The 143,585-nt window shown below is 43.6% G+C and overlaps 5 protein-coding genes across 13 annotated transcripts; 2 read left to right on the top strand and 3 right to left on the bottom strand.

Moving 5' to 3' along the window:
- Positions 1-38,207: 38,207 nt before the first annotated feature.
- Positions 38,208-86,575, bottom strand: BCAT1 (branched chain amino acid transaminase 1). Of its 2 annotated transcripts, none has more exons than XM_009095178.4 (11): positions 86,364-86,575; positions 72,535-72,585; positions 58,947-59,147; positions 55,558-55,668; positions 54,156-54,275; positions 52,058-52,221; positions 50,487-50,629; positions 45,597-45,682; positions 43,742-43,882; positions 42,514-42,588; positions 38,208-38,630 (listed from the first exon to the last, which is right to left on the bottom strand). In XM_009095178.4, the coding sequence occupies exons 1-11, from the start codon at positions 86,370-86,372 to the stop codon at positions 38,589-38,591; spliced, it is 1,143 nt and encodes a 380-aa protein (XP_009093426.3). In that variant the 5' UTR covers positions 86,373-86,575; the 3' UTR covers positions 38,208-38,588. The 2 variants fall into 2 exon arrangements, with proteins under 2 accessions (XP_009093426.3, XP_050825661.1); XM_050969704.1 differs by lacking the exon at positions 86,364-86,575 and adding an exon at positions 73,299-73,364.
- LOC127059119 (basic proline-rich protein-like) lies at positions 86,390-87,022 on the top strand. Its single transcript, XM_050969932.1, has one exon. It carries the CDS (start codon positions 86,390-86,392, stop codon positions 87,020-87,022), a length of 633 nt encoding a protein of 210 aa, XP_050825889.1.
- A 9,927-nt stretch (positions 87,023-96,949) lies between these two features.
- Positions 96,950-111,189, bottom strand: GOLT1B (golgi transport 1B). Its single transcript, XM_030237703.2, has 5 exons — positions 111,069-111,189; positions 105,638-105,729; positions 103,747-103,925; positions 100,888-100,969; positions 96,950-99,560 (listed from the first exon to the last, which is right to left on the bottom strand). The coding sequence occupies exons 1-5, from the start codon at positions 111,091-111,093 to the stop codon at positions 99,522-99,524; spliced, it is 417 nt and encodes a 138-aa protein (XP_030093563.1). The 5' UTR covers positions 111,094-111,189; the 3' UTR covers positions 96,950-99,521.
- A 150-nt stretch (positions 111,190-111,339) lies between these two features.
- Positions 111,340-124,771, top strand: RECQL (RecQ like helicase). Of its 8 annotated transcripts, none has more exons than XM_030237704.2 (16): positions 111,340-111,376; positions 112,011-112,070; positions 112,758-112,830; positions 113,868-114,065; positions 115,439-115,618; positions 116,160-116,266; positions 117,204-117,402; positions 118,820-118,986; positions 119,354-119,435; positions 120,488-120,636; positions 120,724-120,841; positions 121,503-121,641; positions 122,345-122,436; positions 122,744-122,963; positions 124,017-124,146; positions 124,360-124,771. In XM_030237704.2, exons 3-16 carry the CDS (start codon positions 112,815-112,817, stop codon positions 124,546-124,548), a joined length of 1,986 nt encoding a protein of 661 aa, XP_030093564.2. In that variant the 5' UTR covers positions 111,340-111,376; positions 112,011-112,070; positions 112,758-112,814; the 3' UTR covers positions 124,549-124,771. The 8 variants fall into 8 exon arrangements, with proteins under 8 accessions (XP_030093564.2, XP_030093565.2, XP_018775407.2 ...); XM_030237705.2 differs by lacking the exon at positions 111,340-111,376 and adding an exon at positions 111,378-111,396; XM_018919862.3 differs by lacking the exon at positions 111,340-111,376 and adding an exon at positions 111,436-111,788.
- Positions 124,638-136,585, bottom strand: PYROXD1 (pyridine nucleotide-disulphide oxidoreductase domain 1). The gene is made up of 12 exons (XM_009095175.4): positions 136,505-136,585; positions 135,085-135,165; positions 133,637-133,756; positions 132,402-132,530; positions 131,550-131,623; positions 130,794-130,954; positions 130,082-130,182; positions 129,462-129,591; positions 128,519-128,631; positions 127,312-127,434; positions 126,949-127,086; positions 124,638-126,606 (listed from the first exon to the last, which is right to left on the bottom strand). Exons 1-12 carry the CDS (start codon positions 136,583-136,585, stop codon positions 126,358-126,360), a joined length of 1,500 nt encoding a protein of 499 aa, XP_009093423.1. The 3' UTR covers positions 124,638-126,357.
- Between the last annotated feature and the right edge of the window lie 7,000 nt (positions 136,586-143,585).

Below are 143,585 nucleotides of genomic sequence, written 5' to 3'. Positions count from 1 at the left end.
CAGAAGCAGGCAGGAGAATTCTGTTTTCTGCAACTGAAACAATCCAGGTTAAACTTTTAAAGAAGCCCAGTCACAGACTCACAGACACTCTGTGACTCACAGACACTCTGAAACCTTCAGACATATTATTTAGAGTGCCTTGTACAAAACTTTTACCTGTAGATCTCCTCCCCCTTGATTAACTTCTTTTTTCTGGGAGAGGGAATGCTGTTACACAGGTGAACAGAGGAGAGGCAGAGCCTGAACTCTGTGCTCTGGGCACCAGAATCTGATGCAGCTCACTTTCATCTCAGGGTGGCTTATCTGGTAGGCAGAGCCAGTGGAGGCATGAGTTCCTGAGGATAAGTTATATTTTACAGCATCTGACTGGCTTCAGCCAACTCACCAGTGATGAATCTGCCTTCTCTTCCAGAGTTTCACTTGCCTTTAAACAGAAACCTCTGCAAAGGGAATGAGTCTGTGTCAGGGTAATCTTGACCACAGTTAGACGTGATGTAAATAAAAGGATATAAAATATGCAAGTTGCAGACCCACAGCCCAGCCTGATGGGACTGAGCTGGTGCTTTCAGACACAAACATTAAACACACACAGCCTGAGGGAGCTCATCCTTAATGACAAAGATTGGGGCTCCAGAAGAATTCAGCTCCCAGCCTTGCCCCTGAATTCTTCCATGTCTTGGAGGTGTGGTTGATGTAGCATCTCAGTCTCCATGCATTTATGGCCACAGAAGAGCCCTTTGGGGGCAAAGGCTGTTTTGCACTGCAGGATTGTCTGCTGCCTGATGAAACAGCCTCTGACATGAGTTAGGATTTAGTCATGTCACAAGTAAGTTATTGATAGCTCTTTTTTTTTTTTAATGCCAAAAATGGATCACAATGAGGGCAGTGTTGAGCAAATTCTACAATTAAGGAACAACATGTTTCCAGTTTCATTTTCTCCTGTTGTAACAAATACTGCAAACACTTGTCTCACAGCACCAGCTCCGAGCATTCCAGGTTCAGTGAGCTGCTTGTCTGTTTGGGGGATATCAGCACAATCCATGCTGCTATTTTATAAGGGTTTTCTTCAGACACGCAGAAATTTGAGACAGAATTCATCAACACCTTTTCCCTGACTGCCAACGCAGTGGCTGGGAGATGTGAAATGTTCTGAGAGAGTGAGGGAACAGAGGACCTGAGTGGGGAAGGCAGTGGGAGCTGCTCGGGCTCCACAGCCAGGGCAGGGCCAGGCTGGAGCCAGGGGGTGACAGAGCCCAGGACATCCCTCAGGCTGCCCTGGGTGAGCTGGGACCCTGGCAGGGGGATCAGGGACCTTGGCACAGAGTCAAAAACACCTGTGCCTTGGATTTTAGCCCATGGAAACAATTCAACTTTGTGTGAGGAGTTACAAGCCACAGGGTTTGAGTAGAATGACAGTGAATTTGTCACAGGGTGAAAAAGTAGAATTTTGGGGTTTTAGAATGGGGGTTCAAGATGGAGGAAACTGGGTGTGTCCTCTCCTCCTCCTTCTTTTTTCTTCTTCTTTTTTCTTCTATTTTTTTTTTTCTTCTTTTTCTTCTTCTCTTCTTCTCTTCTTCTTCTTCTTCTTCTTCTTCCTTCTCTTCTTCTTCTTCTCTTCTTCTTCTTCTTCTTCTGCTGTGATGGTGGCACTTCTGGATTGGTTTAGAATACAGACAGACTGTCTAACACAGGTGACAGGTATTGGGAAATTATTGTGAATAAAGCACAGGTAGTTCTTAGTATGAAAAGCCAATCCCACCCCAAGGGCAGGGACTGTGCCACAGCCCAACCTGCTGGACAGACTCAGCAGGGCAGAGAGAGAATGTATTGGATAAGGGAAAATAACCTTAAAAACCAGAGCTGAGGAATCCTGACTTCTTCTTCAAGCACAGGGCTGGGAAAAAAGACCTTCAGTTCCTTGGGAGCCATTTCAGCAACACAAGACCCAAGAAGGTGGTGTCACTTGAATCATCCTGCTGGAAAGGCAGCAGCTCCACTGCCTGTGACACTGGGCATTATCCACCATCACCCTCCTCATCCTCCTCCAGGGTACAGCCACAGCCTCAGCCCACAGAGAGCTGCAGAGCCAAGCACCTTTGTCACCCACTGACTGCTGAGGAGGACCCAGCTCTGCCTTCCCCTGCTTGTTTACCTCACAGACCTCTGCTCTTAAATATGTGGTTTAATTTCCTATAATGCCAGGTCCTACCATGATTGTGTGGAATTCCATTTATTCTATTTGTTCTATTTTAAAAGGGATGAAGTCATCTGTGCTGGAAACTATGACCTGATTGAAAGAACTGAAACGCTGCAATGTCTCAGACACAGCTCTGGCACATGAAGAAGTATAAATTAAACTCTTCTGCAGACATTTGATCTCTTGCTATGAAAAGGGATATTGTGCTTCCTCTGTTTAACAGTATTCTCTGCCCACTGTGAAAAGAACTCTGTTTGCACTTTTTTTTTTTTCTTTTCTTTTTTTTAAGTGTGGCATTTTTTTCCACTCTAAATAAGATTGCAAATTAAGCTTCAGCATGTATACACACAGAGTCTGCATATTCCTGTCTGCTGTGAGCCCAGGGATGCCAGTGCCAGATCTGCCAGCCTCATGAACTAAATCAAATTATTTCACTGGTCCACTGGCTACCAGTGAAACCAAGGCACCAGTGAATGGCTACCAGAGAACCCACAGCCCCCAAGCTCCAGGGCTGAGCACAGTGCAGGCACTCCACAGCTGCAAACCATTTTTGGTCATGAGTAACAGATCAGAGGAATACAAGGCAGGATGTTGATCCAGTCCTTGCCTAAAGTTGCCTACAAAAATTCCAGTAGCCATGCAAAGTCTGCTCCTGTTAGCATAAGGTCACCAGTTACAGATATCATTTCTCTCCTCAGGGTAATTCTCTTTGCAAACTCTAATTTAGCTCTGCACCAAGGGCTGGGGTTTTTTACTCTAAAATTTTTAAGGAAAAAAATGTATAAATCTGGTCTCATGCCACATGAGCTATAATTCAGCATGCTGTGGTGTAAAATAATTCAGTAAAATTAACCATCTCTTGCTATAGATTTGCTACAGAATTAGCTCCATTTGCCTACCCACTTCTACAGCTAGGGAGGCTGAAGTGAGAAAAGCCAAGCTGAAAAATAGTGCTTGAGTTGCTGCAGGGTTAGCAACAGCTGAGCTGTGTGAACCACAGCAAATTCCCCCTCCTTTCCTCAACGAGGCAGACAACTGATGCTAACAGTGAAGGAGCTTTTTGTGTCAGCAGGATTGATATTGGGGCAGTGCACTTGTTCCACTTCAGTGGAAACAGACCTCAGTGATTTCTGTATCAAGTGCTTTCAGCTTACAACAATACTGGACAAGAGCTCAAAATGCTCAGTCCTGACCTGCCTTTGATCCCATGAAAACTGAAGGAGGAAAAGAAAAAAAGTCACTTCAGGCAGTGGAAGCAGACTGAAAACAATGGAAATATTTATTTTAATAAAAAATTCTCAAAAATAGATTTTTTAAAAAAAATCTAAGCACAGGCAGAAGCAGCCAGTAGAGTGGTGGCTGAGTTATTTCAGACAGCATTCCAGGGTGGGATGGACCCACAGCTGGGCAGGGCAGGGCTGTGGGAGCTGCAGAGCAGACCTGCTGTGGCACCATGGCACAGGGGAAGGACTCTGGGCAGGGAGCCTCAAGGCCCTGCCACCAGCACCAATTGCCTTGGGATCTCCTGCAAGGGGCACAAAATCCAGCTGTAGGATCTTCCCTTGCAGCTGGCAGAGCAACTCACAGCCCCAGAGAAAGGTGTCATCCCTTCCATTCCAGTGCTAGGAGCAGCTCAGTCCCCTGCTCTGCCCCGTGTGCAACTGAACTCCTTTAGCTGGCCAAAAACCTTTGTGACTTCTGTCTCAGAAGACTGATTTTTTGCTAGCCAATGTTTTTATTATTATTTATTTCCTTATTTTATTATTATTTATTTCCTTATTTATTAATATTTCTTCCCTTTTTTATCATTTCATTCCTTTAAAAGAATCTGAACTGAGTTAAAACAAAAAAGGCTTTGAGTTTTTTGGCCACAGATATTTTCAGGTTACCTGTACTAGACAAACTCCACTTTTGCCTATGTTTTCTGCTACTAATGGAGACTTGCAGGGAAAAAAAAAGGCAAAAAAAACCTTCACTGTTACTTCTGTGTTAGAAGACTGACTTTTTTTGCTAGCCAACATTTTCATTATTGTTTTTCCTTATTTATCCCTTTTGTTATTATTTTATTCCTTAAAAAGAATCTGAACTTTGTTAAAACAAAAAAGCTTCGAGTATTTTAGCCACAATTATTTTGAGGTTACCTATACCAGACAGACTCCACTTTTGCCTGTTTTCTACTGCTAATGGAGCTGTGCAGGGAAAAAAAAGGAAAAAAACTTCACTGCACATTCCCTACTTCTTTCATTTCACCATAATATGATGCTCAGTCATTGCTCTTTGATGTTCCCTCGTGCTGGGATGTTCAAAGGAAATTAGCTTCCAAAATGTGATGGCACTCAGCAGAAGCTGAGCCCTGAACTCCAGCGGGACTCACTGAGCACAGGCTCCAGCTCTGACACTGAAGATGTTTCACCTGTGACCTGGAGGCTGACACACCTTTGGTGGCACTTGGTCCTGTCAGAGATCCCTGACAGAGAGAAAGAAATGGACTGAAAGCCTGCAGTACATGCCAGGAGTCTTTAGGGGTTTAAATCCTTGTGCCAGCTTTGGATGCTTTGAGAGATGAGGTGGGCTGACCCTGGCTGGATCCAGTGCCCACCAAAGCCACTGCTCAGCAGGGCAGGGCAGAAAAAATCCAACAAAAGGTTCATGGCTGGAGATAAACACAGGGCAAGATCACTCACCCATGACTGTCACTGAAAAACAGACTTGACTTTAGGAAATCAGCTTAACCTATTGCCAGTCACACCAGAGGAGGGTAAAGGGAAATAAAACCAAATTTTATAGACACTTTCTGCCCCCCTCCCCCTTTCTCTAGGGCTTCACTCCACTGCCCATTCCTCTGGCTCCTGACAGTGGTGCAGGATTCTGGGAATGAGCAGCAGGAGTTCATTGCACATCCTCTCTGCAGCTCCTTCTTCCTCAGGGGGGATTCCTCACCCCTTCCCTGCTCCAGCATGGGGTCCCTCAAACAGCAGACTGTCCTCCTTGAACATCTCCAATCCCAGCTGCAGCTCTCCAGGACCTTTCCATGGAGAGGGAGTTCCTTCAGGAATGGGCTGCTCCAGCAGGGACCCCAGGGTCACAAATCCACCAGCAAATCTGCCCCACCATGGGGGGCTCCTCTCCCCACAGGTCCTGCCAGGAGCTGCTCCAGGGCACCCATCCCACAGGGTCACAGACTTGGGGGCATCCCCAGCTCCAGTGGGGACATCCCTGGGCTCCAGGGGGATCTCTGAATCAGTGTTGGGACATCCCTGGGCTGCAGGGGGATCTCTGCTCCTCCAGGATCATCCCTGGGCTGCAGGGGGATCTCTGCTCCTCCAGGGGACATCCCTGGGCTGCAGGGGGATCTCTGAATCAGTGGGGACATCCCTGGGCTGCAGGGGGATCTCTGCTCCAGTGGGGACATCCCTGGGCTGCAGGGGCACAGCAGTCTCACCAGTGGCTTCAGGGCAATCCCATTCCAGTGCCTGGAGCATCTCCTGCTGTCCCCTCCCAGCCCCCAGGGATGCAGAGCTGCTCTCTCTCTCACTCTGTCCCTGCTCTGAGTGCTGCCATGCAGTTTTCCCCCTTTCTCAAAGAGGTTATCCCAGAGGTGCTGCCACCATTCCTGAGGACCTTGGCCTCCCCAGCTGGCATTGCCTGCACCAGACAAGGGTGAAGCTTCAGCAATTCCCACAGAAGGCACCTGTGGAGCCCCCTGCCCCCTGAGCCCTGCCAGGCAAACCCAAGGAGTGGAATGCCAGAGCTGTCTCCTCACCCAGAACACTCTGGGGTCAGTGCTGCTAAAGGCTTTACAGCTTCCTGAGCTGGAAAAGCATAAAAACCCCTCTGGATCTCACCTGAACTCAGCCATGTGATGTTTGAGTCCCTCAGACCAGTGATTGTGAAGGCAGATATTTTCTGGCCTCTCTGAACCCCGTGTTGCTCATGTTGCACTGCTCTGGCCCCATTTGTCTAGAAAGGAAAACCCCAAAGAAATGTGAGCAAAACCCCTGCAGTGGGTCAGCTCTCTGGGGCCCTACCCTGTCTCAAACAAAAGGAATAAAAGAAATTGCATCAAGAGAAGGTGAAGGATGTCGTGATTTCCCTCCCTGCTCAGGAATGATGTGGCAATCAGGTTGGCTTTGCCCAGAAATACCAAGAAGTTATTAATAATATTTATTATTCCTCAGTGTTTTTCCACTGGTAGCCAGCTGCTCTTGAAAGGTGCATACAGCACTTATCATCAAACTAGGAGAAAAATGCTTACTGTCTAATCTGGACATGGAAAGACACTATGCAATTTTAATCAAAATCTACTGCAAACACTTCATTTGTTTTGATGTTTGAACTGTGATGATCAAAGTTCAAGCCGTGCTTTTTGTGCACTTGTTGAATGTAAGAAGAGAAGGGACACACGTGACATTATTGCTGTCCCTGATTGTCTCTGATGAACGAGTCTCTGGTGCAGAAGTCCCAAAGAAGAAGAAATTAAAATTCACTTTGGTTAAAAATTGGAATGTCCAAGCTCAGAATCCTTTTCCTATGGATACTTATTAAAATTCAGCTCCATGGATGTTCATGAAAAGCCTCCAGAGTGGACAAACTCTGGCAGTGGGGATTACAGCTTCAAATGAATATCAGCCATCCTTTCAGAAGCATTCATTAAACCCAATTTTACAGTATTAATCATAGAGGACCCTGAGAGATGCCTTTAAGCTCATTAATGAAATTAATCCATTAATGGATGATGGAATATATTTACTTCCAGAGAAAACCACAATATTCCAACTGTTATTATTATTATTATTGTAATGGCCATTCTTATTTTCTTTTTAAAATCTGTTGCACCTTTCAGAGGCACTTGAGTGACCATGTTGTTCCAGGATACAAAGGGCTACAGAGCATGGCCCACTCTGAAGAGCCCTCTGAATGGGGCCTTTGTTTTGTGGGCTGTTTTGGTAGGAAATGGTTGCTATTTAGGTCTCCAAGAGGGAATATAAAACTATGCTCACCTAATCAAACAGAGCAGTAAATACAGCAGTTAATCTGACAACTTCAAATTCCTGAGCTGCGTTTGGAGAAACAATTTAACACAAACAATCATTTAAAGCCTGCATTAATCATCCACCTTGGGTTACTAAGATGCATAATTTGTTTTCATTATTGCAAGCTCGTGGTTCTAAGTGACATTTCTAGCAGTTGGATGTTTTATTAAAGCCAAAAGAGGAAAAAAGTGCTGTTAATCTTTTCCATCAACAGAGCTGTAAAATAAAAGCAGGGTTATCATAAGTATCAGAAGATAGACCTGTCAGAGCTCCGTGTCTGAAAAATGTGACTGTCTGAAGTATTTTACATAAGAAAACCACAATTGCTGGTGAACTAAACCAGCCATTGTTCTCCACGGTGGCAGAATGTTCCTTTCTGAGCAAGCCTGCCTGCTGAATGTGAATCAGGAAGTGGGGCTTGTTTGGATTGAATTATTAACATACCCACAATAGCCTCAGAGCTACCTTGAACAGGTTCAGTGGGCCCTTAGAGACAAAGGCAGAGAGGAAAAACATGTGCCACAAAAAATTCCACCTGGCACTTCAGTGCCCCACAGAATGGCTCTGTGGATCAGGAAAAGGCTTCTCCACGTGGGTATGGCCAAGTGCAGAGCTATAAATGCTGAGGTTATGCTCCTGCCTCCCAGAACAATGGCAACCTTTGGCAGCCTGTGCTTGTCTGTCCTTGCAGTGTTGCAAGGTAGCTTGGCCAAAGCTGGCTGTGTTTGTGACACGTGACACAAACTCTTTCTGTCCTCTTGCAAAAAAGAAAAAAAAAAGGGAAAAGGAAAAAGGAAAAAAGAACCTGGCTTTTAAAAGAGCCATTGTCACTCCTGGCTGAATGTTTATTTTACTGTCTCCTGCACAGCAGAGGACATTCCACCTATAAAGAGCAATTATATAGCTCTGGGACAATTTGAATACCCTAATCAATGCTAGTAAAAGTGCAGATAAATAAATTTTTATAGTGCCAGGGCTCCTACCCTCCACGGAAATTATTGTTAATTTATTGAATCAATAATCTTGGAACAATAAATTATAATGCCTTTTGTTTTACTAAGCTCATCTCTCAGCATGTTTAAAAAGCACAGCTTTATAAATATTGCAACAGGCTAGGGGGAGATTTCCAACCAAGGCTTTGTGTTTGTCCCATTATGGAGAAGATTAAATTGTAAAAGCAAAAAAAAAAAAAAATCCTTCAAAATAAACAACAAAAACTTGAAGGCGCAGAGACACTGAAAAAATAAATCCTTAAATACAGAAACTGCCTGGGTTGCAGCTCAGCCCTTTTGGGACTGTACTTTTAATTCCTTCATTACTAGCCATGCTTTTATCAATTTCTTTTCATGAAGTGAGACCCCTGGGTTTACAAGCACACAGGTGGTTTAAAACCCCAGAGCAGAGCCTGCTCTCCAGGGCAGCATCACTTTGCAGTAGCTGTTGACTTCAGCAATAGTTATTGGGTCTACACCAACCTACCAGCCAACAGACTCACCCAACAACTAAAGGTATCTATAGCTATCATTTTAGAAGCAATATCACCCCCAAATATACCAGTGGAATCATTCTAATCCTTAGAAATCACCACTCAGGCCAGCAGGTACCCTGCAGACAGCACTGACCTCTTCAGCAGCTCTCTTACTCTGTATTTTGGAGTATATATTACATTTTCCTTCCATAGGGAAACACATCCTTGGCTGCAAGGTGCCAGTGAAACCCAGTTAATGCCATGATGGTCTGTGGAAATGTTCCATGTGTGTAGCTCAGGGATGGCAGTCTGTATCAGTTCAGCAAGGAGCTCAGACCTCCTCTTGTCAGGAGCTGGTGGTTTTTTATTCTATTTACCTTTTCCAGATAAAATGAGCTGGAGCAGGAACTGCTGGCCCTTCTGGTGGGAACAGTTTCAGGACAGGAGCAGAGATACACAGCAGGGTCTGTCTTTTGCTTTGAATAGCTGGTTGTTCTGGGCTAAGGTGAGGGTTTATCTGGTGGTAATGAGAAAATTGCCCGCGAATTTAAGGTGTCAGAATTCCACCCCTGTTCTTTTTGACTCGTTACTGTCGAGGTCTCAACACTGGGACACTTATTGATGAGAACCAGGCCTTGAGCAAGGTGTAAATTAGCTTGGTGGAGCAGGAATTAATGATTCTGCCCAGCTTGGAAAGAGCTGAGCATTGAGTCCAAGGATGGTTGATTCTGTATCGGCGCTGAAGGAAAAAGTGACACGAGTTGTTTTTCTGCTTCCAAACTCCTATTTTTGATCAAGGTTTATGGAGCTGGAGCCACAGTCCCCAGCTTATGTAAGTTTCACTTATTACACAATGAGCTAAACATAAGTAAAAGTAGGCTGAATCATATGGGGATGCAAACCTGGCCAAAACCCCCAGAAATCTCCGAGGTGGGTGTGAGGAAAATCAGCTGCTGTAATTATGGTGGTGCTTGTGGGGGATAAGGGAGCAGCCAGATTTGGCTGAGCTCGGAGCAGTACTTTTTGATTTACAGACAGGGAGTGTATTTTGACTTGTCCTCAGCTTGTTAATTTTTAACTCTTGCTGTTTGCACCAGTGCCAGCACGCAGACGGGGAGCATCCCTTCAGATGCTGCCCACAACTCCAGGCAGCATCCACCCAGGGATAATTTTAAAAACTCTCTAAGTCATTGGCAGGCTGTAGCCATTTTGTCTTGTGTGTCTAACCCAGCTCACCACTGCTCTTTTCCTGCAGTCTGCCACCAGCCTCTGGCACGCCGGGGCTGGCAGCTCCACGGAATCCTGTCCTTTAGTCCCTGTGCCACGTGCTCCTTCTGCCTGGGTCCTGACATCCCACCAGCACAAAGGGCATCAGCACCCATCCCACCCACTAAAATCTGCTGGGGGAGGTTTTTACTGACACACCCACACGTCTTTTTTTTTGGACAAAGTTGTATGTTTGGTCCTAAAAATCCCTCATTGTGCAAACCCAGGGCACACAGGGAATATTTCTGTGTCTGCTCTGGGGTGCCCTGACCCCCAGGGCAGCTCTGACTCTGACCCTCACTCATGGAGAAAGTTTCCCAGACTTCAAGACAGACTGGAACCCACAAAAGTGTGCAATAGATTATAGAGAGCAGTGTGGGTGTGTCACTGGGTGAGAAATTGAGGGTTTGGGGTTTTAAGTTGTGGATGGCAGCAGGATGGAGGGCACAGGGTGTCATCCTGGGCTTCTTCTTCATGCTGCTTCTTCCTCCTTCTTCTTGGGTTTGGGTGGCATTTTGTAATTGGGCAGGAAAGTCCCCATTGCAGCTCTGTGGGATCATTATTGGGTTAAAGGGGAAAATAACCCAGGTGTCAGCTCTTAATTGGATAGTTTAGCTTTAAAAGCCCTTGGAACAAGAGATTGTTGGGCATTTTGTGCCCTCTAATGAAAGCTGCAGAACTCCCAGCAGTGAGACTGTTTCACTGATAAGAGATAATGAACACCTGAGTGTGAACATGAACTGCTGTCTCAGTGCCTTCAATCCAGCCCCAGAGAAACCAAAACCTCGTGGTGCTGAACTTGGCTCACGTAGTCTGGGGTGCTTCAGGAGTCTTTGGATGGCAGGAATTCCATAATGAAAGCCATTTTCAGCAAGAGCAGGGTCCATTATTTGGGTCTGGAGTCCAAGCCACTAAAATCTAGGGGAGTTCTGTCATTGAGTTAAGCAAGAAGAGGAAGCCCAGAGTAGAAAAGCTACATCCAAAATATAAATATCTGTCATTATTTTAATAGAATATGTAGGATAATGCACACTTGCAGTAATTTCTGTGGATGGGAACTCACGAGATCAATGGAAGTCCAAAGCTACTGCTCTAAACTTTGCCCATATTTCTGATTAAACTCCTCTACTGCACAGAATTCTCCTCTCTCCAACAGCATCCCCCAAGCAGATGCAATTAGGGCTCTTTGGAGCCAACATATGCATATCTTAATTACAGAACCAATATGGGATACTGTTTGTTCCAACATTAACCATTAAAAATGTCATGGACATCTAGCTGAACAGATAGTTATTGTCATGCTAGCTTTGATTAAAATGCACTCAGCTGAGCTGGTCACTCTCAATATGACCCTGAATTATGGCCAGGGCAGGGAGCCCCATCCAGCACCTATCCTAGCTCAGAGAAGACAAGAAATCAGATTTTTCATCACACTGCACACCAAACAATCCCTTAGAACAAAGCAAGCATCTAAATATTACAGGATCAGAGCTGCTCACATACTCACAGCATCTGCAAAATTAAAAATTTACATTATCAGTGGGAAAGAAAAGGTTATAGGGTGAGAAAAAGTGTTCTGAAGGGTTTGTTGTAATTCCTACCACTTTTTTTCCTTTTAGTTACTGTTAATAAAATTTCCTTTATACCCTTTTAAGGTTTTAAACCTACCTTACCTTTCTCCTAATCCTATCTCAGAACAAGAAGTAAACACACTTGTGATTAACCAGCACCAAACCCACCACATTCTTTAACACATTAACCAAGAGATCTCAAAATTAGTAAAATCTCTAATTAGCAAACCAAAACCACTACAGCTGCTGAGATGCAAGGGAGGGAAGAAGAAGACCCTTGGCTGCATAATACAATTAACTGACTTCTTGAGCTGCAAAACAGTTTTCAGCAATTTAGTAAGCCTTGAAATACTACCTGAGAGGGGGAAAAAAACCCCAAAAAACAAAAACACAAGGAGAAAGAGTTCTTGGGTTGCCAAGTACCTGGGCTGTCAAGATCCCCCACTCTTCTGGTGAATTAAGAAACCAAAAATAGTTACCACGTGTATTGAAAATTCCATGAATTTATGAGATTGGATGGATATAAAAGAGCAGATTAAAATAGGGCAGATACTGGATGTGTAATTCCTTATGCCTACAGCACCTGCAGGTCTTCTCTTTGAGCTGCCCTCAGTGACTTCTCTGGGAGCCTCTTTGCATCCTGTATTTCCTGGGGAGGGAGGGAGGGACATCTCCATTCCATGGGCCAAAGGCTGCAGGCAGAGGCACAGGAAAAGCAGAAATGCTGAGTTGTCACAATCCAGGCTGGGGCCAATCTCCTCATTCTCCATTTCTCCCCGTGAAATCAGGAAATGTTTGCACTTCCTTTCCTCAACAGGTGGTGTTTGTAAGCATCACAATTCCACAGTGATCACATGCTTCACAAATGCTTTGTACATTAAACAAACCCTTTTTACAAATCCAGCAGGCTTCTGCACCAGAGTTATTTTTGTTAGGAGGGAGTGAACAATTATAAAAGCCCCAGTTATTTATCTCTCAGAATAAATTAAGATTTTACAACTGATACTCCCAACCTCCTTTGCTGTTTTTTGGTTCAAGCTCTTTATCCTGTGCATCCACATTTCCCACTTTCCTTAATCTAGATATTTTTATAAAATTTTCCTTTTTTTCAGACTTTTTAATGCTACTTGCCACAGAGAACCCATGGGAGGACCTTAGGGACATGGAATAACCTAGGTTTATCTTCAGTGGTAAAGAGATTGATCTTTTTGAATATTTAAGTGGGAAGACTAGAGAGTTGCACCAGGTGACATGACACAGGTATTGGTGCATTTTTCTTATTTTAAAATAATTTCGGATTATTTCTATTGAGTTTATTTGTTTGTGGGTTTTTTTCCTGGCTGGATTAAGCAAAGTTTTGTTTTATGGAAATGGCATGAAGTCATTTGTATTACTGCTCTCCACATCCTACCAGGGCACTGACAGGGTGAAGGATCCAGGTTTGGGACATTTTAGCTCAAGATCAGTGGCTGGGCAAAACAAATGCCTGTGACAGCTATAAAACATAACAAACCTAGTGGATGGGACAAGGGGAGTAAGTTCCAGGGTGTCTATCTATTACTGATGGCATTACAGAACAAAACTAGAATGTGCAGCAGTTTTTAAAACCTGTGAAGTTCTAGATAAAGACCAATATTATTCTCCCCATCTACCTCCTGCCACCCATACCAGTCAGCATATGCTCAGCATTTTGCATCTCCAGAAAAATCAAATTTTGCACCCCCGTACAAACCAAAAACCAGTGTCAGTTTCCCTGACAGATCTCTGCCTTTTCCAAAGGGAACAAAAATCTTGCAGTCACTTGTTCAGGGTTGCAAAGCAGTTTTGGCCAGAGGGGAAATCTCAGGTGTCACAAAGGGACCACAACAAAGCCCAGCTGTCTGCTCAAGGTCACCCTGATGTGACAGCCTCTGCTGGCTGCAGGTGCCTCTCACTCACACCTTTGGCTTTGGCAAAATCCCACCTGGAGGGTTTCTGGAGCATTTCTGGAATTCTTGAATGCCAATTGCATTTGAGCAGTTGGTGCAGAAGCCTCAGGAACACCTGAGGCACAGAGCAAGGCACCAGCAGCTCCAGACACCTGGCAAGCACAGCCCTGGCACAGCCCTGGCACAGCCCTGGCACAGCCCTGGCACAGCCCTGGCACAGCATTGCATCTCTGGCTGGAGAGACAATCACACAGGGCTGGGGACAAAAGGGTTCCTACATGCTGGGTTAGTGCACACCTTTTTACACACAGAGCTCTGCATCACGGGGAGAGAAGATCGCCTCTAGTGGATCTGTGGTAGAGATCCTTTGTTTTTCAGGGAAGGATCACAAATAATTTATGCACGAGACCTTTGGATGTTGGTGTGGCCACAGGAAACGGAGAATTTAAATGGAGAACAGGAAAAGCAAAATGTGACATGTTGTGTTGCTTATTCAAAGCCAGTGAAGAAGGGCCCCAACAGCTCCATACAAAGAACAGTTTATATCAACCCAGACCTGGTTTTAAATTTCCTCTCTCAGTCCTTTTTGGGCACCTTTTTGTCCCGTGTCTTTGCCGCTCTCCGCCGAGCTGAGAAGCACGCTCCTGTTAAAAACTCTTTTTTCTTTGTAAGGAAACCCAGTGACTCCAGATCTCTGTGCAGCTGAAAGGTCCTGCCAAGGCTTCCACGAGTCATCTGGGGCTGTGAAAAACAAGGACTTGCTAGCTCTGAGGAACAACTGAGCTGCAACCCTTGCCCCGACCTAGAGGTGCTGCTTTGGGAATGTTTCACAGCTTGACACGGAGCTGCTGAGCATCCAGAGACACCACCCTGGCTCTCACAGCCACAGAACCAGCTCTGCTCCTCCACCAGCCAGGCTCTCACTGCATCACTCTCTGCACCCACCTACTCTTGGCTTCTCCCTGGGTGCTGAGAGCAAACAAAGCAGCGCTCAGTCATCCTCGGGGATGCCTGGAGTAACTTCTGACAGACCAGCAGCTCCCAGAGCCCAGGAAAACCAATCTCTCCCCTTCAGCCACAGAGAGCAGCTCTACACCAAGGTGCTGCACTCAGCCCCAAAACCCCCACAGAGAAATCACATGCTTAGGCTAATAGCTTTAAACAAAAAATAATAATAATTTTTAAAATCAGGTTTCTTGCAGCACAATACAATAAAAATGCATGTTTTTCTTCTTAAACACATTTTAGCCTTGGTGAGCTTGTGTGAAAAGACCCCATTATTAAGCCTGAGTTATTTAAGCAATATTGGAAGTGCCCCTGCCCTTTTGTTAATTTGCTTGGCTTGGTGCACACATGGCATTTGTTTTATATCATGTGTGGAACTTGCTTCTTTAAAAAGTCTGCAGGTTTCAAATTCCTCTGCTTTTGATAGATGTACTGTATGTACTGTTAGGTTTAAAAAAAGTTACAGGTGGCTGCTATTTTTCCCAATCCAGTCCACAAAAGCCCCTTTATTAAAAGAAGTCCTTAATGAAAAAGAAAAGTAGAGCTACTGTATGTGAGGTTGCAAAGAACTCTGGTGGAAATATTTGGTGTTTACATTTTGCTGAACTATTTATACTGTGGACACACACTACACTAAAGGCTCTCTTTTCCCTGCATAATAGGAATCCTTGTGACTGAATTCTATATACTCAGTATGGTTTACATTTTTGATCCAGCCTCACCACATTTTATTCCACGGTGCTGTCTGCGGGGCTCTGTGGGTCTGCAGCAGAGCTGGAGAACAGCAACACCTTCTGGAAGAAGGGAGGCACTGGAGAATCCTTGCAGCTTGTTGCTCTCACCAGCCAGGGTACATTACTAATAAGGCAGAAGCTCAGAATAATAATTAAAATACTTCTCTGGCTGTATGTGCATTTATTGCTTCGTTTAGCAGTAATTGAAAACTCTGTGTTGGTTTTGTTTTTTAAATATCTCTTTTAGAGTGCTTTTAACAATTAATATTCAGAGTTTTAATTGCACCAGATTTATGGGGCTGGGTCTCTGCTCTGTCCACCTTGATTCTGGTGATGTGAAAAAGCAGGAAAAGCAACAGCCACCTCCTCTGCCCTCGGAGCAGCACCAGGAGCATCCCCAAACCTGCAGCAGAGCTCCCGAAACCACAGCCCTGAAAATGATGTGCAGTGGCCTACATTTAACACCTCACAACCTTAGTTAAGCACCACAGCCTTCCTGGGGTCTCCATGAACAAATCTCTGCCCCTGCAGAGCCTTTAGCTGCCTTTGGGGCTCTTCAGTTCTTGCCAAAAGCCAGGCAGCCTTTTCAGAGTGCTGCTGGAGGACAGCTTTGCCAGCACAAGTAGGAAACAGAGGGTGGCTGGCAGGAGGACTCCTTTAACTGCCTTCAGCTCCAATCTAGGGCAATATTTTCTTTTGCAAAGTACTGCAGAGAGATACCATTAGAGCAGCAGCAGCAGCAGTAACAGCAGTAATAATAATAACCATAGCAGCTCTAATTAGATCTTTGGACAGAGGAGCAATCATTTTCACAGCACTGCTGAAAAGATGAGTTCTGCTCCAGAAACAGGGAGGGAGAACTGGGTTCCTTGAAAGGCACTACCAAAGGGCAAGAGCTAAGGAGAGGGACAAAAGAGCTCCCACATTTAAACTCTGACAACATTTCAAGCACAAAATTTGCTTTAGCCAAACTAGTGAGTGGTCTGATTCCAGGACACTGGGCTTTATTCAGAAGAAGGATTATCAGCTGCTGCAATATTCAGGTGGCTTGGAGGGGGCAGGGTCATCTGACAGTCCAGATGAGCCTCCTAAACCTGGAAGCCTTTCCTCAGACAAGGCAAGGCACAGTCTGGTTCCTCCTGCTGAGCAACCCAGGGTCAGATCTGACAGGTTTTGCTGATTTTGCAAAGTTAATACAAGATTTCTGTGTCGCTTTTAATTGTCAAATGGTGAGTGTCTGAGCAAAATGTGCTGTGTTCCTTGCTTTGACACTGAATTTCTGTATCTCCCAGGCCTCATTCACACCCTTGGTCAGGATTTTCTTTTTGGGCTATTCCTTTTCTTGCCCTGTGCTGGCTCCTGCAGTGCCAGCTCCTGCCCACCTAATAAAGAAGCCAGTGTACTGCAAAGCATGCACGGTGCAGCCATCATCCACAAACCACTCTGACTTAGCTCACTCCATTATGCAAAACAGCTCTGAGGAGAAACCTTCTGGGAAATGCAGAAACAGATTTTTCCATGCTGGAAAAAAAAAAAAAAAAAAAAAAAGAAGAGAGCCCTGCAAGGTATGTTTAGGTGTGTCAGGGGAGGGAAACTGTTCAAGAAAACCAGTTTGTCAAAGGTTTTCATGAGAAATCTGATTTTTGCAGAGCATTTGAGGGCTAGGGGTAGCCAGGGCATGGGGTACAGCCCCAGCTCATCGTGGCAAACACACTGCACACCTTGCCAAGCAGCTGCATGCCTGCACTAAGGGGCAGGGCTGTGGGGCTGCTCCTGCATGAGGGCAGCATGCAGAGCAGCAAGGGAGCCGTGAGGGGGCTGCAGGCAGCTGCTCAGAGTGGCCAGGTGAGAATTGCTATCAGAGCAGCAGAGGGGAGGCCATATGGCACCAGCTGTGCTCTGCCTCCCAGCAGGACAGCCTCTCCTCTCATGAATATCATTTCCACAGCCTGCACAAGAGTGATCTGCTATGGCAATAAGCTGCTCCTCTCCTTCTCCTCACCTGTGCCATCACCCTGGGGCTGCTGAGCTGTGGCATAAAAGACAGCCCAAGGAAAACTGCAGGCTCTGAGCCCTACTCTGTGATGGTGCCCCAAAATGAGCCAGCAAAAAGGAGCACAAAATTCTCCAGGGAAGCCTCCTCCCTGCCCCTCCTGCTTGCCACACCTGTAAATGCCCAGAGCCAGGGGTGATGGCCAGCAGGACTGTCACAAAGCTGCTCTTAGTGACAAAACCCTCTTGTCACAAGCCCTTCTCCCTGGTTCTGCCAGCCCAGCCTCGCCCAGCTGACACAGCCCCAGCATGTCCCCTGAACTGGGCAATGGGTTCATGCCAGGGGTGCCTGAAACTGCTGGGACAGAGGCTGGACAGAGTTAAGGGGAATAAAAAAGGATATTTACTGAAGAGCCTTCACAGGCCACACCCTGGCAGTACCTGAGCCACAGCTGGCTCCAAGATGGAAGCAAAGAGGGCTTGGTCACAAGATCTCACATTTTTATAAGTTCTGCTCCATTCCCACCTTGCAGTTCATTGTCCCAGCCCAGCTTTAGCCCAGGCATTCCCATCCTTGTTTTTCTTGTTTTTCTCTCTCCAGCCCACGGGGTTTGTGCTCCTGGGCTGGGATTGGGATCATTTGTCCTTGGTGCCCAGCTGGAGCAGGAATTGTTTTGTCTCCCTGCTCTGTGCACAGAGCTCACCATCCCATAATATAAAACCCAGACCCACACACCGAAGCAGCACAGAATCAGAAAAAAGAAAAAAAAAAAATACAATAAAAGCTAAAACCCGAGGTATCACCAGGACAAGAGGAGCTTGTGACAAACCAAGAGCCAGCCTGAGAGTCCCGAGTGGAATTTTAACGTGTCTGGCCTGGGATCCTCAATCGCTGATAATGACAGGCATTACCTGACCCAGCCAGCTCGGGGATCGCAGAGCTGTTCTCAAGAATTTGCAAATCCTTCTCCAGTTCCTGGCTCCTTCTCTCTGACTATCTTGGCAGCCTGTTCTGGCAGCCAGACTATCTCACCTAAGACTTCTCCAGCTGGTGAAGCATCTTGGCGCTCCTGCCTCTCCATGCCCACACACTTTCATCAACTTCAGCAGTAACCCTTTTAAGTGTTATCTCTTAGCAGCCCTAATTACTTCAAATCCATGTTCTGCCTGCCGTTGTGGCACAGGTGGAAACTGAGCGCCATCTATTGCTGGCTGCGGAGGGAGAGGCGGCTCTGCTGGGCATCTCTGCTCTGCTGAGCATCCTCCGAAGGGAGCCTCGGCCCCGGAGCCCTGCCATCGGCAGCAGCATCCAGAAACAATTCCACTCCCAACTGATGCTTAAAGCCTTGCTGTTTTCCGGAAAATACACCCCTACCTTCAGGAGGTGTCCCTGAACGTATGGAGGGGTCCCCAGCTATTTTTTTCAAGCTGGAAATATTGTGAGAAGCAGCTTTCCTGTAATATTGGATCATTTGTCCTTGGTGCCCAGCTGGAGCAGGAATTGTTTTGTCTCCCGGCTCTGTGTAGAGCTCACCATCCCCTCATATGAAACCCAGACCCACACACTGAAGCAGCACAGAATCAGAAAAAAGAAAAAAAAAATAAAATGAAAGCTAAAACCCGAGGTATCACCAGGACAAGAGGAGTTTGAGACAAACCAACAAGGAGCAGCAGCATCCAGAAACAATTCCACTTCCAAGTGATGCTTAAAGCCTTGCAGTTATCCAGAAAACACATCCATACATTTGGGAGGTGTCCCTAGCTAATTTTTTCAACCTGGAAATATTGTGAGAAGCAGCTTTCCTGTAATATTTGTGCAATCCTGTGATTAATTTTGCCCTGAGCTATTATGGCATGGATCTCTCTCTGGTGTCTATATCTGCCACAGTTTGCAGTGCCAACTCTGGCTGTGCCCCCTTTGCAACTGGGAGCAGCTGATGGGGAAGAAGGGAGCACTCCCCAAGGCAAGCACTTCCCCCAGGGAAACTCCTTCCATTTCCCTGGGCTCCTTGCAGCCCAGGAGCACTCCAGAGAGCTGAGGGGCAGAGCAGGGGCAGTGCTGCCACTGCTGGGAGGAGGATTTGGTTGGTAGCAAAGCATCAATGTGAAACAGAAGGTCTTTTCCTTGCCAAAGGTCTTGGAACCTCCCTGCACGATATAAAATCATTTACAGACCATCCCCAACAGGACAAAAACTCTGGGAATACTATCAGGAGCTCAGGGTGGGTAGATTTCCACCACAGAAGCAAAAGGTGTCTCTTTTCTGAGTCCCAGACACACCTTGGGAATGTCTCTGAAGGGATGCTCATGGCCAGCACTGATGATGATGCTGTTCATTTCTGCTTCTCCCTTTAAGCAGCTTTTGCAATCTCTTGCACAAAAATGCAGAGGTTTGTGGGGAGGACAAAGTTAGGAGAAGAGATGGGTGGAGATCTGAAAACACTAAAGCAAAGTGCTGCTGTACACCAGCTGCAGAGACCAGGAGCATGGTGTCTAACTCTGTCATGTTTCCAATAGAGCTGGCTGCAAAAATTCCTGAGAAAAGGAGAGGGTAAAGATGGCAAAAAAGATGAGCAACATCACTTCAAAGTGTCTGCAGCCATAAAGTCTGGACATCTTCAAACTCTTAGGAAAAAAATATCCCTGATGCAGTGCAAAGAGCTGGGTTTGCTGCAAGCTCCATAATACCTGCTACATTTTTTTCTAAAGTTCTACATGCCTTAGAAAGGAATAAATGACTTTTAAACATTATTTTTTAGCACATGTGATGGAGATGAAAGGCAAAATATTTGTATCAGGCAGCCTAAAAACAGAAAATCCAAGGAAGAGAGATATTTGGTTTATTTTGCAAAATATCCTTAGGATTTTCAAGGTTGTAATGGAGGATTCTAAGACCTGGCTTATGATTTTGGGCTAGGCTTTATTAGTGACTCAAAAGTCAACTTAAACTGTATAATCCAACCAGCAAAGAATTTAAATTTATTTTGTTACGGCTCTGAATGCTGCTGGTAATAATCTGGGGAGTAGTGATGAAAAAAACAGAGAACGTGGTGTAAGAAAATAAATTTACAAGGCAGCACTCTGGGGATTAAGATGATGGTGGTTGTGCTCCACTCTTAGGTAGACTGTCCCAAATGCTCCCCTTTGTACATTATTTCAGTATAAGAGGAATTTTATATCAGTTTTTGTTTGGTTTGGAAGGAACATAGTACTAAAGCTTTTAAATAAGTACAACATTAATTAATACTGTTGTGTTTCTTGGCAGGACTAATACAGAAGGTTTCATGTTGGAATACACAACCTCTGTTCTCTGTATTTGGTTTTGCCTTTTTTTTTTCTTTTTTTTAAGAGGACAGGGTGCTGGATGGCAAGGGAAGGAGAATTTTTTTTTGTTTGGAGGGTTGACCTATTTTTTTTCCCCACATCACATTTAAAGCCTGGAACGTAACCAGAACAAGATCCAATTTCCCAACCTATTGCAAGCTTTTGTTATCAGATAAACAAGTGGTTATGGGTTAAAGGAAAAATGGTTAAAAATTACCTTCTGGAGAGGTACTGCAGCCTGCTCCAAAGAGGGATGTGGTAGGAGCAGGGAGGGATGAAGGGAGGATATTTTGGTTTGAAACACATCTCAGTGCATCAGAAAAGCTCTGCAAAGCCTGCTCCAGCTCTCCCAGGGCTGTCAGCAAAGCACCAAAGGCCTGAGTCGCCTGGGATCACTGAGTTTAAAGGCAATCTGTTCTTCCTGAGCTGGGAGAGCCCTGAGAGACTGGGACTCTGTTCCAAACTTCTGCTAACAGCCATGCCAGCTAGGAGCATGGTGAATTGTGATTTCCCCAGCAGAGCTGTGCCAGCCAAAGCCCCAAATGACTCCGTTGTTCTTGCAAAGGAAAAAAAAAAAAAAAGAAAAGAAAAATAACCCCCCAAAAAAGTGCATTTCCTTGTACAACTTTTGCTGCCTGGGGCTGTGGCCAGGTATGGCTTTTCTGTACAAACACCAAGAGCAGCTCCCCTGGCAGATCCACAGCCCTCTGTGTGCCCTGATGGAATGGCCCTAAGCACTGGCAAAATGTCCCTCTTGGGCTGCTCAGGCTGACTGTGCCCACCAGGTCTCAAACCCTCACAGAGGCTTTGCTGTCCTCTTTGTGGCTGTTGTGTTGAGAACTTAAAATATCCGAGGTTATTCTGGTTTTCCTTTGTGCACGGAAAACATCTCCTTTCACTCTTCCTTCCACAATTTCTGGGGGGAGGGAGAAGTGCACACAGCCCTCCTTGGATGTCCTCCTTCAGGTGGAAGAGCCAAGCAGGCATCTCAAGTTAGAGGAATAATTTGCTTAGAGAGTTAGAATTGTGATAAAGAACCTAGAGTCATCCTGCCCGTGGAAATCAGAGGGGTCACAGCATGATTGCTGGAGACAAGGCAGGTTTTAGGTGCAAGCTGAAGGAAGCAAAGTTGGGAGTTCAGTGTTTTATCAGGGAACAAATTCCCCTGCAGTTCAGGCGTTGGGAAATCGCATTAACCTGGAAAAGCAAAAGCAGGAGCAAGATCCAGACATGGATGTAACAGACACTGACTGCAGTGCCCCAGGGCAGATGCCAGCTCTTACCTCTGCAGTGGAGGTCACACAAGAACCTTTCTGATCCTTTTTTCCCCTTGTTCTTTCAAACCAGCTTTACATTGTGTGTTTAAGCAACAAAAACAGCTCCTGGTGAGCAGGGAGGAAGAGGCCAAGCACGGCTCTCACTCTGTGTCACTGCCACATTTTCTGGAAAATCCCTTCACCAGGATTTCTTCTCCTGGGAAGCTGAGAAGCCTCAGAGAGAAATGAAAGCAATATTATCTCATTTGCTTCCCCTGTGTTTTCTGCCTTGGAATGTGGTCTGGACATTGCTCACCAACTGGTCATTGTTGGATTGGTTTCATGTGAATTGTGTTTATTTAATGACCAATCACAGCCAGCTGTGTGGCAGCAGTCACAAGTTTTTAATTAGGATCTTGTTAAGCCTTCTGTAAGGATCCTTTCTCTATTCCTTAGTATAGCATTCTTTAATGTAAGTACATAAAATAATAAATCAGCCTTCTAAGAACATGGAATCAGATTCTCAATTCCTCTTTCATCCTGGGGACCCCAAAAATACCACAACTCTGTGTGCCTCAGCCACTTCCCCACACCTTGAACACCCAGAGATTAATTATCTGGTCAGCTGGACACGGGTGGGGGCACAAAGGAGCAAGAAGGCAGCTGTGGAACACCCTCCTGGAGCAGAGCCAGCCAAGAGCCTCAGTGCCCAATCCTTCACCCCCACACTCAGGCTCCTGGGGGAGTTTTGGGGTCCCCAGCACAAGGGAGGAATTGATGGGTCTGACTCCATGTTCTTAGAAGGCTGATTTATTATTTTTTTACATTATATTATATGAAAGAATGCTGTGCTAAAACCACACTAAGGAATAGAGAAAGGATCCTTGCAGAAGGCTTAACAAGAATGATAGTGAGAAACTCCTGACTGACTCCTCAGAGCCTGACACAGCTGGCTGGGATTGGTCATCAAGTAAAAACAATTCACATGAAACCAATCAAATAATGACCAGAGGAGAGGAAATCCTGGTGAAGGGATTTTCCAGAAAATGTGGCAGTGACAGAGTGAGAGCCGTGCTTGGCCTCTTCCTCCCTGCTCACCAGTGAACAGGCTTTGTTGCTCAAACACACAATGTAAAGCTGGTTTGAAAGAAAAAGGGGGGAAAAGGATCAAAAAGGTTCTTCTGTAACCTCCAACAACCTCCAACCACATTCCAAAGCAGCAAACACAGGAGAAGCAATCAGATAATTGTTGTTTGCATTCTTTTCTGAGGCTTCTCAGCTTCCCAGGAGAGAAACCCTGGGGAAGAGGATTTTTCAGAAAAGGTGGCAGTGGCAGGCACCACAGGGCCCCTGCAGTCACAGCCAGGCAGTTCTGGAGCTGGAAGGCTTTGGGTGAGTCCCTGAGCTGCAGCTCAGCCCTTCCTTTCTCCCTGAAGCAAGAACCAAAGTGCTTTTTCCACAGAGGGCTGCAGGGCTTCCCCGCTGGGTGGGCTTGGGCCAAGATCACAAAGCTGAGCACAGTAAATGCTTCAAGCCTCACCTCTGTGGATTCTTTTATGCTGGTGAGAGACATAAAAGAACTTTGTATTTGCAAAACAGCTGGTCCTCAAATAGGAAAAGTGCACATGAAAAAAATCACAGCCAGTAGATGTGCACAGAAACCTGAATTTCTGGAACGGACTCCAAAGCCCTCCTTGCACCTTGCCTTCCTCCCCTGAGGTTCAAGCTGTGTTTGGCCCCCATGCACAAAGGGGATGGGATTAAAATGGACATTCTTCTGCAAAAAACCCACAGCTCTGTGCCCAGATGCCTGCTGCTGGTGTCATTATTGGCTTCTGAGCACTCAGAATCCCAGAAGGTGTCACCTGGAGCTCAGGGCAGAAGATTTGGGCAATGCAAACTCTCCTAAGGTTGGGTGAAAATGAGCTGGGTGTTTATTTGTTTAAACCAGAATCCATACTGACAAGGCCTGGAATTCTAGAAGCCTTGGCCATGCAGAAACTTGATTTTTCTCGCATTTAAATGTCACTGTCAGCTGTAGGCAGTGCTCCAGCTTGTGAAGTTTTACTGAAACTGGAGGCAACACTGAACTTGGCAGAGATGTGATCACAGGGTTTAATTGAAAGAATAAGCCTGCTATTACAAATTAATGTGGAGAAGGCAGCCACGGTGGAATCTGAATTCAGGTCCATCTGGTCCTCCCCTGCTCGTGGATCACCCAGCCTGCCATGCATCCTCCTCTGTCTCCAGGGAGCTGCCACCCCCTTCTACAGCTGGAAACAGCAGCTAGGAGGGTCCCTGTGCCAACCCAGGGCACACAGGGAATATTTCTGTGTCTGCTCTGGGGTGCCCTGACCCCCAGGGCAGCTCTGACTCTGACCCTCACTCATGGAGAAAGTTTCCCAGACTCCAGGACAGACTGGAACCCACAAAAGTGTGCAATAGATTATAGAGAGCAGTGTGGGTGTGTCACTGGGTGAGAAATCCAGGGTTTGGGGTTTTAAGTTGTGGATGGCAGCAGGATGGAGGGCACAGGGTGTCATCCTGGGCTTCTTCTTCATGCTGCTTCTTCTTCTTCTCCATGGGTTTGGGTGGCATTTTGTAATTGGGCAGAAGAGTCCCCATTGCAGCTCTGTGGGATCATTATTGGGTTAAAATGGAAAATAACCCAGGTGTCAGCTCTGAATTGGAGAGCTTAGCTTTAAAAGCCCTTGGAACAAGAGACTGTTGGGCATTTTGTGCCCTCTAATGAAAGCTGCAGAACTCCCAGCAGTGAGACTGTTTCACTGATAAGAATAATAAACACCTGAGTGTGAACATGAACTGCTGTCTCAGTGCCTTCAGTGCAGCCCCAGAGGAACCCCAGCTGGGACCCCCACAGGGTTGGGGTCACCTCTCCTGCTCCAAGGCACAGAAGGAGCTGAGCAGGGATAAGTGCTGATCTCCCCTTCCTTTCCAGACTGCTTGTCACTTTTCCCTAAAGAAAATCACTTCTCTGATCAACTTATATTATGGGCTGCAGGGAAGTGTGCATTGTGCACACCAAGAGAAGCAGTGTCTTTTAAAAATAAATCATTACAAGCCATCCTGGGTTTTGCAATTTACTGTAATTGCAGTTTGATTTTCAGTTTTTCCATGAAAGATCTCAAACTTCTCATCTGATGACTGAATGAAGTAGTAACTGTTACAATATTCTTGGTTGATTACTGATTATCTGGGGGGCATGATGTTTTTTTTTTTTCCCTGAAAAAAATTACTTTTATTTTTTAAAATGAAAACCATAACACTTCCTGGCTAGCAGCTCTACACAAACACAAAATTATTTTTCCTGATGATATCTATTTTCTCAGAGAAAAAACCAAGTTAAACAGCTCCACAGCAGATTAATTTTGCCCTGAACTTCAAATCTAATTTGATGAGAGTTTCATTGAGTCAAACATTGGCTCTCCTTCATGCTGCTTAAATTGCAGTAACAGATAATAAAGCCTTGTTCATGCTACTTTCTCTTTCCAGGAAAAAGTTGCCATAAAGAGGCTGTGAGGCTTGGCAGGGACATGCCAAAAAAATCAGAAAAGAAGTTAGGAGTTTTAATATGACCTTATCCTGTAAAACTGGGGGAACTTTCCCTTTTTTCAGGCTGAAATTTTCCCTCATTGACATCTCTTAACTGCTGGGTTGTGTTATCTTAGTACTAAAAGACTTGTCAATATTACAGGTATGCAAAACTGGGTAAATAACACAGATGTTGATCTCTTGCTGCTGTTGAAATGTGAGGGAGATGTGGAATAAAGAGTTTTCCTTTGTGCCACTCCCATATACCAGCAGAAGGGAATGTCCCAAGGGACCCTGAGAGCCACAGAGGAACCATCAAGCTCCAAGATTCACCCCAGGAGTTGTAAGACATTGCAAGGTAGGAACTCAGCAGCATTTCCCTCTCCAAACCATCTGAGCCAAAGCTGTGCTGACTGGGGATGCCCACATGCACAGTACCAGTCTCAGTCACAAGGCTTTCATGCACATATTGCTCTGGAAGCCTCTGCCCAGGCTGGCAGATTGCAGTCTGGATTCCCTGAAGTCACAAAATAAATCTATAAATTGTGCTTTGCCTCTTTAGGAACTCAGGCTGCACAGGGGGAAAAATGCAGCACTTGGGGTCTCGCTGGATTCCTCCCATGACATCACAAACACAGCCAGGCTGGGTAAGCTGTATCTTCACCTTGCTTTTTAAAAAGAAGCCTTATTTCAGCAATGTGATGGGACCAAAAGGTTCCTCAGGCAGAATTCTTCCAGAGAGCAATGCAAGCAAAGCCCACATCTCCAAAACTGAGTTTCTTTGGTCCTGAGGAAAACCCAGACAACACCAGCTCTCTTGGCTTCCCACCTCTGCACACACAGAGCCTCAAACCCACAGCCTGAGAGGTCCTTAGAAACCTGGAGGGATTTGGGCTGGAGACTCAAATTTGGGCTGGAGACTCAGATTTGGATTGGACACTCAGATTTGGGCTGGACACTCAGATTTGGATTGGAGACTCAGATTTGGGCTGGAGACTCAGATTTGGATTGGACACTCAGATTTGGATTGGACACTCAGATTTGGGCTGGAGACTCAGATCTGGGCTGGAGACTCAGATTTGGATTGGACACTCAGATTTGGGCTGGAGACTCAGATTTGGATTGGAGACTCAGATTTGGGCTGGAGACTCAGATTTGGATTGGAGACTCAGATTTGGGCTGGAGACTCAGATTTGGGCTGGAGACTCAGATTTGGATTGGACACTCAGATTTGGGCTGGAGACTCAGATTTGGGCTGGAGACTCAGATTTGGGCTGGAGACTCAGATTTGGATTGGACACTCAGATTTGGGCTGGAGACTCAGATTTGGATTGGACACTCAGATTTGGATTGGAGACTCAGATTTGGGCTGGAGACTCAGATCTGGGCTGGAGACTCAGATTTGGATTGGAGACTCAGATTTGGGCTGGAGACTCACCTGAGAGCAGCCAGCAGCCCCTCCCAGCCAGGACAGAGACAGCACTGGATGATGGGGACACCGAGGAGAGCCCAGGGAAATGCCATTTCTCTCAGCAGGGCAGGGTGTCCCTGCAAGCACCTCTGCCACACAATGACTTTGCAAGGGGACCTCTGTGGTGATTGCTGCCACCTGGCAGCAAAGTAAACAAAGTGAAATTCTGATTACAGCAAACTGAGCACAGGTGGGATCTGCCCCCACTGCTGAGGGACTGACCCACTCCTTCCCCCCATGGAAATGGGATTGGAGAGGATTTCTGACATTAAAACCTTTCTAACCTCAGCCATAAAAATATCCTACCTGCAGAAGGAGGGAGCAGCAAGGGTACCTGTGCTGGGTTATGCTTACAGGCTGGTGTTTGTGGGAGTGCACTTCTAAAACAGGAATAGGAACACCTGACAAACTTCCCAGGTTTTCTGTTCCTGCTGTGACACAAGGATAGATTCTGCAGTGGAGGGTGGGGGTGGGAGGAGGTTTTTAAGCATTTAAAAGCAATTTGATTCTTAGGAGGATCCAGAAAAATGGGATGGTCAGAACTCCATCCCTAGAGGTAACAAATCCCAGGACAGCAGGCTGATCTGTGACATTTTCCTGCAAATTTTAAAGCTCCAAGGTTTCCTAAATAGATGGGCATGTTTTTCACTGTCTGCTCTAGTCGGTTTTCAGACATGCCCTCATGAGACAAAATCTTCAAAAGGTCCTTTCTTATCCAACCTGGGACTTCACAGTAAAGCAAATATTACAGACTTCACTCACCAGGTTTGAATGAGCTAAAGGAAGGTTAAAAAAAAAAATAATTAACCCAGAATTCAGCAATGACTTAAGCAAGGTCTGGTGCATTAAAGTTTAAGAGCCATCATAAAAGTGTCTGGCACCTGGGATATAAATCCTGATGTGTCAGAGGGGCTGGTTTCAGATCCTTCAGACAAATGCTGCTGTGGGGAGGAGAGCAGCCCTGCTCCTCCTGTGTTTGGCACCTGGGCATGGGATTTTTCCTGATTTTTCCTGGCTGTGGCCAAGCAGGGATGTGGGCACCCTGCAGCTGGTACAGAGCCAGCAGTGCCACAGGGGACAGCAGGGAAGGAGTGGAGCTGTTCCTTCATCACCCTCAGAGCACAGAAATCTCCTCAGCTCAGCTTCTGGGCCAGCACCAGTTCAGTCTCTGCTGGAACTGGTGAGGAGCTGGGTGGGTGTCACTGAAGGGCAGCTAAGCCCCAGCCTGTTTTAGGATTGTGTGCAAGCCCAGGGCACTGGGAACATTCCTGTGTCTGCTCTGGGGTGCCCTGACCCCCAGGGCAGCTCTGACTCTGACCCTCACTCATGGAGAAAGTTTCCCAGACTCCAAGACAGACTGGAACCCACAAAAGTGTGAAATACATTATAGAGATCAGTGTGGGTGTGTCACTGGGTGAGAAATTGAGGGTTTGGGGTTTTTAGGATGTTGTGGATGGCAGCAGGATGGAGGGCACAGGGTGTCATCCTGGGCTTCTTCTTCATGCTGCTTCTTCTTCTTCTTGGGTTTGGGTGGCATTTTGTAATTGGGTGGAAAAATCCACACTGGGGACTCTTTGGGATCATTATTGGGTTAAAAGGGAAAATAATCCAGGTGTCAGCTCTGAATTGGAGAGTTTAGTCTGAAAAGCCCTTGTACCAAGAGATTGTTGGGCATTTTGTGCCCTCTAATGAAAGCTGCAGAACTCCCAGCAGTGAGACTGTTTCACTGATAAGAAATAATAAACACTTGAGTGTGAACATGAACTGCTGTCTCAGTCCAGCCCCAGAGGAACCACAGCTGGGACCCCCCCAAGACTGGTGTGGCACAGTAGATGAATTGCAGCCCTGTCCCAGTGAGTGTCAGAGCTGTTTCCCAGGGGATGCTGTTCCTGGCAGGGGCAGCCTCCCAGCAGGTGTTTAATTTGCACATCTCTAAAGGGCAGATATAAAACCAACTCCCTCACACATAGCAGCCCTGCAGAGCACAACCCCAGAGCTGCCCCAGCTCCAGCTGCACAGCCAGCTCAGGGCTTTGCCTACATCTGCCTGTGGGCAGAGCCTGCAGCTCCCTGAATGGACACTCGCTGTGTTCTGATGGCTGGTCTGGTCTGGGCACCCTCCCAGTGCCACTTCAGTGATCCCACACAGCAAATCAGCATTTCATCTGCCTTGGCTTTGAAGGGCTGTGAATATCCAAATGTGTCTCACTGACACATGTCAGTTAACTCAGACAACTTAAAGTATTACATTACTTAGGTAGGATTGAAATTTAAAAGTGTGAGTGTGTCACTGACATGTTTTGTGAAAAATCCTTTCTTTAGGAGTTTTCCCTCCTGAGAAGCTGAGAGGCCTCAGGAACAAACTGTGAACAATTCTTATCTGCTGCTGTGGGATGCAACAGGGGGAATCTGGGATTGGCCTCATCAGGCTGTTTCCAATTAAGGGCCAATCACAGATCACCTGTGCAGACTGTCTCAGTCAGAGACAAGCCTTTGTTATTCATTCCTTTTCTATTCTTAGCTTAGCCTTCTAGTGACATCCTTTCTTCTATCCTTTTGGTATAGTTTTAATATATTATCTATCATAAAATAATAAATCAAGCTTTCTGATACACAGAGTCAACTTTCTCATCTCTTCCCTCATCCTGGGACCCTTGTGGACAATACCACATAAGTGCACTTCACAGTCTGTGAAGTATTTTGTTGTGTGTTTCTCCTTTAGGGTTAGGTAATTATCTGTTTATCTCACAAATAGTTTGGTCAGGATCCTTTCTTTGTGCATGAGTTTTCTTCACATCATTCTAAAAAAAAAGGGGTTAACTTACACCACCAAAATTCAGGATAATTGTCTAAATACCACTCAGAGCTTGAATAAACCAGCTGAATCTTCTGAAAGAATGTCATGTGCAAAATGAGAAGTGTTAATAAACAGAGGTTATTCTGAAATAATTTCAGAAGAACAATTTCCTTGAAAGCTCAGAGTTTAAAATCCATGATTTGTGCAGGTGCAATACAGTATCACTGCAGGTGAAGCACCACAAACATTCTCTTAGTGGGGAATAAAAACCCTTCCCTTGGGAGAGAGAGCAGTGGGATCACCTTCCACATTCCTGTGTCTCCTTTCACAAGTTTGGCACTGGAGAAGCATCCAGAACAACAAAGGTACTACTACAGAAAATTCTGGCTCTTCTTGGCCAAGGGGGAAATTCCTCAGCAGCTGGTAAAAATCACCCCTGTGATGCCACAATATGAAAACACTGAGCAAAATTGGAGAAGAAAAGCTTCAATTCAACACTTTTGTTGATATGCTCTTCAAATGGGCATTTCTCATTCTGACTGCCTATACTGGAACCCCCAATTTTCTTTCTCATGCCCTCTTTACATGAACACTGTGCAGGTTATTTGCTTTCTGTTTTACCCTCTCGCTGTATTATTTTAATTAAAACTCTGGGTTTGGAGTTTTTTTTTGGTCACACCAACTTTACAAGAGTTTGTATCCTGGATCAAAGCCCTCAGAACTGGAGCCCCTCTGCAGCCCCAACAACCCAGAGCTGCTGGTGATACTGCAAGTGCTTTACTGGACAGAGCCACAGTCAGCTGCTGAGAGGTTTCAAATGGGAGGAAAGACAAAAAAGTCTTCTAAAAAAGGTCCCTGAAGCCCACTCAGCACCTTGCATGATCAGTCCTCAACTTATTACTGCTTGGGATAGGTGAGGTTTGAAAGCTGCAGCTCAAGGTGGAGAGTTAAGAAAGGTTCCCTAAGGATGAAGGGGGAGAGGCCAAGACACAGGAAAAAGCCAGATTCTGAGATGTTAAGTTCATTCTCCTAGCTGTAATTAATAACTCTCAGTGCTTACCTATCCACAGCTTCTTTAGAGTGTCCTGTGTCCCTGCCAGCTTTCTCTGGAGTCACTGAGAACCAATCCAGGTGGAAAATGTACCCTGATGCCTAATTTACCACAGCATGGATCAGGACCACCTTTAATCACAGTATCCCCTCCCTGGCAAGGGGGAATACATAAAGATTTTGTAAATATAGCCACCACACATGGCAAATGTCAAGATTTTATGACACTCACTTTCAGTACTTTCCATCTCCAAAAGGCTTCCCACTGGCTGAAATCTTTGGGAGTAATGACTGGGAAGTAAGTGCCCCACATTTACAGCTGTTTTCTGGCATCCTCTCCCTTGCCTTCATCACCCCAACCCCAGTGTGTTCAATCACTGCTACCCAGTCCTGGCATGTTAAAAACCCCTTCAAGACTCCATGGGTAGCAGGTAGGTACTTCTGCTGCTTCATTTGTCCAGCATTTCACTGCAAGTGAGAGAACTGGCTCAGCCTCCAGGCTTGGCAGGGTAGGTGCATGTCTGCCACCCCAGCCTTGCTTTGCTGTTCTTACATGCCACACTTCATCCTGATTTATTTTTTTTTTTCTTTTAATCCAGCCTTCAAGAATTTATTTCATAGCAGTTCCCATCTCTGGGATAACTGCACTTACTTAGCTGCACTCAACCCCACTGATTCCATAACGTGCCACAAACAGGTGCCAATTAAATTCCTTTATTGGAGACAGAAACAGTGAATTTGAATACAGAACATTTGAACACAGATTCGATGAAGGAAAACTGCAAATAGTATAGACTGTTTCTACTGCCAGCAAAACACAGTTCTTACAGGATGTGCACACAAATAGAGTGCTTCTTTCATGCCAGATGGTCACTACATAGCAATGCCATTAGGAGCTCTTAATTGTGCTTCTAAAAACCTTTAGAGAAGAATGAGGTAGAGTTTCCTTTAGTTTATCCAGTACTTTTTCACACATCTGTCCTTTACTGCTTTTATATACCTCAGATCCTTGTAAAATACCCAGTTAACTTTCAGCTTTTGAGAAAACAGAGACCCTCCAGAGGTGTTTACTTCTCCCTCCCTAAGCTGCAAATTCCCCTCTCCAATTTCAGGAACCACTGCTGCACCCTTCTGAATGCCTCAAGGGTGAAGCAGGTGGGGACTTCTGGCTTTCCAACAGGAACTGTCTGAAAACAGCCTCAGATGAAACTGCAACTTGTCTCCATTTTGGCAAAGAACCTCCTGCATTCTGTCACCCAGGGGCCAAGGGGAGTCCAAGCCACCTCCCCAGGAGACAAAGGGAACAGACCCACGCTCTGTGAACATTCTGGACACTGAAATAGTGCTAATGATGTGTTTGTGCCCTCCTTGCAGCTCCAGTCCACCACTGGGCTTAACACAGATGATGGGAAGGGAACACAGCAGGGACCTTTAGATGGCCTGGAGCAGCAGCTCTTTGACAAAATATCCACTGCTTACAAGATATGGAAGTGCTGCAGCTTTCAGGGAAGGTACAGGGGCCCAAGCTGACAATGCAGGCACAGATGGAGGTGTTTGGGCACCAACTTAAATCCCAACCTGATCCTGCTAGAACTGTGCTGGTCCCTCAGTGCACTGAGCAAGAGTGGCTATGATGTGCTGCTGCCCTCCTGCCTCACTGGCCCGAGGGATGTTTCCATTTCCCCTCTTGCTCCTGCCATGCCTCTTCCTGACCCAGCAGACTCCACTCTCTGCTCTGGCCTTGCTGCCAGCACTCAGCACTCAGTTTAGCACAGGCAGGGTGCAGTTATTTCACCCAAAATGATCACAGTTCTAGTGGTGACCAAAGCACAGCGACCAGGGGGGTTGGCACAAAGAAGGTGATTACATAAAGAATAAGAATGTTTGCTTTCTTCCTATCAGCTACTGCAATGTGATAGTGTAAGATAACAGTTCAGCAATGCTGCACCAGAACTCTAAAATGAAAAACAGTATTTTTAATAAAAGGTGCAAAGTTTAAAAGATTCCATGTTAGTACCTCAATCACTCTGATTGTAGAAGGACAGAAAATCTGTTTCTGCAAGACAGAACTGCCTGAGAAACACTTCTGAGCTCCTCTACCTCCCCTGAAATGACTGCTCTAAGCCTGACAGCATCAGGAACTACACAGAGTTAGTGTTAAGAGAACCAGCTCTTAGAAACTTCCCCAACTCTTGCTTAGGAAACAGGCAATAAACTTATTTTACCAACTATTCCCTGCACACCTCTTTGGTAAAAACCAAAAATGGCCAGTGCTGCTAAACTATTTGGAACACTTGCACAAATGCTTGCACAAAGCTGTCTTCCCTGTTTCTACCTTAACTTTTCCCAGCAGGTATTTTAAAGACTTTGACATTTTAACTCAAGGTCTTAAATCTTCCTTAAGATCTTCCCATGAACACAAAATTTAAGAGACTTTTTTTTTTTTAAAGCATGGCATGAAAATGCAGGACGGTAGTAAAAATCAGATATGATAAATTAAATTTTAACATAAGCAAAGAGTTTAAATTCATGTTCAGAGAGAACTGTACTGTTACTACTGGTGAATATAATTACCATTAGTCTTTTAGTATATTTAGGTGTGCCCAAAATAGTGTTTAGTATATTTGGGTTAGCCTTGATAGGATGATTGAGACTTCTGTTAGTATCTGAGCTACTAATTCCAAAACTTAATTCCAAATCTACTGACTGATCGTATTTCAAATCTATTTACTGTTGTAATTTAGTTTTGCTCCTCATCTGCTAAATCCCAATGTGCCTGTTCTAGCTCAAGGTAATGGCCAAGTTTATTTTGTTTATGGAGCTGGAGATATATTTGCCAATATATTGCCTCTATATATATATATATATATATATATTTACTATAGATGGCACTCAGATTTTGCACAGTCAGAGAAAATATTCTGGAATTCCTACTAATAAGAATCATGCTCACAGCAAGGCATGGCCAGGACTGCTCCAACAATATTTTTTTTCTCCAATGCAATGCCAGTATTCTCTTCTGCTCTTATGACTAAAAACACAAATAACCTGTTAAGAAGTTTTTGAGCTTAAATGATTTTGGACCTATGAGTTATTTTTCCAAATCTGGAGGTTAGAGACAAAACACAGTAAAACACAGGTCCTTCACATTTCCAAACTGGTAAGCACTGCAGTTCAGCAAATTGTTGGTCAAGATGGATACAGAGGTCTGTCCCAGTGCCCCTCCAAGACAGTCCCATGCTCATGACTTCACACTTGCAGAGAGCGTCATGATTCCTTCAAGCATCACTTTTCCAGTAGCAAAGCCCAGTCTGAGATTAGGTTCTCTTGCTGATTTTTATATTCTGAACCACATTTGTTATACATTTATGGGTTTATGCAGCAAACCTTGAATGTATTTCTCATTTAAAGAGCATTTTTCCTTGCATGACCAAGTTAGCCTATTCTAAGGTAGTCCTAGAAATCCTGGACTTTACATGGCACATTTCTTGTTGCTCAAAAAGCTTTTTCTGGAAAGCTTAATTTGATATGTAATGACACAAGTTTTTAAGTAAAAGTTTGGATTAGAGTTAGAAGTAGTGCAAGTGGTAGTAGTACTACTCTGCAGTCAGAAAGAGTTTAGTAACTTGTCCAGGGTCACAAAGTCAGTGGCAGCCTGTTCAGGGATTACATGTCCCAGTGGTGAAGCACAATTCTGATCCCTCAACACCTGGAATATGAAAAAATGACCTTTATATTTTTTTAACTGCCACTACTGCTAAAAGCAAGATGAATGCAATTTTTCTCCAATAGCCCCTTTTAGATATGAGACAGCAATAGAAGGCTGGGGAAAAACAGGTGCAAGTCTGCATGGAAGGGAGAGAAAGACAGCAAGGAGCAGGGTGACAACTGTGTCAGGGCATGCTCAGCCATCACTTCCAGCTGCCACCAGACCATGAAATTCAGCCTCAGCAGGGTGGATGCCATGCAGAGCAGGGCAGAGCAGAGGTGTGCCAGGCTGTGCCACCAGCTCTGCCCATCTCTGTGCTCCATCCAGAGCAAGGCACTGACAGCTCTCACTCAGGAACCTGCTGGATCATGCAGATTGTTTTGGAGAGGACACTGAATTCAGGAGGGTTCCTCCTCCTCTAATGAAGCAGCTCTGAGATCAGTCCCAGCTGTTTTTCTGTCCACCTCCTGGAAGACAGACATTTCAAATAACTTGCACTCCCAATGACTTTCACCCGTCACATTTTTCCAAATCTCCATTCCTCATGCCTGAGGCTAAATACTAAAAACAAGCACACAGGAAAGGATCTATGGTATCTCTATGCTGAACTGGGCAAACCCAAACAAGAGGTTATGTCCAAAGGGGAGGAGTGGCTGGTGACTGATTTTGGCTTGAGACAGCTGAACAATGGCTGGGCAGAGAGATCTCACTACTACCTTGCTTTTGTCCTCTCAGTCTTCCCTTCTATAACCCAGAAAATCACATTTGCTTTGCCCTGCTCTGGACTGAACAGATTATTTACCCCAGGAACCTTTATCAGCATCCTCACCTGGCTCCATCCCTGCCAATTCTCAATGAATTTGCCCTCACTGCAGTTAACAATCTGGTTAAGCAATGCCAGTTGCTGAAGCCATAATTCTTGGCACCAGAACAGCTTGGATGAAATGCCAGTTTCATGAAAATTCTGTTATTTGAAGGACTTTTTTCCTGGTCGTGAATCATGCTAACCAAACTGAAAATCAAGGACACGCTCAATACTGAAATAATAATCAAAAGAATGCAGAGAAGAAAGAACATTTGAAAATTAGATTTCACTATTATCATTTTAAAGTACCAGTGTTTGTAAAACAGAAGCATGTGAAAGGCTGAATCTCATTTGATCAACCCAATTAAACATTAAATAATTGCAGCCAATTATGCAAATATCACTCAACAATATTAATTTGTTGATCTTTTTTGAACAGTTTCAAATTTTCCTAATGTTAGACTATCTTATGTCTTAAATGATCAATTACCAGAACCATAACTGAGTGATGAAGAATGGATAATTGCCTAGTTGTGATGTACCATACTCTTTCTATGTAAATCTGTGGCAATTAAACAAATAGGGCACATGGAGAAAAGATGTGCAGATGTTCTTTTACAATCTGTTACTAGCTCAGGGAATACCACAGCTCCCTCCTAAATTTTACAAGAGAAAACAAGGAGAATGCAATACCAAATACTGATTGTTATTTACAAGTGTTATTTCTTTCCTCTGGTCAATGGGATAAAATGCACTGCCAGAATTCAGAGCAGGACAGCATGCAACATCAGAAGAATTCCCTGTACTATACTGACCTGTCAGCTCTGTTCTTTAGGTTTCAAAGTTTAAAATCTAAAACCTATTCCCCTGGACTCCACCTGGAAACAAGCACAGCCTTGAGCTGACACAGACAGAGCAAGGCAATTAACCAAGATGTTAAAGACAACAATTAGCATACACACACTCCACGTTTTCATTCTTCCCTGGGAGAAAAGACCACTCATTTCTGGGGTCATTCCACCAGCAATCTCCTCATCTCGAGTCTCCATCAGCAGAAAAAACAGAGGTGTCTCTCTGGTCAGTGCAGGAAACAGTGCAAAACACAACAAATGAAACCACCTGGTTCATGTTCAATGACTTGCAACCAATTTAACAACTTAACCAATTTAACAATTTCCAGGTTCACATTTCAGTAAAGTCATTTTTCTAACTGGTCCTTATTCATTCTGCCTAGTGAACAGATTGCTGCTGGTACACTGAGGCCTTCATGGGGATTTCTGATATTGGTATTATTTATCAGCTCTATCAAAGCTGAGATGTTCAGGTATTGCAAAACCACCCTGCCATGCAGCTGAACTCAGATATTTTCACTTCTCCATTTGCTGCTAAATGAAAGATGAACTTAAGGGAAAGAAGAGATTGTTCAGTACCAGCAAGCCACAAATGGCTGCTCACTACATAATCTTCAGAGAGCTCCACTGCACACTCTGGTTAAAGGCACTCTTTAATTTCAATACTGGTCTCATTGGAAAAAAACTCTCTACCCCATGCTGCACCTTGACATATTCCCCATGTTTATATTTCCAGCCATCTAATTAAATAAAAGACTACTATTCAAATAAAAGGAAAGACTACCAGCAGCTCATAACACATAGGAAGATACTGAACAAAGACCAGCACAGGATACAAATTCAAATGTCACAACACTATGGCTACTGTGAGTGAAACAACACTTTGTGCTTGCAAACTAAAGAAAAAATTATCCATCAATTTTTAACAATAGTTACATTGTCAGAGAGAACCTTCAACTGTTCTTCATTTAAAGATCAGACTGGACTGCAGTCAAAGACAGGAAAAATCATCTGAGGGAGCTGAACAAAGTGATGGCTGAGAGGGGGCCTTCAAAAGGTGACCAAAAATGAACAGGAAGCCAATAAGGCTGCTCTTTAACAGCTGCATAAGGCATGGATGGTCCACTAGAAATTATATTTTGCCTTTTTAAACTATGTTAACAAATGCCAGTAACTACAAAAGACTTACTAAGCACGGGAGAGATACTGTTGGTCTTAAAAAAATTAAAGTGCTAAATGTTTCCCTTAATACTGGTGCATCTCTGCTGCACACTAGGACAAGAAATGTTTCACTTTTACTTCTTACAGGACTCCAATAAAGTGTCAATAAAGTTCCACCAGTTTTATACTGAAGTAGCACTTTGGAACATTGGTACAGAATATGGTTATCCTTTTTGGCAAGAGGTATCTTAAAGCTGTTCAACAAAGCTGTGTGCAGAAGGAAAAAGCTAATAAACATTACAGGATGGTGGTTGGTGAACATTTGCAGAAGTTACTTCCCCAACTGTGGGTACATGCTCTGTATTGCTTCCAAAGGATCAAGGCTGCATGTGAGAAAGCAGCAGTCTAGGAATTATCTGCTGAACCAGAATGAAAGCAGGCTTTGAATGAAGCCTCTTCCCTTCCAGACACGTTCTGCTGACAACACTGCTTGCTCCTGAACAGGAAGGCCCTCCTACAGTACCTGTGTCCATGGAGGCTGGATACAGCAACTACGTGAAAGGGACAAGGAAAACATTTTTCTGATCTGAATTATGTGAGTGGATGATGGAAGAAACTCCTCCATCCACAGGTTTGGCTGCTGTGAAGAATGGTTCCATTTCCACAGCCAAAGCTGTCTAACCTCATTGTTCTGGACACTCACCTGGCAGGCAGCACTGTGTCTGCAGAGCCCAGCTCTGCCAGGCCAAAGGGGAACTTTTATCTCGTTTTTAAAAGCCTGACACAGCCTTTTAAATCACATCTAGGAGGATGCACTCAGCTCTCAGAGAGGAATGCACTGCCCAAGCAGGCACTGCAAATCCCCCCAGAGGGAAGGGCAAGAGGCCAACAGGGACCATCCTGCAGGCTGGACTGACTCACAGAGCTTTGGGCACAGAGAAGGAGGGCACCTCTCAGGCTGTGCAAACTCAGGAATCTCACACACAAGCAGAGTATGAAAGGATGGAGTGTATGGCCAAATTTGGTTCCCAAACCCAGAGCAAAAGGCAGAAAAATGTCAACAGAACCCTGTGGGCAGCCAACAGGCAACACCCTCTGTTGGTGGAGGCAGTAAACAAACCAAACTGAAGAGCAGTTGAAGAGCATTTCACAAGTTTCCAGACTGTGTATAAGGAGGCACTAAGAAAACCATTGGGAAAGTTCTATTGCTAACATTTAGCACCTCTACCAAGAAGACAGGCTTCTACCAAGAGGATTACAGTAGAAATCAAAATGATTGTGTTCACGTTTGCCAGATTGTGGAAACAATCATCCTGGGGAGCAAATTGATACTGGGACTATGCTACACACTGGCAGCTAGAGAATTTGTCACTGTTCAGATGTGTCAGGTCTGTCTGGAGGCTCTGAGCTCTGCCACCTTCATGACACCACCACTGCCCAGTCACTGTCTTCTCTTCCATACTGAAACAAAGCAAAAAAAATGAAGTTTAAGAAAAAAAGTTAAAAGAATCAGTGTATGTTTATGATAACTTCTTAGGTCTATCCTTAGAAATGTTCATTTTCACTGCTCTGATAGTAGTTTACATTATTTTTATGCCTTTACTTGCCAGTGATTTGGACACAGACTAAAGACAGCTTGCTTTACCCATATCTCAGTAGCTGGTTTAGGGAGGAGCAGAGCTGATGCTCACTACAGATGACACAGAGCAGCCCTGCTTCACTTCCATCAGTTTAATGCAGTTACTCCCTGAGGCCTGCTCACTAATTCACTCGTAAGCATGCCCCTGCTCAAGCTCCAATAAACAAACACATTTCATTTTATTTCTTTTTATTGTCAAGGTGGCTTTTTATTACAGCATTCTGATTGAATGTGAAATAAAACCACCACAAATACCACAGAGTACAATTAGGGAGAATTGTGATCCAAAATAAAACAAGTTGTCTTTCTGTACACAAACAAATGGCATCACCAGGCAGAAATGAAGGCAACCTATGGCAGGCAGCCATATCCACTTCCAGGGGAGCATTCAGCCCCAAGGCAGCTCTTCTGATAGCAAGAGTGGTTCCATGCTCTGAAGCTCTGTCAGAGTCCTGTAAACAATGCTCCAGAGAGACCCCAAAACACACACAGGGCTCAAGCAGGTAAATAATTCAGAGGTGGAGAGACAGCAGCAGATGGGAGTCCCTTCCCTTGGAGTGTTATATTCAGGGAGCTTAACAACACCTCCAGCCAAGAAATGAAAAATGATTTTAGAGGCTTTATGCAGGCTAAAAAGATCACTTCATTTCTCCAGAGTGGAGCAAAGGAAGTTCCTCCAATACAGGTTCTGCATCAGCAGGAAAAGTGATAACAGGTGACTAAAGCAGGGAAAAGACAGCACCTCCAAATCAGGATGAGCAGCAGAAACACACTGCTAGATGCACAAAGGAATGGTGTTCAGTGGGTTCATGATTTATTCCTCAATCCAGCAGGCAAGGCTCTGACTGCCCTTCATAATTATCACATCCACTTCTTTTTTTCACTATTAATTCTGCTGCTCCTGTTCTGCAGCTGCAGTTATTTGTAAATTTTGTTATCTCTAGGCAGCAGTACCATCCAATGCTCCAATACAGAAATTGTGGCAGGGACCAGTCTGAGTTGCCATTTGACAGAGGTTGCACCTGCTCCCAGAATTAAAGGGGGAATGAAGCTGCAATACCACGATGAAAACAATTTCTTTCTGCAAATAAAAGCAGATTTAGCTTCCATTTTAATTCTGTCAAGGGCTTTGTGATCTCAGTTTGTCAATCTGATCCCTCTTCCACTGTCCACCACCTCCAGGTGGTTCTCTGTAAAAGTTACCACCTACATGGTCCTTTCCTGGCTGTTTTCACTGCCCAGAGAAAGAAAGGGGCTTTGATTGAATGTCTCTTCTCTGCTGTCCTGCCTGCAGTGTTTAAATGTATTTAATAACACATGGCATAAGCAATATTTGTTATTTTCTATTCAGCCCTTCCAAGTTGCAGCTTAATCCATGTTTTAAAGGGCACAGCAAAAGCCCAAAAGCATGGATGCAAACCCACAGAAACATGAGTGGCTATTTCAGTGAGTGTATTCCCAGAGAAAAAACCTCATCCCTAAACTTTTAACTCAAGCAGCTATGAAGAGTGTACTGGTACTAATTCATTCACAAGCACACCATTATTTATCAAATGTGTGTTCTTTAATTTAAGTCTTTATCAGCCTTTAGTACTCATGATATCCACTCAGTGACAGGAAGGGAAATGTGCATTGCAGCACCACCACTGTCCCTCTCAAGGGGCATGAGAAATTGAATCAGTTCTGCCCATGAGTTTCTAATTTGTCACTCCAGCTCTGGTTCCACTGAGCAGCTGCTCACACCTACAGACACCCCAATGGCCAGGGCAGACTTGCAAGAGAGCAGCATCAAACCAGACTTGCACACAGCAATGAAGAGAGTATGACAATAATAAAAGCAGCCTGCACTCTCCACAAGGGAGCTGCAATAACAACAGTGGCCATGGAGCCTGCAACCTTTGGTCACAGGTAGGACATGGTGGTGCTGAGAATTTCCACTTTTTCATAAATTCTCATGGTTCAACCTGAAATGGACACAGTGCCCCAGTTCAGGCAGCAGAACAGCACAGAGATCAAAGCTGTGTTTGACTGCTATTTCTATTACACTTTATGCTTCAAAACTGGAATAATCTTTGGAATTACAGCCTCAGATTGTCCAAATGATACAGCAATAATCCAGTGATAATGCAGAGAGATCTGGAGGTTTTTTCTCCTGGTAGAGAATATAGAAGACCTTGACCAAAGATTCTCCTCTGACATTTTAGGATTATTATATAGTTCATTTTTTGTGTCTCAGCATTGTCCTCTGGATATGACCCCATCTCTCCACAGATAGAAAGGTGCAGAAACACAACCAGCAACCACTGATTGACTCTTTATGGGGAAGCAACCACCAATCTCTTTAAAATCGATGATTTTTAGAATGGTTTTCAATGATTATGTCTTCTAGATCTCCTGACCTTCTTTTAAAGAAGGAAGAGAACCCAGAATTCAGCATACACACCATAGTCCAGCATTTTCCAGGAGTAGCAAATTTACTCTTGGCACATAACTGGTGAACACAGACTGGGTGCACAGCTGAAAGGTGAAAAGGTGCACACCAACAGGCAAGTGAAGTGAAAAGGTCCCAGAAAGATAATGTGTGGTAACAATCCTCACTTCTTCAGCCTCCTCCTGAGCTCTGGCTGGTGGTGCAACACCGGGGGGATGAGGCAAGAGGCAGTGGGCAGGAACTGATGCCCAGAAGTTCCACCTGAACATGAGGAAGAATTTGTTTATTGTGCAGGGACCAAGCCCTGGACAGATTGTCCAGAGAGAGTGTGGAGTCCCCCTCACTGGGGATATTCCCAAACTGTCTGGACACAATCCTGGGCCATGCCCAGCCTGACCCATTCTGACCCTCTGTGATCAGGGAGGGCACAGAAGGACCTCAGGAAAAAGGCTGGATACCTTTGTCTCCCACTGCTCACTGTCCCAAGGGAGAAAGACACAGATCACAGGATGACTGGCAGGAACATACAAATTTCAGTGGCAAATCTAAGAACACATGGAGCCAAAAATGTAGGATGGACACCATCAGAGTCAATTTGAAGAAATCCTGGCAATACTGCCAAGCAACTGCTATCAGATCTTAAATAAAGGGGGTTTGTAAATTGCCAAGCTCTTCTGCTATCCCCAAATCCCCCACATCATAAACCACACTAAATAAGGAAAAAAACCCAGGCAGCTTTAATAAAAAGGGCCATCACCTGACTTCACCTGAAATGGTTCCTGAAATGCCCAGACATGGAGGTAAAGCCCAGATTCCAAACAGACTCTGATATTTAGCACATGACAGAGGAAGGAACTGCTTGGAAAGATAAATGTGATTGGAAAGATAAATGGAAATGGTGATCAGCTGGCTGTGCTCAGTGAGTGTTTAACTGCCTCACTGATTAACCTGTACTCTTTTGTGGTTAAGATGCTCCATAATCCTGTATTTTTTCCTTAAAAAGCAACCTCTAACAACAGCATTAGATTTCAGTGGTAACAGTAAGACCTTGCAACTCTTACCCAGCTCCCAAGATGAGTAGGGAAGAATTACACTCTAATTCATTTCTACCATACTTTCTCCAGGAAAAAAAAATTGGCAAATCACACCAGACAAAGGATCTACATTATTACATAGTGCCATCTATAGCAGCACGACCAAAAATATTATTTTCCCCTCCTTTCAAACATTCACCTTTATTCTTTTACCTGGTTACAGAAGAGAAAACCCCTTACCTGGATATCAGTTAGCTTATTCAGGAAACGGGTTGTTACCTCAGGCCCATTCTCCATGGTTGGGATGTGCAAGTGCTGGCAGGGAACAAAGGGCAGGGAGAAGGGGAGAGAAAGAGAATAACTTGTAAAAATTGCTTTGCATATATTTGAGTATCTTATGGTTGCTAAAAGTTTTAATAAATATTTATCATGCTGGCTAGCCCTCCTTATGAGTAGGAAAGGCTGGTGAGTTTGGGGTTTTTGGTTGGGTTTTTGGGTTGGGTTTTTTTAAACAGGAGGGTGTTGCCAAGCCAGTGAGAAGTTAAACTGTTTTGTTCCTGTTCAAGAAAGGCCAATCTAAACCTTCCAAGAGATCTGTCCAAAACTGAGGGAATATTGTGCAGGCAGCAGAGGTAACATAATATGCAGTATTTCATTTCAAGGTATATTGTGTAGAAATACAACACTTCTACTTACAGCACTTCTCACTCAGCACCTCCATGTCTCATATTATCTTAGCATCAGCTAATACCAACACATTTATTCTATTTTATCCATTCAGGAAGCACCACCTAACAGACATTTACTGTACTTATCATGTCCAGTGGACAAAGCACAACCCTTTATGCAGCTGCACTGCCCCCAGCCCTCTGAACTAACTTGTGCTGACTAAACAGCACCAAATCAGCTTCACACTCTGAATGCCTGGGGAGCTCCAGCTGGGCAGGAGCAATCTCCCACATGCTGAACAGTGGGTGAAGGCAGCTGGGCACTGCCTAGAAACAGCTCTTCCACCAGAGCTGGGATCCCTGCAAGGAGGGTGAACAAGAGAGGAACGTGAGAAGGAAGGACAGCAGTGGCTCAGAAATTTGGTTCCCCGTAAAAATCTTTTCTCTCCTCGCCCTTCCCAGGTACCTTAGCAAAAAATACTGACTAAAAGATATACAGAAGAATGTGTTTTTCTACATTTGCAAACAGGCTGGGAACTGCTGTTTTCTTTGACCTTCCCAGAACTTGAGATTTTATATTTTCAGCTATTAGGAAAAACCCCAGATGACAAAAGTTCCCTTCTGACAACCAGTAACTCACTTGGGAAACAATAGACTGACACAATTCACCCTTCCAGGCAGTGCACCTTTTCTATCTCCCTTGGTTTTGGCTTTCAGTTGCAATTAACTGTGAAAGAATCCAGAAGAAAGAAGGAAAGGGGTAAAAAAAAAAAAAAAAGAAAAAGTAGACATTTCCTTACCTTGCCCTGATATAAAATTTTAGAGATGGGACACACAATACAAGCTGTTCCAGCACCAAACATCTCCTTCACTCTGTTCTTTTCCAAGGCAGCTGTCAGGTCACTCATGGTGATGTATCGCTCAGACACTTTGAATTCTCCCTGCACAAGAAGCAGCAACCATAAAAATTGTAAAAAGTAAAAAAAAAAAAACCCATTACTGCTTTTGTTTTCTGAAACATTTCCAACAGGACTTTTAGCCTAGTGACAATAAATCAAGTTTTGACTCTGATCTTGTGATCTTTTCAAACAGGCCAGTGTCACACAAGATAGATTTTCATCTCAAGAATGCCCTACAAAGATGCCAGAGGCTTGCCAGGTGCAATGCTGATGATGAAGGGGCACTTCCCTCTGGTTTGGTGCAGGGTATCAGTATCACATTAGGGAATAACAAAGAATTATTGTTATGGGACACTGGATCTCTCTACTCGTGGTCTCTAGCACGTTAGAGTTTGTCCAACCATTACTCAATTGTATCAATTTGCATCCCACTCTCTGACAATTCCTGAGCAAGGTACATTCTGTCGATTAGTTTCACCTGCCAGGCCAATTGGTGTGATGTATTTTTTAATCCCTAGTGAAACATTCCACTGCAGCCTGCACACAGCTGTCACATACAAAAATTAACTGTACTACAGGTAAGAGTAAAGCTATTTTTGCATCTGCAGTCTTAATACTAGGAGTGTTTTACCTTCTGCAAGAGTTGAAAAATGCACAGGAATCAATTGAAGGGATGTGTTTTGAGAAAAATATAAATGTCAGACTTGGCAATTTTTATTTCATGTAAATGTTTCTTTGAAATGTTTATTTCATGTTTCATGTGGTATTCCTGTTATCCCACTCTGAGCATAATCCCAGCCAAACCCAGGAGACAGGATCCTGGGCTTGATGAGCCTCTGGCTGTGCAGCATCCTCAGCCAGGCTGCAATAAAACCTCTGAACACAGCAAGGCAGAGTTTGCTGCATTTCAAGGTAGAAAATGCAGTCCCAAGTGTCCCAATCAGCTCTTGGGTTGCTGCCCTACAGAACAGGAACAGGAACCAGAGAGATGACTGCAAGAGTGTGGCTGGGCAGGCTGCATGCTTGTTAGGAGATACAAGGCTGGAGGCATGAGAATTAATGCAGAAATAATGAGCTGATGACTGAAGTACAGCTCTGGTCATGCACAGTAATTCTTTGTTTCCTTGCTCCAAGTGCTGCCACCAGGGGATTTAATGAGAAATTTCATGTTAATTACTGCATGGAGCTGCTTTAACAGCTTGGTATTGTTCTGTGTGACAGGTGTGGGTATTGTGATGCTCCTGAGAATCCCTGAAGGAGGATTCACACCCTGAGCTCCCTCAGGTTTAAGGGACTGAGTGCCTGCTCAGCCAGTTTTGTCAGCAGCACCAAGCTGTGTGGTGGGGCTGACAGGCTGAAGGGAAGAGGGGACACCAGGGGGATGACACCCTTGGAAGCAGGGCTTCTGCCAGGCTGGACACAGCTCTGAGCAATGTGATCCAGTGGGAGATGCCCCTGCTCACTGCAGGGAGGCTGGAAGAGATGGCCTTGAAAGTCCTTTCCAAGGCCAGGCTGGATGGGCTCTGAGCAGCCTGGGACACTGCAAGGGGCTGGAATGAGATGATCTTTAAGGTCCCCTCCAACTCAGGCCTTTGTATGAAGCCAGACTGGTGTGTGATTGTATGATTTAACCAAATCAGCTGAACTTTGGGATACTGAACTAGGATATGAACTTTAGGATCCTGAGCACCAGAAATGCAGACTTCTGCTGAAGTTATAACCTAGCAATTGAAACCATGACTGCCAAAGCACTCACCCAGCTGCGTGCCAGATCCAAAATGCTCTGCCTGGTCACTCCTGGAAGGATGATGCCATCTAAAGGTGGTGTTGCCAGCTCATTTTCTGCCAAACAAAAAAGCACCAGTTGAAAAACAATCAAAGAAACAAAAGTTTACTGACATTTCACCAAACATGTGGGTCCCTTACAACTCAGGATGTTCCATGATTCTGTGGCACCAAGAACAATCCCTACCCTGTAAGATGCAACATTTCTCAGAGTTCTCCAAGAACACAAACAGATACTCAGTTCAGTAAGTTGCTGTTGAGTGTTTGGAACCTTTTATATTCACCTTTCATTATAACCTTTAGATATTAATGTATTAAATCTGTTCCTTCCCCACTTTTTGGGCAGGGAAGAAACACTGAACACATTAATATATACATGCCTAATGCCTTGTAGATGGCTTCCTTCCTCAGTGCACTGTACATATAACTGTGTAACTTTCTAATGCAGCCACCCCTGGATTTATTCACTTGGACTCTCCTACCAGTGCATCCAAGTTCCTCTTATGAGGATCTGTGCCCACATCAGTGATGGGTGCAAAGTGCCATGCCAAAATGTACAGAAATGCTGCCCTGGAACAGGCTGCATGCTCTGCTCTGCTTTCACTAGCCCACAGGGTCATTCCCCAGCCTATCCCAGACTTCTAATGCCAGCAGCCCTCTCTTCCTCATACAGCCAGGAATAACAGACTCCCTTTGGGAGTGACTAGCACCACTCCTCTTTGTGATGCACGTCTGGTCCTCATTCTGGCACAACTATCACAAGGACAAGACTTTCCAACTTTCCACGAGCCACAGGGCTCACCTGATTCTAAACACTGCAAACCTGAAATTCTGCATTTGTGACCCAGCCACAATCTGATACACTCCTTTCTTTAACAGAAAACTTCAGATACTGTGGACTCTGACACCAAAGATTGTGACTGCACTTCTCTGTCTGGTGATGCTGCCACAGATCTTGCCCAGGAGCAGTTTAAGCTCAGTAACATATATTAATTGATTTGAGCTAGCTTGAAAAGGTGCCAGGCCAACCCAGCTGCCAAACAGCACTGAGCAGACAGGACATGAAAGTCTCAAAATGTTCCCAACAGGCTGCTCTGTAGAATTTTGTCAGTGTGCACATGATGCCTCCCAGCCCGGGGCCAGCCAGGGAACATCTGCTCCCCTGGGATCCTGCAGGAATGACACCACCACCCAACAAGGCATGCCAGAGCTCATCCTCCCTGGGAACCAATGCCAAAGCAGGCTCCACATGACATCAGTGTGTCCATCTCCCAAAAACCAGACTGTGAGCTCACACACTCCACTTGCCTTCTGAGTTATTTGGATGGGCTTGAGATGGATAGCTGCAAAAAGCAGGAGGAAATCATGTGAAGTGTCAGGGCTCCTCTTCAGCTGCCTCCTGCTAGTGCTCTGCTAGCAGCACTGCCTGCCCAGTGCCCTGGCACACCTGCTCTAGGCTTGCTCTAACAGCAGAATTCCAACAGAGACTTTAAAGGGGTTTGTAAAATGAGCTCTTCCATCTTGCACAACTGCAGCTTTGCCTGTGAACCCAGAGCAGGTAAGTCTGCACTCCCGGGATGCCTTCAGGAGTAGCCACGCTGTGACAATGCTGACAAATGCACCCAAATACACATCTGACCAAAGTGATACATTCCAAGTGAACTTCAGGATCCAGGAGAACCCAAAAAACCCTGTTTTCACTGATATTAACACCTCATTTCTTCTACCAGCCTGTCCTGGGTCTTTGTCCTTACTTCCCTCAGGCTCTTCTTTAACTCTTCCCTCATGCAGTCACTGCCTTTGCATCTGTTAATCTGCTTTCCTCAATTACTTTTTCATCCTTTGCTTTGTCTGCCACCTCCTGCATTTGCTGCTCTCCCCCCTACTCTATTTCTGGGGCTCTCCACTAGAAGAGAAGCTGCAATCCTGATTTTGTCAGCAGTATAATTGTACAAGACACTTCCATGGCACAATTAATGTCCCAACTGCAGAATACTCAGCAAAGTTGCCTTAAACTTTACCTGATTGTTCCAGAGAATCTTTTAACAGATTTACTTCTTAATTAATGAAATTTTGAAGTGGGGACCATTAATCACCATTCCAACTGCAGCACACAAACATTAAATAATGCCCAAATACTGTTTACAGTGCCTTAACACTGAAGACAGAAGCAGAACCCAAATGTTTGCAAATCATTTTGAAGGCATAGTTTTTCAAAACTGCACACAGATTTCATAGCTAGCAATCCTCAGGTTGGGCATGTGTTTAATTTTAAGTTTTTTAAAGGCTTTTTTAAAGCCAAGCCTATATTCAAGGCAGAAGAACAGACATTGTGAGAGGAAGTGAGTTTCAAGAGTCTCCTGGGATGGTTACATGCCCTGAAGAGGCATGTGGAAGGCACTGTAGGCTGATTACATTTTTCACTTAGTGAACATACACCATAAATAGGATTGGATGGGCGAGGTATTCATGCAATAACAGGGATCCAGTTTAGGCCATATTCTAAGCCCCAGAGCAGCAGTGGGAATACAAGAGCAGTATGGAGCAAGTCATGCTGTTTTACCAAAAATTTTAAGCAGTTTTTTTCCCCCTACTCCACCCTTGATGTTACACAAACAAAATATTTTTTCAGGCTCCTCCTGGCATGCAGAACAAGCTGTCACCTGTAGGCACTCAGGCTGCAGGAGAGCCTACCCCCACTGGGAGCACAGCTGTCCTCTAGGCCAGGCTTTACTGGGATTAGCCTCTGCTGACAAACCAAGGAGAGCAGCTCAGCTCCCAGCAGCACCTCAGAGCACAACAAGACGGGCATTTTCTTTTGATGATGATCTGCAGTTTCTGCCTCACTTTCTCTGCTCCCTCTCAGCTGCAGCATTTGCATAACAAAACCAAACAGCACAGCCCGAGTGAGTGTCCTTTGAGAAGTGACAGAACACAGTGACAAGCACGTTCCCAATCCCCGTGCCCAGCCACAGGCAGGGATGTGATGGCACTGGGAGAAGACCCCACAAAGGAAGAGTGACTCAGCACCCTGGGAGACACCAAGTGCTCCAGGAGGACAATGCCCATGTCCTGTGGAAGGACAGGGCTGCCAGCAGCCAGCCCTGCTGGGTGGCAGCAATTACAAGTTGTTTGCTCCAGCCAGCTGACAATAGCAGCATTGAGCCCTGCACTGGTGGCACAGTGATTGGCAGCTCTTTGGAACAGCACGGGGCTGCAGCTGCACAATTCCAGCATACTCCTGGTTCAAGTACAATGAGAACATTGAATTCCAATTATGTCCCTGCTTCAGTGTCCTTCCCTGGGCAGAACGAGCCAAAATCTATTTTCATGTTTTTCCAGCTAAGTTCCACGAGGCAGAAATTTGGCCATCTATCTACACTGACAAATCAACGGCTGCTGCAACAAGAAGAAAATGTCTGATATTTATCACTTCATTCATAAAGCTTCACAGACTCATTCAGCACTGAGGGACTGCTGTCCCTCTTCTTACAAATGTGGTAAAGATTTTGCAGAACAACAAGCAACAGAACTGGAGCTGGGAGTCCACTGCCTTGTTCTTCTAAGCCTTCTGAGGTTTACATTCTTGTACTGAAGTTTTCATGTAAATCATTGTTTTTACATTCCTCTCTGGAGGAGGAGAAATTTGACAGACTGTTGGTTTGTCCAGTGTCATTGGAGAGGTGGCTCTGCCATCCTCCAATCCACTGTCACTTTTGAATGCCTCTAAATGTTGGAGTCAGAAAATAAACTTCCCTTTATTTCACCTTGGAAGTTCCAGCATGCATGTCATTTTATTTTGTGTCCTAGAGTGACAGGAGTCAGGCAGCTGGATGCCAAGCACACTGCATCATCCAAGGCACACTGCTCTCCCCACAAAATGCTGCCTGCTTTCTGCACAGAGCTGACAGCTCTCAAAGGTACCCATGAAATGGGTACCTACAATGAAATCTGTCTGACCCCTGCACCTGCTGCCATGCAAAAATTCACTAACACCTCATTGCCTTGGAGAGAAGAAAATTACTTTTATTCAAAAAGAAAGTGTCTTCTTTCTTCTTGGGAAAAAAAAAGGAAGAAAAGTCTTTTATTCCCTTGCCTGTAGAATTCCAAGCCAGTTATCAGGTGCAGCTGTCACAAGCACTGAATACTTGCACACCCAACTGGTGACTCTGAGATGCCCATAGAGTTGGCTGATTTTAATAATTAGTTTGAATAGTTTAATCAGCATGCACCTTGCCCAGAGATGGCTGTGGGTAGAAAGAGGTAAAAATAGCTTAAATAATGATGATACCTCTTGGAAGCATCTTTTGAGCATTATTGATACCTGACACTCACTGATGTGTTTCTCTCACTGCCACCACCGGACAGAACTTCAAATTCCTCTAAGAAAACACTTTTGGATTGGATGCTGCAACACTTCTGGATATGGTTCAGGAATATCTGACTGGCCAGCCAGAGTTGATGGGAGCCACTCACCCTCAAAGCTAGAGAGCCTGAAGAGTTGCATAGCCCTGAGCTGCCTTTTAGCACATCTGCACTGCTTCTGAACCAACAGCTCCTGCAGCCCAAACATGCTGCTGGCACCCAGGCTGATGGGAGACCTTGTGCAGGGCTGAACTCTGCCCTCCTGAGCATGGGGACCAGCCCAGCAGTTTGGGCTGTTCTCAGCAGGCAGCACTCCCAGCTGCTCCAGGATCTCCTCTCTCCCAGCTAACAGCCACCCAGTCACTTTCAGAATGGACATTTCCTTTGTTTAACCATCTTCATTAAAAAGATTATGATCTGCATTCTAACAGTAATTTTGTGGATTACAGTCCCATTCATCTGCTCTGTTAAGTTTTCACACTTTATGTCACCATACCTCCATCTTCATTTATCCAGTAGAGAAACAGATTCATTGTTCCAACTTCAGTTATTTGGTGATCTTCCCCATAGAGCCACAAAACCTGCTGGCAGCCAAACTCCAGGGCTTCTTGCTGGGCATAAATAGAAGAACCATAATTCCTCCAGGGGGAAAAAAAAACAAAACCAAAGAGTGATGAGTACCTGGCTGGGCATCTTCTCAATTTAAACAAGATTTTGGGCACATCTACCTCATGAGCAAGTGCCCTGCAGCAGCCACTGCTTGGCCCTGGGATATTTTCACTGAAATATTCCACCAGCATTTTACCAGATTGTTTGTACCTACAACCCAAAAACTTTGAAGGGCTGAACAGCACCAACAACTCAACCATATCCATCCAAATTGTATTAAACATACTTCTTGTTCCATATTCTGGACACTGTAATCATTGCAACTGAAAACCCTCAGAGAGCATTTATCTTTATTTAGCAGTTGGCATCCTGGAGAGGGAGCAACAATTCTCCACCAGGTTTTGGAGGTTTTTTGTTGTTTGGGGGTTTTTTTTGTTCATTTTTTGGGTTTTTTTGTTTGTTTGTTTCTTTTTAAATTCATCTACCTCATGTCAGATGGGTAATATATGTTAGATGAAACTCTTGGAGCACAAAAAACACCACAGGTGAGCTATTTTTTTTTCTAATAAAAGATATTAAGAGAACTAGCATCTTCAGGAAATGCAGTTGTGTCTAGATGAATTCCACATCCTTCAGGAGAAAATTTTTCTAAAATGCTGCCTGCAGAGTGAACCTAACTGAATAATACCTACTGCTTTGAGGGGAAAAAAAACCCTTTTTACTTCTAATCTCAAAGAACCTTCCAGACACAAAGGCAGCAGCTCCAAAATGCTGACCACACTGAAGCCAAGTTCACACCTCTGGGAATAAAGTCATTACTGACTCCAGACTACTATTTTTCACAGCTGATGTATGAAGGATCCACAGGAAACAATATACTTCTAGAAGTAAGCAGAATCTCATAAACAAAATCTCTTTCAAAAACAAAACCTGAAGAACAAAATCTCATTGAAAAAAATCTCTTAAAAAAAAATAGCAAAGGTTCAGATCATCAGCTTGAATGAAGGGAAGTTATTTTCCTGCCCTCTGATTATTGCAGCAGCTCAGCTGAGCAGCACTTGACAGCTACTGACTCCTGCCTAGCAAAGAAACTCCTGGCTGGGACAATGCAGGGGAGGAGGTGAGCAGCCAGAGCACGCTGCTGCACGGGTGATGCAGCACAAAATGTAACTCCAGGGTCAACTCCTGCAAGGGCAAGAGCCAAAGCATTACATGGACACCCTCCAGGTGCACCCCCTCAGCTTGAGATGCTGCAAAAAAATCAACTGGCTCCAATATTCAAACAAAAATAGGCAAGTGAGTTGCATAAATAATATTTGCAAAGTATAAATTTGAACTCTTTGTTGTAGTATGTTGTTTATTTAACTACTGCATTTAATTCTGCTGGATTAGATACTGCACTAAAAGCCAAATCTGCTTTGGGAGCTGTGCAGAAAAGGCAGGATGGTGTTTCCTTACCCCCCCACTTTGCAGTCTCCTGTTCCCCCTTTCCACGCTCTCACGTATTTTGGATCTGCCCACAGGGATATTGGATTAAAGCTTCCACTTGCAAAGTAAGGGCCCACAGGGCTCAGAATGACATACAGCAGGGCTTTAGTGGGCTTCTTCACTCCAAGGGAAGGCTGAAAACAAAGAAAGCAAACAAATCCAAAGTTACAGGTGTCCTTCAAAGATCAGGGGCTGCACCATCAGCTTTTGAAACTGCTTTCAGTGGAACTGCAGCAGCAGAGTGCTTTGACCAGGACAGTGCAATGTGCTGCAATGAATAAAAAATATTTTTATAACTTTTATAACCCCCCCATCCAAGCAACACAACAACCCTAATTTTATATACTGCCACCATTCACTTACAGCCATTCCATTCATCTGTGTATAAGTTATCCTAGCACTCTCAAATAGTCTCAAGTTTTTCAGAATTCAAAGATTAGCTTAAAGTGCTATACAATTATATTAATATAACACAGTAGAAAATAATAGAATACAACAGAATACAAAATAACATAATACAACAGAATACAAAATAATAGAATACAATAGAATACAAAATAATAGAAGACAATAGAATACAAAATAATAGAATCGAATATATTAATATAATAATATGAATTAATCATACCAGAAGCCCACAAAGCCTTCTGGGGGAAGGAGTGGCAACACCAGCAGTAACAGCAGTGGAGAAACCACTGTCAGCTGCACTAGTGAGAACTGTCCAGTGCCAGCTGGCATTGCCAGAGCTGAGTGCTGGCTCTCTGAATGCCTGTGTGACAGCTAAAATTATCTGCCTGCTAAAAATAGCTCACACAACAGCCCAGGAAATAACCAACAACATCAGAGATTTTCCTGGCCCTCCTCTCTGAGAGTTGGCATCCCACACTCCAAGTCATCACCATCAGCACTTGAAGGTGCAGGTCAGGAGTCTGGTACTGGCCAAAGTTCTGCAGGTGCTGAAAGGGTTCCTTGGATTTCTGTCTGCCCTGCTGCTTCAGAAAGACTTGTAACAGGGTTAACTGAGATCCTGATATTTTTGCTGATGTGATCATTCAAAAGATTGTGCTGCCTGGGTTTCTGATTGATTCATAAAAGCCTAGCAGGACATTCAAGCTGGAAACAGCACCTGATAGTGGAAAGGCCACAAGGGCTGGCAATCCTGAAACAAAGCTCAGAGCAAAAGAATTTCCAAAAGCACAACCAGGGCTAAACACCCCAATTTTAATATCAGTACCTTACAGGCACTGAGTGGAGATTCTTTAATCTGAAAATCTGCAACTAGTTTAAAAGCATTCAATTAATGGAGTCCTAGAACCTATGTGAAATGTGAAATGCTCATGTATGGTAACTACTCAGAGACAGGGACACTGCAGGAACTCAGTTTACCTAGTTTGGAACCTGCATTCTTCAGCTTCCTTGTCCTATGCTCTAGCCTTGTACATTTCTATCTGGCTTCTGCTGAAAAAAGAGAAACCTGAAGGATTTAATAAAATAAACTCTGTTTCTAATGCCTTTCATCAACACCACAGAACTGACTCACCCATGAAACTCAGAGAGGACACATTAATACCTATTTGCTAAGGAGCCCCTTAGAAGGTCAGTTTCAAGAATAATTGACAGAGCAACTAGTCCTTAGCTCTGCTGGAACTGTCTCTTTGAGACATCTTAATTTACAGGGTAAAATCTTCCAAAAATTTCTCTGTTCAGAAATGACTTGAAATTACAAAATGTACACAGCAAGTTGTGATCCATCACGTTCTCTCTGAATTATGAGGATTTCAATACTACCATGTCAGGCACAACTATCCTTCCAGCACAACCCCAACTAACAAGCACTGCTCCATTCCCACTGGGAGGAAACTCCGTTTATTCTCCGTGCTCTGAGCCGGTGTGCCCACTGAGTGGCACTGTGGTCAACCTAAAATTCCTGCTGGGGACTCCCAAGGAAAACCACAAAAATCAACCTGCCCCCAGATTCATCCTGTCACCTACTGACTGCTGAGTATTTCCCTGTATGGATGGAGGACTTTGCCTCGTCCCTAAATAAACAGAATTAAATATTGCACACCTCAGTTCCGATGAGGGTAGGACGGATGTAGAGGCTGGCAGAGGTTGAGTAGGGCACCCACTCCTGCTCCAGCTCCACAAGCTTACAGATGCACTCCAACAGCTCCTTCTGGTCAAAAGTCTGGCAAGGAACAGAAAGGGAAAAAAGCAAATGGAGAAATAAAGCTGGAACACTTTATGGTCCTCACAGATCCACATGCCCCAGGGAACACCTCCTCAGGATATGCAGCACTGACATGCTGCACAGGTTCACATCTTCCTTGGGTTCATCCCTTACAGAATTTAATATCCCATGGTTTTGGCTACTGTGCCTTTTTGTGCACTATCCCAAGTGACCTCCTCTGCTCCACAGTGTCCTCCTGAGATGGTAAAAAGGAGCCACTGACCCTTCTTGCCTCCAAAGCATGTGGAGAACTCCCTGTGCAGCCAACTCAGCTGGGCATACAGCACCACCTCTTCTACAGGAGAGTGCTCTGGCTTACAGCTCCAAGGGGCCAGCAAGTCTCAGTTCCCAAGCTCTTACAGCAATTAAGCTAACAAGCCTGGGAGGAAGTTCACTGGCCAAGACACAATTGCTAAAAGCAGTGTTAAGTTACTGGCATGGCCAGAACCAAAGGCACTCAAGAGGCTGAACAGCTTAACTGAAGAGCAGAAAAGAAAAGGGAAAACATCAGCACCAGAGCAAATCAGAGAGCTGTCTGCATGCAAATACTGCAGAACAGCACCCATCCCTTGGCACTGTCATATTTTGGAAAACCCCTTAGCCCAGGATTTTGCTCCTGGGAAGCTGAGAACCCTCAAAGGAAAAAAGAAAATAATTATCTGACTTGATTCTCCTGTCTTTTGCAGCTTTGGAATGTGTTTGGAGAGTGTTTCATTGGTTTCATGTGAATTATTTTAACTCAATGGCCAATCGGGGCCAAGCTGTGTCAAGGCTCTGGAAAGAGTCACAAGTTTTCATTATCATCTTTTGAGCCTTCTAAGTATCCTTTCTGTATTCTTTAGTATAGTTTAGTATAGCATTCTTATATATAATATAGTATCATAAAAGAATAAATGAGTCAGAAAGAACAGAACAAAAAAAAGAATAAATGATGGAGTCAGATCCATCATTCCTCCCTGCCATGGGGGACCCTGCAAATACAATAATCCCTCAGAAGCACTCTGAGGCAGCAGGGAGGCAACAATGAAAGCAAAACACTCCCTGTTCTGATTTTAAAATAAGCACTTAAAGGGTTTCCTTCAATGAGTAAGATCCGTTAACAAAGTTTTACTGCGCTATCCAAGACTTAAGAGTGTTTGATGAACGTTACTGCTGAAAAGCTGCAGAGATGGGCACTCTGACAGTGCAAAGCTGCTCTGGGGAGGCTGTCTGAAGGGCAGGAGCTGCCCTGGGTACCTACTGGCAGGGTTGTCCTCAGTGCTGACCGTGCCATCCTGTCCATGTTGAGGGCCGGCCGGAACAGGCGGATTTTGCCGTCCACTCCTCGGTACGCCTTCATCCCTTCGAACAGCTGCGACCAGGAGGGGACAAACACACAGTGACCTGAGCACCCACACCAACTGAGCAAAGAAAAGCTTCACCCTCCTGCTCACAGCACTCAAACAAACACACAGTGACTGAGACAGCTCACCCCTGAGCACCCACACCAACTGAGGAAAGAAAAGCTTCACCCTCCTGCTCACAGCACTCAAACACAAAAATGCTAGCTAGGGAGTTCTGGCAATGCACTCCAGTGAGACAGATTTACCTGCACTACAGGCACACAGTATGGTATCTTTGTAATATCAACTTCAGCACTCCTCATTGTAACCTCATTTTAATTTTTTTCATAATTTGGTTACAGCAATTAAAATTTGTAGCATGTGTTTGACTTAACGATTCCCTCATCCTGATACCTGAGTCAAAGCAGCATTTTTGCTTCCATAAGAGATCTATAGAATTTTATTTTATATATATATATATGTTAATTATTTTTAGAGCTCTGGCCAAAACACATCTTTGTTAGGAAGTATAGAATAAGGTAATTGAGAGAATTCTTGTAAAGTTCTTGCTGCAGTTGTAGCAGGAGTTGGTCACTTATTTCCCTCCTATGCTGTGGAAGGGGATTTAGCCTGCATGAGAGATGCAGCCTCACTCTAAAGATAAAATACATGGAAATATTTTCTCTAGGCACTTTACAGGAAATTTAAACATAGTTATCCCATCAAACTGCAGGATCCAGACAACTGGTGTTGACAATCAGAAACCCTTATCCTATCAATGCCCTCCCAGCATCTCCTAACCACATCACAAAACACACCCACCAAACATCCAGTTATTTCCAGTTACAGACTGGTAATTTCTGGTTATACTTATAGACAGAAAACACGTCTATTATATAAGCCCACGTTAATATCTATGTATACACAACTCTTATTTGGATTAAGTATTAAAGGCTCACTTAGGCATACAGACAACAGGTCAGATTCTTAAAATTCTATCTTCCAAAGCATTTCTTTGTTCATTAAATTTCAGTGCAAGTTCTATGAATTTAACTGCATCACTCCTGTCAGTCTGCTCAGGCTGCTCCTCCTCTGACTGTTCCACAAAAAGTGGCTGGAGCTGCATCCCATGTGGTTAGAAATCTAGATATGCAGCTTTTTTATTTGGAAAAAACAATCCTGTATTTGTGCCCAAGTTATTTTAACAGAGTATTTCAGGCTTCACTGTTATCAAATTCTGTATTTTTCCATGAGGATCACTGAAATGCAACCTCTGGAAAACTTGTGTGCAGCTCCATGGCAGAGCTAGGTCCTTCCACATGACAAATTTTAATTGGGTTGGAACTGGGCTGCAGGATCCCAGCAATTTTCCTCAGGCTGTGTGCCAATTATGTAGCAGAACCAGAACTAGAACCCAGAACTTTTTGCCTTCAAAACCTGTCTCAGTCCTATGGCAATGCCAATCTTATCAAAAGCTTGGCACAATTTTGAAAAAGAAGTTGTTCCTAGGGTAGACATTGTAGCCACAATTTAAAAAAAAGTCTTTAATAGAAGATAGCATAGCTGGTCATCTAGCTGATACTTTGATATGATTTTTACTGGGGCAGTCACTAACTGATGGCACATGGTTGGAATGTTGCTTTCTTATCCCAAAACACATTTTTGCCCCCCCACCCTTCTCCCAAACACATTCACAGAACTTTTAATGAGAGGGAAAAGGGAGGGATGTCACTACTAAGTGTTGATCAATGGTTTGACAGAAGTAAGAATCACATCATTACTGAAACACAAAAGCCTTCTCAAGATGTTAAATCTTTTTCTCCAAGAAGAAATACTTTTCATCTTCCAGAGCTCAGTAAAACCTTCCACTTATTAAAAAAGGGAGACAGTGATGTGTTCCAGAAATGTTCAGCTTCAATGAAAGCAACTGCTGTGGTTGCTTGATGGTTGGTTGCTACAGTGGTGTGAGAACAGCATTATCTGACATCTGTACATCACAGGAGCTGGATCTGGAGTTCAGCAGATCCAGGTTAGCACACTGCATCATGAAGGGCAAGGAGAAAGGGAGGGAATGCCAAACTCATCACTTTCATTATACCCACTGTGTATTCATTGAGCCACAGCAATGACACCAGATTCTCCTCTCTCTGTCCTCTTGGCTAGAGGAAACGTGATGCAATAAGGGTAAAAGAATAAAAAAAAAATGGAAAAAAAAAATAAGAGCATATTCATATTAGCAATGATTTCAGACCAGTCCAGAGGCCAAGCATTAAAGCAATGTGCTACTAAGAGTGAAATACAGATTTGGGACTCCAGCGTGGTTTCTGACTTCATGGGCAGATCAAGAGCTGCAGCCTCAGTCCCAGGGGCCTGATGGAATTTACACAGCACCTCTGGAGGCTTGGTGACCAGGTGAGGGAAAAAATCAGTCAAAATAAAAATGGTGAAGGCAGGAGCTCAAGGAAAAAAAAAAGCAAAGAAAGCTTCCCTTGTAGCCATGGTTAACATACAAAAAACAATTGAAAGGAAAAATACAAGAAATAATAAAAGCAGCACAAGCAACTCCACAGACTGCAGTGGAGACACCCCCACCTACCCAGAAGTGGGAGAAGTGGGCTTCCATTTCAGGTTCTGTGCCCTGCTGGGGCTCCCACACAGGTGTGAGCACAGCCCAAGCTGCTCTGCAGGCACCAAAGGCAGCTGTGGGCAGCAGTCAGCCAAGCACAGAAACTTTAACCACGCTGGTTTCCAGCCTAACATTCCACTTCCCCAGGCTCCCTGCTGTCTGCTCTCCTCAAACACACTGGTGTATGCTGAGTGCATCAGATCCAGCTCTGAGCTCCAGGGACTGGTTCAGAGTTTCAAACAAGCACCTGCCCTGCAATCCAAGCTACCAGCCTTTAAACCAGCTGCAAGTGACTTTTCCAGAGTGCATGTTCAGCCCCCAGATTAAAGCTGCCCTGAGAAGCCCATGGTCTGACACACATCAGAGACAGTAACTGGACCAACCCACTGTCAGTGAACAAGAATCGTTTTTCAAATAAATTTATCTCCACTCAAGAAAGAGCTCACCTTCCCTGGGCTAGGACTTTAGGTGTGCTGGCAACCCCAGGCACAGCTGCTTCTGTGTCACACATAACCCTGCTGTAAATACTGCCATTACTCTGGAAGAACAGCAGCTAACAGAACAAGATGTAACTCAACACTAATGAACTTAAAGCAGTAATGCTCCTTGTATTACAAAGCTGTGGCTTCCAGAGCTAATAAAACAAAAAACATTTGGTTTCCAAATCAATGTACTACTCACTTCTACAGCATAATGCAGGGCTGAGGCAGCTGGATGTATTGAGAGGTTCTCCAGAGGCCTAATGCAGGGTTTCTCCCATCCTGAAGCCAAGGACCATTCAATTGTCAGCATATTGTCAGTGAACACAGTTCCAAACACCAGACCAGTGGGGTCTGGCTTCTCCTTGAACGTTGTAGCTGGGGTGATAATCAAGTCGGAAGCCTGAAGGAACACAGAGACAAAAATGAAGTGTATCAAAATAATGAAATCAGACTGATTTAAAATTACTCTGCATCAGTGAACAAGGACAAGCCTTAATATCTTCTCAGTAGGGATATTTAATGACATGATGGTTAAAGGCAGCTAACTTCTAAGTAGCTGGCAAAATATTCATGAAGTGCACACAAACATAACCACAGTGCTGTTATACAAGAAACAGCAAATTTGGAGATTCTGTTTAAGATTTAAGTTAAGGAAGCAGTACAAGGTACAGAAAATGAGCAGATGAAATCTCTTGGACACTTAGGTTAACACACCTGTACAAGCTCCAGAAACAACTGCTGAACCTCAGAACAGAAGCTGATCACCAGAAACTAATCACCATCACAACTGGGCAGATGTCACACTGATTTTCCTTTAATACATAAAAGCAATGTGAGAGATCAGAGCCAGCAAGTCACTGATGCCACAAACACTTGCTCATTCAAACACTCATTATCCTAGAAAGATCCCATCAGCAAAGGCTAAATAATGCTGCCCTGTACCAGGGACAGACATGTGCCACGGGGTTTTGGACTGGTTCTGCCTGGGACAGAGGTCATTTTCTCTATGATAGCTCCTGTGCTGTGAACCATCCTGAAGAACAGCAGGGAAATTAGGAATGCAGATCTCTGGCACGACACTCCCCTTTTATTCACAGGTAGGGGCTGAACAATGAGAGAGGGCTGCAAAGCTGGCAGAGCCTTGAGTCACCCCCTCCTTTCTCTTCCTGTGCTTCCTTCTGGGCATTTCAACTGCTGCTCAGAGGCCAAGGAGAGTTCAAAGAACCATACTCAAAGCTCCATTTTCCTTTCTAACATAACTCAGAAAGCACTGTCCCTTGCTGCAGGCCCACAGGTGAAATCCTGCTCCTCTGTGCTGGCTCATATGGAATAGACTGGAACAGAGGCAGTCCAGAATACTGATCAAGTCATTTGCAAAATTATTATTTGATCTAAAAAGGTGCTTCTGCAAGAGATCTCAGTGCCTTGGACACTTCTCACCCCCTGCATGCATTTTGAAAAAGATACAAAATCAGTCCCAAGGTTTTGAAGAAGTGTACCCCCATCTCTGTAAATAACCTAATTTTCAAGATATCTTTCAAGAACAAAGACCTGTTTCTTATTGATTAATTGTTTTTGTGCAGGTTTAGTTGGGGTTTTTTTTTGCTTAATGGCTTAGATGTCAAATTAACTTAGAGCAGGAGCACATGAACAGCTAAAAGCTTCTTTCAACTATCCCCAATTATGAGGTTTGTCTAGATATTACAGTGCATTAGTTTGGTTGAATTAAAACATAATCTGATGAACCAACAATTACTCTTCTTAACTCTTCCCTTTATTCTTCTGACAGTGAATGCTCCAATGGGAGAAGCACCACCTAATGATGTCCTGAAACTAATTTCACCTGGCAACCCCTTAGCACTCTTATCAAGCTTTAGGAAAAAAGGCATCACAGAGGACATGGATCAGAATAAAAACCACAGAGGAGTGTTTGCAATTATCCACAGTGCAGGACTCAGCTCAAGAAAACAATTACAGGGGAGCAGGGATGTCAGTGGGGCTGAAGTGAGTGTGCAGAACACAGCTGTATCTCTGGGCTTATCCCTGCAAAGAATCACAGAGAACTCCCTCTTCCCGTGGTATCAGCTGCTTTCCCTGGACTCCAGGCTCCTCAGGTCACTTTCATTAGGGAAATTATGGTTAGAATAAACTGTCCTGGGGACCATAATTATCATTTGAAGCTTCTTTTCCTAGAACTGCCATCAGTGTGCTGATTTCTGCTTTTATGATTCTCTTTGCTGCCTCCTCAGTGGTGGTAACACAACTACTTCAAAGGCATCACTTCAAAACAGTTTAAATTTGCTGGGGTTAACAACAGTTTTTATCTCAGAATGGGAAAGGATTTTAACCTGGCTGTTCTCATAAATCCACGAGCAGTGCAGAGGGAGCAGCCAGCTGAACAAGTGAAGAAACACACCAACACATCCAACTGCATTTCAGCTTGAGTCCCTTGAAGGCAGAAAGCCCAGAGAGGCAGGAACTCTGACTCTTACCCAGAAAAGCAGACAGTTCCCAGAGCACAGAGCTTCCTGGAACTGCACAATCTGACCAGGAATCCCATTTGCTCTCACCTCCCTCAGAATTTGGGCAAACCAGCTCTCCTTCAGACACTGTGCCAACACCTGAGTCAGAGTCAGGTACAGCACCTGACCCGTGACAATTCCTTCAAACAGCAGGAACAGCCTGGCTGAGACCTCAGGGACAGGCTGAACTGCACTGACCAGCAGGGCAACAATCATTCAACAGGCAAAAAGGCAATTTTCTCATTCTCATAATCCTGTTAAACTCTCTGGAGATCCACTTTTTTGGCCATTACTTTCTTAATATCCTTTCTTAGGACTATTCCTTTACCCATTATGGCTTTTTCTCCATTTTTTTACCAAGCAGTGCAAATGAACAGTGAACAACAGAACCCAAATCTTTCAGAATCTAAATGCTTCTATGTCAAGACAGCATCAAGTGCTGCAATGCATTTGGTCTTCTTTTTCCAGGAGAACACACTGGGAGGAGGTTTTGGAGGATCAACCTCGCAGTACTCTCTCCCACAGTGTGGTCTGCATGAAGTATCAGCTCAGCCTCTTCTGGGTCCCTGAGAATTAGGACACCCTACACAACACACCTCACCTGGCTCACAAGCCCTTTGGGCAAGCAGCACCAGGAGGGAAAACAAACAATCAGAAGAAATCAAACTCCTCAAAAGGGGAGCAGAGCAAGGCCAGGTGACAAATGCCAGGGTCTGAGTGAGTACCAATGCCTATTCTGTTACCATCACTCTTTAAATGATTATCACAGTGCTACCCCTGCTATCCCCTGAGACCTTCACAAACAGCAATTTACCTCCTTGCTTTGCCAACATTCCCCAAGCCCTAAAGCAGCATGTTAAGGATGCATTAGGGATTGGCACGAGCACCCATCCAGATCTCCACTGTTTGTACTGCCAACACAAAGGGGAATTCTCAGCCAGGCTTGTGTTGTGTTTGCTTTGTTTATCCAACATGCTCTCAAGCACCTCCTGATGCTGGTGCCTAATCAAACCACTAACCTGGAAGGAAAACTGGTAAATGCTGAACAAAAAGGATAAGGGAGATTATTAAAAATGAAGTGGATGTGGCACATGGTCTAACAGGGTGCAGCTACTTGGCACCTGTTTTCTAAAGTAAAATCAGACAGTCCCAAGCCTGCAAAATCTCCATGTCACAGCAGAAAGGGACAAAGGGATGCTGTCCCTCCAACATCCCAGGACACTCTGGTAAGGAATGGGAAATATCAGATTGCCCTGCCTAGGGTAGGCACAAGGGAGTGGTAGGGAAACACCAACATACTCTTGATTTTCAGGGCTTAAATGGCAACACTAAACTCACCCAGTGCTGCTGGCCCCAGGAGACACCTTCTGAGACCCCCCTCAGCTGCCAAGTGCCTGTTCATTCCAGGGCAGCTTCTTCCAGGGCAAAGTAAGGAAGACCTATTGTGACCTACTGAAACTAGGATTCATCACTGGATCAAAACAGATCTCAATTATGAGCTGGGCCAATTAAAGGTGACGTGCTGGTCCATGTCTAATCAAAGCTGTGACAAGCCATCCTGGTGCCTGGCTGAGCTGTCACTCCAAGGCTTGTTCCACCCCACCTTAGCAATGGCTTTAAGTGGATTTGGAGCTGACAGCAGCCCCTGTCCAGAGCTGCCACTCTCCTTGCTGCATTCCTACCTCTCTAAGCCCAACAGCCCTCTCAGGTAGGTGCAGATGGCAAGGGCACATTCTGTCCTACACCTTCTAGCAAGTCTTGTCAATGCCTTCCCAAATGATTCCTGCAGTTATTTGCACTGCACTGAAAATCCCAGACCATAAGCTGTGACAGGTCTAACTCATTTGACACACCCCAAAGCACTGTGCTAGGCCAGGTATTTCTATCACTTAATTGAATAAAACCAGACCTGGCAGCCCCAGCTGTAAAATAACACAGGTCACTAAAAACAGCAGCAAGTTTCAGCAGAGATCCTCAAAACATTAACCTGCACCCAAGTGAGACTGACTGCAATCTCCTCTGATGAAATAAGTGACCTCCCTGACCTTCACTCTGTGATTAATTCAAGATCACAGGCAACTGCAATAATTTTTTATCTTATGTTGAATTTTTAAGCATATCCTAGGAAAGATCAGGGCATTGTCATGCAACAACAAACACAGAAGCACAGGCAAAACCAAGGAACTTGTTCTGCCCTTGCACTTGAGAACAGCAGTGGAACAAATCCTGAGAGAGGAGGTGACAAAGCATAAGGAATTTCTGTGATGGGGAAAGGCAGCAAAGCATAGCTGAGAGTTGGAGAGAATGAATAAAGTAAGATTTATGTAAACTATCCTATAATCCCTTTACCATCAATACTATTTTAAGTTTACAACAGAGCCTGAGGCTTGAGAATGGAAAGTGTGCCAAGATATTACAATAAGATTTAAGGAGGAAAAAAAGCCCTATTTTTACTACTACTACTATCACCAAAGGAAAAAAAATCCAAAACAAAAACCTGTCTTCTGCAATCCCAGGGTAAATATCAAAAATAACAAATCTTTCAACATAAAGCTTCCTTGAAGCTTCATCTGAGATATGTTAGCACACGTAATTGGACTGGGTGCTGGAATCATTGCATCATGTTGGCTGTACATTGGGTAACAAACCACAGAACAAATGACAAAGCAAAAGAGAGTCAAGGCTCTGGATCAGCTGTGAGACAGACATGGAAACATGGCTGGAAGGACTGTGTCCAGTCCATCTCCCCCAAACTATTCATAACTGATACTTCTCAGGTATTTGTCTGACCAAAGAATGACATCCTGCTGCACTCTGCAAGAAAAGGGAGGGCAGCATCAGCCACTGCTGGCTCCTTTAACCTTTCCCCAGGTCTGACAGAGGCTCCAGCTCTGCTGCAGCAATGTCTGATCTGCAGCAGGAGGCAGGGAAGGAAACCTGTTCTGACAAGAGAACAGAGGAGTGGTTGGATTGACATCAACTTCTTGCCTAAGGGAATGTGAAGGGCACCCAGGGCAGCAGCACAGCTGAAAATATATTCTAAAGCCCTCAAAACACAACAGTAGGGAAATGAAGATGGTGGAAAGCTACAGCCAGTCTAGATGATAAAGAAAGCATAAATTTATTTTGCCCTAAAAACATTCTTTTCAATGGCACTAGATAAATTTTAAGAGTTTTTCCATGTTGCTGAAATGCTGCCTGAATAACTTCCCACTGATTTGATCCAGAGACAATTTCAGTTAATCAAGACCCTTTCTTCCAGCCTTGTAGGAATCTGGATTGTAAGGCTGGAAAAACTACTTGAATCTTTACAGCCTCATCCCTTTCTTCTGCTTCAGGAAAATTACATGGATTTGTCATTGCCAGGTTTGGGGCTTTTTTCCTCCATTACTCATTAGTTTGCTCTCCACTGGCATATTTCAAAAGATGTGTTTTTAAGGTTAAGAAAGATGCTGGAATGGGGTTCCTACAGATCCTAAGGAAACCTTCCACCTGATATTAAAGAAATCTAATGATTTCTTTATATCAGGTGGATTTTCAAGAAACAAATCTATTTTAGTGGGGTTTATTTGTATTTTCAGATCTACAAAAAACAGTTCGTATCTCTCCTATCATAAAATTCTCTAAAACATTTCAAATATGGTTCTCTCTGTGTAATTCAGACCACAAAGACATTGATGAGTCTATTAAACACTGGAATAAATCTGGACACACTGGCTGTATTTTGGTGTCATGAATCACTTGTTTGGAAACTGCTCCTCCCATCAACTGAGTGGGGTGAGCAGGGAGTGTGAGCAGGCTTAAAGCAGTCATTGACTGGTGGGAAAAACACACTGGGTGAAAAACACACTGCCGTAAGCTCTGTTACCTTTGGGCACATCAGCTCTAAAAACCCTCTTGGGCCATGCAACTGCACTTCAGTCTGCAGGGCAGACACACCTGGGATTCAGGTTAGGAAGAAGCAATTCCATTGAGGGAAACACTGTGATTCTGTACCAGCAGAAAATGCTATGTTTGTACACAAACATTAAAACAAAAACCAGAACTAGGACCATTCTTCACTAATGGCAGCCAGAGCTAGTTGCCTAATTCATGTGGCTCAGCATTAACACAAACTGCTTCTCTCCAAGATCTGACAGCTTGGGGAATGCAATTGCTGATGCTGGGCTGCTCCTTGCCTCACAACCCCTGCATTTCTGCAGAGCAGCACAAACACAGTGCTCCATTTTTAGAAAGACTTTGCCTGGGAGAAGGTTTGAGTCTAACACAAGCTGAGGGCTCACACTGGCCTGTGACACACGACTGGAATAGAGAGGTCTCTGACATTTCACCAATAACACATCTTTGCACCAAGATTCAAGACACTACTGTCTCCTGGTTTGGGAAGAACCATTTGTATTTCACATGATGCAACTGGAACAAAAAATAAGAGATATTTTTGCATCTAACCTTCTCTGAAAGAAGCAGCCATGCTGAAGGAAGAAATGAACTGCAAACCTAAATTTCAGACAAACAAGTTGGAAGTATTTTGCCTAAGTAGCCTGGCCAGTCACAAACGTGTTGTGTGGGGCAGCCAAGAATAGAATCATAATCTCATATGTCCAAGTCCTGAGCAGCTGCAATTAAATCTTCTTACCCTGATTTTAATAAGCTTGCAGACATGCAGGGAAGTGGATTCATGGAATGCAGGCATTCAAAACCTTTTGGAAATACAAAATGCTTTCAAGGTACAGTCTCTATATTGTACAGAGGTTATGGGAACCATTTCAAACACTCAGTTAACCACACCTGACCCTTGCTCAGATTGCACCTCCCTTTCACACTGCCAGACAGAAGGTAAACTTAAATAGTGCCATGAAATTCAGTGTCTGATCTGCCAATGAAAATGCCACAGTTTGCCACTTCATTCCATGCAGTACTTTCTTAAAAACAGGGACTAAATACAGGATTGACATAAACCTCTTCCAGCTCTCTAAGCTATCAAATTCATGGAAAGTCTGGATATCCTTTCAAAAGCAAGCAGGAAGGCCAAGAGAATCCTATGGAAAAAACCAATCCAACCTAATTCTCTTCCTAAATTGCAGCTTCTATCCAAGTGTGCTCAGCAAAGAAAATATTTACTATCAAAACTGGGGACATGACATCACAATGACATTAAAATTTAAGAAATCCTGGAAATAGGTATGGACCCTGTGGATTTTTCAGTTTTGGAGTCAGTTTATAAGTTTTCTTTGATCACTGCCTGGTGCTAAGCCTTGCATTTTAAAAACCAACTCTTTACCTTGGGAAAAACAAATCCAGAAAATGATACAAGGTAAATGCAATCTCCAAAATTCCAGTACAATTTCTGTGCTTTTACAGACACATCTTAAGCTCCTAGTGAAAAAAAAGTGATAAAGCATCACTTTCTCGGGCTATAAATCAACTGAGCCAAACTGCCCCTGGCTGTTTTTCTAGCAGTTTCCTTTTATCCTGGCTAAAAGCTCCTGTTACTTGCCGAAGACAATTAGCTTTATTTGCAAATCCTTCAGCTCCAGATAACGGGACAATCAGTTCCTCTCCTACAGCTTAGAAAATCTATTTGCTAAAAGCCTGTTTGAAGAGCATCACCCACTTGAAGAGAAACACAGAATCACCTGCCATCGAGCTGAAACTGAAAGGAGCTGCCAGGGATCCCCAATTCTTTCCTAATAACTGCAATGAGAGCAGCAGATACGTGTCAGGCTGGTGCACCTATGAATAGTGATACTCAAGAGTTTGTGCCATGCCCAAGTGGATGCAGAATATCACAGAAAGCACTCAGCACTCTTCATCCTGCAACTGGATAAAGGTTTCCTATTGGCAGGTAAAGATGAGGGAATGAGATTTGATTGTAAATCACCTGAAATACTTCTGCAGCCTATACATAACCAGGTGATATGAAAGTCCAGTGATTTAACAGCATTATTCCTCACCAATCTTTCTAAATTCAACACAACACAAAAAACCAAGTAGTTTTGTTACCACTGACAATACCACAAAGCAAAAACAGATTCAGCTGAAATCAAAATAAAATCAGAATGACCTTTTCTAAGGCAGTGCCCAGGCCACACAAGCTAAATCTTGTTGTGACAGTAACAGAGCTGGCCTCTAGCTTGGCACCCCTGATCCAACAGGGCTACAGCTCTGCACCTGCACAGAGGTGAGGCAGAGATGAGCTGCCAAGGGGTACCTGAGGGGCTTTAGCTGCAGAGGATCAGCCACAGGAGAACAGGAATTCTCCAGGAGAGCAGCCCAGCCCTGCACTCAGCAGAGGGGCACAGAGGGCCTCTCCAGGGCTGATGAGAGCCCCACCTCCAAAGCACTGGGATATCCCTGCTGTGTCCTGTTACACACACACATCCACTGGGATGTTTCTCTTTTACTGCTTCAGGCCAGTTTATGTTAACAGCAGATTTTCTGTGCACACATTCTGGGGAGCTGCTGCTCATCACAGCGGCAGGATCTCCTTAAATTTCTACAATAAATGTTTCCCCATACAATTCAATGTAAAGGAAATGCTCTATCTCATCAAGCAAAAAGTAAGACAGAGTCCAATACAGAATTTCAATGGCAATGCAGGGCATTCTTCTAATATCCCTCCCCAACACTCACAACCCCTGAAGAATCAACAGCTGCAAGATGAGAAAAAAATCACTGAGTGCACTTGAGCTTTGGCAGGTCAATCATTTACTGATGTCAGGAGAAAATGACAAATTGAGGACAAGCTGGGGAGGAAATAATATACATTTGAAAATACATAAATCATGTAAATTGCTTTATATTTATTAGCCTTGTGGGTAATATGGTAACTATGACTGTATATTTCCTCATTCCTTGAGTGTTCCCCTGATCCATATGCTCTGAGCCTGTCAGTAACTTCACCTACTGCTCCTATGAAAAGAAAACAGAGGAAAACTGCTCAGTACTCCCTGAACTCTTCCAGAAGTGGAACTTTAACCCTGTCACACTCACGTGCTAATGCAATAAAGTCAATTAGTTTAGACTTTAAGATGATATTTCAAAAATTAGACTATTCAGTAATTTATACACTTTGATCTTTGCAATTGGATGGGAAACAAGAAAATTTGGTGAAAAAAAAATTTCGTCTTCCATTAAAAAAAAACCCAGGATCAGAGAACTGTTTGCTGTTTATCACTGCCAGCAAACTTTTCACATACCATATAGTTTCCTAAATTAAAGCTTAAAACCATCTATTTTCTCAAAATGGATTGTTCTCTCTCCCAATTCCCAGAATAAGGAATCCTATCCCACTGTACTTACCACAAATCATAGAGTCACTTAGGATAAAAATGATTATGGCTCACAGTAATGTAAAATTGAGAGACTTCCACTGGCAGTCTCTCAATTTGAGCCACAAATGGAAATTTGAACCTGCACTGGAAAAAGAATTTCAGTTTCTTCTCGTGTAAAATACACTGCAGCTTTAGAGTCTGTGGAAAAACTGTCAGAGAATTTTTGGTTGGGGTTTTTTTGTGGAGGGTTTATATACATAGAGTGGAAATCATCTTTATATTCAGATTTGTACAATACTTAGCACAGCATCACCTAATTCACAGCTTAAAAACGTTACAGCAATGCAAGAAACAAATAACAAGCCATACATCACTATGGAAAATTCAGTATATCCAGCACCTCACCTGGCTTGGCAGATTCAGTTTAGATGTAATGTAATATAGTATAGAACAATACAGTAAAATAAAGGAATTAATTAGCTTTCTGATAAGATGGAGTCCTCTTCATCATTCCTCCCTGACATTGGGTGAAAATATCAGTGATGTAGCAGAGGCACAGGAGTTAAAGAGTTAAACATTTCTCCTTCTGCCACCACAACACTCACAATGAGCAACTCAGTCCAGGTCCACTACAGCTGCTCCATTCTGCCTCAGCGTGGCAAACCAGCCAGCATTCCCTAGAAATTCCCTAGAAAGTCTGCACCACTTTGGCACACTAAACAGGCTGTTAAAAAAATAGAACAAAAGAACTGAACTTTGCACCATTAAAATGGCAATTCTTCCAGGGCTTCAGATCACTGAAGACAAATTCCAAGACAAAAGGCTACATTAAATCATCTTTTGGGATATGAGAGAAATAAAAGGCATCACAGACACCTTTAGTTTCTTAACATCAAGTGCAAGGAATTCCAAGTCAGAACTCACACATCAAAAGAAGCCAAATCAGAGTTACCTATGGAGACAGACTGCTCATTCTCCAAACAACATTCACTCTGTCTTGGGACAGCACAATGAGCAGAATGAATGCATTAAAGGAACTACTGGATTTTTAGCCATAAAAATGAAATGCCTTAGACATAACTGTGTGCTGTTTTATGGTATTACTGGATGCAAGTGCAAGAACAATACCAGATATGTGCATTTTTTGATGCAGCTTCCCAAAATAACAGTGGCACAAAGGATGCCTGTAATCTCCATTACTGGGGTGACATCCCCCTCACAGAGATCCAGTGCTGGCCAGAGACACAAACTACAACTTAGGTGTGGTCACAAATCACCATCCACCATTTAAATAAACAAAATAATTCAAATAATTATTCATATAATATATTTATAAGTGCATACAACAGCTGAGGGAGGGAAGATTTCAGTCACATGGAAGGAGCTTGGCAGATAAATCCTGGAGATCTAGCACTTTCTACAATCCAGGAAACTGCAGCATAATCACTATTTCCTGCAGTGCTCCTAGCTGTTCCAAGATCACTGCTCAGAAGGCAACTCTAAATGCCACCCATGAAATGTAAACACAGACCTGCCGGGATGAGACTTTTAACTGCACAACTGAGTCAAATTCAGGCAGCTCAGTGGCAGTCAGGATGGAGGAAATGCCAACTCTGACCTGCTGCTTTTTAAGAAGCATGAGAACAGAGAACAGGCAGCAGTTAGAGGGGCTCACTGCCTGCCAGAAATTGAGGTAACATTCATGCCTCCCCCCAGTGTACAGGGACTGACTCCACCTTTCAAAGCCAGGCAGAAACTGCGGCAAAACTCCAAGCAGCTCACCCCACCTAAAAATCTCAGCCCTGCATTCTAAACAGAACCATCTTCAGAGGGCTGATCTGGCATTCAAATGCTGCAAACAATATGTTTTATGTAAGCTTTAACCAAAACCATACCCTGTGTTCTGCACTCCCACAATCTTGGATTGCTTAGGTCACTGGCACAAGAACTGCAGCTTTGCTCAGCACAGCCAGCCCCATGGGTCAGCTGGATTCCTTTGAAATATTAACTATAGTTTCTGAAACTGGAACCCCATTACTGTCTTCCACAAAAATGTTTGAGAAGCTCCCTAGAAAGAATCCAGGCTGTTTTATTTTCATTTTCTGTCGCTGGTTTTGTCTTCATTTGTGAAGTTTTTCCTTCTTGTTTTATTTTCATTTTCTGTCGCTGGTTTTGTCTTCATTTGTGAAGTTTTTTCCTTCTTAATTTTACTGTGAAGTTAAAGAGACTGAAAACTAATTATTATAATGCACAATACTACAGCCAGGACCTGTCTTCTCACCTTAACTGTCACACCCACACTTCCCACAGTACAGTTATTTTCTAGAAATCTCTAGATCTCTAGAAAATCTCAGCTCACCTTCAGAAAGAGCCATAAGGCAGGAATGAAGTCTCACAAATTAGAGTTCAGCCTGAGCCAGCTGCTTTCTCCTAGCATTATTCCCTTTCTGGCCATCTGTCCCACCTGTCCATGTGTTTCTCCCCCCACCCAGCCTCTCCACTACAATGATCTGCCATTCTGGCTGACACAAACATCAGTGCAAAGGAACCTGGACTAAACCCAGCTTTGTGCCACTTGGTATTTGGAGCTTTGCTAAGGCACCTGCCTGACTGCTGGTATAATTACATCTGCCTTAAGCCTGGTTTAGTTTATGCCAAGTTCACCTGTCAGCCAAAACACCAGAGTTTGTTGTCCTCCCTCCCACTGCCCCAATGAGTGAGAGTTTGGGTCAGTTTGGCTACACAAGGGTCTCCTCTTTTACAGCAATTCTTGTTTGCAAACAGCCCAGCACACTCTGCTGCATGAATCCACTGAGATCTCTTCATTCAAGGGGAACCCACAGAACAAGCCCTGCACTCCAGACTTGGGATTTCTTGTGGTTTCAAAACTGGCTGCATGCCTGGCTTTGTCAGCATTTTTCAAATCAGACCTTCAGGCTGAAAAGTCATCCTGAATTTTCCTCCTTGGGCAGAACTGCCAGAGAGACACAACACGAAGAAATGAGGAAGAGAAGAACTGGGAAGGGCTGAGAATGAGGAAATAGAAATTAAATGGCATGTTGCTACACAGTGAAATGCTGTAGTTGTGTACTCTCAAGAATTCCTTGCTGTTTTCAATGAGATTAACATCAGAATAAACCTTATCAAAGATACTACATATATATATATATATATATATATATGTATATATATAAAACACAGATATAAGATATCATTTTGTATATATATATTATAATATATATATATTGTCAAATATTTATTGCAGCATTAATTTTTTATATCTCTCTAATGCCTGACAACTGAAGGGGAAATAAGCATAGTTCAGAGGACTGCACAGCTGTGGCACTGCCCAAGAAAGTCAGGAAGAACACAACACTTACAAAGCACATCATCACAATTTCATCTCGTGTACTGCTGACAATAGACAGAAAGAACAGGAACAGAACTGCTGAAAAAACATTATTTTGCAGAAATATGAAAGTAGTACTCAGAAAAATTATAGATAAGGCTTTTTTAAAGACTGTAAGTCAGGGAATAAGAGAGAAAAAGAATTACAGATGTGTGACATAAAGAATAAAGGCAAAGGACATAGAAAAGGCAGGAAAAAGGAAATTAGGAGAGATGCAGAATTCAAAGGAGCACATGCTGACAGGCTCTGCACTTCCAACAGAAAACTGGAAGCTGACATCTGTACCCATCCAGCTTTAAAATGAGCTCTCAGTTACAAGCACTGCATTCAGGAAGCAGGCAGAGAATGGGATCTTAACTGAGCTCATCTCTAGGCATAAGATTAAAATAAAAAGAGAGGGATGCAATTTCACATCAGCTCCTGGCAGCTGCTCAGCATTCCTGACTGTCCCAGCCCTGTCTGCTGTGGAGTGCTGATAACGTTCCCAAGCTGCAGAGCTCTGGAGCCCTTCTGTGATCCTCAGCTCTGCAGCTTTGGGACCCAATGGAAAAACCCCTTTTTCTGCAGGCCATTGACACTTACCTTGAAAGATTCAGTCATTTGCTTTCCTGTTTCTCCCGAGAGTCCTCCGCCCTAGGAAAAACAAACCCAGAGCAAATCAAATCCAGTGCACAGTGCAGGAAAGGTGATACACATTCATTTCAGGGACAGACTGCATTCCATCAGCAGACTTTGCATCAGTAAATGTAGTAGCAAGAACTTTGTGGTGAGTTCTCACACAACTTTCCACCTTCTGGGCTCTCAGTTTTACTTCAGTTCCTTTATTTTGTGCAGCTGCATTTCAGGGCTTCATATTTGTAACACACATAACATCCTAGATTAGATTAGCACTGTAATGTAGGAGGTTATGGACAACATCAAAAGTTTTTCATTCAGAACTGAATAAATAAATTGGTTTTTTACTCAAGTTTGTTTCCCTACTAAAGTATCTACCTAACAGGTTTGCTTTTGCCTTTTTGAAGAGAAGGTTGAATAGGCAGAAAGGAAGAGAAAAAGAACTGGTTTAGTTATATCCTTCATTAACCAAAGAGAGTAATGAGGAATTATTCACCTCTATGAATAAATAATGAGATTATTTTGCATAATCTACAATGTTGAACTTCAGGCTTCTGTAAAGGAACTGGGAGGGGAAAGAAGACAAAAATTTTAAAAAGGAGTGTTAGTTCCAGGCATCCTTCTGTTCAACAACAGAGGGGAAACAGACAGGGGGAAGCCATCTACCTAAAAATCAGATTCCCATTTCCCACAGCATCACATTTGCACCTCTGTGGACCCTCCTGCAGTACCTGCACCTTCCCTGCCAGTTACAGCACGGAACACAGGAGACAGAGACAGCCCCACCAGGGCTCCTTCCTTCCCAGCAGCCTTGAAGGAGGAGCTGAAAAGGTGAAGTGGGTGCAGAGGCTTGGGATGGGGAAGAAGGCACCAGGAGCAAGAGTTTGGGGTGATGGGATGAAAGAGGATGGCTGGGATGATGGCTCTAGGGAGCACAGCTGGAAGGATGGAGTGGTGTCTCTCTTGGTGGCTCTCTCTCAGCCTTGGTGCATCTCAGGTGGGAGCTCCCAGTCCAGATGGGAAAGCCCCAGATCAAAGGTACAATCCCTGATGGAAAGAAGCAGAGAAAACCTTTCATGGTCAGCCTGTGAGACCCCAGCTCCTCACAGGGAGCAGCCCTCACCCCCAGGAGGGCTGGTGCAGGTGGATGGCAGTGCCAGGGACACAGCAGCCACCAAAATGTGGGGCCAGGGCTGGCACCACATGGATCACAGGCTTACACAGAAGGCAAATAACATGATTCCTTTCCCTTTTTATAGATCTTGGGAATATGGTAAACATACAAAAAAAAAAATTAAAAAGCAGCAGTATTTTCAGTGGACCTTCCACAGACCACAGCCTTGCTACCAGCAAAAAAAAGGCAAACTCCCAGCCCCAGCAGATCTCACTTCCTCTCCCCTTCCCCCCAGGGAGCCCCCCACATCCCTCCTGCTGCCTCCTCTCAGCTTTAACCCTTCTGTTCCTCTTTTTCTGTAACTCTCTACAGCAAGGCAGGCAATCGTGGCTAGGACCCTCCCTATGCACTGAAAGAGAATGTGCCAAGAGAGATCATAAATCTCTTGACAATGTCCTTCATTAAAAACAGGTCTTAAAGCTTGTCTTTATATGTCTTTATTTGCCTTAAAGCTGAGGGTTTTCTACTCCAGCAAGACAAGACTTTGGCAGAGTGGCAGACCCAAGCAGGTCTCAAGTGTCACCCAAAGCCAAGGACACTGTGTAATAACAGCCCCTCATTTTACCTGTAATCTTTCAAACACTTCCAAACCCCCTGGTAAAATCCTAGAAAGCTTTCATGGCACCATCAGCTGAGAGCACTGAAGCATTCCACAGATGAAGGGAGGCAGCTGACTTTGCACTGCAATCAATGAGGATGGAGAGTGTGCTGGTTCCCAGCTAACACGATGGGAATTGCCAGCTCTGGAAGAAAAATATCCTCATGCCATCATCCCAGCTCTGGAAGAAAAATATCTCCAAGAGCTCCAGCTCCACTGCTGGCTTCTGTCTAACATCCAGCATGCCAAGTTGGATTTGCTAATAATAATTCCTGGTGACAGCAAATACTGACAACTACTCAACCACTATGCTTCAGTTTCTTCCTGTTGTTGCTTCATGGAGTTGCCCTAAAGCAAGAGCTGGCATCAGCACAGAGGACTGGAGCTGGATACAGCTTAATATTCTCTTTCATGATCTCTTTTAAAGATACCAAGCTTGGATGTGAATTTGAAGTGCAGACCACCTACAGGAACAGCCCCTGGGGGCTCCATCACATCACTCTTCAGGTCAACATTACCACTGAACTCAGTGAAGTCATCAGCACAACTTCTGGGCACGTGCCATGGGGCCAACCCTGCTCTCCAGGAAGTCATTATTAATTTTTATAGATTTAACTCCTATTTAAAACAAGTAGCTAACTGCCTTTGTTAACCACACTGAGATTAAACTGAGTTAATCCCTCAGCACTAGAAAGAAACACCACAATTAGTTTCTAATTAACAGAGTCATATTTTAATGATTCCATGGCCTACAAATCTGAAACATGTTGCTAAGTGCAATATGGAAAATTGCTCCCTGGCCTGGTGCCAGTGCTGCCAAGGGAGATATTCCAAGCATAAATGTGCCCTTTGTGTTTAACAGCATGGTGGATTTAAACCTGCCCCCATTAAAACACTGATGATATCCTAAAGATACACCTGAGGCACTGGGTGAACAACTTCTCAAAAGTCACTCAAGAGTGTCTCAAGTAGCTGTACAATTACACAGGCATGACATGATTTCCTGTGTTGTGCTGTAGGGATACACAGATCCTCCCTGATGCCCTCCCAGCCTGGCATTATCACCTCACTGTAGCTGCCCAACCTTGGGCTGGCACTGATGTTAGTTAAACACAGGCTGGGCAACGACAGCACACAACAAAGAAAAACACAAGGCAACTAGTGTAGCAGAAAAGCAGGGCTTCCACACTATTTAATCATCATTTTGCCTCACAGTGAGGGCATTGGGGCACAGAAAATACAAGAGGTTTTATGTCCAAGAATGCTGCATTGCATAAAATAAGTTGAATTGAAATAGATTGTAATTAAATTAGTCTGAAAAACTGTGCAGGCACTTATCCCTGACTTGAGCAGTTTACTGGCTTTAATTTAAACCAGTTTAATTGGTTTGACTAAAACTGAAATATGCTCTTCTTAAAACAAGCATCACTGTTTTTATTATGCTTAAATAAAAGACAATTCAGATTACATGAGCCCAACTTGCTAGTTAGTAAAGCCTTAGAACAGGGACCATCAAGAAGCAGAAATACTCAGCTAGTCCACCCCAGACTCGTGTTTAATAACATTTATAGCTGAATCACATCTGTAAAGGCAGACAGACTTGGTTCCACAAGAACAAATAAATGCAGAACAATGTTTGCAAAGTAAAGCCATTACAAGCAGCACTCTGGTGAAAAACCCCAAACAGAACTAATGTCAGTTTTTTGACTCAGTGCTTAAATTAGTATTTGAGTAAGTTGAGAAATGCCTGAACTGATGCAGAAGAAAGCTTGTCTCAGTTCACCTCAATGACAGCAAGGCTAGGCAAGCTGAAGGAGATCTACTCCTGAACTCCAAAAAGAACATGGGCTGGACAAGAACTTCTATTATCAAGAACTCTAAAGGAACAAAGAGACCAGCAGAAGCAGGAAACAAACCAATTTGCAGAAACTAACCCTAAGGAGAACCTGACCAGGGATCTATTCAGTTTCAGGCTGAATTTGTCACATATTTCAGAAAAATTTACAACTTGATCTGTGAATTACAACCAAACACCACAGAGTGGGAAGTGTGATCCCTCCCAGCAGTCCCATCCACCACAGGACATAAAGCAGCTGTAATCTCCGTGTGCTGCCCCTTTATTCAATACTCACTTTGCTCTTAATACATTTCCTGCACATCCAGACAATTCCCCTTCCTATTTTCTCAGCAGAAACAGGCAAGCACTCTAAGGAAACCCTCCTCAGCAATGACACCAGGAGCTGTGTGCTTTAACCTTGGTTCCTGAAGGCACTGCTCACACTGATCTTGACTGTTTTCCTTCCCTCCCTATGACCTTTCTGCTGCTCTGTCACTCCCCAGTGCCATTTCCTCTGTCCACACAGTTTACTGCCCTTCTGATCTGGGAAAACAGCCTGGTACAATGAGGGGAAGAGGCAGATGACCTAATGGAGCTCTTCCATCTCTAACTGCTGGGAGCAGTGCTCTAAGTGACCCTTTTGTTGGTTTGTTTGTCCCGTCTAGCATTAATGAGGCTTTTAACAAATGCATTGTTTGCTAGAATGGCATGAAGGAAAACATGTTAAAGCAACCAGCTGGATCTAGCTGACCTAAAAATTCACCTGCCTGTTTTCTATCTAGACAGTGTCTCATGATTTCTCAAACAAAATAAATTAAATTCTGAAAGACACCACAATTTTAATGCATTTAGGGCCAATTCTTTGATGTGAGATCTCCTGTATCAAACTGGCAACAAGAAAGGCCATAAATGCTACTGCATGCTTTCCCCTAACACTGCAGCAGGGCTTTGCTCTTTACCACAAGCTTGTGCTCACAGCCAACATTCTCTAACATTTCCCTTTCCTCACGTATTCCAAAAGCCAGGCACTAAATCAGCATTTTAAGAATTGATAGTAAAATTAAGCAGGATGCATTTTTAACTGCCCTGTTATACCAGAAAAGATGAGCCTAAGCACAATAAAAACTAATTTGCTTACTTTCCCTGAAGATTCAGTTACACTGACTATATTTTTTATTCTGAGACAGCTGTACAGATAAACGACAGATCTGATTTAAAGATGCATAAAATGTAGCTTGTAATTTATTTGTGAAATTGCCTGATAGTGGAAACTCCACACAGATTCTGCAGCTGAGGACCAAGGCAATTGGCTTTATGCAATTACCAAATGAAAATATAAACAACATGAAGGCATAGAGAGCAGAAACAAATCAAATCATTGTCTGATGAGTTACTGAGGGCTTAGAACTGGAAACAAACAATTTAGTGTGGGAGACCAAAGCTTCTGCAGTCTGCAAATAAATCACTAAAACCTCCTTGGGGGGGGGGGGAAACCCAACCAAACCACAGCAGAGACAGTGATGGATTCCAAAATGAGAACTGACATGGCCAAAGAAACAAGCTAGCAGACAAAAACCTGGTTTTAAGGACACAGCCCTGTGTGCAAGCTCCCCCTAAGTCCAGCAGCAGCAGGAGGAGCACGAGGCCAGCCCTGAATCACTGGCCTGTGTCAGGGGTCATGTGGAGCTATTCTCAGAGTGCTCAGACCGTGTCCCATTTAAGCCCATTCTGCACTGGAATAAAGGTTTACATAAGACACTGAGGAAAGATGAATGGCACACTGAAAACAAAGGCTCTGTGGAGGAACAGAACAGAAGAGCTTTGGGAGGAAGGAGGAGTTACTTTTTCCACTGTGAGTGCTGTGTAAGTGCCACTAGAGATGACAGAACTGTGACTGACACAGCTGGCTCAAGGCAGTGCACACGTGTGGCTGCTGGTGTGCACAGGGCTGGCACCACATCTAGCCCTGGTGACTCTGCATGGCCTATTTAATCACAGCCCATCATCAAATGCCACTGCTGAAGAGCACAAGGAGCACAATCTGCACAGTGTGCTGGCTGCTGCTCCCTGTCCCTGCTTCCCAAGGGGCTGCTGTGTCCCTGGAGTGTCCAACAGCTGAAGCTGATAAGGCATGGCAGCAGCTATCTCACCTGGGGATCTGAATGGGCTCAGACCTGCAGGGACACTGCCCCACTGCTCAGAGTGCTCCTGTAAAGGGGATTCTCTGCTGTTCCTCTCCAGTGTCTGAGCAAAGCCCTTTTCCCTGCTTGCAGGCACAACCCTGCACATCCAGATGTGTGCTCTGCCCAGACCCCACTGCAGCAGGACCCTGACTCCAATTTCATGGCTCACAGTGATTCCTGTTAAGAGATTCATTAACGTTATCCTCTATCTATTTAATCATTTCCCCAGTCTGGAGCAATTTTGGGAGACACCAGGTTCTTAACAAATGCATTGTTTGCTAGAATGGCATGAAGGAAAACATGTTAAAGCAACCAGCTGACCTAAAAATTCACCTGCCTGTTTTCTATCTAGACAGTGTCTCATGGCTGTATGATACAGTGACTGCTCAAATAAAATAAATTAAATTCTGAAAGACACCACAATCTTAATGCACTTAGGGCCAATTCTTTGATATAAGATCTTCTGTATCAAACTGGCAACAAGAAAGGCCATAAATGCTACTGCATGCTTTCCCCTAACACTGCAGCAGGGCTTTGCTCTTTACCACAAGCTTGTGCTCACAGCCAACATTCTCTAACATTTCCTTTTCCTCATGTATTCCAAAAGCCAGGCACTAAATCAGCATTTTAAGAATTGATAGTAAAATTAAGCAGGATGCATTTTTAACTGCCCTGTTATACCAAGAGGACAGCGAGAATATTGCAAATATTTCTTTCCAGCAATACTGCAAATACTGTGTTCTCCTGGATTCTGATGGTGGGCTGGAACTGCTTGTTCCAGATAAAGAATGAAGACCTTGATTATTTATAAGCTTTAAAGGACTCTTCTCACTTTAAGCCTGGCTCTGCAGTCCCAACAGCCAGGTGAAAGAAGGCAGAAATATCCATCTCTTCTAGAAACAGGAAACTGAGGCACAGATTGTCCCACTGGCACACTTCACCCTGCTCAGCAGCTGCTGCAGGGAACCCACTGGGGCACCAGACAGGGTCTGCACAGCTCCCCTGGAACTAAAACATCAAATCTGTCACTGTCATATTTGCTGGGAAAATCTCTTTGCCCAGGATTTTGCTCCTGGGAAGCTGAGAAGCCTCAGAGAAAAAAAGAAAACAATAATTATCTAATCGCTTCTCCTGTGTTTTGCTGCTTTGGGATGTGTTTGGAGATTGTTTCTTTGGTTTCATGTGAATTGTTTTAACTTAATGGCCACCCACAGCCAAGCTGTGTCAGGGCTCTGGAAAGAGTCAGGAGTTTTCATTATTATCATTTTAGCCCTCTGTCAGTATCCTTTCTGTATTCTTTAGAATAGTTTAGTACAGTATTCTTTAATATAATTTAGTATTGTAAAATAATAAATGAGCCTTCTGAGCACATGGAGTCAGATCCATCATTCCTCCCTTCATCAGAGGTCCCAGAAAATACAAGATCAAATCCATCACAGTTCTTCTCAAGGAAGAACAGGTGCAAAGGACTGATTTACAAAGGGCTGCTAACTGCTCACAGCTGTAACCTATTCCAGCCTCTTGCCTACCAGCACACAGGTGGAGGCTGCAGAACCCCTGCCCACACCAGCTCCAGCCATAATTGGTTTGAAGCAATGAGAACCTCTCCAAAGCCTGCCCTAAACCCCTCTGATGTGGGTTTTGCTGTGTGCTCAAACACTGCCCTGATCTGTTTCAAGTGGACACAGTTCAGCAAAGCAGAAAGGAAACTGAAGCTTTCCTCTTGATGTAAAGGGCACTAGGAACAGAGCTAAGCCAAAGGGAAAACCCTGGGGATCTGTCTGAGGACAGCATCTCCAATAATGCTCCTGTTCCAATAACAGAGGGAGCACATCTCCATGAGGGACCTTCAGCTCAGAACATTCTAGGAACTGAACTGCTTTACACTCCTGGAGATGCAGAGGCTGTCACAGAAGGTAAAAAGAATTACCCACCACACCAAGCAAGTGTAAATAATCCCATGGAAGCTTACTAACAAGCCAGGAAAAGCTGGGCACAGCTACAGCATCACTGCAGAGTCACACATTGCTCTCTTCAATGTGGTACAACAACAAGATAAGACCCAGAGGGAGATGCTTTTCTTCACATCACTGCTAAAAGAGGTAAAATATTCCAAACTGGTGACAGAACCAGCTATCCCACCTACTTAATACACATTCAGCTATGTAACAACTCTAGGACAGGAAAAAATCATGGATAATAAGGCTCCAAAATTCTGGAGCTGTATTAACCTTATCCTGTGTGTCCTTTCTAAACAAGGTGAGCAAGTCCTTCATCTGAAATCCTCTATCATTTGTTGACAGTGCCCAGAGCAAACTGGAGGCTGCCCAGGAAATTTGAGAACAAAATATCACTCAGCAGATGAAAAGTGGCCTTGGAAGAAAAGGGGGGTCCCAGATGAGGTATTTGTAGAGGTGTCAGCACTAAGCACACACAAAATGCAGAGAGGAGCTTTGCCCAAATCATAGCATGGTTAAAGCTGCAACCAACACAAATCAGGAGTGATGCAGTCTCTATGAGAAAAATGACAGCTCTGAAATGGTAAGAAATGGAAATGAAGATAATAAACTGGCCTATGACAAGTAATGCAGGCTTGTCCTCCTACAATCCCACACCTGTATCGATGATCAAACAGCCCTGCTCAGCTCCACCAATCTAAACTGGCAAATGACTCACTGATAACATGAGCAAAGGGTCTGGGAGGCTTCAGTGCATGTGAACATCAATGTTTTTCACATTTCAGAATGGATGAAGCCAGTCTTGAGCCTCTTAAAAGCTCAGAATTGCATCTGAAAAAATATTCATTTTATTTGTATGCTCTAATCAATATTTTGCCCAATTAACATGATGAAAACATTGCTGGCTACAGCACAACCCCTTAAATAGAAAATCCAAAACAAAACAATTGTAAACACTAATTTTCAGCTTAGTGAACAATCAGGAAGGAATGCTGTTACTGAACTTCTATCCTCAGGTGTCAAGAGGAGGATCAAACTCTAAATGCCAAAAATTGCCTCTGAAAAACTGCTGAGAGATAAAGGATAATATTAAAATCACAGATGACATACTCATGATGAATAAATGCCTCAAATACATGAGCATGTGAATAGAATTATGGTTTTTTTCTGCATGCATGTACACATGCAGCTGAGGCAAAACTGTGCCTGAGTAGCCACAACATGTAGTAACACCCTGTGCTAAGGCTATTTCTTCATGCTTATTCATTTTTTCTTGCTTTTACCACCCTCAATATTTCAGGCAATACTTCCTAGCAATTAGGAAGGGATTTGTCAAATTTTAAGCAGGCATTGCCATAAGGCAGAATTCAGGACTGTGATGTTGATAATTCAATAATAAATCTTCATGTTCTGTTCTCAAAAAATAATTATGGATAATTATGGTACCCTGAACTATAAATTTATAAAGACAATTTATAACAAATAAACAATAAACTATGGAGCCTATTAAAAAATACTTAAACTCTTCTTCATACAGGATCAAAAACTTAGCCTCTCCACCAGTTTCTTCAAACTTTAAAACCAGGCAAGTAAAATCTGTATCGTGCATCTGGTAAGAAATTTACACAGCAACTGACCTGGCAGCTGTGTTGACAGTAACTTCATAGTAAACGCTAACCCTTGAAGTTTCTTTTCCATACTCGTTTGATTAAGAATTTCCTTTATTTTAATGGAGGTTGAGAAACCCTACATCAAAAGAAATGGTATTGTTACTGCTGATTTTAGGTGGACTACCTATAATTTTTAATGGATTGCATGATGATAAGCAATTGAATCATTTTATAAGATTAGAGTATGCAATTTCATGTGGTAACCTTATAGACTCTGTTTCAGATGCAGCAATCTCAAGTTCACATCCCTGAAAATCAAAAATATCTCCTTTTATTCAGTGCTTTATAGTTCCCCAGCTTATACTCTTCAGCTAAGCACGTGGATTTCCTCAAAATAAAGAAAATACTACTACTAAACTGACATGTTAGGAATAAACCTTCTGCAAAGCAATCTGCCTACAGTGGTGCCTTTAAACACCACCTTCAGAGACTTCTCTGTGCTGTTAAAAGCCAACATTCAGGGCTCTGGACAAATATGTGCTGGTCCACACCACTGGGTGTGTCTAAGAACTAAGACTGTATTTTAAAAATTTAGTTTTTAAGCTTTTTCTCAGGACCACAGGAAAACCCAGGCTGGAGAGAACCTGAGGATGTCTTTAATTCAACCTCAGGGGTAGGCTCTGAGCTCAGACCAGGTTCTTCAGCTTGATCCAGCTGGGTCTTGAGAGCTCCCAAGGATGCAAACTGCACAGCCTCTCTTGGTAACTCACTCCCAACTGCTTTTGGGGGCTCTGTTTTCCTTATATCCCATGGGAACTTTTTCTGTTTTAGTTAATGCCACCATCTCCTGTCCTCCTGCCATACAGCCCTGCTGAGCCTGGCCCCATCTCCATCATCTTCCTCTAGACTGTGGAAGGCTGCTACACCACCCCAGAGCCTGCTCCAAACTGAGCACACTGTTCTTGCCAACTCTGAGTGCTAAAGGTTTAAAAACCTCCATTCTTAGTAAGAGTAATGCAAATTCTAACATTTATTACAGAGGCGACGACTCTTAACACAACAGTTAAATGAAATTGAACAAGTGGACACGGTGTCCCTGAATCCTAGTGGAAATTATTCCAATCAGAACCTCATGGAATTAAACCCTGTTTGTATACCAGGAAAAACCACTTTTCTGTGCTTACTAGAAATGTTTTTTATCATTATGGTGTGTGATATGCTCTAACACACTGAATTAGCAGGAGCTGGGTACCTGCTGAGCAGTTATATACTGCCCTTGATAAATGCTTCAGGGATATTCTAAAATAAAACCCAAAACACACTGCAGACATCAAGGGAAGAAGTAAATGTAACTCTGTTGGAATGGTATTATGACATGAGTTTGCAAAACTAGTAATAACTATGGGCCAAAATGCACAAAAAGCCCCAGACGGATAAAACTTATTGATCATTTTTAAAGACAGTTCCAACCATTCTCATGTTAAGTTTTGGGTCTCTGATGTACAGACCAAAGGGTGCTTTCCACAGGTGAAACACTGGATTTTCCTCTGCAACAGCATATGGTAATACTTCCTAAATTGCCCTTCTGCAACAGGTGCTGTGTTTTATGATGCAATTTTACCTGGACCCTTAATGTATAAAGCCATTAAATAATGAGGCTGTTTCCAAGGTAAATGGGGCCACCCATTGACTTCATCCTGTGTTGGACTGGGAGGCATCAAGGTGCAAACACAGAAGTGACTACAAACACAACAAATTAGGGTCACACTTGGATTTATGCCCAACTACCACCTAAAGCCAGGCTTTTAAGATGAAGTTTGGGCTCCACTGCAGCCATGGTTGCATGTGGGTAGCCACAATTGATTATCAAAAGCCACAATCAGTGCTGAGTGCCTTGAGCTCCCAGAGCAGCCTCTGTGACTCGAGCTTCCCCAGCAGCAGCAAGAACATGATGTGTCAGCGTGGGGATGTGAACGTGCCAGTCCCCACATCTCTGGCCTAACAAGGCTGATTGTGCAAATTTTACAGAGATTTTACAGCTTGGCTCCTTCACTCTGGCACTGAAGGTCCTGTCCTCAACCCCACTGGTAATTTTCAGTATTATACATTCAGCTGTGATTATTCATTTAAGAAAATGGCACAACACAGGGAAGCAATGAAAATGTCTGTTCCAATTCTTTACCATGCCCACGTCTCCTAATTTGTTCCAAAATGCCTGAATAAATGCAGAGCACCTGAGTGTTCACACAGTTAATTAACTGATTTACCTCCCTTCCTAACATTATCCTCCCAGGGATAAATTAATGACTAATGAAATCCACCTGAATTATTTTCATCCATCTAATTAAACAAATGATACAGCCTGTGGACTATATTAACAAGATATCAGTTGTGTTAAAGCTACCTCATGACTTTGCAATCTTCCCTTTTACCTATGGCTTTGCAGCATATTTCAAGGCTCAATTTCCATGGGGAAAAACCAGCACATCCACTGGATCACACACAAGTGCCAGGCCTGTCAGTAACAATCAGTGCATGAGGTGGACAAGGCAGACACTGCAGAGACTGGAGGCATAATTCATTTCTTATACATCACTTTAAACAGGACAGAAAGGGAGGGCTGTGGTTGAGCTGGAAATAATTTAAGGAAAAATGGAGGGCTGTGACTAAACACGGGAGAGAAGGGAGAGATGAAGGGACAAGGAGGTGGAATAAAGCTGTTGATTGGGTTATTTATTAATGTATCATGTTTTATGTAATGATGATAATCAAATTGTAATTTTCTGTTCCTTTGATACATGTTCTACAAACACACAGTGACAGCCAGAACCCTGGAGAGCTGACAGTCTGAACAGATGAGGCAAGTAAAGGGTAAAGGGCTCAGACAGCCCTGACTTGCCCAAGGCTACACCACTTCCAAGTGGCAAGAGTGTCCTTTTACTGCTGTAGCTACTGCTACAGCAAAGACAGAGACAAGAAAAATACAAAAAGAAAAAGTGAAGGTCTGGCTTGTGCAGGTGAGAAGAACCCAATGAGAGGTCAGTTTGAGCAGACAGGTTGGTAGGTCCATGGCTTCCCTGTTAATCATTTTTTATGTAAGGCCAGAGCATTCCCAGCAGGTGCTGGATATTATAAATACATAAAGGTAGAGTACTTATATATTAAATATTCCTCCTTTATATATTTCACAGTATCATAATTTCAAATTCTGACACCCTGAAAAACAGAGCCCTGCCTCTTTCCTTGAGACACACAACAGATACATCAGAAGTGATATTAAAACACGAGTCTGCCCCCTTCTTTGAGATGCTCCATTCTGTCTCTGAGCACTGGGGCTGGGGGAGCTCCTGGCTATTTTCCCTGAGTAGTTTCAGACCAGTTTCCTGCCACGGCTGGTCTGCCCCTCTCCGGCTGCAGGGAGGGCAAACGGGGCTGGGAGAGCATCCCAAGGCTCCTCCATGCCAGTCCTGCCACCAGGAGCAGCAACTGCAGCACTGCTGGATGTGAGGAACAGCAGCACGGAGGAGCTGGGCAGACACCTACCAGTCACCTGCTGTCCCTATCCGCCATCTGCTAACGTGACCAAGGAAAGCAAACACCTCAGCCGTGGTTTCCTCAGCTGTCAGCTCTGGCACAGACTGCAGCTGTGCAGCTCCCAGCCAGCCCAGCCTCAGACCCGAGCATGCACAGCTGCTGCACAGGCTGGAACGCGGCTGGGATGCTCCCTTGGTCCAGCTGAAAAGCACCCGTGCTATCTCCGTGCCCTTTGCCTTGACCCTGAACACTTGGTTTTAATCCCCAGATCAGGTCACTAAGCTGAAGAACATAAACAAGACATTTATAAAAGGACAGTGCCCACAGATGCTCATCTGCCACGTTAGTGTTTGCTACCGAAAACTCCTCTTCCATGATTCAAAGTTTTTTCTGAAATTACTCAGAACCTCTCAGCACATGTTACTGGATTTTACCCACAGTCTATTTCAGTACAAGGGCAGACATAAGAGCTTTAACAAACTCACAGGCAAAAAAAAAGACTTGATGTCTGCCAGGTCGCCGTAACCTTGGAAGGCTTTTGGTTTGCTGCTTTTTATCAGTTTTGTTTGGGTTTTTTTTTAATCACTGAGAGTCCCATAAACATGAAATTCACCCCAAAGGAAATCATACACCTTCCCTTCCCCTTCCTCCCTCATTACTTCTTTTCCACACGTGCTGTCTGCAATGAAAGAGCAAAGAGGTAAAACCACACACAATCTGCCTCTGAATCTCAAACACCAAATCCGCCAGGGACAGAAAAATCCTTCTCACAGCACAAACAAATCGGGGCACTAAAATCCACCAACACAAACGGGCGAGGGGCCGAGGAGCAGCCCCCGTGCCGCTCCGCACCGCCGGAAGGACGGACGGACGGATCTGGGCAGCAAACGCGCTCCGCTTACCTTGCTCATGCTGGCAGGAGGGGGAGATGGTCCTGCCGGGCTCCGGCCGGGATGGAGCGGGATCGCCGAGCCCCGGGGGCGGAGAGAGCGGTGCTGAGCGGGACCGGGGCCGACCGGGGCTGCTGCTCGGATCGGGGCTGCTGCTCGGATCGCTGCTGCTGCCGATGCTGCCGGTGCCGAGGCTGCTGCTCGGGGCTGCTGCTGCTGCTGCCGCCGCTGCCGGGCTCAGATTGCATCAGCGGGGGAGGGCGGCGCGCTCGGCGGGCGCTCGGGGAGCTCAGCGAGCAGCCGGGGCCGCCCCGCCCCGCCACTCCCCGGCAGCCACACCGCCGCTCGGCATCCCCCCCGAGGCCCCGGCAACCACACCGCCCCCCGGCATCCCCCCCGAGCCCCCGGCACCCACACCGCCCCCCGGCAGCCACACCGCCCCCCGGCAGCCACACCGCCCCCCGGCATCCCCCCCGAGGCCCCCGGCACCCACACCGCCCCTCGGCATCCCCCCCCCGAGCCCCCCGGCACCCACACCGCCCCCGGCATCCCCCCCCGAGCCCCCGGCAACCACACCGCCCCCCGGCATCCCCCCCGAGCCCCCCGGCACCCACACCGCCCCCCGGCATCCCCCCCGAGCCCCCGCTGCAGCCGGGGCACCCCCGCCCTAAAATGGCCCCGCACGGTGCGCGGGGGAGACATTGAGGGCTTGTGCTGTAATTCCCAGAAAGACACGTTGTGCTCAGCCCGCACTAACCCACTCATGGCGTTCTGAGTCATTTCCTCTGTCTCGCTGTGTCCGACTCGGCTGACACACCAACACCTGGCAGTCATCAGCCCTCCCATCACCAGCCCTTCCCTGCTTCCCCTCGCCAGGGCTGCGGGCACGGCTGGTGCTGAGTGTCCCAGCACTGCCATCCAGCCCAGGGGGACAGCACCCACTGTATCTGGGATTAGTGGGGCTGACAGATGTGTTCTCACCCAGCACAGGGGCACAACACCCACTGTATCTGGGATTAGTGGGGCTGACAGATGTGTTCTCACCCAGCACAGGGGCACAACACCCATTGTACCTGGGATTAGTGGGGCTGACAGAGCTGTTTCCCTGCCCGCCCAACCCAGGGGCACAGCACCCATTGTATCTGGGATTACTGGGGCTGACAGAGGTGTTTCCCTGCTCACCTGTGCCCCAGCACTGCCACCCAGCACAGGGGCACAGCACCCATTGTATTTGGGATTAATGGGGCTGACAGATCTGTCTCCCTGCTCACCTGTGCCCCAGCAGTGCCACCCAGCACAGGGGCACAGCACCCATTGTATCTGGGATTACTGGGGCTGCCAGAGCTGTTTCCTTGCCCACCCGTGCCCCAGGCCATGCTGGAGGTGTGGGATGTACCTGCAGAGCTCTGAGCCAGCTCGGAGTTCTGGTCCCTGGCAGGCAGCTGGCCAGCACCCGAAGACAATAAATACAGCAGGTTGTCCACTGTGTCGCTTCTACCCGTTCCTGTGAAACTAATACAAAAGAAAAAAGGAAAAGACCACACGAATTTTTTCAGAGAAAATGCTGCTGTAATATTCACAAAGTGCTTACTTTGATCATAACTGATTTTACATTTAAGTCTTCTCTTCCTTTACTAATGTTTTCTGTAAAGGTTTTCCCCTTCTGATCTCCTTTAGAGTTGTTGTAAGGAAGCTGTTTCATCTCAGTGCAACTGTCACAAGTGCCACGTTCTGCTTTGCACGATGTACATGAATTATTCTCTGTTGTACAGTGCCAGAGACTGGTTACATAAGTAGATTTCTGCTCCTGCTGCTCTTCAGCCAGGTAAAAAAGAGCTGTTTAGTGGATTTCCAAGCATTTTGGATTCCAAAAGAACACAGGTGAGCAGCACTACCCAAAACACAAGTTCACATGAACAGTGATATTTCAGCAGCTATTTAGGAGAGGAGAAAGACAGAGCAAAAACCAGGAGGCAGAAAAAGCAGCAAGGAAGCTTTGGACAGGTTCAACTCATCATCAGGGCAGTGCTACCCAGTGCTGATGAGAGCAATCCAATCATTCACAAGGAGTTATCTTCAGGTTAGGAGCAGCCAGGCTGGTCAGGCCATTTCACTCAATATCCTGGCACTGTGATAATGCCTGCAGAAGAGTTTCAAGGAGAGAAAGCCCAAAGAGGCACTTTGCTCCAAATTCTCTTTCCACTATACACTCTTATCCTCAAAGGATTTGTGCCACATCAACTTCCTGAAAGATGAATTCTCTGTGCTTGACAGCTCCTCGTGGCTTTTTGTTCTCTTAATTTCTTCCTTGAACCTACATAAAATTTGATATCTTTCAGATCTCGTGCTCATCAGTTCCACAGTTTAGCTCTGTTCTGTGGGAAACCTCATCATTTTGCTTTATTTTGAATTTGCCACTTGAAAACTTCACATCATTCTCCATTTTTCTGATCCTGAGAGACTGCAAACACAAATGAAGAGCACTTTACCCCCTGCATGTAATTTGTGATTTTACAGGCAATTGTCAAATCCTCTGTCAGCCATCTCCTTTCTCCAGCTGAGGAGTTCTAATCTTTTCTGTTTACTATAAAACAGTTCAATAACCTAGATCATCCTTGATTTAGGATGGGGACATGAGCTACACAACACTTCCCAAAAAGCAGATCATCATATTTAATTTTAATTTGCCTTTTTTCCCCTCCTCTATTTCTTTTCATTATAGTTCTGCTTCCTGCTTGGACATGGGCACTAAAGTGAACCAATCTATTTCTGAACTATTTAATTCTAAGGTTTCTCTGCTGAAAGGCAACACTTCATTCATAACCCACCCGTTTATATAAATTTAGCTTTTATTTTTTGTTATGTGCATAACTTCATACTCACAGACATTATTATATGTTATTTTTACAGCTGGATATTCAGTTTCATAAGGTCCTGCTGCAGATAGCCCTGCTTTGGCTGAATTGTTTTAACACCCTTACCCTGAAGGCTTTAAATCTCATCAGCAAACTTTGTCTTTTCTGTTTGCCTCAATATCCCTTTCTCTCAATTCCAGACTCTCTTCTTTTTCTTATCTCTTACCCAATTAAAGAGAGCAACCATAAAAGCACCTTTCTTTTCTATGAGCCTTTGCTAAGGCACTTTGTCAAATGCTTTGGAAATCCAATTGGATGCTATCCCTAGGACCTTTCCTTCCTTTGAAGGAGTTTATAGATAGGTCAGGATTTCATTTCAGAAAGTCATGCTGAGTCTGCCTCTCAAGGGCATATTTATCCTTATATCTTTGTGCATTTCTTGTTACAGGTTGTACATTCTCATTTCAGTAGCCTGAATCCCTCTACAAAAACAAGCAAACAAAAGCAAACGATAAACAAACAAAAAATCCCACCAAAAAAAATAAAACACACCAGCAACAACAAAAAAAAGCTGTTTGAGTGCAATTTGACTGTTTCCAGAGCTCAGTTTACCAGTCTGAACAATCAGCCTTTCACCAAAGTTCTGTGCAACATGCTCACCATAGAGATGCATTGCAAATTATCCTTCAACTGCTGCCAAACTGAGGTACAGAGCAGAATCCATGGCCTGGGCAAAACTAAGAAATAGGAGAAGGAAATGGGAAGGAAAAAATATTATCTGAACTACAGAGAATTTGTGCAAAGCCAAACCACCACTTACTACATATCTAGAATATGTAAAAAAAAACCAAAAATCTTTGTATTGATCTTTTGCTTTTATTCAGGGCCAAGCTGGCCCTAAGCTACAAGTAAAAGTCAGGAAAAGAAGACCAAACTCAGAGAAGCTGCAGAACTTACTTGAAAAGCTGCATCTTGCTGCAACATCCCCAAACCTGAAGCTGCCACTGGTAAATGGGCCAAAAAGATGTATTTTTGCAGGGAAAGCCTGCATTACCTCAGTCTAGTTACAGTCCTTTAGTTACAAGGACTGTAACACTGCAGAAGTTACAAGGCAAAGGGCATTGGATCTTTACCTCTGGTGATTCACTCAGTTGTGTTGCTCCATCAGTAAGAACAAATTGCATTTTCTACACTCTGAGTATTTAGTTTTGATGAAACATTATTCATTTCAACGCTAGTTTTTCCATTAACACCAAGAATTCTGTGAACGCTTGACAGCACTGTTAAACTTTAGAAGTTTTCTTGAGTAAATTTTTCACACATATGAGAGAATAAGGCAATTTATATGCTCCAAGTCCAAAGTGTTGCCACAAGTTGTAGGGATCCACAAGGGGAAGAATTTAAGTCACACACATTTCCCAAACCAGACCTGAATAAATTCAACCTTTAAGCCACTGAAATATAAGGAACTTCTGTTGTGGAAATGAAAAGGCAGTTTGATATAAAGCCAAATGGGAAGTGTTGAAAGAGGAAACTTGTAGATCTGTAATTCTGTAAGAATAAAGGGCACAAACCCTTCTTGATACACTGCAAACTTTCCTCCACAATCCTGGTGGCATCCTCTGAAGAGGATAGGGAGAAAAGGTGGGTAGAAACCTGGTTTTGCATGTAAAGAAAGCTAGGATTCTGGGGCTTTCTTTTTTCTTCTGAAATGGCATGAAAATTTTCCTGTAGAAAAATATGGAGAAACCAAATTTGATTCAATCAAATGGTATCACTTAGACAAAGGCTGTGCTTCTGTTTGCTCCTGATCTTTTAGAACTTTCAAAGCTCTTTGTAATATAAACCCTTTCAAAATGTGTTCCAAAGCATATTGAAAATAGATATATATCTTCCAGAAATACCAGAATGCTCTGTTTTAATCTTTGAGAAATACTTTACTTCTACATTAGCTATTTTACTAAAACTCAATCTTGCATGGTCTCTATGAATGCACGTAGATGCAATGGCACAAATATATAAACTAAGGAAACATCAGCTCTCAGCTAAAATATTCTCCTGTAAAACCTGTAACTGATTTCAGCCACAAAGCTAAAACTCTTCAGAATGATTAAGAAGATAATTGGAGCACAAGACTTCCAAATAGCTGCCCTGCAGATGTGGAAACATGGTTGTGGAAAGCTTTTAAAGTGAGGGAAAGACAAACCTTTGGTTAAGGATCAGGTTGGTGCTGTAGAAATTTCCTAACAGAGAAATTATAATGCAATTATTAAACGTATACATAAATTATCATGTGATTATGCATTTATACATGATCAGATATGAACAAAATGTTAGGGTGGGATGATTTTTTAATTTTTTTTTTTTTATTTTGGGGAAGGGGAGGTCCTTTAAAGACTGATCAGGTCCTTTAGAGACTGCCCATTCAGGACTGCCACAACAACAGGAGAAGCTGATGGCTGCAATTACTGCTCTTCTATCGGTTTCTCTGGGGCTGGAGAATAAACATTATTTAATTAATTTCATAATTATTATGAAATAACAAACATTTCATGTTTAAATAATCAATTTATTATTTCTTATCAGTAAAACAGTCTCACTGCTCGGAGCTCTACAGCTTGTGAAAAACACCAATCACTTGTTTGTAAAATTTTAAAAGTTTAACAGTAATAAAACGGTTATAAAATAGCAATATACCTAGAGTAATAATAATTTGGACAGTTTGAATCAGGACAATATGAAACAACAGAAACAGAAGTTCAGACAGTCCAGGTACATTTCCGAGGCAGCACAAGCCTGAAAAAGGACCCACGTTAACAGAGGATTAACCCTTAAAAGCAACAGCCTGTTGCACATTCACACACCTCATCCATGGTGCATCAATTCCATTCCCACACAGGATTCTGGCTGGGCAGGGTCAGCTCCTTGCTCTGAATCCTGACAGTCTCCAGAGCTGAGCAAGGCAGGAACAAGTTCATCTCTTCTGATAATGGAGCAATAAATTCTCTTTCTCTGAAAGGTTTAGGGGTCCTGTGGCTGCTGTCTAGCTGCGAGTCCTTTCTTTAAAAAAAGTATCCTACATAGCACAGTTTCTATTTTAACATTTTGTTATGACCTAAAACTACATTTAACACACTCTTTAAGAATATTCATACAGCATTACTTTCTAACACAACACATATAATATTCACTTGAATATTTGCAAAAAGCCAATCATAAAATAGGCATTTTTCCCACAGGGGACATGCTTCTCAGAGCAGCAGGATTTTTTTGCAGCAGCGCCTTTGCCCGGTGCTCCTTCCCTCACTTCTCTCTGTTTTCCACCTGCTGGGCCATGCCAGCCCTGCTGTAAAACCCAGGATCAGCAGGATCTGGGTGGAAAATCCCAGATAAAAAGGCCGGGAGGAGGTGGGAAGGGTTTGTGGGGGATGCTGGAGGGCGGAAAGGCTGAGGACAAAGAGCACGGGGGGCACAATTAACCTGGCAGAAAGAAACATCACAACCCAGGAGATGAAAGGAAAGCGGCCACACAGCGTGTGACAAGCGGGGAAAAGCTGGGAAAAAGGCTGAAAGGGAAAGGTCTGTAACTGGAACCAAACAAACATCTCCCCCCTTTCGTTCCCACCCTCTAAAAACAGCATTTTACACATTCCTCCTAAACAGGCACTTTGTGAATGTGTCACTTATTTCTGCCCGGAGAAGCAAGAAAAACATCGGGCTCCAGGAATTAACCAAGAACAGAGTTTGTTTCCAACATTTCTTCCAGCCTTTTATTTTCCAGCCACTCACCTCACACATCTCTGCCTGCTCCGGGCTCTTCCAGAAGGTTCTGTGTGGCTGCACCTCCCCAGGGCTGCCAGCCCAGCCCTGTTGGAACAGGACAGGCTCCCTTCAAGAGACATCTCCATCCAAACACAGCCTTTAAAAGGCTTTTAAAGGGGCTCAGGTGCTCCAGAGCTGGCCTGGAGGAGGCACAGGGCGGGCAGCAGGACCTAACCCTCCCCAGCTGGCTCTGTTTGAGCCTTTGGCACCTGGGTCATGGGAATGCCGACCTCTCACCAAAATCAACGCCCTCATTCCCCTTTAAAGGGAGCACCAGGAGTCCTTGCTGGCCCATTTTTCCCATCCAGTGTTGCTCCTAAAGTTGCTTCTTTGTCCCCCACTCAGCCCTCCTTAAAAACTGATGGGAAAGTGAGGAAACATTCAGTGTTTTGTGCAGTTGAGGGGGAAGAAGCAAGTGGAGGATAAATCTCCACTCAGGTTCAGAGAATGACAGAACTTTTAGGTAGGAGAAGACCTTTAAGATCATTGAATCCAACCATTACCCAGCATTTCCAAGCCCACCACTAAACCATGTCCCTGAGTGCCACATCCACGCTTGTTTTAAACAGCTCCAGGGATGGGGCCTCCACCTCCTTCCTTGGCTGCCCACTCCAATGTCTAATAACCTTTCTGTGGAGAAATTCTGCCTAGTGTTGAACCTAACCCTGCTCTGCTGTGGCTCCAGGCCATCTCCTCTTGTCCTGTTGCTGTTGCCTGGGAGCAGAGCCTGACCCCTGGTCTGGCTGCACCTTTGTGTTGGGGACTTGTAGAGAGGTACAAGGTCTCCCCTGAGCCTCCTTTTCTCCAGGCTTAACATCCCCACATCCCTCAGCTGCTCCTCACAGGACCTGTGCTCCAGACCCTTCCCCAGATCTGTCCCCCTGTTTTGGATCACAGAGTTTGACCTGTGATGGTAAAAGCCACTCAGCTGGAGCATCTGCAAGATTCCATGCAGAACTGCTTGGTTTCATTAGAAAAAGAAAATCAGTATTTAAAGACTGACCTGTGTGGGTTTGGTGGTGTAAAACATTTGGGTCCAAAAAAGCCTTTTATTTCCAAGTAGTAGAATTAAATTGTAGGAATCAATGTGAAATCTTGATTTCTCTGATGTTCCTGGAATAGCTTTGGCGTGCCTGGAGAAAAGGAGGCAGCGAGGCAGCTGAGCTGTGCCCAGGTGGAAATCCTGCTTTCCCAGCTTCCCAAGTACAGCCTGGCTGCTTCAAACCCTGCCAGCCCAGAGAGGGCCAGAGAAAGGCTGCTCAGCCTTTCGGCTCTGACAGCACTCTATAAAAAGCTCAGCATCCTTTTTGTGCTCTAAAACTACACTGTGGCTCCCCAGTCTAAATTAAACAGAGCTAAAAAGGCTTCAGAAAGAAAAAAACCAGGCAGGAAATTTCAAGCTGTTTTCCAGGTGCCACTCACCAGGAATAGGAGTCAGAGCTGTTGGTGGGCCCTGGGGCTGACTGAAGAGAAGACAATAAAAGGTGTGTTTGTGCTTGAGCAGGAGACAGCCCCACCTGCCCTCCTGGTTTTGCAGGGACATGGGCTCCATGCTGGTGCTCCCAAGGAGCTGGTGACCCCCCCTCCTGCCATGCCTGACCCCAGGAATTTTATTTCTTCCTGTGTGGAAACCCAGGGCACACAGGGAATATTTCTGTGTCTGCTCTGGGGTGCTCTGACCCCCAGGGCAGCTCTGACTCTGACCCTCACTCATGGAGAAAGTTTCCCAGACTCCAAGACAGACTGGAACCCACAAAAGTGTGCAATAGATTATAGAGATCAGTGTGGGTGTGTCACTGGGTGAGAAATTGAGGGTTTGGGATTTTTAGTTGTGATGGAAGCAGGATGGAGGGCACAGGGTGTGATCCTGGGCTTCTTCTTCATGCTGCTTCTTCCTCCTTCTCCATGGGTTTGGGTGGCATTTTGTAATTGGGCAGGAAAGTCCCCATTGCAGCTCTGTGGGATCAGTTCTTGGGTTAAAAGGGAAAATAATCCAGGTGTCAGTTCTTAATTGGAGAGTTTAGTCTGAAAAGCCCTTGGAACAAGAGATTGTGGCCATTTTGTGCCTTCTAATGAAAAGCTGCAGAACTCCCAGCAGTGAGACTGTTTCACTGATAAGAGATAATAAACACCTGAGTGTGAACATGAACTGCTGTCTCAGTCCAGACCCAGAGAAACCCACAGCTGGTACCCCAGCAGCTGGGACCCCCACATTCCTGGTTCCTCCTGGTGGCCACAGGGGGACCCTGACTGCAGGACCAGCATGGCCTGTGTGCTCAGCTATGAATCCAGAGCTTCTGTGAGCAGAGACCCCAAACTTACATATTTGTATAGGAGATCCACCACATTCCCTGGAAAAGCAGTACTCAGTGGGAAACGGTGCCTGCTAGGGAGCCTGCAGCAGCACAGATGGTTTTGGGCAAGCACATTTCTGGGCATGCACCACCCCAGCAGGTGAACTGTTAATTTAACTACCCTTAATGACTGGATAATGCATTCCTATAAATAGATATTGCTCCATATCCCAGGTTATCAGTGATAGTACTTAGCCTGAGATAATGAATTCCACACCACATTACCCCACAGTAGCCATGTGATTTTTCTGTAAATTGTTCTGTGTTTGAGGAGGATGCTTTAGCATATAATGGTGGTGAATTAGGCTTGGTGAGAGATTGCAGCAGCTGCAGGATCTCTTTGTTGGGCTGAGCATGAGATCCAGCTCTTCTAAGAGATGCTGTAATGTGCCAAGATCAATACTAGAGGGGCAGAACTTGGAACAGATGGGCCACGAGGGCCAAGTTCTGCTGGTAAATCAGTCTGGTAGTGACATGCCACTGATGTCACAGCTGGCACTGACAGTCTGAAGGGTAGAACAGCCAGAAGTGTGGCAGCCAGAGGAGCAGAGATGGGAGTCCAAGGGCTAGCAGTGACCTCTGAAGAGCCAGCTGGGACACAGATGTTTGGTTTAGGGATATGGACTCCACTCTCCAGCCTGACTGGTAATCAGTCATCCAGAAAGGCAGCAAGTCATTGAGCCTGTGCCTTGAAATCTTTAAACAATTCAAAGTAATCCCATAAAACTTTCATTTTTACATCTGCCACAGGGACAAGATTCCTTTCTTTGCATTGCTTTTGACAGTCTCTAAACTGTGTATGGGACCACATTGTGAACAGTAACAAAAGCAAAGTATTTCTGGTTAATGAATGGCTGCTAGTCATTGGAAGTAACTGGCCATGAGCTACATTGAGATTGAAATTATACCTCTCCTAGTTTAACAGATGTAACCAGACATTGCTGTGGGTGTTTTTAATTTCAAATTAGGAACTGCCAGTTCTTTCTATACAAGCAACTTTAGTCAAATTAAGTTTTAGGGTACTAACTGGTGCACAGCACCAACACAACACATCAACAAGCAGATAAAAGCTTTGCTTTGCTGCTCTCCTGTGAAAATCAATCCTCAACAACGAGCCCCAAGCTTGCAGAGCACCAGGGAATGGTAAATCTGCTTATCAGGCCACTTTCTAGGATACACAGAATTCATGGTCATATCCTTGAGCTAGACTAAAAACCTGCTCCAGGATCTGGACACATGCTCTTTTTCTCCTGAAGTTTCACAGTTATTTCCTCAGAAAAAAAAGGAGGTAGTTTCCCATAGAACTGAAATTTCCTATTTTGTTGTGCTGTGTCCGAAACTGGAACTTAAAAAATTAGGGGGATGTTCATGTAAAAGGTTTGTTGTAAAAAAGAGAGGAAACCTTTCCTTTTAAGATTAACCCAAGCCCCTATTTACTGTAGAAGTCACAACAGTGTAAGACAGCCAGGCAGTAACAGCCTGTACTCCTGACCCTCTGGAAAGGAAAAGACCCTCTGTCTTGTCAACAGACTTGCTTAAAATGTGCACACCAAGACACAAAGACAAATTATAGAAAAAGGTTCCCATTTATTCAAGGTATGACAAGGATATTTACAGTATTCATTTGCTCAGAATAAGATCCATCCTTATGAGTTTTAAAGCAGCAATTATAAATTACATTTAAAAGGGGAAACATTCCAAGCATGTTTCTGTTAGAGATATTTTTGCAAGGACAGAAACACTTTAAGGCTAAGTTGTTTTGACCTTTGCTGCCACCCACATTTATCTTGGCAAAACTGTCTCAAAAACAACGTTACCTTGAGGGATAGACTATGCTAAATTCAACACACAATTCTGTTCCCTCAGATGCTTTCCACAACAGTTCACATGTGACAAAAAATTGACTTTTGATTTAAAACAATGCATTAAATATAAATGAGATGACCTTCCTACAGCCCAGCTTCTCAGAGAGGCAAAAGATCATCCACAACCACACATGAACCACCTCCACAAGACATCATCATCATCATTTCTTGTTGATGAAGGTACTTCAGCTTACCAAGCAAGTTGCTGCAGCCAGAGATGCACAGTCCTGTGGTGCAATCCACCTTTTCCATCACATTATTTTTCAAGAGAGAAGCTCAAAAACCTTCAGGTAGCTGATTTCTAAGGTGAGCACTGTCTGCTTTAGACAGCACTTGGTTCCCACAGCACAGCTAGTGCCCTACCACAGCAAACAGGAGCTGGCTAAGCTGCTGGAGTGTTGTTCTCTAGTCATTGTAACACACCACAGAGCTACAGGAGCAGTTAAAATTGGGTTATCTAAAATGCTTTATCTCTTGAGGTAGAGCCAACAATCATATTTACTCTTGTCTCTAAACTGTAATGCACATGCCATTAAGCAAATATAATCTTTATAAAATAAACCCACTGATTTTTCAGATGTTATTAATTGCAAAACAACAGGTTTGGGGTTTTTTTCTGGATCATTTTGTGCCTGTTTTAGAAGGAAGCAAATGAAATATTGATAGTAGTAGATTGTGGCTATTTATACAGTTGCAATGAAAAAACCCCTTGTTTTATACAAATAAACTTCAGAGCAACTTTCAAAAGGGTTGGTATACGAGGATTTTTTAAAGTTAAAACTTACATTAGAAAACTCCAATTTTAACTGCATAATAGAAAAAAAAAAAAAACAAAAACAAAAAAACCACCCCCAGTCATTAGACCTTTAGGCTACATAGCTACCTCTAATACTACACTGGGTAATTGTTTCAGGATTACATGAAAGGAAAAGAAAATGAAACAGAACAGAATCCCCCTGCCTGCACAACCACAACTCACTGAACAAGGATTGTTAGGGGAGGACACTGTAACTGAGACTATTGCAAGTGCACAAGGTTTAACAGCCCAACAGGAGCAGAAATGGGACCCGTGCTTTAGGAGGGGACATTAATTCCAGGTTAGCCAAGAATCCTCAGTACCAACAAAGCTGCTGCTGTAACCAGGAGCTGTCTGAAGATAACCAGCTAACCATAACATGTTACAAACACGTGGAGATTGGCACTTGGTCTGGAGTCAGCCCCAGTCACTCAGCAGTTTTCTCCCCAGAGACTCACGTACACACAGCTTTAAGTTTCCATTTTATTACCGTAAAAAATAAAAGTCAATTCGTAGTTCCAGAGTAGACAAAGAAAGCTTAGTTTCAAACTGGTTAAAAACAAAGCTCCAAATTCTGGTACGTTACATGTCACAGGGTTCACATCAGCACCTCAGCCTAATGGAGTTTTTTGTGAACGAAGGGTATTTCACAGAGTTTGCACGTTAGTGACAAGGGGCTACATTCTCATCAGGATGCACGTGGAACATGGCTCAAGGAGAACAACCTGGAAGGCCTGCAAGTCAGCTTCCAGAGTTCCCCACTGAGCTCTGCATGTTCAGAACCAACATTTAAGACCAAAGTTATTCGAGATTGACCTTTTGCATATTCCGAAACGGAAGGCAAATACAATCAATTAACATTTGGCTTTGAAACATTAAGATAACAATGCTGTATTTCAGCCACATATTTACAAAAATGTTTACAACAGAACTGTGTAGGGTTTCCTTTTTATTGTCATAATACACTTATAGATGAATAGTCATCTTAACCTTCATGCAAAGATGCATCTCTTGTTACACAAGAAGTTTCCTGTTTGATTTTTTGCACTCTGAGGATAGCAAGCAGAGGGTTGGGTAAGTTTGGGTCACCCTTAAAAATGTAGCCTGTTTGCTCTACTGCACCTTCAAAATAAGGAGGTAAAGAACAGGCACCGTTAATTCCACAAGGGTTCATTGCCTCTAGCATGTTTTCCAAAACCAACAAAAATAGTCTTGAACAGTTGTAACAGGGGTTATTCCATGACTTTCCCCTCTTCAGTTTACTTCCCGAACTCTGGAGTTACTTTCCTAGAAGCACACTTGCTGAGCTTCTTTTCTAATGTATGTGGTTGACTATACATTTTAAATTAAACTGTTATGTAAAGAATGTAACAAGCTTTTTCCTTTGTACACAACTTAATCTTTGTGCTGAGTATTCTTCAAAGGGATTTTATAAATAATACAGTAAAAGTTTAGATCAGTCTTCCACCCTCTGGTCATTATACCATGTTGTTGCTTTCTCCAACTTTATCTACAAGCTGTGGAAAAGGAGACAAAAAGGTTTTAGACAAAATGATGACATTTATGTAGAGTGAAGCTGCTCTCAAATAGTGCTTGCTACTGGCACAGTTAGTATGTGACTGGAGATGAGAGTCAAGTAGTACTCACTGAGCTCTCATGGTTTAGGTTTGTGAAAACCAAAATTCTTAAAATTGCAATTGTGTTTCTGCATAACATGTTTTTCTCATATTGACATTAACAGTGCAGCATGAAGATGCAACAGAATGAGAAAGGAAATAGAAGAATGCAGATAACACTGCCAGCTTAATGGTTAAAACAAAACAATACAGTCTCAGCCACACATGCATTAGTAGACCAAGGAAGATATTTCAACTGACCATTACTGTGGATTCTCTTCTGAGCCTACGTAGGCTTTGAACAAAACATTAACAATTATCTTTTAAAAACAAGATTTAACCCCGTTATGATCAAACTAAATATGATTAGGATCAATTGACAGATGAAACATTCAATTGATCATGAATTATGAGCCACAACTCGGCCTAACTGTGAGACTGGAACAGATGATCTGGAACACTCATTTTTATAAAACAGCCTGTATGCATCTAAGTTATTCCCACTATTAATTTTCAGCAGTAGCTATTAAAACTGTTGCTATTAAAACTAGTATTACAAATGTTTGTGTTAAAATATATAAATAAATTAGCACAGTAAAAGTAGTTGACTGAAACACCCCAGATTAGGGTGTTTAGACATCTTTCTGTTAATTGTCTTCAAATCCTCGGCCATTTGGTTAAAAAATGGAAAACTCCATTTGAAAAAAACACAAATCTTAGTAAAAAATAGATGTAGCCTGGTGCAGTGGGCCTCGCTAAATATATCTGATGAATGAGTATGCATGCTGAGAGATTCTGGGTTCACCATAGGAGCTGCAACATTTGCTTTTAGAGGTGACTTTTCCTAAGTTCACCCAAATAGTGCACCAGGAACAGTGCCCTCCTCACTGTACAGACAGGAGAAGAGGAGGATTCACCCATGTGGTCAGCCAGGGCCAAGAGTGAAGCAGAAGAACCCCAGCATTCCCTCACACTGCAGGGCTCTTCCCCTCCACTGCCCACCAGCAGGGACAGCTCCTGCCACCCCCTCCTTTGGCTCCTTTTACCCCTGGAAGTGTCTCCCTGGGAGCAAGTGGGATGTGCATGGTGCAAGAACTGTGCAGGAATGCATTTGAAGTCATTGCTCCAAAGTTATATTTGCTCTATTTCTGATGCATTTCTACAGTGCTGTATCAGTGGAATGAAAACCAGAACATGCTGCAGTTGTTGCATGAAGTACCAAACTTACCGAGCTTATACCAGGTAAATTCAAGAGATATCCAAGCACTGGAACTCTTCTAATAAAGCCAACCACCACAGGAAAGAACCCCCTTTAGGTAAAACAAAGGGAGATTGTATTAGTTTTTGTAATTAAGCTTTTCTCATATTGCTGTAGCATGAAAAAAAAAATTAATTTTTAAAATTTTCAAACCAAGATTACACAACAGCTTGCAACTTGTTAGCAGCACACTTGTTTACCAAATATAGCAATACACATTCATCAGAGAAAGGAGAAAACCAGGAAAGAAATGGTGTATTTTTAAATGGATTTAATTTTCCTCATAGCTGCAACTCTCAGTCAACTCATCAAAAAATAACTCAAGTGAGAATACTTAATTTAGTCAGCAAAATGGATTTCTCAAAATTAGCATATATATTTTGATATAATTCCTCTTTTATATATATATATATAATATATATAATATATATAATATATATAATATATATAATTCCTCGTTATTATAGAAAATACATTCAAGACCCAATGTAGAAACAAGTGAAGTTAGTTCTGAGTAATTAAAGCCATGTATGATACTCTTTGCATTAACTAAAAGCAAATGAAGCATGACAGAGTTGTGCCTTCATTTCTTTCCCAAACTGAAGTCAGTGGTTTGAATGGTGACCCCGAGGATGTTGCCAGGCACAGATGCTATGGTGCAGCCCCTGCACTCTCCACCTAACCTCTGCAGCAGAAACCCAAATTTTCTGTGGCAGTATCTCAGCTGTCTGCAGGCAGCTGCTGGCATTCCCAGCAATCCTGTGCTGAGCATTCCCATTAATCCCCATAAGGATTAATGTGCAGTGAGGCCTCAGCCACAGTGAAACTGTGAAGTTTCACGAGTCATCATCCTCTTCACCACCCAGCTAAGAACTTTTTTCTGCGTAAAATCCACACCAATAAGGGGAGGTTGAGTTTGGTTTGTTTTTTAAGACCAGATCATTTCAGCAGCCCAGTAACTTGTGAGGCAGGGCACACAAACCACTTGTAACAGCTTAAAACAACTGCTGTGTCCAAAAATAAGGAACAGTCAGTACAGCAGGGATAATCTTGTCAGCTCTAACTCTGTAGGGCTGTCATCTCAACAAGGCTTCAAAAGCAGCCCAGATTACCACAGCTGTCCCATAATAGCAGGGCAGTTCTCTGCTATCAACCAAGCAGCAGGATCCTGAGGAACAGTATGAGATGATGCTTGAGGAAAGACTTCATTTGTAACTTCTTCAGAAGGGAGCAAGTTGCTGACAAGAGGAGGATGGTTGAACTGAACAAGACTGAAGCAAAACAAAAAGCTTTGCTTGAAGTAGTCACTAGTCAGCCTTGTAGCAAGGGATTGAGATTCTATCAGCTAATGAGCCCTGGAAAAGATGGTCACAGAATCATGGAATCACCAAGGTTGGAAAAGACATTTAAGGTCATTCAGTCCAAACCACTGGTCTGCAGATGCTTTAAATCAAAACACATCAGCTAAACATTCACACCAGGAATTATCCATCCCTTGTTGATTCCCTTCAGGCTAAGGGGACAGTCCTGGGCGTAACTATTGATCTTTAATAAAGCTCTCAACATTACTTTACCTTGCAAGCAGCACTAGATAATCCATAACCACACCTGCCTAGACAGCACAACTTAGAACTCTTTTGGGATCTTTTAAAAGGAGGCTGTTCTGTAGGAAACACATTCTACTTGCTTTGTACTGGCTGATAAAACCAAGCAGTACATGCAAGAAGTGACAATGGATTCAGTGAAATACTGAGATTAGCACAGCACTTGCAGGGACAGAATTCACAGTAACACAGAGCACAACAATAAGAAATACATGAACCCCACTAAACTCATTTTCTGAAATTTCACTGTCTCCAGTAAGAGCCAAGTTCAGATTTATTTGTAAAATAAACATTTTATCTGAACTAAATACCAGATTAACATACAATTTTATTGAGTACAAAAAGAACCATGAGAACAATGGTTTCACTTTGATTACCAGGAACAGAGTTATTCAGCCATTCACAGAACTCTTCAGGGTCTGAAACTTGATCAATAACCATTACTGAAACAATCTGCATCTGCACAGACGTCCAAGAACAACCAGAAGCCTCCCTTTCTACTTTTTTTGCATATTTTTTTCTTTGCTCTGCAGAGAAGCATAGAACTTCAACCATGGAAATAAAGATAAAAATACAGATATCTGTGCAGGTTGTAACAAGTCAAATTCTTTCACTATTACAGTTGCATTTATAAAGAACTTAAATGACACATTGTGAAAGTTATAACATGTTTCAAGATTGCTGTTAAAAAAAAATAGAATTTCCATTTTTTCTTACCTCAGTCAAGATACTGCTAACCCAAACAAGCAGTTCTGACTTCAAGGCACAATTGTAATGAAAGATGACAGAAAACAGCTTTTACCTGGGCTGCCATAGTGATGAAATGGTAAGGTTACAAACCTAGGATGGTTGTAACTAAATATATTGCCCCTTTTGTTAAAGAAAAGAACAAACTCCCCACTGAAAAAAGGACCAAGTATCCCTTTCCTATGAGGAGATATTTAAACTACATATTGCTGACAATTTGGGCTCCCACACATTTTGAAGCTTTACAATTCCTTGGTTAGACATCAGCATTATCAAAGTCACTTTAGTAAATGCCTCTCCAACATTAGCAGATTGGAGTCTTGGAAAAATACTTACCAACTTGTAAATAAAAAATTTCATATAAAATCTGTCCAAAAGGAACATTTAAAGGATGCTGCTTTGTCAACTCTAACAAACACTACACCATACATTTATTCCTAGATAAATTAACACAAAGTTATTTTCAAACAAGATTTACCTGAACAATAGGAAGAACCCATAAATTTCCAGGATCATTCCTATTAAAGGCCAACCAATGAGAACTATGAGCACACCACCCAGGAAGAAGCCCGTTGCTTTCATTTTGTGTTTTTGAAAGAAGAATCTGAATGTTCTTTCTAAACCAATAACAAAAGACAAGCCAGCCACAAATAAAACCTAGAAAAGACAAAAACAAACCAAAGAAAGAAAACAATGAATTATGTCCCCAAGTACAGGATGTAAACACACACACATTTATACATATATTTTATAAAATTACACTGCTTTTCTTGCACAGCTTCTTTTAATACCATGAGACAGTTGGTGAGAATGAATTTCCTACTGATTTTCTTTTGTAAGGTCCATCTTAAAGCACTCGTAGCTCTCAGGTGCTGGAAAGTAAAAGGTCTGTCCTTTGTGGTCCCTGCCAAACACACCCCAGACAGATCTGCTGACAGCAGTGGTGTCTGCCCTGTCACATCTTTACCAGGGGTGGTGCTGAAGCTCAGTCCTACTGACAGCAAAGGCTCCTAAAAACTAACACCACACATAACATCACCTCTGCTCCGTGCCACTGACATCTTCAACAGCTTCTGCTGATCTACCACAGTGCAAAGCCAAAGCTGAACAGTTGGTTTTTACTGTGCAGAGCCTTTTATTGTTTATTTATTTGTTCCAGTAAAGACTGAACACTATCACACCAAGTAGTTACAACTATTTCTGGTGTCCTGTAGCTACAGGACTTAGAATTATTTCAGCAACGTTTTTACTCAGAAAGTAATAGTATCTCAGGTTTTACTCAAGATTGAGTAAAACAATCCTCTCAATCGAGATTGTTTTATTCAATCTTTAAGTTTTGGATGGTATTTAATAAATCACTTTCTTCGAACCTCCTGCCCTTTCTGAGGTAACTTTTTTTTAAATAAAAACAATTCTCTGCAAGGATACAGTACCTTTTCTTGCATTATCTTTGGTTACCACATAGCCTGTCATTGTCTCTTCCTACCTACGTTTTCATTTTCCCTAAACAGGATCTCGTATTTCCACCTTACATTAGGAAAAGAAAAAATAAGCATTATTTCATTTTTCACTCTCCCACTGCACACTCGATCTGATGGTTCATAACAATGCTTCAACTAATGCACCCAATTCAGGTACACAATTTTATATTTCCCTTCAGGGAATCTCAGTGTTTGAGAATGAATCTGATCTGTTTGGCTGCAGACTTTAGGCATCAGCAAAAGAGGGGCTGAACCTCTCCCAGCCAGGCTGTGCTTTGGCTGGCTGGCACAGCTGAGAACAGCAGAGGCACAGAGACTAGCACATGCAGAAAACACCCTGCCATTTGATAGTTGGATTGGAAATTTCCTGTACCAGAGCTAGGATTTATGTTCTGTGCTGCTTTGAGTGACAGCTTTGATTTGGTAAAAGCTGCAGGTACTGAATCTCTCTTTTATCAAAGAAGTCTGGCTCTTCTAAAGCCAGAAGTGTCAGCAATTCATATTTCTTTCTTTCCTCCTACAGCACTGTAAAACTACATTTGCTAGCATGTACTTAAAGATTCTTATCCAAATAGATACTTAAATTGACAGTGATCTCAGAGGACCACAAAAAATCCCATTTGCAGCAGCACAACTGTGGAACAAGCTGCTTCTGGTGTAGCAGCATCCCACAGGCCTGACCCACGGTGATATTCACATCAGCATGAGCTGTGCTAACCTCAAGCAGGAAAAATGATTCACTCCAATCACTGAGCACTCCTCTTTTACACCAGATCACCACAGTAATCTTTGTCATGAAGCTTCAAACTGATAACATGCTGTTCTATTTTGAGTTTATCTTTAATAGATCACATACTTGATTCTAAGCACTGCAAAAAAGTCACTTACATTTCCAATAGCCAAAAGAGCTTTGTCAAAGAAGAGGATCATTCCAAAGAAGAGGAAAAACACTCCAAAGCCTGTTAGTCCCATTCCAATCTCTGAAAAAGAAACAAATTTAGGCATGTAACAAAATATGGCACCAAGAAAAAGTCATGGATAAAAATCGGGAGAAAATGAGAACATCAAACCTAAAGACATTTTAAATTTAGAAACTTCCTTGAGTGTACAACTATCATAAATCTTGTGGACCTCTAATACTTCAACAGACAGATCTTTGGAAGCTGTTTATCAACAAAGTCCTTGTTTGGAACTGAAAGACACTGAAATTGAATGCAACCATATATATATATATATATATATATATATACACACAGACATATATATACACACATATACATACAGCAAAGACATACATCCCTTTTGATTCATTGCTAGTATGGAGAAAAGGATGGTTTGGAAAGAGAGAATGAAACTTTGTTTTCCAGATTAGATCAATTGACCAGAACATGGTACAAATAACTCCAGGGTTGTGGGTCATTCACTGAAGGGTTGGATCCTTGTGATCCTTCTCTTTTAATTCAGAATTCTCTGGGATCTGCAGATCTTATCCCATTATCTTTCCCATAGTAATGTAATGTACCCTGGTCCTCTCCATCTTCCTGAGACCTCATGTTCCATCTCCCATGACTTGCACAGCAGTTTCCAGATGGAACACAACTTGGATGAATCCTGCAGGATTTCTCCAAGTTGCACATGTGCTGACAGCTATCAAACACTAGCCTGGGTCTCCAGACAATTGCCAGTTTTCACAAAACTTCAGACACTAAATACTGAGGGATTAATGTCCATTTATAATTTTCATGCTTCATATTTAACTTTGATTAATTAAATGGTAGATCTACATTACACATAAATACAGTATCTCTAGACTGTGTTGCATAGCAGTTTCATTTTATTAAAATTTTCATTTTATGATCCTAATTTGCAGATTTTTTAAAAATACCTTTTGTACTTTAGATATTTGCTAATATTGTGGACTGGCCCATGCTGGGTTAACAGTTTGACTCAATGCTCTTAAAGGTTTTTTCCTAGTCTAAACAGTTCTATAAACTTTGAGTTCTGCAAAGGATGCTCAAGAAATGCTGGGAAGCCAAGAGTAGGATGGAAGGTTTGTATGAGAAACAGGGCTAGAAATGTCAAGTTAGGATTTAAAACTACCATTTGAAATAGCCTCCAAAGTATCTTGAAGACTGCTATTAGAAATACATCCTGCTTTTAGTTTTAAATCTCTAAAGCCTTCCTTTGACTCTCACAGACTGAATGGGAGAGAAAACCAGGAGCAGCAGCAACAGGCCTGCAAACACATGCATTTATTGTTGTTTTCATTGTGACCAGACATAGAAACTGACAGGTTTGTAAACTGCAAAACAAAAACAGCTTAGCAGAACCCACCCTAATACTCTGCCTGTATATTTGTGTATTTTGAAGTTCCAAGTACTTTGGCATAGCCTGTCCTGAAACAACCAAAAAAACCACAAAATTCACAATGACAGCCCTCACTGCTGCTCTTGGCCAGACCTCCCTCCATGGATTTTAACTGTGCTTTGTTGATGCAGTTGGTCCTTTTCTGTTGCTTGATGAGCTTGGGAGTAAAGGAGGATAATTATGCTTCTTTCAGGACTTCCAAGTAGTTACTGGAAATAAATTTCAACCCAGCTCAGAGATTTGTTGCAGCAACATTCCACTCCCCAGAGTTCTCTGAGGGCTTGGCTTTCAGCAAGGCTGCAGAGCACATGCTGTTAGAGCTCTGGTTCCATGGTATAGCCTGCCACTTTACACTCTCACTGTGGGCATTTTAACACCCCACAATTAAAAGCACTAAGTAACTCAATCCAATCAATTTACTACAGGCACTCTCCCTACTTGTTTACAATGAAAAACAGAATAGCAAATTGTATTTTCAGTGGATCTGCTGACTGAAGGCAATGTAACAATTGCAAGTGCCCTTTTCTCCAGTACTCTTTACTTCAGAAGAGCAGAAACAATCTGCATTCTGGAAGGAAAACACTTGGAGGCAGGACTCCAGAGGAATTACCAGCTGCCAGCAAGATAAAGACGCAGTCCTGGAAGTGAGTATTTGCTCCTCCCCAGGCACAGCTCAAGGTATGGATGTGGGGAGGAGGCAGAGCCACCTCCCAGCAGCTGCTGCAATCCCCTCTGACACCTCTGTAACCACCCCAAACCGGTTTGGAATCACAATGGGCTCTGATTCACTGCACAAGTCACCCATGTTCTCTGGTTAGTGGAGGGAAAAGGAAAAGAAAGAAAGGAACATTATTCTCATTATCCCAAAATAACTGCTGGAAGAAGATGAATGGTCCAGGACTATCATCCTCCAGTGCTGGTATCTCAGCAGAGGGTGTTACTGCCTTGATTTGGATCAGAATCTGTAAATACATTTAACTACACTTCTCAGAGGAAGGAGAAGAAAAAGTGCTGGCATTTTGTAGAAAATCCTTTCAACAACAAATGATGAATATTTATAGAGGGAGCAAACTATTTTAAAATGTTTTCTCCTGTGCCAGAAGAGCTTTCCCACATTAGTCAAATAAAGCACATCAATGCCTAGAAATGCAGGAACACACACTAGCCAGGTTCTATTTATTCTGGATTATTAGGATTTCCTGAGACAAGGGAGCAAATCTTCATCAATGTTTCTCCAGAAATTCCATGAGCTGTGCAAGACTACTGCAGCACTGTGTCAAAACAGCTTAGTAGATTTTGAGATTCAAAATTAAGATACATTGCTTGTGAAAGATTAGGGCAGACAATGCACATCCCAAGTCTTTTATAGAGCATAATATAGTGAAAAATAAAATGGAATTGTGTGCTATAGGCTTTTAGAAGACAAAAACTAATACAGCTTATATTCAATGCACTGTTTTGCTAGCAGTATTTTTTAGTATTGAAAATTTCATTTGGGAAAAGCTAAGTGAATTCCTTTGAAACTACTAGTGGCTCATAACACCATTCACTTAAAATTATGTTCTAGACTACAGATGCAGAATTAACTTTCCAAACATCAGCAGTGGCTCTCTCCAGGTATTTATCACACTATTCCACCAGTGACTCTATGGCTAACTCTGTATTTTTCCTGACAGCAGTGAATTTTAAAATAACTGATGAACTATCTTCAGAATTTCAGAAGAAAACCCACCCTTAAAACCACTAAATGTCAAAGTGTTTTATTTAGTACTCCTGTCTCTGACAGTTAAAACCAACAGACTTAGCACTGGAAATAGCTGAAAGTCCCACATGAGGAACCAAGCAAAATAAAAACAGTGAGTCTCCTTCTGAAGAGATTTTTATCTTTTTGCCCAACAAATACTCCAGACTGGAAGTTAAGGGCAAAAGCAAAGCCCACAAGGGTTTAATCAATCAGAAACCTAAAAGTTAACCCCAGGGGTTGGTACTATCTCAGTAACAGCACAATATCTGAGTATCTCAAAAAATCATTGACCCTGAATGCTGCTAAACTCTACTGCATGTCTTCATCCTTGGCCTTAACTGGCTCTCCAATACCTCCATTTCCATATCCTGCTATCAAAGTTATTTTAACTTCTTTTTTCTAGATTTTTCACACCCTCCTTCACAACTGATGCTGTGCTGCTTATCAGGCAGACTCATTTCCTTCTGTGGCAATCATACCAGAAATGCACCATACACGAGATGGTCATTGAAATCACAGGCCTGGCATTGTCCTTTACCCTGCAGCTTAAGCTGTTATCAGGCAATCACAATGGTTAGGGCAGGAAGGATCCTCTGCAGATCACCCAGTCCAACCCCCCTGCCAAGGCAGGGTCACCCTCAACAGGTGACACAGGAATGTGTCCAGGTGGGATTGGGATGGCTGTGGAGAGGGAGACTCCAGCCCCTCCCTGGGCAGCTGTTCCAGGGCTCTGCCACCTCCAGTGTAAGGAAGTGATTCCTCACGTTGAGATTCAACTCCTTGTTCTTTACTTCATGGCCACTGCTGAACTCCCAGTGCTTCATTCACTTCATGGCCATTTAAACTCCTTGTGCTTCATTCACTTCATGGCCATTTAAACTCCTTGTGCTTCATTCACTTCATGGCCACTGCTGAACTCCCAGGGCTTCACTTCATGGCCATGGCTCCTTGTTCTGCTTCTGGGTGGGCACCCCTGACAAGTCTGGCACCTCCTCTTGGCATCCATCTGAGATATTTACATGCATTGATGGGACCCCCCCCTCTCAGTCTGCTCTGGAACAAACAGGCCCAGCTCCCAGTCCTTTCTCTTTGGTGATGCTCCAGAGCCCTCAGCATTCCCGTGACCCTCTCCAGCAGCTCCCTGTCCGTGCTGTACTGGGAGCCCAGCAGTACACCCAGCCCTGCAGGTGTGCCCTGGGGCAGAGCAGGGGGCAGGATGGCCCCCCTGAGCTGCCAGCAACACTCCAGAGCACCCCGGACACCTCCTGGCTAAGGACACACTTAGAAACTACTTTACTTTCATTTCTCTGGTCTCTATTTCCAAGCACTTTAGCAGAAACAAAACTATGGCTACATACAAGTATTTTTGCTTTTTTCCACTTCAACCTCTCAGCATCACCTACAGACGTTTGGTACCAGCAAGAGCAGCACAGCAAAGCTATTTGCTGTTTAGCTACTTTGGTGGTTCCAGACCACTGAGGTCCAGAGGGAGGCACACGGGAAGAGTGGAGCTGGGTGTTACTTTGTTCACCGTTCAGCTTTCATTCATTCACTCACGCTGCTCAGCCAAACTGCCATGGCTACAAACCCACAAACCCTAACAAACCTAGGCTAGGTAACAGGAAGAAATGTTTTCCTTTAAGGCTATTCAGCCACTGGAACAGGTTGCCCAGAGCAGCTGTGGCTGCCCCTGGATCCCTGGGAGCGCTCCAGGCCAGGCTGGACGGGCCTGAGCAGCCCGGGGCAGTGCAAGGTGTTCCTGCCATGGCTGGGATGATCTTTAGGGTCCCTTCCAACCCTCCCACACCGCAGCACGGCACACCGAGCACTCGCAGCCCCGGACAGAGGCCGGCCGTGGGGGCAGAGCTCTCCCAAGGCCGGGGGTCCCGCCGAGCGCTGCCCCGCCGCTCTCCATCCCCTTCCCTCCCGGGCTCCCCGCCAGCCGCCGCTCCCGCCGCACCGGGGCCGCCGCCGCGCCTTCCACTGCGGGGATGCGGCCGTGAGAGCTCCGCCGCCCCTGCCTGCTCCCACCGGTGTCCAGCGGCCCGCCCGGACCCTGCCCGGCCGCTCCCGGGAGGCCCCGCCGCGGACAAAGGCTGCGGGCCCGGCGAGCCCGGCCACCCTGCGACCCCCCGGCCCCCGACGCTCCGGGCCCCGCAGCGAGCGGCCCCTCCGCGCTTCCCCGGCGGGAGCGGCGGCAGCGCTTACTCTGCGTGTCGGACAGGGAGATCATGGTGACGGCGGGACGGGCACCGGCAGCGGGACGGGCGGCAGCGGGACCGGCGGCGGCGGCCACGTCTTCCGGAAACACGCACCCCGCCGCAGGAGAGCCGCCCCCCCATTGGCCGCGCCGGCCGCCAATCAGCAGCCACCTTGTACGGCCGCGCGAGCGCACCGCCCCGCCCACGGCCCGCGGCCGGCGCTGATTGGTGGAGGGGCGGCGCTCGCGCCGGGCTCCTCGCGCCAGTGGCTGAGGGCGGGCGGCGGAAGGGGCGGGGCCGGCGCGGGCGGCGCAGGTGGGAGCGGGGCCGTGAGGGTGAGGGATGAGGGATTAGAGATAGGGGATAAAAGATAGGGGATAAAAGATAGGGGATAAAAGATAGGGGATAAAAGATAGGGGATAAAAGATAAGGGATGCGGGAGCGCGGCCGGCATTAGCCCTTGGGGAAGCTGTGGGAGCTGTCGGCCCGAGCCACGGCTGAGCCCGCCGCACGGGCAGCGAGGCGCTGCTCCTGCTCAGCCTGGCGGCCTCGCTCACTTCATCCATCCGTCCATCCGTCCGCCCGTCCATCCATCCCGCTCTGTCCTGCACCCGCAGAGCGGGGCCTTCCCTGCCCGTCCGTCCGTCCGCCTCTCCTACCCCGTCACGCAGCTCCACCGAGCAGGGGCTTCAGGCCCGACAAGCGCCGTGCCAGCGGCGGCGTGTGGGTGAGGAATGCTGAGAATATTGCACTGTATATGCTCACGATGTGTTTTTGTATGCTATTCACACTGTGTGAATATTCCCACACTGGAGTAGGTTGCCCAGGGAGGTGGTGGAGTCGCCACCCCTGGAGGTGATTTAAGAGGCGTCTGGGTCTGGTCCTGGGTGATGCCGAAGTGTTTTATTCACACATCATTTTTAATATGTATTTTTTCCTCCATTTATAGGACCAGGAAACATCCTTGTTATGGTGGAATCAGCTGGTAGTGAGGAATTTTTTCCCCCCGGTATTTATTGTAATACTGAATTTATTCCCTTTCACCTTTCATTGGACTTTGCTTCCATCCCTGTAGTAAATATTTCAGGATGCAATAACAGAAAACATAAATGTATTGAGTTTGGTATTGTTAAGGTACAATGTGACAAAGACTGTTGCTCAAAAAATGAGCCAGTAAATACCATTCTATGTTCATTTCACTGATGATTATTCAAAATTGATTCCCTTCTCTAAACCAAGCCCCATTTTCACTTCCTCCTAACAGATCCTCTAGGTGTTATGGTGGCTGCCTTTCTAGGGGGCACAATGTAATGTGTCCAGACTTTTCTGTAAAATAAGCTTTGAAGAGATCAAAAATGGCAATGGGCTCTTGGTGAGTGACTGCTCTTCCTTAGAGCATTCCTCTTGCAGGAAATGTATGACTTGGTTAAAATTCACTTGGATTCATTTAGAAGCCTGGTGAGCTGTGGCCTTGGGAATTGGTTTGTGGATTTGTGTTTATCCATTTTGCAGAAGGGGAAAAGCAGTTGTCACCTAGTGGGGCTTCTTTATGTGGGCAAATTAAATTAATCAGGACTTAAACTGTTATGTTAACAGCTCTGGTAATGAAAAATCTCGTGCAGAAAATTTGTTCTAAGTTAAGAATCTTTACTTATAAAATATATTTTAAAATGTAATTATTTCATTTTCTTTTTAGTGACAGTTGCTTGGTTAAATAAGATCTCCTAAAGATAACATTCTTTAATATCCAAAGATGACAGCTGTTGCAGGTAATCCATTATTTATATTCCATATGTTCATTTTGCTGTCCCTTAGCTAACAAGACACAATCACCTGATGTTATTTACATTAATTTAATGTATATATAAAGGAGTTTGTGGGATCTGTGCTATTATACTTAAGATTTGAAGAAAAAAATTCTTTTACTGCATAGCTTTTTATTTCTTAGGTAAAACTAAACCAAAATGCCCCATTCCTGGAGTGGTTGGATGGGGCTCTGAGCAACCTGCTCCAGTGGCAGGGGAGCTGGAATGAGATGAGCTTTAAGTTCCCTTCCAACCCAAGCTATTGGATGATGAAAATCAAGTTTGTCAAGGAAATTACTTGGTTTTCACTATTTTTAAAATGTGCTTCAGATTTTAAGATACTCCTAACTCTTGTCTGCTGAGTAGCAGTGGGCATTTAGGAAGACTCTTGTCACATTTGGTGCTGTTTGAAGTGAAGATATTTTTTCCATATCACACATTTTTGTTTCCATAACCATATTACCATATCTGCTCTGGATGGGCCAGAATCTCTTGGGATTTCTGGGTGTGGGGGAAGAATTCCTTCTGATGCTTTTCTGACCTGGCTCTGGAGTACATGCTTGGCATGCAGGTGTGTGTGTTAATTATTCTTTTAGACTCCAGGGATTGGATTAGAGCACAATCTGCAATTCACACACATGCATACTGGGATGGTAAGAGGCAATTCCTGCCAAAGAGTCTTTTGTGTGACCCAAGCTTTTGGGGAGCATTTGCTTCACTTCTTTCACCTGGGAAGGATGGAAAAAACATTTTCCCTCTACATCCAAACCCTGTTCAGCACATCCTCTTGTTCTGTGGAGGAGGGAGATCTTGGTGCATGAAACACAGCTTGTTGCTAATGGCCCTGTTTTAACTCCAGAGGAGTTTAACTTGCTTCTCACATGTAAATAAATGCTTTCTTAACAACTTGATCATTGGCTGGAGTACAATTAACACAATTAAAATTGGCATCAGCACAGTGCTGTGTCTCCATTGTGCCTTCTCCTTGCTTCTCCCTGCAGTGCTAGAGGAGGTGCTGGTGTCCATTGAGAATGAGCTGCAAGCAGTGGAGATGCAGATACAGGAGCTTGTGGATAAGCAGCAGGAACTCCTTCAAAAGAAGATGAGAGTGAAGAATCTGATAAAACAGTCCTCAGGAGACTTGGAGGCAGGTGGAAGTAAAGACACTGAAACCTCAGCTGAGGAATGGAACAAAAAAGGTTTGCAGAGTCAAAGTCTAATATTTTAGCAGAAAAGGCAACTAATCCAGTAGGGGGAAATGCACTTAATACAGAGATTTGCTTGGATAATGATATTGCCCTATTTAATTTTAGTCAGCTGGCAGACATGCCAGGGTAATGGGGTAATGTTTGTACTTGTCTCACTGGACATTCCTAAGCACTACTCTTGAGTTGTTCTGGGCAGAATTATCTGTTCTATCAGAATGGCCTGTTATAACTGCTTTAATTCTTTGCTTGTTGCAAAGTCATCATTTGATCTCTTTTGCTCTTAGAATCCCAGAGAAAATTTTTATTGCAATACTTGTATACTAAATGTTTATATTGCAATACTTCTTGTTTGTGTTATAAAACAAATTGCTTTGGAATTTCTCAGGATTTGATAATGATAAATTTGCACTTAGAGTTGGTTTTTGTGTTTCCTCTTGCTTGAGTGGCTAGGACATTGGTAGTGTTTGTGATGGGTTGTGTAGCCTCACTGTCTTACCAAATTAATGCAGATTAGATAGATGCTGGCTGCCAAAACTAACCTAGAATACATTATTATTGTAGAATTAGTGAGCCTGGAATTAACTGTGCTCTTTGTAAATTTCTCTGTAATGTCACCTCAAGTCCCAAAATTAATTCTTGTGTGTTGTACCTGGTGTAACCTGGAGCTCCCACAGTTTTTCTGCATTTTAATTTTAATAGAACCAAAGAGATGCATCAGGAAGCCTAATTTAAGTTTTTACAGCATTGCATCTTTTATAAGTGCAGTCTTTAGGTCTTTATTGAAGAAAAGAAAAACCTATTATAAGCATGTTGGGCTGGTGATTTTGGGGAAGATTAAACAACTTTTCCCCCTCTTATTTTTTTAATAAATGCTTATTATTGATGGAATATATGGAAAAATTGTATCCCTCCTTCTATATGCTATTTGTAATTGCTCCATTTTTATGAGGGAAGCATTTGAGTGTCTATTGGAGAGCTCAGTGTCTGGTTTTATTTATTTTCAGGGTGGGATTCTTATTTCTAGTTATTTTGGACTAATGAGTTAACATGCTCGTTAGCCTCTGAAGTTTATCTGTGTTCAGTTTTTCACATTAGTTCACATCCATGTGCAATGAGAGCTTTGGCCTGGAGGTGAATTGTGTTTACAATTGGAGTTTTCAGAGGTCCACCCTAGAATATGATGTATCCAGACTCAGCTTGTGTGGAGCTTTTTCTGTGCCATTATGAATCTTTAAACACTTTCCCAGATCTAAAATTATGTCACTGCTGGATTCAGTTATTCAATATGTAAATTACCCCTCCTTCTTATATTTTAATTTGCTTATGAAATGTGTTTGTTGAGTTGTTTTTTTTTCCCTTAACAGATTTTCCTTGGTATGAGAAGATAAAAACTTCACTGCAGAGCAAATTTAAACTCCAGAAGTTTAGATCACTGCAACTTGAAACAGTAAATGCTGCAATGGCAGGGAAGGATATATTTCTTGTCATGCCTACTGGTGGTGGGAAGAGCCTTTGTTACCAATTACCAGCTGTCTGTTGTGATGGTATGTAAGGAAAAAAACTCATAAATAACTAGACATAGTTATATAAATAATCTACAGAACATAATATAAAGAACTAGATTTATTTTCTCCCTTTTATAGTTATTTGGAGAATTAACATCATTTGGTGTGGGTTTTGTTTGGTTAGTTTATTTTTAATAACTCATCCAATTGCATTGGAAGTTGACTTATTTACAAAGGCCAAAATTATCACTCCCTGTCACTGCTTAGTTCTGTGGCAAATCGGCACCTCATGGCACAGATATCCAGCTTGTTCTGTATCTTTTTATACTCTATCTGTTGGAGCTCAGTTGTGTTTGTGGTCTAGGCCCTAAGAGGAGGTGTATGTCGTGGGCATTTAATAAGAATTATCCCTGTGTGATCTGGCACTCACTTGTCAGCTCTCTAGGAGGGAAATCCCCTGCTGTGTATGAAGCTTGAGCTGACATTTGGCAGTTCATTCAGAGCAGGGCTGATGCATCAGTATAAAAAATTAGAGGGGATATTTGTGACATCTCAACTGCACAATGATTGATTGTTACAGGTTTCACCCTGGTGATATGTCCTTTGATCTCTCTCATGGAAGATCAGCTCATGGTGTTGGAACAGCTTGGTATCTCTGCAGCTTTATTAAATGCCTCAAGCAGCAAGGTGTGTTTGAGTTCTTGTATTTTGTGGTGAATGTGCTCGTGCCTCCCCTCTGTGTAGTTACTTGTGAATATTGAATGGATGAGACAGATTTATCAGCTAATGCTGTTCTAGCAACAGTATCTGGCCAGGAGAGTGCTGGGATGTGGAAAAAGTGGTTAAGTATCTTGTGCTCATGTTTTAGTGACAACAACACATGGGAACCAACACCTTCTGTGGAATAAATAGATTTCTTGCGGCTGTTTAGAGGGTGTGAAGTGCCTTTGGCTGATGTGTGTTGTAGATTTTTACTCCTTTTCTAGACTTGGAGTAGGTGATTTTTATCTTCTTTTACCATGTTGAGCAGTGCAGGCTTTTATGTATAATATTTATTTCTTTCTATAGGGTGGTGAGCTGTTTGATCCAGAGGCCAAGAAGCAACTCATTTCCAGTCTCATATAGACAGTTGCTTTTTTACAGTTAACTTCCTGACTAGCAGGAGGCTGTGACCATTAACTTGAACATGACATTGGATTTGATAAGTCTCTGGCTTGATGCAATGTGCCAAACTTGAAACCGGCTTTGATGCAGAGAGCTCTGAAAACTGAGTAATAAAAACCACTGTCATGTGCAAAGAATTATTTTACACTTGTGGTATCACAGGGATGTTCAGTACATCACAGTTTATTGGGGAAGTATCGATACCACATGATGAAGCAAACACACACATTCAACACTTTGCTTCTTCAAAGTTCCAGCACAGATTTTCTAAGTATTAAAATTACCATTTTATGTACAGTGATCTTCAAAGGTTTATAGTGGTCAGTACCGTGGAACACTTTATCAGTCTCTGTTAATTACACCTTATGAATTGCTAATCACCTCTTAAGAGCCTTAGCACTAAGCACTTCAGTGTGTTGTCCCAGTTTGTTACCCCCTGCTGTCTCGTTTTTTTGAACAGGAACATGTGAAGTGGGTGCACACGGAAATGCTGAAGAAGAATTCCCAGCTGAAGCTCATTTATGTGACCCCAGAGAAGATTGCAAAGAGCAAAATGTTCATGTCCAAGCTGGAGAAGGCTTACCAGGCTGGGTGCCTGGCTCGCATCGCTGTGGATGAGGTGCACTGCTGCAGTCAGTGGGGCCACGACTTCAGGCCTGGTATGCTCCTCAGAAATCCCTCTGCAGGGCTGCTCAGGCAGCAGTCAGTCAGGAGTTGGGCCTGAAATAAGGCCAGCTGCTTCCTTCCTGTGTGAAATGAATTCTTAATGAGTGACATGTACCTGTGTTAGCTCAAGGACTTTAATTCACAAATCATCCAGGAGCTAAGGTCATGCAAATGATGATTTCAACATAGATTTTGCTGTCAGTATTCTGAAAAATTACTTATTCTGCTTATTTAATTGGAGCTTTATAAAATCAAAGCTTTTTTTTTGGCATCTTCAATATGAATAATAGTTACCTTTAATCTGCTATATGAAAGTGTCATTCTGTACACCACTCCCTGGCACTTCTGATGAAAGAGGTGGAGCACTTTGTAAATTCATGAGATATGTTTTAATAATCTCTAAAGCAAATGGAAACAAATGCCCTTCGCTTGCAGGGATAGAAAATGTGCTTCAGTCTTTTTCCTGTCTTGGAGGTTGTAGGATATTGTTGGTTGCTGTTTCTGTGTCAGAAAAGCTGATTTGAAGCAATATTAACTGTAAAGTCACTCCTAGCAGTTTTGCTGAGAAGTGGTGCCTGAGCCAAGAGCCAGGCTGGTTCAACAGGTAGTGTGGAATTTGGATGTGTACCTCTGGCTGCCCTTCTGTTCAAAGGCACCAGGTGATTGTCAGTACTGAGCCTTTAACATTTTTTATTATTACACTCTGGTCTATGTATCCAAATTCCACATTACTTGTTTATTAGAAAAGCTCTGTTTACTCAAAAGCTGTTTGTAAAAACAGACCTTCAAAATAACCTGAAGTTGGTTAATACAATGCCACCCATATTTTTCTAACTTTTGAAGAATTTCTATTTCCATACAGTTTTGCCTTCTAAATTGTGGCTGATAATTGCAGCCTTTTGGTACCTGGAGGGAGCCTAAAAGGCAACTGGGGAGGGACTTTTTCAAGAGCTTGGAGTGACAGGCTGAGGGGGAATGGCTTCAAACTGAGGGTAGGTTCAGGCGGGGTGTTAGGAAGAACTGTGAGGGTGGTGAGGCACTGGCACAGGCTGCCCAGAGAAGTTGTGGATGCCTCATCCCTGGAGGTGTTCAAGGACAGGTTGGATGGGGCTCTGATCACCCTGGGATACTGGAAGATGTTCCTGCTCATGGTAGGGGGTAGGAACAAGATCGTCTTTAAGGTGTCTTCCAACCCAAATGATTCTGTGAGTCTTTAAAACTCCACTAGAAGACATCTCTCATGCTAAGTGCAACCTACTTGTTACTTCCTTTGGATATATAAATTAGTTCTGTAGTAGATTAGCAGTAATAACATTTATTGCAGTATTAGCCCATTAAATACTATCTACATTAATGCCTTTTTTAAGTTTGCATTTGTGGTATGAGAAATCTTTTTCTTTTCTTGCTTAGATTACAAGTCTCTTGGTATCCTGAAAAGACAGTTTCCCAATACTCCCTTGATTGGATTGACAGCAACAGCTACCAATCATGTTTTAAAGGATGCTCAGAACATTTTGCACGTTCAGAAGTGCATTACCTTTACTGCTTCCTTCAACAGGCCCAACCTTTACTATGAGGTAGGTCTTGTTACCTGGTTTCTGCTGTTGTGCTCTCTCCTGCACGGAGAGGGGCAGGCAGCAGCTCAGACTGCTTCAAACTGTTGGAAAACATGTCTTATGATGGCAGAAAAGTTCTGAATTATTCTGTATTTTCACTTTGGCCACAGGTTTGTTTATTTTCTTGGTGGGGAAAGCTTACAGCTTTGTTTTGGGGTTTATTTTTCAATGGACTTTGGAGTTGTAATCTGACTGTTCATAAAAAATATAGTCATTCTTTTTAAATGGTGGAATAGTTGTGTTTGTTATACTGGGAAAAATAAAATAAGGATGTTTGGCAGACTGTTTGCCCACTTGAACTCTGACATGTGCTTAATATATTTTTGAGGTTCGGCATAAGCCTTCAAATAATGAAGATTTCATTGAGGACATAGTGAAGACCATTAATGGAAGATACAAAGGACTGTCAGGTAAAAAGTGTCACAAAAGCCAAGTTATCTTCCATAACCTTCATTATTGCAAGGATGTTGGGATGTTTTCAAATGATCTTGGAGCATGTAGAGAAATTCTGCCTTCACCATACATTGAACACCCAGCATTAGAATGAATGAAATTTAGTAAAATCCATACCTTGAATAATTTCTATCTTCATTCATTAGTGTTTAAATGTCTTTATTGTTTACTTGTATCTTCTGAAATACTGAACTGGAATGTTGATGTCTATAGAACAATGCTTACATGGGTAATAATAGGAAAGTTTAAGATTGTAAAGGCAAGGTTCAGAAAAGCTGATCTCTATGTTATTAAATCACACATTATTTACTGTCCATGTGTCAGGATACTTGCTATCTTTAAGATGTTTTCATCATATTTGATCAGAAGAACCATCTGTTACTCAGTGCCCAGAATGGGTGTTATGGGGTGAATTGCAGATAAAAGGAGAACTGTAGAAGTTGGACTTGTGTAATCAATAAATTCTGTAGTGGAAATAAAGAGGAGAGACATCTTGCCAAGGCAGCAGAGCCCAGGCTCTGGAGCAGCAGCGAGTCCCTGTCTCTGCTTGGAGCTCTGTGGTTGTGAGGAGCAGCTCCCTGAGCACAAACTGTGCTAAGATGATCCAAAATCACATGGCTTTGTGTGTAATCCCTCGCTTAGCCCAGCCTGACTAATGACAAAAGGCAGATTTAACTCAAACCTCAGGTGAGATGCCATAGATGTCATAAGGCATAGCACCCCTTTAAAAAGCTTTAATAAGCATTGTCCTCCTTGAACATTAATAGAATGCTTCCAGGGTTCTATGGATTGGCACCTGTATTTCCTCTTTAGCTTTCAGGTCCAACCTGATAACTGAATTTTCCTTCATAAATACCAATAGTTTGGACTAAATAGGCACAAAGACTGTATAATGCTTTTTAATAATTTATTTCATAAGCTAATAAAACTTTCACAATTGTTTTTAACTGTTGGGGATTGTTTGGCCTTTTTAAGGCGTTACAATGAGGCCTCTTTCACTTTTGTGCAGGAATTGTTTACTGCTTTTCTCAGAAGGATTCTGAGCAAGTTACTGTGAGTTTGCAGAAACTGGGAATCAAGGCAGGGACTTACCATGCAAACATGGATGCTAAATATAAAACCAAAGTTCATAAAGGATGGGCAACAAATCAAATCCAGGTTAAGTAAATACTTTATATGGACTTAATGTCTTATTTAAACAAATTGTGGTTTGCTATCTTGGTGATTCCTTAATCTTTTTCACAGGTTGTAGTGGCAACTGTTGCTTTTGGCATGGGAATTGATAAACCTGATGTGAGGTTTGTAATTCATCACTCTATGAGCAAGTCCATGGAAAACTACTACCAAGAGAGTGGACGTGCAGGTATTGCAGGAAGTGGCTTTTGCAAAGTTGCCATTTACATCCATTACAGCAGTAAAAGTGTCCTTCAGTTTTCCAGGCAGTTGTGCTGAGTCTCTTGCCTTTGAGATACTTTTCAAAGGGTGTAATGAAACTGCCTCTGTAAAGAGGCTTTAAATATAAACTGCATTCATGACCAGGCCTCTACTGCAGTGTAACAAAGAATAACTGCCTATCTAGACCTCCACTCAGCATTTTTTTAAATACTTGATTTTCTATCAAATCTGTGGCTTACCAGAATAACATGATACAGATTTGATGTAAAATTTTAATATTTTAATTTTTTAATTTTGTATAGCACCTGGGATGTGTGATTTGCTCAGATTTCCTTTAGATGATGTTTAATCACTGTATGAATTTCAGAAATACAAGTGGGATGGGGAGTCTGGAGCAGGGAATTTTAAGGATTGATCAATGTTTAGCAGCATTAATGGCCAAACCTGTTATGGCCAAACTCCACCCCCAAAAACGTTTTGCAGCGTTTTGGGTTTTTTTGATCTTGTTCATCTCGTTACTTTTTTAAAGACAGATTTGAGTCTATGTTGAGAAAAGCTTGCAAGGAGCTTGAGGAGCAATTGTAAATTGGTTGGCACTGTAATTATCTGTTCATTTTAATGCATTGCAGGTCGAGATGACCAAAAAGCTGACTGCATTTTGTATTATGGGTTTGGAGATATATTCAGAATTAGCTCAATGGTGGTGATGGAAAATGTTGGCCAAGAGAAGCTGTATGACATGGTATCTTATTGCCAAAATATGAACAAGTAAGTTGCTGTGGTGGCTTGGTTGCTTAGTTTTTAAATGGGCTAATTTTTGGGGGTTTTTAGGGGGCATTTGGAAAAAAAAACAAACAAAAGAAAAAACCTGAAACAAAACCAAAATGAACCCATCACCAAACAAAGCCACCCACAAAAGCAGGAGCAAGCTTGCCAGCTTCAGGATACAATTCTGGAAGTGGTTGTGTTGAGGTGAAGCATCTGTCAACAAACACTGTTTGGATTTCACATCCCAGTCAGAGGAAATGCTGGAGTTGTGTGGTTTGGACTCTGAGCCACAGTATTTAATAACCACATAGGAATCCAGGTGTGTTTGCTTCACTGTGATATTTGGAATGCTTCATGGAAAATGCCTATCTGTGGACAAATGTGTGCAATCCAGTAAAGCTTTTTGTGGCCTCAGTGTGACAAGGAATTCATATTCTTACCATTTTTCATTCTCTTGAAATTGCAGATTATACTCTGTGCTTCAGCCAAACTGTTCCTGCACCAGTATTGGCATAGGAACACTGCTGATAGGGAATACTGGTGTTGCTGTATTTGTTCTCTGATTTTTCCTCTGATAATTCTTTGTGCTTGTTCTGAGACCTGAGCTGTCCCTAGGACCTTTTTTGCCATTTTCATGCTGTACAGGGCAGGTGTGACATACCCACCTGGGATCTACAGCCCCCCTCTGCTCTCTGCTCCTCAGGTGTCGCCGGGTGCTCATAGCCCACCACTTTGATGAAGTGTGGGATTCTGCAAACTGCAACAGAATGTGTGATAACTGCTGTAGAGAGAATGGTAGGTAAAGGACAGGGAACATGGGAACAGTTGATTTAAAGAAATACCTGGTGTAGAAAAACCCTGAACAAATTTTGTGACCTGTGCTTGTATTACTGTATTACTGTTTTCAAGGAGCAGATTTTATTCTGAATATCAGTTTTTGGTGGCCTACTGTTGCCAACTTAGTTTAAAAGCAAAACAAAAAAAGCCTTGCACAAATAGCACAAAGATATGTATTTATAGCTATATATAACCATATATATAAATAGCTATATATAACTACAAAGAGCTTTCTGTTGAACTGTTCCTTCACTTTTACTTGCAGCGTGTGAGAAGATGGATGTAACAGGATACTGCAGGGATCTAATAAAGATCCTTGAGCAAGCAGACAGCATGAGTGAGAAACTCACCCCTCTGAAATTAATTGATGCCTGGTCTGGGAAAGGTGTGTCCAAATTCAGGGTGCCTGAAGTTACTCCACCCAAGCACCCTCGAGAGGAGCTGGAGAGAATTATTGCCCATTTACTGCTGCAGCAGTATCTGAAGTATGTAAGATAACTATTTTGTTTTCTTTGTTTTGGTTTTTTTACATTTAGTCATTTTTCTTTGCTCTCTTTTTACTTCTGTATAACATTAATGGATACATTCTGTAGTCTTGTTTTTATTTCAAATGCATTTAATGTATTCTTAAAAATCATTCAAATATTGCTATATTTCCATTTCAAAAATTGGAGGAACAGTTGAAATGCTGCATCTCTTACAATTTTAAAAAGATGGGGTCTTCTGTATTCAGGTACAGTGTTTAAAGCTGCAGCAGGATTCATTTTGGAGAAGTCTGCAGTTCATACAGATGTCATCCACATTCCTTGGACAAGGAGAGCACATGGGGTTGCCCACATGATGTCTAGGTCAGGAGAGACTGGCTAAGTGGAGGGTGGTACTCACAAATTTTAAGAAAGCATAGTGAAACTAACAGTGCTGCCTCTGTAAGCTGTCCATGTGCTATGTGTTTTGTTTTCTCATATAATTTTTAAGATCAAGAATACCTACAAATATCTAATCCCTTTATTTTGACTTCATTTTTCTTTGCATCTCTCCGTACAGCTTTTTAAATATTAAGAGGGTGAGCAATTGATTTATTACATCTTTTTTTCCTCATTTTCGTCCATGTGTTTCAAGAGAGTGACAGGTGTGCATCTGAGTGGTTTTGTGTTTGTAAAGGTCCACAAACTGAATTATGGGAAGTGTTGATCAGAGTAGCTCTGTTACCTGACTGTCTACTTGAACAAAGCAGAATGAAGGTGCTCTCTGCAACACCCATCAGAAGGGTTAGTGTGTGTCTGTCCTTATGGAAGGAGTTGTTGAGATGGAGGCAGGCTGCCCAGGGCAGTGGTAGAGTCACCATGCCTGGGACTGTTCACACAACATGCAGATGTGGCACCTGAGGCCATGGCTTGGTGACAGTGCTGGGTTGATGGTTGGACTGGATCATCTTGGATGTCTTTTCTAACCTTTATGATTCTATGATTTCTTTTCCCCCTGCATATTCTGGCCTCCATCTCCAACGTTCCCCTATAACAGTGATTTCATTCATGCAGGGAGGATTTCAGCTTCACAGCCTTTGCCACAATATCCTACCTGAAGGTGGGACCCAGAGCCCGGCTGCTGAAGAACGAGGGCCACGTCATCACCATAGAGGGGATAACAAACAGCAAAAGGGTTTCCAAGGTATTTACATCTGTTCTGATTTGCCATTACATTTGTTCTGATACCATATAGGTATCTTCTCTATTAGAGCTTAATTTAATCATTTGGTATCTGCTCAAAACATGTTTTGTAATAATGGAGTCAGCCTTATAAATAAGTTCTCTCTTGTGTGGGGAGCAGAATAAAAATAAAACAACGTTAGAATTTTAATTGAACTCTCCTTAAATCTTATAGGTCAAACCATCTCAATCTTCAAATTCAAAAGGAAGCAGAGAAGATGCCCAGTCTGGATCAAAGACTGTCCAGGATTCAGTGGTGAAGAAATCACAGGAACATAAACGGGCCAGCTGTGGCCCTAACTTAAAAGCAAAGAAGCCTAAGCTTCAGGCAGGTGCAAATGACCAACCAGTAGTTATTGACTGAGTGTCACAGACCACATTTAGGATCTAATCATGGTTGCTGCTCCATGGACAATGCAGTGTGTAAGTTCAGATTGTGCTTTAGTAATGGTATTTTTATTTTTTTTTTTTAATAAACACTGAACAGGGAACCTAGAAGGCTAGTAGAAGATGAAAAAGTGTTTCATATCAAAATAACTGGTGTGTATCTTAGGATACAGCAATGATTACAAAACCTCTCTAATGACCATGTTGCCTTTTTACCTCTTTTGGAAATGTAGACATTGTGGCAGGTTCATGCAGTCTGGAAAGGACTGCCAGAGGTGCAGAGGTTTCCAGACTTCCCTCCTGTGGAAGTCTCCCCTGCTCCCCTCAGAGTCCTCTGGAGATTTCTCTCCTTTGCAGCACAGGACTTGGTGGTCCTTAGCTCAGCATGAAGACCCTGTCACCTCCTGTTCCTTCTGCCTGCTGTGCAGGTGACTCTCCTCCTCACCAGTGACCCCACTGCAGCCAGGGCACTGCCTCCCCAGGGCAGCTGCTGTCACCAGCCCCAGGGAGTGACATCAGACAGCTGGAGACTGGGATGCTCCAGCCTCATTCCTCTGCAGCCCTGGCTGGCTCAGAGCTGCTGCTGTGCCCATGTGGGCGCTGCCCTCTCTGCAAGTGTCCCTACACCCACTGTGCCACGTTGGAGTGAAATACTGTATGTATTGATGAGTGAAATATGATGTGTATTTATTCCTTTTAAATATGTCTGTTGCTCTTAAAATTGGACTTCTCTAGGTTGTTATTCAGATAGAAATTGATGACTTCTGTGCTTGGCAGAAGTACCTCAATTTAAGTTTACAAACAAGACAACCTGCCAGCCTAGGAAACACTCAGCAGCTACTGCTGCCTCCAAGCATTCTCAGGCACATATGCTGACTGCTAGATTCAGTTTTGTTTTCTTACTTTTAACATCTTAGCAGTCAAAGATCAGAAAGCCGTGTTCAGTTGCATTAATAAATGCAGGTTCTGGGCGGTTGCATTTTATTCTTCTCCCTTACACTTACATGTATAACAAATATACAACTACTATTAAGAACATGCTCTTCATCTTTATTTTTCTGGTAAAATTGTGACAGTGACTAAAGCCTATAGTCTTTCACCCAGCCTTTAGCGGAGACCTTTGCCAAAAATTGAAAATGTAATTAAAAACAGTCATTCACCTAAAAAATTAAGTGATTTATCTGGGACAGGTCTCAATATGTACTGCCAGCTTTGTATTGAGTACAATAAATTGTTCCAAATTTGACCCAAAATAAATAGCAGCTCTCAGGCAGCAACTGTGGAACAAAATCAAAAGCCAGGATGGAACCATTGCTGTCCAGGGCTGGCACTGTCCAGTGCAGTGCAGCTCTACCCCAACACGTGGACAGCTGAAGGGACAAGCAGTTCAGAAGCTGCTCTCAACTGCCATCTCATCCTGGCTTTCATTGTGCAAAGGTTGTGTTCTGTACTTAACTGAGTAGAAAATACATTTATTTCAGATGTAAACTTATGGGGGGCAAAAAAAGGGAAAAAAAATGGAGTAAGGCCACGTATTTGCAACCTCCATTCCAGGTAGCAAGAGCTCTAAGCACCCTCTGCCCTAAAACTCTTCTCTGTTCATCTGAGCCAGCTCGATAGAGATTGCACCATTAGCTGGTACCTGTGGCAGTAACCACTCAGTATTTTGGCAAGACCAACCCAAAATGTTAATAGAGGATTGCATTTATCCTCAGTCCTGAAAACAGTTTTCTAAGATGTATGACTTGCTATCAAAGCTTCATACAAAATGGGAATGGGGTATTGTTCAATCAAAATAATCTTCTATGTCAATATCTGGATTTAGGAGATCTTCACCATAGGCTGACAGGTCCATTTGATTCAAAATTAAGTTTTCAAAGGTTTCTTCCAAGTCTGTTTCACCGATGAGCACAGCTCCCATCATTCGGCCGTTCTGCATCACCACTTTGATGTACTCGTGGCCCTTGGTGCACCTCAGCATCAGCTCGTGGTCTGAGCCCAGGCCCTGAGCGTTGTACTTTCCCAAAACCACCACCTAGCAGAAGGAAAGGGGAAAAGCTCTCACAAGAACATTGCAGTGGCTTTCAGCATTTCTGCTGCTAACAGTTCTCAGCCTCAATAGTGATGCAAACAGGGAAATATTCATCCCTAGGGTCCCTCCCCCCATCACTGGCTTGCAAACACACAATGGACTCAAAAATCTTCCCCATGAAATATCATACACATTAGTACAAACTGAGAAACTCTAAGCTAGGATTAATTACTGTATAAAGAAACCTGTTTCCTCAATATTAAAGCATCTGCTCAGTATCAGCAAGTGAATATAAGGAAGCAGTGTGTATTACTCAGTGGTTTACAACTATCAGACTGTACTGACCTTGTAATTGAAAAATTTTGTAATGTGAGCAAATAGTTCAAAGCTGAAATCCATGTCAATAGACTCCCCTAAAGCTTCTGCTGCCATGCACTTTGCTGCATACCATCCCATCTGCCGAGCTTGGGTCCACAGTCTCATCTGCAAGAGAAAATTGGGCAGATTGAAGTCAGGAGACCATCCCTGTGCCATGGCCACACTCACTGCAGTGAGTACTCAGTGCACACTTTGAGTTGTTAATATTCAGAAGGGCTGGCCAGCTCATTTCCAGCCACCTCCACAGGATTATCCACTGTTAACCTTTCCCCTCCTTGGTGTGAGCACAGGTGTGTAACTCCTGTGGGTCACACACCTGCCAGGACATACCTGGTGCCACACAGGGCTGGGCTCCCATGCTGCTGTGCAGATATCTCCAGCTGCAAACACATCTGGCAGTGACGTGTGCATGTGCTTGTCCACCTCCAGTCCTCCATCCTCGCCCACAGCAAACTGAAGGGGTTCACACAGCAGCAGTGAAATGAGGCATCCAACTCCCTCCCCCTTAACAATCAGCTGCTCCTTTCTTATTTACCATGAGACTCTGCTGAGTGGCAAGAGCTCCATGGAAGGTACAAGGCATTCCTGTTCTTTTTGTTTCTAGAGCACAGCACAGGTTTTTAAAGGACTATTACTGACACCTAGGCAGGGAAGTCACAGGGCTTGCCAAATTCCAAATCACACTGTTACAGGGACACCCGGTTTTAAGAGATCACTTTGTATTTTTGCTAAGGCAAGAAAATATTGCAAAAACTTAATTCCTGATCTAAGCTTATAGTATAGGCCTGGAAATACCTCATGGCTCAACATCAGATCTATGTTTTCAGCATTTCCTTCTTTAACCAAGCACAGCTGGTTACTCTGGTTTTACTTCCTAATCAGATGGCACCACTTAACCTGAAATACCACAACGTCCTGGTTTTGTCTGGGATCATTTTTTAGTAGGGGCTATTTGTTGGATTTGTGATGAAAACACTGTTAATAACCCAGGGATGTTTTAGTTGTTGCTGAGCAGGCACTTAACACAGAAACAAAATGATCCAGAGGTGTGGAAATGCACATGGCAGTTATGAACTCCAAAATCATCATCCACATTTAGGTGCTGACTTCCCTCAATGAACATGAGCACTGTCACAGCTCTGTGTCCCAGATGGAAAGTACTGGAAATAGTTGCTTCTTTTCCAGGAGCAAATGTCAAGATTAATAAGGTAAGAATATGGTACAGAACTAACATGGAAATTATTCTATGTTTTTGCCACATTAGCCAATTTACAGATGATTTTCTCTCTTTGGTTAGGCTTAATACTGCATATGTACTGTACATAAACACCTGGGGAACAACATAATAAACCAAGACCTCAAATCAAACACACTTGTATCATGTAGGATATCTCAGTGTCAACATACCCTGCCTTATTCTGAGATGGTGCACAGTATTTAAGTCTTTAGCAATCCATGTCAGAACAGAAGCATAAACCAGCTGAAAAGGTTTCTTTAACCTTGCTTGAAAAGCTCCAAAAGAAATCAGAATACTTACATTATTGCCATCAAGAAATGGTTCAACATTTGGCACAACTCCAGTTGCACTGACAATGAAATTGCATCCATAAATTTTTCCATTAGTTAATTCCACATATACAGGCCACAGCACTGAAAAAGGAGAAAATTTTGCCCCAAGAATGTAACCAACAGAAGTTATTTATTAATTATGTCTTAAGATATGAAAGGAAAAATAAACACAAAACCTTTGAGGTAACTGAATAGGTAAAATGTTAAAAGAAAAATGAAATGTTAAAATTAAAAAGGGAACAATTATCAGGTATTACCTGTAACTTTTCTTACCAAAGCTATTTTGGATCTCAGCTCTAACTCCTACCAATGCCTCTCTTCAGAATTTTCCTAAATTAAAGCCCTCATTTGGAGGGGGGTAAATACTGGGTCCTGTGGCATATATTCTCAAATATGCAATTGCCAAATATTCTTTTACACAGAAATTTACAGATGCACAGAAGTGCCTCAAAAGCAAAAAGAACACAGATTTGACTTGTGCTGAAAGTAACTGATTACTAAAATAGTATTGGAAATGTTCATTTTAATTAGGTGGAAATTATAGGCATAAGTATTCATTTTTAAAAAAAGGGCTATTTTCCTCTACTTTGAGGATTTACTTCAGTTTTGATACAAACTGTTGGTGGGTTTTTTCCTCCTGTTTTAACTTCACTATTTATTTAATGGATTGTGTTAGGATGGAATATTTTGCATACAGGATTTTGGTTACTTTGAGGAAAAAAAAAGTCTGACCCATAAGATTTTGTAATTTAATTGTAGCCCATAAATTGATTACTGTAAACTACTAGACCTCAAATTATAGAGATAAAAGATTTATCTTTCAAAACTGTATTTGCTTTAAAACAGCAGACAAGATCAAACATGCTCCAGCACAGATTTATCTTCAAGGTCTTATCAGCACTGGCACTCACCCTCATCTGCTTCTGCATTTTTCTCTCCCTTAGGAAAAGCCAAGGAAGTCTGCTGCAGCTGGATAAATTCTTGCTGTAAGTGTATTTTCTTTACTTCACACAGTATTTCGATATGTACTTTATGAGAAAACTAAAGAAAAATTATAAACAGAATGATTAGCAATCACAAGAATGAGAATAGCAAGGATATCTTCACCTAAATTGATATTAATAAGTGGACAACCCCCCACCATATATCCCAGCCCACAAACTGGATCCCCACACTTTCCTCTTTTTGGCACAGCTCTAACCATAGCCTGTTTCTCTAAATTGTTTTGTGAATTTGGGCCTTTTTTTATTCTCCACTACACAAATACAGTTCCACAGCCTTCAACAGCCAAACCAGCACTGATTAAGCTGCTAAATATCCTGAACATCCTTTAGCTGGTCTGTGACTGATCACCCTTGACAGGTCATTTTATAAATGCAAAACAGATGCAAACACCTAACAGCTCAGGAATTCATAAATGAAAAAAAAAAATTAAATGTGAGGATTTTTGCTTTATTGCAAACGTGGAACTGTTCCCAGTGCTCATGCCCACAACACCCAAATAAATCTGGCAGCAAGGTTATGCCCATACCTCCTTAGTCCCTTTAAGGTGTAAGCCCTCGTGCCAGTCAGGGCCTAAGGCACTGCCCAGCTTGTCAGATGCTCCTGGAGGTCTTCCTTTCTCCTCACTTCCTGAAGCACAGACATGGAGGATATCAGATTTATTGTGCATCCTTCCTCATCCTCAGAATTCAGAGCAAGGATTCTCAATCAACAGAAAAATACCACCTAGTGTAATATCCTTATTCCTCCTGCCTGATGTCTACAGCCATACTCTTGGTTTTGTTCTGACTTTGGTCCTCCACATGTTTGTGTGATGTTTGTTCATGCAGTGCTAGCTAAATGTTCTTTCTGAGACTTTCACTGCACCTACAGTAATGAATAATGTTCTGTGTGGTTTCATCTGCTCCTCCAATATCTCATTATGTGACAGCTCCTCCCTATACAATGGTGAGTTCACATCAAAACATTACAGAAAACAGAACAAGTTCTTCAGTAGGGAATTAATAGAAATTTGGCACAAGGTGAGCACTTTTTTACAGCTCACAAGAAGCTGTATTACATTCTGTCTACAGAAATGTGGGATGGGTTTTTATGTTGCATTTTTACGCTCAGATTTTGAAGAAGGAAATATCATTAATGACAGCAGTAAGCCTTATTCCAAGCTGCTAACTTGACTGATTTTAAGACTATCTTTAATATGAAATGCTGCTACTGCAGTGTCAGGAAGCTAAACCCCATACCTTCCACTGTGTACTTGGTTCTTTTACACTCGATGGGAGTCTCTTGGCTTTCAGCAGTGAGCTTGGGAAGGAGGAATTCAGCTGCTCCTGCATCAAAGAAAGTGTTCCCAATGGCTTTGTCCTTGATAGCCCAGATTACTTCACAGCCTTGAATTTCATACCTGTGGGTATTTAAACAAGGCATAAAGTGACAGACTGCCTGAAAAGGATCTGACTGTTAGCAACACAAGCAGAAGTGTGTCAGGTTTCCTTCCAGAAGCCAGAAGCAGGGGATCCAAGACTTTCAATCTATCAAATCCACTTCTAAATATTTACATAAGGAACCCATTAAAAATTATCTCTTCATTCTGACAAGTCATACCTTTCTCACCAACACAACCCTGACTGAACTGGGTAGGGGGCAGATCCAATTTATAATACTAATAATTAGTATTTCCTGCTCCCCATAATGAAAAAGATGTGCATTTCAGCCAGATTCCCACTGTTAAAAACAAGCATTTGGATCTTGCTTGCACTATGTCAAACATGAACTGAATATTCCTGATATCTGTGTGTCAAAGCTTCCTCTGGAGCTTTTCTGATTTTATGTGTCAGTAAAAACCCCTATGTTGCAGAAAAACCCCAAAATCAGTTTTGCTACTAAATGCTCTAAGAGATAAAATTTTATAAGTCAACCTCCTCCCAAACTCATGTACACCAGATTTAGCATTGCATGGTTCAAGATTTTATTTGATTATGTACTTTTTGTTCACTTACACTAATTCAAGGGCAATCCCACCATTTCCTACCACCACTATTCTCTCAGCTTGAGCCAAATTCTTCTGAAAAGCCTGCATTAAGAAAGGAAAAATGTCAATTAGAGCATGTTCCCTCCCACTGATCAACTACATCCTTTTCAGAATTTTCTTGCTCTTAGTCTTGATTTTCTCAGACTATTGATAAATCTAGCTAGGCTGAGACCTGGAACAGAAGCTGTTGTAGCAAACAACAATTCCAGTTTCACTTCAGATTCTTTGAAAATGTAGCTCCTTTTTTGTCCTCAAGGTCCAGCTTCATTTGATGAATGGCAGTTCCATGGTATGGAGCAGCAGTGCTCCTCTAATTCTGAAGACTTGTAGCAGTGAAACTTCACCTTTGCCTTTCAAGCTTAATTTTTAGTTTATTGTCATTTCTCAGGTGAAAACTTATCTACATCTTTGACTATTTCTAACTCTTTTCTGTACAAAAAGGAGAAGCTACAAGAGATAAAAAATCATTCCTTCAGTAGCTTTCCACTGTACAAAGCAGCCCTTTGTACCAGGTACCACACACACCTTCCCAGGCAAATTTCGTTGTATTTTCCAATTGGATTCTGCCTGGAGGGCAAAAAAAAAAAATTGTTTATTCCATATTATCATGTTAGAAATAATGTGTAAGTGCTATCTATAAACTCAACAAATCTACTTTAGTGGCATTATAAGGCAGTTTTTCTGCTAGTGAAAATGTTCCTATTGAAGAATATATAATAAACATTATTTTCTGTTTCTCCATTTCACTCCCCAAGAATTCTGGTATTTTGCACCAGATGCAGGAATATATTGCAGATTTTGAAGTCCCAAACACATTTACCTGTGCACTGTCAGTGTCCCGGATTCCTAACACATACGGGTTCCCTTCAACAATTAATTTTGGTTTGGCTCCTGCACACAGGCAAAGCTTTTCATAGGTGTATTCTTTCCCATCTTCAGTGTAAATTTTCTGTTAACAATGAAGAGAAAGAAAAATCAATTCTTAGAGAATTCACAAATCAAGACATCTAAGAGACATCTTTCCTTAATGTCAGAGTAATTAGCAGATATGAAAAGCTGTAAGGGGCTTCTTAATGAACAAGGCTCTGCACTCTTCCTCACTGTGTGTCATTTATTGCCATCCCACTCACCACACAGAAGTGACCAATAAAATGGGAAGTGTACAGTGCACTCAAAGCAAGATCAACCACTTGGTGGCACTTTGTACTCACTGGCTGTGCCAAAAGAGTTCTGTGTTTTTTATATGACAAATGTTCCTCGGGCCCCAGGAACAGAACTATGCACTGCTGGACATTTGCCATTGAGATTCTCATCCAAACATTTCAGCAGCAGTAGCTCTGTGTTAAGCAGGCATAGGTTAGGACACGGTTTAGAAAGCCTGAAAATCTGTTCTTTGCTGGAGAAAAAGTGGAGCCACTCAACAAACGACATCATTCTGAGACAGAAGACCTTAAATTTTAACATTTTGTGACATTATTTGTTCTACAAACTAGAAGCTGCATAAAGTGGTTTTGGGCAAAAGATCCTCCAAATCCACACAGATTAATTATTTGTTTCCACCAAGACCTATATTAAAACACTGTCCTAGTAATGATGTAAGACAAGCATTGGATTCAGAATGTTAGCAGAATCTACCTGGAATTACATCTGCAAACCTTAAAAGTGAGCAAAAGCAGTTTGGGATGTGAGTTTCTCATACCTGCTGAAGTGAAAAGAACATGTTGACACAGAGCTAACAAGGCTGTGTACATGCTGTCTATTGCTCATAGCTGCAATATATTTCCTGCTAAACAGAAGGAAGGAACAGTGGAAATGTTGGGTCTTTCAAGATTTATTTTGTCCTCTGTATATATTTCTACTAGAAAAACAGTGTTAAGCAGTAAGTGAAATTAGAATTTGGAAATATTTTCTTGTAATTTTGGTAACTTTTCAATTCAATAACCAAAACATTCTTGAACAAAATTTCTTACCCCACACATTCAGCTACTTCTTAAATTACTTTTTATATACATAATTTGGAAAAAAAAACAAATAAAAAAGAAAACCTTGGCTTACATGTTCATCACTTTTCAACTGTTTCACTCCAGACTGTATAACTCTAATATTGGGATATCGTTTTTCTAATAGGGAACTTGGTTGCTCCTCAACATCAAATTCCTCAAGTGTTTTGGAGACCTGTAGGAGAAAGAGAAGTATTTAAAAATATGAATCATTTATCCATCTCCTAAAGGTTTTGACACAAGGTGCTGTGTTCATTTATAGTAAAAAAGTGACAACATAAAGCCCATATTGTCTGAAAATGGGTTCTCATGTAACTGCTGAAAGTTTCTTCTTCCATACAGAATCTTTTCAAGCCTGTTCCTGGTTGAAGGGTCAAAGTACTACATGTTAATCCTGAGACAGATTAGGCAAAAATGGAGAACCCTGGCAGTTGCTCTAACTGCTACAATGTTTTATTCCATAAAGAAGTCTATTATAAGAGTTGTTAACACTGCTTTTTCATTTATGTCATGCAGTGAAAATCCTGTGTTTTCTCTAACTTTGATAAAATAACTCATCCAGAGCCACTACCTGATATTTCAGAGACCTCAGGGGAAATGGACAACATCAAATAGAAAACAAACACAAACAAAACAAAAACCCCAGAGAGGCAAGCCAGAACTTGAGAAACATTCAAATGATGATGACAATTTTGTGGTTTTTTTCCAAAAGAGAGTGGCTGCATGGAAACCTCCAGGCCTGCTACTTTACTGAATATTCAGAGTTTGGAACACAGCAAGGAAGCAGAAGCCACACCATTCTTGCAGTTCAGAGAGAAATTAAGATGCTCATGTCCAAAACTCAGATGCTGCTGCCTTCCAGCAGTCCTTAGCTATTCCCTTATTCTTCAGCTATGTAAATTTCCACTGCTGTGAATTACAGACTTTACATCTCTGCACTGTGCAAATGTCTTTGCTGGACACTCAGCACTTTCAGAAAGCGTTCTGTAGTTGGGTGTTACTCCAACAACCTCACAGAGAGCTCTCAGACTCAGCTCCATCACCCCACTAGCCACAAATCTGTATTCATGCATACATTTGATTTTCTTTTTCAAACCAGCAGGAAAGATGTCACTGAATCAGCAGCTGCTGGAGTAGGGAAAGCTCAAAGCAGTTCCCCAGAGGGCTATCTCTTCTTTTGCTGTTTCTGCCCCAAATTCTAACATGGGCAATACCATGATGCCATTCCACTGCTTCAGAGAGGTCACTCACTAACAAAGCAGTGAAAGAAAGCTTCAGTGACTCTGAACACACTTCAGGCCTGTAAGTATCTGGTTTAACCTCTGCCTGAATGGTGTGAATATATTCTGTAAAACAGCCTGTCAGTCTTACTAACACCTCTGCAATCACATGAATATGAAAACAAGCTCAAAGTCATGAGCATCTTCACCACTGGGTTCTAAATTACCTGCACAAATAAACTTTGAACATGACTTACTGTAAGAAAAATGAAGTCTCTCTTACCTGCTTGAAGTTAGTTACAGCTTTTATAACTGGGGAAGCTGTCACTAAAAGAATGTCTTCTGAAGGGAATTCTGCAGCCAGCTTGTAGAGAAACAGAAACCATGAGGAGAGTCATCATCAGACTTGAACACAATAAAACTACTGGTGACAAGCTGTATGTCTTAATACATGCCTTTGATTTTGTAGGATCTTATTGGAAAAGCACCACCTCAGGATAACAGAAGGATAAGGACTGAAGAGAATTTGGAGCCCACAACATTTATTTCAATCACACATAAATACACCTTCAAGAACTGCAGCCACAGTGTAAAGGACTGTTGTCACAATATTCCAAAGGCCATCTGATGGATCAGGCTGTGATCATGGGATTTCTGGACACACCCAGTTGGTGGACACACTTTTTTTAACTGCAGAGCAGTGACTAATTGTTCACAGGTTTCATTTTCACAGAGGAAATGCTGATTTCTCCTGGATATTTTATACCCTGTTCAGTAAACTGATCATTTTCAGGGGGCTATTAAGCAATGCAAGCCTTATAAAGCCCCAGGCCAAAGGGAAGAAGTCCCATTTTCAATGTGCCTTGCTCAGCAAGATGACAAGATCAAGAGAAGTGGTGCTGTTGGGGAGAAGGGATGCCAAGCAGAGGAACCCTGACATACGGAGAACACGTGCCTCCAAAATACAGCCTGTACGCTGCTCTGCAGCTCTAAGAGATAAAATATTCCTCATCAAACTAATAATTTCATTCTACAGGTACAAAAGTACCTCCAGTTACTGTTGCTTTAAAACCATCAAAACCCTTGAGATCAAGAAACAGATTATTTTTAGAGCTTGGGCTCGCAGAGAGCTGGATGAGGTACACAGCTCTGAAACATGGAGCCTATAAAACTGAGCAGTGGTAATGAAAGCTCCAGCTGGGCTGCAGCACAGTCCTTTAGAATAATTCCTGCAAGGATCCCGAATCCCTGAGCTCTGGGCCAGGGCACAGCCAGCCAGCTCTCTGCAGTTAGGAATAACTCTCTTTACGAAGGTTTCATAAAGTGCTTCAAAAGAACCTGATCAACTCTGAACCTCTGGAGACGTACTTGTACCCAGATAAACATCCTTATATTACAGCATCGCTGCCCCCGGGCTGCGCTTGGCTGGCGTTTTCTCCAGGGACACAAAAAAAATTATTAAAATTATTATTAAGAAACGGGGATTAGGGAGGTGTAGGACAGAGTAGGGAACTACGGAACACATGCGAACATTTGTGCAGTTACAGCGGAGATGTGTTTGCCTGGCGGGGTTTATCTCTCTAGGGCAGCGCGGGCAGCACCGGGCCGGGCACACCGGGGCTCCCCGGGCTGGGACAATCCCGCACCCCTGCGGACAATTCCCGGCTGCCGGGGAAAGGGGAGGGAGAGCCCGGCCCCGTTACCTTCTCGGCGCAGGTGACCCCCGCGATGCCGCCGCCCACCACGGCGAAGCGGCCCCGCTCCGCGCCGCCCGGCCCCGCCATCGCCCCGCCCGGCCCGGCCCGGCCCGGCCCCGCTGCGCCTACGGAGCGCAGGAGCGCCGCAACTTCCTCTGCTCCGCGGGCAGGAGCGGCCCCTGTGCAGCCGGCCCGACACGGCGTTCCCCCGCCCGGTCGGTATTTCTGTACCGAGTGGGTGCTGTCTGTGTACGGCTCTGTGTTCGGGGGATCAAACCCCGACTGGGGCACCCATTCCGGGATAGAGCCGGAATCCAGTCCGGGTTTTGCTCCCGTTCCGGTGAAATCCGGCCCGGGCTTTCCCCCATTCCGTGTTTCATTGAAATCCAGTCCAGGTTTCCCCCATTCCCTACTCCAGGTAATCCAGTCCGGGTTTTCTCCCAGGCCCGATCCCGCCACGCTCTGTAGCAGCGATCCCTACAAATTCCATATCAACCCCTCCAAATTCCATTTCAACCCCTCCAAATTCCATATCAACCCCTCCAAATCCCATATCAACCCCTCCAAATCCCATATCAACCCCTCCAAACTCCATATCAACCCCTACAAATTTCATATCGACCCCTACAAATCCCATATCGACCCCTACAAACTCCATATCAACCCCTACAAATCCCATATCAACCCCTACAAACTCCATATAAATAAATCCCTGTCAATTCCATATCAATCCCCATTGATTCCATATAAATCCCTGTATTTTTATTTATACTTAGATACACTTCATATATCTATATATAAAGATATATGAAGATATATAGATCTATAGATAGCATTTATTCAATAAATATGTCCACGGAAGTGTTTCTATAAAACATGCTTTAGTAAGAGTGAATTAAATGAATAGTTGAGATTTACATGCTGATGGAAAGGAATGAAATCAAGTAAAAAGTGGGTATGGGACCCCTCCCCACACTTCCCAAAAGTGCTGAAGGGGCTCTGTCATGGCTCTGTCATGGTCCAGAGGGCAGGGCTGTCACAGGGTGGGCTGAGGATGCCTGTGCTGTACAGGAACACAGAGATTTATTTGGGAAATTCATGCCATTATGGCCCAAGACACTTGTCCTGATGCTGGACAAAGGGTTTGTCATCCTGAGCCTCGTCCTGATGGAACTGCTGAAGCTGTAAATTAGTGTGTGCTGGGAAAGGATGGATTTGTGCACCAACCCTTTGTGACTGGGAATTCACAGACAGCACCGCAGGGGAGACATGCAGCCACTCAAACCCTGCGTCTGGAATGTCACTGAAATTATGGGAGGAGAGAGCAATTACTGCCCGTGTCCTGCCCACCGTTTGTCACAATCCAGTGAGACGTTGTGTCAGCATTTACTGCCTGCTCCCTCTGGAATGAGAGGCTGGTGGCAGCCAGGTGACCCGAGCCAGGACAGGGACAAAGCCACCTGTGACTGCAGCCCCCAGGATGGGGATGCTGCAGGGGCTGGGTCTGCAAGCTGCCAGAGCCAAGGGGCCAGGAGCTACCAAGACCTCAAAAATGGCAAGTGACAGAACCCAGGACATTCCTCTGGCTGCCCTGGAGGACTCCAGACCCTGGCAGGGGGATCAGGGACCTTGGCACAGATCAGAGACACCTGTACCTTGGATTTTAGCCATGGAAACAATTCCCAGCTTTGTGTGAGGAGTTACAAGCACAAGGGTTTGAGTAGAATGACAGTGAATTTGTCACAGGGGGGAAAAGTAGAATTTGGGGGATTTAGAGTGGGGGTTCAAAAGGCAAGATGGAGGGATCTGGGTGTGTCCTGTCCTCCTTCTCCTTGCCTTCCATCTTCTGCTGGGATGGTGACACTTCTGGATTGGTTTAGAGTAGAGACAGACTGTCTAACACAGGTGATAGGGATTGGGAAATTATTGTGAATAAAGCACAGGTAGTTTTTAGTATAAACAATTAACACCACCCCAAGGGCAGGGACTGTGCCACAGCCTGACCTGCTGGACAGACTCAGCAGGGCAGAGAGAGAATGGAATGGATAAGAGAAAATAAACAACCTTGAGAAGCAGAACTAAGGAATCTCAACTTCTTCTTCAGTCACAGGGCTGGGAGAAAAAAGACTTTTAAAACCTCAGGAGCCATTTCAGCAACAGAAACCTGAGAGGCAAGAAAAGGTGTGGTGCCAGGAGACACAGCAGGAGCAGAGGAGCCAAGAGAAGACATGCATGGTGCTTGGACTGTGAGAGGATAAAAGCCCACAGACCTTTGTTTTGGGTCCCTCCTCAGAGACAGCTGTGATCCCTGATCCAGGCACCCTCCTGAGAGCTCCCATTGTCCTTTAACAGCTCTGGCCAGGTGTGGTCCCTGATCCAGGCACCCTCCTGAGAGCTCCCATTGTCCTTTAACAGCCCTGCCCAGGTGTGATCCCTGATCCTGACCCCCTCCTGCCTCCTTGGGAGCTCCTTTGTCCTTTAACAGCCCTGCCCAGGTGTGATCCCTGATCCAGGCACCCTCCTGAGAGCTCCTTTGTCCTTTAACAGCCCTGCCCAGGTGTGATCCCTGATCCAGGCACCCTCCTGAGAGCTCCCATTGTCCTTTAACAGCCCTGCCCAGGTGTGATCCCTGATCCAGGCACCCTCCTGCCTCCTCTGGGAGCTCCTTTGTCCTTTAACAGCTCTGCCCAGGTGTGATCCCTGATCCAGGCACCCCCCTGTGAGCTCCTTTGTCCTTTAACAGCCCTGCCCAGGTGTGATCCCTGATCCAGGCACCCTCCTGGGAGCTCCTTTGTCCTTTAACAGCCCTGCCCAGGTGTGATCCCTGATCCAGGCACCCTCCTGGGAGCTCCTATTGTCCTTTAACAGCCCTGCCCAGGTGTGATCCCTGATCCAGGCACCCTCCTGAGAGCTCCCATTGTCCTTTAACAGCTCTGCCCAGGTGTGATCCCTGATCCAGGCACCCCCCTGTGAGCTCCTTTGTCCTATAACAGCCCTGCCCAGGTGTGATCCCTGATCCAGGCACCCTCCTGGGAGCTCCTTTGTCCTTTAACAGCCCTGCCCAGCTGTGATCCCTGATCCAGACACCCTCCTGCCCCCCTGGGAGCTCCTTTGTTCTTTAACAGCCCTGCCCAGGTGTGAGGCTTCAGAGAGCTTCAGCTGTTTCTGCTTCATTGTGCTGAGAAGAAATGGCTTCATGGAAGGAGAGGCAGCTGAGACTCTGCAGAGGGAAACCTCAGCTTGAACTGTCACCAGATCCACTGAAAACTAGTGAGTGAGACTCCTTCACACCAGTTCAGAGCTAAGAAGGACATCATTTATTCAGCTTACAGGGGTGATAACTGCTAACTTTGTGTGCACACAGGATTTTACAGCTGTGTTACATGCATGTTACAATTTGGCCATTACCATAAAACCTCCCCAAGTTCCCAACCTCAGTCCTTGCTTTGGCTATTGCTGCATTCCTGAGCCAGATGTCTTCTCCTTCTCTTCCAGCTGTCCTTCCTGGCAGAGCAGATTCTGCATGCTTTATTTCTCAGCTGAGAGTTCACTGGCACAGGAGAAATTGAGTGAAGCCTCAAGGCACCAACTCCCCCTTTGAACCTTCTCTACTTTGCTGAGATCGTTTGGTAAGCTTCAATTCCATTTCTATCTACAATCTTCCACCTTCTCACAAGACTACAATTGATTGTTTTGTAAACATGATCAATAGCAAGACCAGAATTGCTACAATTACAACCAGAATTACAAGGGTTTCTAGTATTTTAGCCAGCCATCCTCCCAGGGACCATCCCCCTATTCCTTGGAGAATTTTATTGAAGCAATTCTTTTCAGAGGCCTTGTGGATAGCATTGCTGTCTTCAGCAGCTTGCCAGAATTTGTTGTTTTTGGAGATCTTTTGTGTTTGGGTTGTGTACACATCAGTGTTCTCTATCCAGTTTTAAATATCCACAAAGCCCTTGTTCTTTGGCCAGCAATAAATCTAAGACCAGGCTGTTTTGTAATGTCACTTCAATGTTTGCTTATTTATAATTTGAAATCCCCTTTCAGTAGCTCGAGATTGTTAGAGAATCTAACTAACTTGGCAAGTAGAGAAACTGAGTTCTGCTTTTCAGAGCCATGGCTATGGTAAGAGAAAACTCAGCAGGGCCCATTCAAAGATAGTGGAAGCTGAAGGTCCTGTCCTTTCATGGGTCCTGTTTTACCCTACTCCAGCACGGGGTTTTTATGGGGCTTTTTTCCCAAGGTTAATATTCCTCAGGTAACTTGTCAGGTGTGTCAGACAGTGGTCAGGGGGACCCCTATCCTTTGGGGTACCCCAGACAGTGTAACCTGGGGAAGGAACTTCCAGGGACTTGACACAATTTAAGGGCTGGTTTCTAAAGTTTAGAACTAATTTGGCCATCCAGCCTGTGGTGCTGGACTGACTTTCATTATTCTGTTTTTCTCCATACCTCTACTGACCCTTACCTGGGTGATTCATAGGTGTGATTCCCCAATCTAGGCTCCATCCTGCCTCCCTAAGTGCTCCCATCGTCCTTGTAAGGGCTTTGGCCAGGTGCAAGGCTTGACACTCTGGCAAGTCTGAGACATTTTGGGCTGTTTCATAATCTAACATAAATCTATCAGCCTGGCTGCTTGGCCCCCAGAGGCTGCTACAGCAAACTCTAATAAATGTTGGGTGAGACAGTGGGGACCCTGTTGGACACTCCCCACCCCTTTGTCATGTCTTCCTCCAAGCTATCAGATCTTTAAGAACACCTTCTCTTTGTCACCTGCATCTTTGCTTCTCATCCAGCTAGTGGGTGACATTTGCCATCACCTCAGTCAGATTATTGCATTGAATCCCCACTGACAGACCTGTAAGGACAATTCCCCAAGGAATGTGTTCCCCTGCTGATGGGGCACAGGGAGGCAGGCTCTAATGCTGGACAGGTTGCACATCTTACCAAACCCCTGGATTAAAGTCAACATCCAATTTTCTTCAACCTAAAGAGAATGTGATTCCCGTAAGTTTTAGATTTCACTGGACATTTCACTGCTCATTCACAGATGTCCTCAAGGTTTTCAGCTGCAGGGGTCTGGTGTTTTCCACTGGCCACTCTGAGTCAGAAGCCCTCTTAATTCAGGTGCAGTGTATCCCAGGAGTTAATTCCCTTCACTCTCACAGCTGTTCTTGTAGTCCACAGAACCAGGTAAGGTCCTTTCCACACTCCTGGAGTGGCTCCAATTTCCAGGTCTTGATGTGCATGTGATCCCCAGGCTGGAATGAACGAACTGGGGTGTCCAGGGCAGGAGGTTCTGAGGGAATGATAAACTTTTTTAGCCCATTCAGGGATTTCCCTAGTGAAATTGATTATTGTTCCATTTCCTGATTTTCAGTCTGTTTCTTGGACCCAGGGAAGGTTGCAACAACTCCCAAACATCAGCTCATATGGGCTCACCTTCAGGTGAGTTTGGGGCTGTGCTCTAGCTTGTTACAAGGCCAGTGATAACACCTGTGGCCATTCCAAGAAAGTTTCCTGACATATTTTGCTAATTTGTCTTTTTAGGGTTTGATTCATGTGCTCAACCCTTCCACTGGACTGCAGTCTCCATGGAGTGTGTAAATCCCAGTTTGTACCCAACTCCCACCAAGATGCTGAAACATTTCAGATATAAAATGAGGTTCCCTATCAGGGGACATCCCTGTAGGCACCCCAATCCTGGCTATGACCTCTTTGTGGAGCACCTTGGTGACTTCCCTGGCATTGTTGGTGTAGCAGGAGAAACTTTTATTGCGTGGCCAGAAGGTATCTACCAGCACTAGGAGATACCTGTCTCCTTGTTGGTGTGATAGCACAGAAAAATCAATTTGCCAGTGATCCTCTGGAGTGTTTCCTCTTTTAGTGGTCCCTGGAGGAGGTCCTTTTGAATTCAAACAGTTATTTTGACACATCGGGCATTTTTCTGTAACAGATCTGACAATTTTTGTCCTATGAGCACTCAGTATCTGAGCCTGCAGACTGGTCACCACAGCATCAATTCCTTTGTGGGTCTGCTGGTGTTTGTCCTTTACAGTTTGTAACATCAGTTGGGATGGAATGTGACCTGGTTATTGGGAGTCACCAGCCACACACCCTCTTTATTCTGGGCTTTTAGCTAAGCAGCTCCTTTTAAATCTGCCTGACTGTACCCAGGGCTACCTTCTGGAAGTGAAATGGCTTTCTCAGGTATTAATGGCTTTCTCAGGTATTAATGGCTTTCTCAGGTATTAGTTTCTCAGGTACTAATGGCTTTCTCAGGTATTAATGCTAGGATGCCTCGTTGTGCAACCTCTCAAGCAGCTTTACCTGCAAGTCTATTTCCCACACAAATTTGGGAATCCCCACACTGGTGTGTCCTGCAGGGTAGCATGGCCACTTTGGGCAGTTGGGTAGCATCAAGGAGGAACAATATTTCTTGTTTTTATTTAATAGGAGAACCTTGTGCTGTTATTAGGCCTCTTTCCCTCCATATACCCCCATGGTCATGGGCAGTGCTAAAAGCATATTTCCAACTGGTCCATATGTTTGCTCTTTTTCCTGCTGCCACTTCCAAGGCTCTCTGTGGGTTCTGCCCTTTGTGCTGAGCTGTCCATGGGCAGCAGTGCAGCTTCTCTTCTTTGGCAGGTGAATTGTCTGCATAGCTGGCTCTTCACCTTCTTGCACAAGGCCAGTTCTGTCTGTGAGGAGCTCTGCTGGGTCTCCAGTGCCCCTTGTAGGTCTGGCCAGCCAGCACAAACCCTCTCAGCTGTCTGATGGCAGTCATGGCTCAGTGGCTCTTCTCCTGGGGTGTCCAGGACTTGGACTGGGCTCACTGCTGTGGTTCCTTTCATTTCCACATCCTCTTGCTCCATTGGAACAGTTTGGTGCTTCTGCATGTGACTCAGGGAAAGCCAATGCCCCCCTTTTGTCCTGATGCAGCATTCTAAGCATGCACTACTGTCTTTTGTCCCAAATTCCTGGACTCTTGGATGGGAATGGTCTCAGCTGTGGCTAACAGGCATCAGGGCCACCCGTGGCTGACTTTTTCTGGTTGTTTCCAAAAGTACCCCAGGGGCCTCTTG

This window comes from Serinus canaria, chromosome 1A (genome assembly GCF_022539315.1).
Source record: "Serinus canaria isolate serCan28SL12 chromosome 1A, serCan2020, whole genome shotgun sequence".
In the NCBI taxonomy this organism is placed as follows: Eukaryota; Metazoa; Chordata; class Aves; order Passeriformes; family Fringillidae; genus Serinus; species Serinus canaria.
Note: the sequence above shows the minus strand (reverse complement) of the source record. Positions and strands in the feature narration are given on the sequence as shown.

What these genes read in the sequence shown, in the direction of transcription:
- BCAT1 (XM_009095178.4), bottom strand. An exon ending in CTACCCTCATCGGAACTGAG is followed by an intron (nt 52,222 to 54,155) that starts GTGTGCAATATT and finishes CTTTGTTTTCAG; the next exon opens with CCTTCCCTTGGAGTGAAGAA. An exon ending in GGAGACTGCAAAGTGGGGGG is followed by an intron (nt 50,630 to 52,057) that starts GTAAGGAAACAC and finishes TTCCCCCTGGAG; the next exon opens with GAATTATGGTTCTTCTATTT.
- LOC127059119 (XM_050969932.1), top strand. Translation starts at nt 86,390, where the DNA reads ATGGTCCTGCCGGGCTCCGGCCGGGATGGAGCGGGATCGCCGAGCCCC.
- GOLT1B (XM_030237703.2), bottom strand. Translation starts at nt 111,093, where the DNA reads ATGATCTCCCTGTCCGACACGCAGA. An exon ending in CTCTTTTGGCTATTGGAAAT is followed by an intron (nt 103,926 to 105,637) that starts GTAAGTGACTTT and finishes TGTCTTTTCTAG; the next exon opens with GTTTTATTTGTGGCTGGCTT. An exon ending in ATTTACCTGGTATAAGCTCG is followed by an intron (nt 99,561 to 100,887) that starts GTAAGTTTGGTA and finishes CCTTTTCCACAG; the next exon opens with CTTGTAGATAAAGTTGGAGA.
- RECQL (XM_030237704.2), top strand. An exon ending in TAAATGCCTCAAGCAGCAAG is followed by an intron (nt 116,267 to 117,203) that starts GTGTGTTTGAGT and finishes TTTTTTGAACAG; the next exon opens with GAACATGTGAAGTGGGTGCA. An exon ending in GGCCCAACCTTTACTATGAG is followed by an intron (nt 118,987 to 119,353) that starts GTAGGTCTTGTT and finishes TATATTTTTGAG; the next exon opens with GTTCGGCATAAGCCTTCAAA.
- PYROXD1 (XM_009095175.4), bottom strand. Translation starts at nt 136,585, where the DNA reads ATGGCGGGGCCGGGCGGCGCGGAGCGGGGCCGCTTCGCCGTGGTGGGC. An exon ending in ACCTTAAAGGGACTAAGGAG is followed by an intron (nt 129,592 to 130,081) that starts GTATGGGCATAA and finishes ATTTTTCTTTAG; the next exon opens with TTTTCTCATAAAGTACATAT. An exon ending in CCAGCCCTGTGTGGCACCAG is followed by an intron (nt 127,087 to 127,311) that starts GTATGTCCTGGC and finishes TTTCTCTTGCAG; the next exon opens with ATGAGACTGTGGACCCAAGC.